Raw genomic sequence first — 144,179 nt, 5'->3', positions numbered from 1 at the left:
TTTCCTCATAAGACCTTCCCTCCAGACCAGGCAACATCCTGGTAAATCTCCTCTACACCTTTTCCCAATGATTCCACATCCTTCCTGTAATGGGGCGACCAGAACGGTACACAATATTCCAAGTGTGACTGCACCAGCGTTTTGCATAGTCGCAGCATAATATTGCAGCTCCAGAACTCAATCCCTCTACCAATGAAACCGAACATTCCGTATGCCTTCTTCACAGCACTCTCCACCAGGGTGGCAACTTTCAGGGATCTATGTACATAGACTCCAAGATCCCTCTGCACATCCACACTACCAAGAATCTTTCCATTGACCCAGTACTCTGCCTTCCTGTTATTCTTCCCAAAGTGAATCACCTCACATTTAGCTGCATTGAACTCCATTTGCCACCTCTCAGCCCAATCCTGCAGTTTATCCAAGTCCCCCTGCAACCTGTTACATTCTTCCAAACTGTCCACTACTCCACTGACTTTAGTGTCATCTGCAAATTTACTAATCCATCCACCTATGCCTGCGTCTAAGTCATTTATAAAAATGACAAACAGCAGTGGTCCCAAAACAGATCCTTGTGGCACACCACTAGTAACCGGACTCCAGGCTGAATATTTTCCATCAACGACCACTCGCTGCCTTCTTTCAGAAAGCCAGTTTCTAATCCAAACAGCTAAATCACCCTCAATCCCATACCTCTGCATTTTCTCCAACAGCCTACCATGTGGAACCTTATCAAAGGCTTTACTGAAGTCCCTGTATACCATGTCAACTGCCCTACCCTCATCTACATGCTTGGTCACCTTCTCAAAAAACTCAATGAGGTTTGTGAGACACAACCTGCCCTTGACGAGACCATGTTGACTATCTGAAATCAAATTGTTGCTTGGTAGATGATTATAAATCTTATCTCTTATAATCCTTTCCAAAATCTTTCCTACAAGAGAAGTAACGCTCACTGGTCTATAATTACCTGGGTCATCTCTACTGCCCTTCTTGAACAAGGGCACAACATTTGCAATCCTCCAGTCCTCAGGTACTAAACCTGGAGACAATGAAGACTCAAATATCAAAGCCAGAAGTTGTGCTATCTCCTCCCTAGCTTCCCAGAGAATCCTCGGATAAATCCCATCCAGCCCAGGGGACTTGTCTACTTTCACTCCTTCTAGAATTGATAACACCTGTGAGTAACTAACCTCAATCCTTTCTAGTCTAATATCCCGTACCTCATTCTTTTCCTCTACAATATTCTTCTTTTCCTGAGTGAAAACCAATGAGAAATGTTTGTTTAGCACCTCTCTGATCTCCACAGGGTCCACACTCAACTTCCCACATCTGTATTTGATTAGCCCTATTCCTACCCTAATCATCCTTTTATTCCTCACATATCTATAGAAAGCTTTAGGGTTCTCCTTTATTCTATTTGCTAAAGATAGCTCATGTCCTCTCTTTGCTCTTCTTAACTCTCTCTTTAAATCCTTCCTAGCTGATCTGTAACTCTCCATCGCCTCATCTGTACCATCTTGCCTCATCAACACATAAGCCTCTTTCTTCTGCTTAACAAGAGATGCAACTTCTGTAGTAAACCACGGCTTCCCTTAGCTTATCACTTCCTCCCTGCCTGACGGGGACATACCTATAAAGGACACGCAACCAGCTCCACATTTCCATTGTCTTCATCCCCTGCATTTGCTATCCCATTCTATGCATCCTAATTCTTTCCTAATCGCATTATAATTGCCCTTGCCCCATCGATAACTCTTGACCTGTGGCATGTACCTATCCCTTTCTATCGCTAAACTAAACGTAACTGAATTATTGTCATTCTTTCCAAAGTGCTCACCTACAACTAAATCAAACACCTGGCCTGGTTCATTACCAAGCACCAGATCCAGTGTGGCCTCCCGTCTTGTCGGCCCTTTGACATACTGTGTCAGGAAACCCTCCTGTACACATTGGACAAAAACTGTTCCATCCGACGTACTAGAGTTATAGCATTTCCAGTCAATGTTGAGGACGTTAAAGTCCCCCAACATGACCATCCTATTCCTTTCACTCCTACCCATTCTGGAGTTCCCTCTCCTGTTTCTAACCTCAGCTCACACTACCTCAGTAGCCGAGTCCTCATCAAAAGTTCTTTCAGCCACCGTTATACTATCCTTGACTAACAAGGCCACGCCTCCCCCTCTTTTACTGCCTTTCCTGTTTTTAATGAAAGATCTAAAACCCGGAACCTGCAACATCCATTCTTCGTCCTGCTCTATCCATGTCTCTGAAATGGCCACAACATCGAAGTCCCAGGTACCTATCCATGCTGCAAGCTCCCTTACCTTATTTCGGATACTTCTAACCAGTTTGCTGTCTGCCAGCACACTCCTGTGACCCTGAAATCCTATCCCTGCCCTTCCTACTCTCATCGTCCTGGCAATGCAGCTTTACCTCTGGTTCCCATCCCCCTGCTGAGCTAGTCTAAACCCACCGAATAGCACCAGCAAATTTCCCACCCAGGATATTAGTACCCCTCTGGTTCAAGTGAAGACCGTCCTGTTTATACAAGTCCCACCTTCCCCAGAATGAACCCCAATTATCCAAAAACCTGAAACCCTCCCTCCTGCACCATCCTTGCAGCCAGGTTTTCAGCTGATATCTCTCCCTATTCCTTGCCTCGCTATCATGTGGAACGGATAATAAACCAGAGATAACAATTCTGTTTGTTCTAGCTCTCAGCTTCCACTCTAGCTCCGTGAAATCCTGCCTTATATCCCTATCCCTCTTTCTACTTGTGTCGTTGGTACCTACATGGACCACGACTTGATGCTGGTCACCTTCTCCCTTCAGGACCCCAAAGATACGATCCGAGACATCACATGCCCTGGCACCTGGGAGGCAACACACCAACTGTGAGTCTTGTTCGTTCCCAACAAACCTTCTTTCTGAGCCTCTGACTATCGAGTCCCCAATGACTAACAGTCTCCTCCTTTCCCTCCTTCCCTTCTGTGCAACAGGGACAGGCTCTGTGCCAGAGTCCTGGGCCCCACTGCATATCCCTGGTAAGTCGTCCCCTCAGCAGTATCAAAAACGGTATACGTGTTTCTCAGGGGAACAACCACAGGGGATCCCTCCATTAACTGTTTTTTACCTTTTCGAACAGTCACCCAGATTTCTTCTTGCCTCGGAGTAACTACTTCCCTGTAACTCCTATCTATCACACCCTCTGCCTCCCAAATGATTCCAAAATTCATTCAAAATCCTAAACCCAAGTCCCCAGTACATTACCGGGGTCTCTGGGTTAACAGTCCAATGATAATTTTTTTTTAAGATTAGATTTTTTTTTAGATTACTTACAGTGTGGAAACAGTCCCTTCAGCCCAACAAGTCCACACCGACCCACTGAAGCGCAACCCACCCATTCCCCTACATTTACCCCCTTTACCTTACACTACGGGCAATTTAGCATGGCCAATTCACCTGACCTGCACATCTTTGGACTGTGGGAGGAAACCGGAGCAAACCCACGCAGACACGGGGAGAATGTGCAAACTCCACACAGACTGTCGCCTGAGTCAGGAATTGAACCCAGTCTCTGGCGCTGTGAGGCAGCAGTGCTAACCACTGTGCCACCGTACCGCCCATTTCACTATGTCAATGCCTCCCCTTATCAGTCCATGCAATTAACCTCCCCTGTTCATCTTTAATTGGTGTATTCATTGAAGGAGAGTGGGTTAGCTTCGCGGCTGGACAGCTGGTTTGTGATGCCAATTGTGTTCAGTTGCTACACTGGTTGAGTTTACCATGAAGGATTCCCATTCTCAAACTCTCCCCTTCGCCTACGTTGTGGCAAACCTCAGGTTATATCACAACCAAAATCAGAAGTTGCTGGAAAAGCTCAGCAGGGCTGACAGCATCTGTGGAGAGAAATCAGAGTTAACATTTTGGGTCCAGTGACTCTCCCTCAGCACCTCAGGCTCTACCACACCAGTCATCTCTGCCTTTAATGAGAGAGCAGCCCTATGACCCCATGTAGGACTATGGTAACTTATTGTTCAATGACTACATGGTGAAAGACAGCATGCGCAAAGTCCACAGACGTGCAGACTCAATAAAGTTTAAACAATTTATTCAATTAAGATTACCTTCCAATTAATATTGCATACAGACTACATAATTCAAAGCACATTTTAAAAATTAAACAGGGTTCAAGCATCAGTCAAACAGAAGCTATGGTTAATCAACTCAGCACCTTTGTGACGTAAATAACTTCTTATAAAGTAAGAAATCTCGCTGCAAATTAGGAAGCCACAATAAGACAGGATTAATAATATCTGATGGAAGGATGCATGATTTTTCAGAATTGAATTAGCCAGTTGGTAATTAGATAATTGATAATTAGCAAGTTAATAAGTAGGACATTCATTAGGAGATCAGAAACATTACTTCACAGGAAGCCAGGAGATGAGCCAGCCTTTGTTCGGGCTAGAAACCATGACATTTTCCAAGTTGATTAGTTCTGTTTCCTTTGTTCGTGGGATGTCACTGGTTAGGCTAATGTTTATTACAAATTCCTAAGTGCTCAGAGGACAATTGAAAGCCAACACATGACTGGAGTCACAAATAGGCCAGACCAGGTAAGGATGGCAGATTTCCTTCCTTCAGTCAACCAGATGGGTTCCTTATGACAATTGGCAGGTGTTACATGGTCGCCACAGGACTAGGTATTTTCCTTTATTCAAGATTTTGGTTGTGTTCATAATTCCATCTCTGGGTTAGGGTTTGTGTTTGTCTCACCAGAATATTAACCTGGTTTATTGGATTACCATTCTGATGACAATATCACTACATCACCAACTCTCCTCCATCAGTGGAGTGAGTTTATGGGTCCAAGTAGATCCCACTGTTTCTAAACCATGTTTGGGTTATTGATGGAAGGTGGACCAGGCACTTGTCAGTGAGCATCAACATGTGTAGAGTCATAGAATCTTGGAGTCATGGAGTCATCAAGTCATGGAGTCAGAGAGTCAGAGAGTCAGAGTCAGAGAGTCATAGAATCATAGAGTCATGGAATCATGGATATGTGCAGCCCAGAAACATTCTATTCGGTCCAACCCATCCATGCTGACCAGATATCCTAAATTAATCTAGTCCCATTTGCCAACAGTAAGCCCATATTCCTCTAAACTCTTCCTATTCATATACCCGTCCAAACGCCTTTTAAATGTTGCAGTTGTACCAGCCTCCACCACTTCCTCTGGCAGCTCATTCCATACACATACCATCCATTGTGTGAAAAAGCTGCCCCTTAGGTGCCTTTTAAATCTTTCCCCTCTCACCTAAAGGTGGACTCAAGGTATAAAGAAATATCACACATAGTTAACTCTTTACACCTCAATAATGATTCGATAATCTTCTGTTCTGAGGGAGAAATATCAGTTGAGTCACGCTGTTCGCCTTCCAAGTAGTTTCATTAAATCTTACACATCCACCCAAACTTTCAGATGAGGCCTTGGGTCAATGGTTTCCCTGACAGACAGCATTGCTGACTGCGCAGCATTCTGGAAGACTGGAAGCAGAGCCTAGAGAGGAAGACAGTAGAGCAAAAATGGCAGGAGTTTGTGGGTATAATTGAGGACACTGTACAGAGGTTCTGTACAAAGGAAAGATTATCCAGGGAGGAGTTAGACAGCCATGGCTGACAAAGGAAGTCAAGAAATGTATTAAAGAAAAAGAGAGATCCTATAAAATGGCCAAGAGCACTGGGAAATCAGAAGATTGGGAAGGCTACAAAAACAAACAGAGGATAACAAAGAGAGAAATAAGGAAGGAGAGGGTCAAATATGAAGGTAGGCTAGCCAGTAATATTAGAAATGATAGTAAAAGTTTCTTTCAATAGATAAGAAACAAACGACAGGCTAAAGTAGACATTGGGCCACTTCAAACTGATGCAGGAAGCCGAGTGATGGGAGATAAGGAAATAGCAGGAGAACTTAATAAGTACTTTGCGTCAGTCTTCACAGTGGAAGACATGAGTAATATCCCAACAATTAAAGGGAATCAGGGGGCTGAGTTGAGTATGGTTGCCATTACAAAAGAGAAAGTGCTAGAAAAGTTAAAAGGTCTTAAAATTGATAAATCTCCTGGCCCCAATGGGCTACATCCTAGAGTTCTGAGGGAGGTGGCTGAGGAAATAGTGGAGGCGTTGGTTGAGATCTTTCAAAAGTCACTGGAGTCAGGGAAAGTCCCGGATGATTGGAAGATCGCTATTGTAACCCCCTTGTTCAAGAAAGGATCAAGACAAAAGATGGAAAATTAAAGGCCAATTAGCCTAACCTGGGTTGTTGGTAAAATTCTAGAATCCATCAGTAAGGATGAGGTTTCTAAATTCTTGGAAGAGCAGAGTCTGATTAGAACAAGTCAACATGGATTTAGTAAGGGGAGGTCGTGCCTGACAAACCTGTTGGAATCCTTTGAGGAGGTGACAAGTAGGTTAGACCAGGGAAACCCAGTGAATGTGGTTTATCTAGACTTCCAAAAGGCCTTTGATAAGGTGTCACACGGGAGGCTGCTGAGCAAGGTGAGGGCCCATGATGTTCGAGGTGAGCTACTGGTATGGATTGAGGATTGGCTGTCTGACAGAAGGCAGAGAGTTGGGATAAGAGGTTCTTTTTCGGAATGGCAGCCAGTGACAAGCGGTGTCCCACAGGGTTCAGTGTTGGGGCCGCAGCTGTTCACATTATATATTAATGATCTGGATGAAGGGACTGGGGGCATTCTAGCGAGGTTTGCCGATGATACGAAGTTAGGTGGACAGGCAGGTAGTACTGAGGAAGTGGGGAGGCTGCAGAAGGATCTGGACAGTTTGGGAGAGTGGTCCCGGAAATGGCTGATGGAAATCAATGTGAACAAATGTGAGGTCTTGCACTTTGGAAAAAAGAAAACAAGCATGGACTACTTTCTAAAAGGTGAGAAAATTCATAAAGCCAAAGTACAAAGGGATCTGGGAGTGCTAGTCGAGGATTCTCTAAAGGTGAACATGCAGGTTGAGTCTGTGATTAAGAAAGTGAATGCAATGTTGTCATTTATCTCAAGAGGGTTGGAATATAAAAGCACCGTTGTGCTACTGAGACTTTATAAAGCTCTGGTTCAGCCCCATTTGGAGTACTGTATCCAATTTTGGTCCCCACACCTCAGGAAGGACATATTGGCACTGGAACATGTCCAGCGGACATTCACACGGATGATCCCTGGAATGGTAGGTCTAACATACGAGGAATGGCTGAGGATCCTGGGATGGTATTCATTGGAGTTTAGAAGATTAAGAGGAGATCTATTAAAAACTTACAAGATAATACATGGCTTGGAAAGGGTGGACACTGGAAATTGATTCCATTAGGCGAGGAGACTAGGACCTGTGGACATAACCTTAGGATAAGAGGGGGTAAATTCAGAACAGAAATGCGGAGACATTTCTTCAGCTAGAGAGTGGTGGGCCTGCAGAATTCATTGCCACAGAGTGCAGTGGAGGCCAGGACGCTAAATGTCATCAAGGCAGAGATTGATAGATTCTTGATGTCACGGAGAATTAAGGGCTACGGGGAGAATGCGGGAAAGTGGAGTTGAAATGCCCATCAGCCATGATTGAATGGCGGAGTGGACTCGATGGGCCGAGTGGCCTTACTTCCACTCCTATGTCTTATGGTCTTATGGAAGAGTGATCCTGACTGAATCACAGCTCACACATCTCCACGAAGCTTAAAGAAAAGTCCGTCTGTTCGCCCAGATAGACACAGAGATGCCAAAAGCTAATGTGAGGAGAGCAGTGGAATTCTCTCTGGTCTGCTGGCCCTGACCCTGAGCCCTAAGCCTAACCTAATATCTATCCTTTGATCAGCAGGTGGCACAGTAGTTCAGTGGTTAGCACTGATTCTAGCCTCAGGCGACTGGCTATATGGAGTTTGCACATTCTCCCCGTGTCTGCGTGGGTTTCCTCCAGGTGCCCTGGTTTCCTCCCACAGTCCAAAGATGTGCAGGTTAGGTGAATTGGCCATGGTAAATTGCCCATAGTGTTAGGTGCATTAGTCAGGGAAATGGGGCTGGGTGGGTTACTCTTTGGAGGGTCAGTGTGGACTTGATGGGCCGAAGGGCCTGTTTCCACACTGTAGGAATTCTGATTTTGATTCTTCTGCACCTCCTGATGCTGCCTGGTATGCTGTGTTCTTCCAGCCTCCTGCCTGTCTATCTTGCGTAGGTAAGGATGGTAGATTTCCTTCTCCGAGCAGCATTACTGAGTCAGGTTGTGTTTTTTTTTAGCAGCCGTAGTTACTGGCCTAGCTTCTCATTCCATGGGTCAGCTGAGCTCAAATTTCTCCATCGCCAGTGGATGGGATTTGAATCCATGACCCCCACAGTCACCTCCTGGGGAACCCAGATGATCAGCCCAGTGACAATATCACCAAACTGGTAAACTCTCTTTAAATCCTGCAACAGAGACAACACATCAAAGAGTAATTCACTGATCCAAGAGTGTGTTGGAGTGGTGCTGAGCTTGTGAGAGACACGGTAGAAATGCCAAGTCTCCATTCCCAGCGTCTTCTTGACAGATCTTACATGTTTGCTGCAGGACCTCTACAACACACACCTGAGAGATGCGCAGTTAATGTTGCGTTCAAGGTTCTCTGAATGATCCTGATCAGACCTCTCAAATCCCAGTCTTAATTGGTATCCTTTCTCCGTCTTGATGTTCCCAGGTAACTGTGAGATTGAACTTTGATAGAGTTATTAAAAAATATTCTTCAAATGGGATCCTGCATTGTTTCTATGGTAAGAAAAGAAATAATCTTCACATCACCAGAGATGGCTATAAATATTTCATTAAAGGAGTAATGTACTACATGCACTTGAAACAGAATAGCTGTTTCCAGAACTTAGCCTGTGGACACACTCTAAGCACTGAATGTCTATAAATAAGTAATGTGTGTATCACTGGCTTGGCAGAGTGTCTATCGGCTCCCATTGATACAGAATAATCAGTGGCATCTTCAGAAGCTTTGAGCTGACAGCTTTTCCAATATTTAGTGCATCTTCCCAAGGATGGAGTGAGGATTGGAATGGAAATTAAAGCAGATGTCTCAAATGGAAGGCGAAACTGAGCACGGTGAGGCCTCTCCCGTGACTGATACCCTATGGTCTTCTCTCGCCTGATTATTCTTCACCTTCGCTTCACTGTTTCCAGCCAATTCTGACCCACTGCGACCACAGTCTCCTCCAGGGAGAAAACCAGAGCACCCAGAGGAAACCCACGCAGACACTGGGAATTGAACCGGGGTCTCTAGTGCTCTGAGACAGCAGTGCTAACCACTGTGCCACCACACCATCCATAAGCTATAGGATTATATTCACTGGAATCTAGAAAAATGAGGGGGAATCTCACAGAAATCTATAAAATTTGAACAGGACGAGACAGAGTAAACACAGAGAGGATGTATTTACTCCCCTATAACCAGGGAGTCCAGAACCAGGGATCATAGTCTAAAGGTACAGGGTAGGCCATTCAGGACTGAGATGAGGAGAAATGTCTTCGCCCAGAGAGTGGGGAGCCTGTGGAATTCTCTGCCACAGAAAGCAGTTGATGCCGAAGCATTGAATATTTTTAAGAAGGAGTTAGAAATAGTTCTTAGGGCAAAAAGGATCAAAGGATATGCGAGAAAAGAGAGGAACAGAGTTGGATGATCAGCCCTGATCACATTGAATGGTGGAGCAGCCTTGAAGACCAGATTGTCATCGTTTCTATGTAAAGAAGAAATGAGACCTTTATTTTCACAGTGCAGCCATCAATACCCTCAGGATACTTTGTTCTGTCTCAAAACCAACCAGTCCTTCTGAAGTGAACTCACAATTGTTCTGTAGGGAATTTGGCATGGGCTAAAATTCCCTGAAAAACAATGAGATTAATCACCACATTATGTGAAAACATTCTAATAAGCTTCGGAACAAGCTCAAACATCACATCGCTTTCCTGTGGACACTTTGCAGCCTTATGAACTCAACAGCAGTAACTGTCTTCAATAAGAGACAATTTAACCACCACCCCATGATATTCAATGGTATTACCGTCACGGAATCCCCAACTAACAACATCTGGGGGTTACCATTGACCAGAAACTCAACTGGATTCATCACATAAACACAGTGGCTACAAGAGCAGGTCAGAGGCTGGGAATACTGTGGCGTGGAATTCACCTCCTGACTTCCCAAAGCCTGTCCACCATCGACAAGGCACAAGTCAGGAGTGTGATGGAATACTCCCCACTTGCCTGGATAGGTGCAGCTCCAACAACACTCAAGAAGCTCGACACCATCTAGGACAAAGTATTGATTGACTCTACATCCACAAACACCCACTCTGTCCATCACTGGCACTCAGTGTGTACTATTTACAAGATACACTGCAGAAATTCACCAGATTCCTTAGACATCACCTTCCAAACCTATGACCAATTCTCCATCAAGAAGGACAAGGGCAGCAGATATATGGGAACACCATTGCCTACAAACTCCACCTCAAGGCACTCACCGTCCTGACTTGGAAATATATCGCTGTTCCTTCACTGTCGCTGGGTCACAATCCTGGAATTCCCTCCCTAAGGGCATTGTGGGTCCACCCACAGCGGTTCAAGAAGGCAGCTCACCCCCACCTTCTCAAGGGGCAACTAGGGACGGGCAATAAATGCTGGGCCCAGCTGGCGATGCCATCCCACAAGTGAATAAAAATAAACCAATTTTACATCATGACTTCTGCCCTCATTTTGTTTTGTTTCTCTGCAGGTTTATCTTTTTCTCCACATATGTCTTTCTTTTACTTTCCATGCTGTTTAGATCATGTCATCCTGCAATTCACGCCTCCTCTGGGCACTTTTTAGCTTCTTATCCTGCCCTTCCCCCTATCATAGACCTTGCCTTTTGATTTGCTTTCCACCAACCCAAGCCTGTCATTCACCTAAAACCCATGAGATCTGTGCCATTTCTCTGTTCTCATGGAAAGTCACAGAAATGTTAACTCTGATTCTCTCACAATGGGTGCTGCTCGGCCTCTTGAGTATTTCCAACGTTTTCTCTTTTTATTTCTGATTTTCCAGTGTTTTGCATTTGCGTTAGTCTCTGTTGAGGTATATGCTGCCTCCAAGTTTCCTCCATCCTGCCTTATCACAATGGTCCTTTTCATTCGCTTGTAGTCAACCAATTTCCCTTGAAATACACTCACCTCAACCAACCTGTTCGAAACACCTTTTGCTCTGGAATCCTTTATTCGATTTATGGGGGACTATATGAGTGGCTCAGTCTCTCACCGTGTGAGGAACCTGGGGTAGATTCTATGTGTCTATGTGGAGTTTGAATATTCTCCCTGTGAGTGCGTGTGTTTCCTCCCACAGTCTAAAGACGTGCAGGTTGGGTGAGATAGCCATGGTAAGAAAACCCACGTTGGGCATGGGTCTGGGTAGGATGCTCTTCGGCAGGTTATTGTAGACGTGATGGGCCGAATAGTCTCTTTCTACACTATGATTCCCTATTTCTGGGGCCTAACTTTCTCACAAGTGGAAACATCTTCATATCATTCTCCCCGTTTCTGCGTGGGTTTCCTCCGGGTGCTCCAGTTTCCTCCCACAGTCCAAAGGTGTGCAGGTCAGGTGAATTGGCCATGCTAAATTGCCCACAGGTGCAGTAGTCAGAGTGAAATGGGTCTGGGTGGGTTGCTCTTCGGAGGGTTGGTGTGGACTGGATGGGCCGAAGGGCCTGTTTCCACACTGTAGGGAAACTAATCTAATCTATCATAACAAATTCCTCTGTAATTTTAAAGAACTCCAACAGGATGCCCATCAGATTACTCCATTTTGGACTGTAAGTGTGGCCCTCTCTTGGAACAAGGAGGTTTAGGGTTTGTGATCAGCATGGATGAGTTGGACTGAAGGGTCTGTTTCCATGCTGTCCAGCTCTATGACTCTGTGACATTTACTCACAGCAAGATCCCAGAACTATCATCCTATTCAAGGGTGTGGGACTTGTATGTTTTTGACAGTACAGCTTAATAGACCAAAGGACTTTTCCTGAATGATTCTATACAGTGGACTCTTTGAACACATGGTGACTGTTGCCCTGGATCTATCAAAGGATCGAGAGAGCCAAAAGTTTCATGTGCTGTTGGTGCCTCAGAAGGACTTACAGGATAAGAGTCAGTATGGTTACCCACATTCCTACACACTTCCCATCATTATGAGAGGCATAGGTAGGATAGATAGTCAGAGGTTCTTTCCCAGGGTGGAAAGGTCAAAAGGGCACAGGTTCAAGGTGAGAGGGGGAAAGTTGAAGGGAGAAGTATGGGGAAACTTTTTCGCATAGAGGGTGGTAGGTGCCTGGAACGCACTGCCAGTGGGGGTGGTGGAAGCAGGTACATTAACAACATTTAAGGTGCCTCTCAATAGACACATGAACAGGAAGCGAATAGAGGGACAGGAACTGGTGGTGTGGGCAATCTGTAGCTGGTCTAAGGAAGGATTAGAGTGGCGCAGACTTAGTTGGCCAAAGGGCCTGCTCCTGTGATGTATTGAATTGTATTGTCAAGTCCTGGAGCGGAACTTGAAACCAGAACTTCTAGCTCAAAGTTCTGCCACTACATCACAAGATCCTTTTGAAGCAATGAGTCCCTGTGGAGGTAGGTAGACACTGAAAGAACAATTATATGTGTTTTCAGAGAGAAGGGGCTATGATATGAAGGGGGGTCAGTTTGGCAGACTGATGGAAAGAGGGAGTAGGGGGTTGCTGGATCGAGTGGACTCAGCTTTTTCTCACAGATCCTCATGCTCTGAAGCTATAATTAACTCAGTCAGAACAGGCTCATGCTGCAAGATGGTGACATTGTTCATTGCTGCAACCTTGCTCATTAGTATGCTCGCATTGCCTCTCGTCAGAAAAAAAAAGACAAAAACAAACCCAGCCAGCTTTTACAGACCTTGCATTTCAAATTAGATCTTTTTTTTTCTAAATCTGTCATAAGCATGCGAGAACAGGCTGGGGTATTGTATCGTCTGGAAATATCACGAAATATTTGTTGCAGTGAAAAATAAATTGAGTAAAGTGGATGAGAAATGTGCTTTGAATTGTAGCAGTTTTACATATCCTGATTAATAGATTACCCACAGGGACATATTACCGTCTCAGGAGCCACCTCTCAAACATGGTTCTGGAAAAAGAGGATGGTTTTCACAACGAGATGAAGTCAACTCTGGGCTGTCTTTCCTGCTGCTCTCCTTTATGTAGTCCCTGCTTATCATTATATGTCAAACTAAAGGTTCAAGGTCTAGCTCCCTTCATCGCTGCATCTCCCTCTTCTCCATAAAACCTTTAAGCAAACCTTTTTGTTAGTCATTCATGGGTTCAATGCCCCACTGGCAAAGGTATTAGCCATGATTTGGAGATGCCAGTGTTTGACTGGGGTAGGCAAAGTTAAAAATCACACAACACCAGGTTATGGTCCAACAGGTTTAGTTGGAAGCACTAGCTTTCAGAGTGCCACTCCTTATCTCTAGTTGCCCTTTAGAAGGTGATGGTGAGCTGCTTTCTTGAGCTGCTGCTGTCCAAGTGGTAGGGGGACACCTGCTGTGCTGTAGTGTGGGTGTTCCAGCATTTGAACTCGGTGATAGTGGAGGAATGGCGATATATTTCCAAGTCAGGATTGTGGATGGCTTGGAGGGGAACATGCAAGTGGTGATGTTACCAAACGCCTGCTATTTTAATCCATCTAGATGGAAGTGGTCTTGGGTTTGGACAGTGTTGTCAAAGGAGTTTCTGTGAGTTACTGCAGTGCACTTTGTAGATGGTACACACTGCTGCTACTGAGCATTAGTGGTGGACGGAGTGCATTTTCAGGTGGTCAATGGAGTGGCAGAACAATGAGCTGCTTTGTCCTGGACAATGTCAAGCTGCTTGTCTGTTGTTGGAGCTGCACCCATCTAGGCAAGTGGAGACAATTCCATCATACCCCTGACTTGTGCCTTGTCATGGTGGACTGGCTTTGAAGAGTCAGGAGGTCACACATTATCTGTTGTCATCCACCCCTCTGCAAAGCACTGAGCATTTACCCACCTACATTTTATAACCCAGCATGAATGGCAGCCAATTTGCAAACAGGAAGGCCATTGACACAGGCGAGATAATGCATGACTAGATCATTTATTTCAATGATGATGGTTACAGGATAAAGATTGCCCCATATGCTGGAAACTGCTAATCATACTCTTTTGAAAACTACACCTACAGCAAACAGGATAAACTGTGTAATATCTTATCCAACAGCCAACACTGTATGTGTTCAAATACGCTGGAGCAGAATTTAAATCCAGTCTTCTGCATTAATGACAAGAGTCACTGACCCTCGCTTGACACTGTTAACAATGTGAATAAATGCAAGCTGATGTTTCTGCTTTTATTTTTGGTCAGTATGCTTGTAGAACATCGATGTTTGAGACTGAAGACTTGACCAATCAGCACAACAGAGAATTCACCGGCTTCCCAATCTCCCCAATCCACATTCCACCACCCCCCACCACCTCATCCCAGGTCCAGCTCCCCTTCCATCCCTTGACCTGAACTAACCTGTCCATCTTCCTTCCCACCTATCCACTCCACCTTTCCTACTGGCCAATTCCATTCACCTCCTACCTGCATCCACCTATCGCTATCCCATCTGCCTTTGCCCCAGCCCCACCCACCTCCCCCCATTTATCACTCAGCCCCCTACCCCCTCCCCAGCCCTGATGAAGGGTCCTGCCCGAAACATTGATTCTCCTGCTCCTCTGATGTTGCCTGACCTGCTGTGCATTTTCCAGCGATCTACTTTATCAACTTTGACCCTTCAGTACTGAGAGCACAGCGCAATCCCAACCTGGAGCAAGGAGCTCAGTGGTTAGGTTTCTGTGATAAATAAATTAACATCAGCAGGAGAAAAGATGCCACAGGAATGTGTTACCAGCTTATTAAATGTACGTGCAGGAACTTCACCAAGTGTAATTACTGCTCTCTGAGATGAAAGGACTCAACTCAATCAATTAGAAATTCCAATTACAATTTCCCTCTTCAGCTGTCAAAGAGTGCAATTTTCTCTCAGGGAGTAGACGGGTCCCTGAGGTATCCTTACACCACCTCCGTGTCTTATGAAAGAACGTAGCTCATTGAAGAAGCTGCCTTATTTATGCCTGATGCTGAGTCATTTCAGGCTGAATCCTGCACGCTCACAGTACGTGCCATTCCAGACCTGGGCAATGCCTATCAATTGTGGGTCGCAGTCTCCTATCTGGATAAGAAGGTGACACATTCAAATTCCGCGCGACAGATTCCAACATGGAATCTAGGCGGGTGTTCCCTGGTCTAGCACCGATGCAATTCTGCACCCTTAGAAGTACTGCAGTTGTACCTCTCAATTTAAGTATTCAGACAGGTTCCTGCCTGCTGCTGTCACATTCTACCTTCGAACAACACAGAAAATAGGAGTAGGCCATTCAGCCCTTTGAGTCTGCTCCACCATTTAATATGATCCTGACTGATCATTGCTTCCATGTGCCTACTTGAATCCCTGGCCTGTTCATGTATTACTCTGTCTCAGACTGGACAGGAAATCCAAAGGGGGAAGGTGGGGCTTGGGAAGCAACAACACTTGGAAATGAACATACTAACTCTCCAGCTTGAAGGATACAGGACAGGGCAGGCCCAGTTCTTCTCATTCACCGGTTTTCCAGTTTCATGATCTGTGTGTTCAAATCTCATAGAATCGCGACAGAGTGGAGGCAGTCTATTCAGCCTGTCAAGCCCACACTGGCCCTCCAAAGAGCATCCAACCCAGATCAACTCTTATCCCGCATTGCTCATGGCCAACCTACCCTAACCTGCACTCCTTAGGATGGTGGGAGGAAACCAGAGGAAACCTACACAGACACAGAGAGAATGTGTAAACTCTACACAACCAGTCGCCTGAGGCTGGAATCGAACCTGGGACCCTGGTGCTGTGAGGCAGCAGTGCTAACCACTGAGCCACCATGCTGCCCGTAGAGGGATACCAGGTGCTGGTAGATGGGACTAGATTGGGTTATGATATCTGGACTGAGGGTTTAGATCAGTGTGGCATAGGAAAAGCAAAGCATATTCCTGATGAAGGGCTTTTGCCCGAAATGTCGATTTTCCTGCTCCTTGGATGCTGCCTGACCTGCTGTGCTTTTCCAGCACCACTCTGATCTAAACTCTGGTTTCCAGCATCTGCAGTCCTCACTTTTGGACCAGAGGATCTGCTGCAGTGCTATACATCTCTATGACTCCATAAAAATCTGGCTCATGAATATCCTTTAGAGAAAGAAATCATAGAATCCTGACAGTGCAGACAGAGGCTGTTTGGCCCATCAATACTGCACGGATGATTCAAAGAGCATCCAACCCTATTCCTACGTTTCCCATGACTAACTCAGTGAGCCTACACATCCCTGGACATGATAGCATGGACAATGCTCCTAACCTGCAGATCTTTGGGCTGGGGGAGGAAACCAGAGCAAACCCAAACAGACATGGGGAGAATATGAAAGCTCCACACAGTTGGTTATCCAAGGCAAGGATTGACCCTGGGTCCCTGTTGCTGTGATGCAGTAGTGCTAACCACTGAGCCAATCTGCAGTCCTTCCTTGGTCTGACCTATGCATGACTCCAGACCCACGCCAATGTGGTTGACTCAACCTTGTTTATCTTTATTTTTGTATGGAATGTGATCATCACTGACAAGGCCTGCATTTGTTACACATCCCTAATTGCCCTTGCACTGAATATGTCATTTCAGAGGGCAGTTGAGAATCAACCATGTTTGAAGAAGGAGTTACATGAATGTCTTAGAGCTGGTGGGATCACGGGGTACGTGGGGGAAGTGAGAAACGGCATTGAGTTGGGTGATGAATGGCAGAGGCTTGAAGGGCCGAATGGCCAACTCCTGCTCCTATCTTCTGTGTTTCTAAGTTGCTGTGAGTCATGTAGGCCACACTGCTGCAGGACAGCACATTTCCTTCTTTAAAGAACATTAACAAATCAGATGAACTTTTATATTTTATCGTTAATTTAATTCCAGGTTATTCATTCAATTTATATTTCACATCCCGCCATGAAGCAAATCAAACTTGTCTTTCCTGAACAATAATTCTGTCACTCTGGATTACTGGCCCAGGGATATTGCAACTGCACTACCACCTATCTTCTGGGTTGTTAGGAAAAGACAAAGGAAGTTGGCCGATTCGGGGCATCCACCTCCCCTCTTCAGACACAGACAAATCAACTGAACCAGCACATTCTGTATTTTCATCACTCTCTGACTAAAGAAGATAGATTCATAGAAATCTACAGCCAATCAAAAATGATCACCCAATCCCATTTTCTCGCACTTGACCCATAACCTTGTTTTCCTTGGAATGCACACCCAAATACTTCTTCAATGATAGGAAGGTTCTTGTCTTTATCAATCTTACAGCCAGTGAGCCCACCATCTTTAGGAAAAAGATTTTCCTAAAATCTCCTCTAAACTTCCTGCCTTATACACTAAATCCATACCCCTTGGTCACTGATCCCTACATTAAGGAGATGAAGTTTCTTCCCTGCCTCCCCTGTCTATGCCCCTTTATAATGTTATACATCTCAATCATGTCTCCTCTGCACTAAGGGAAATAACTTCAGTCTGTCCAATCTCTCTTCATAATTGAAATGGTGTTTGTTAGCTCATTTGACTGGGTGGTCAACATCACGGGTTCACTTCCTGCACTGGTTGTGATTTTTATGAAGGACGCTCCTTCTCAACGTCTCCCCTCACTGGAGGAGTGGTGACCTTCAGGTTAAATTGCCACCAGTCATTCATCTCACTAATGAGAGGCCACTCCCTATGGGCTGTTAGGGTGATGATTACTTGCCACAACTGAACCTCTCCAGCCCAGGCAACGTCCTGGTAAATTTCCTCTGCAGCCTCTCCAGTACCATCACATAACTTCTATTGTGTGAATTTCAGAAGATATAACTATTGGTTTTGTGGCAGTATAAAGCTGAGCTGAACGCTCTTTATAAAAATGCACATTTGGGTAATGGGCACTATTTGAATGGTTGGCATTTATTACTCAAAATCCACTTATCCTGTGGAATCAGAATCCCTACAGTTTGGATGCGGATAATTGGGCCCACACCGATCCTCTGAAGGGTGTCCTACCCAGACCCACTCTAACCCCACATTCCCCGTGGCCAATCCACATTACATGCACATCGTTGGACTATCAGAGGAAACCACAGCACCCAGAAGAAACCTACATGAACATCAGGAAAACATGCAAACCCCACGCAAGCAGTCACCTGAGGCTGGAATTGAACCTCGGGCCCCGGCACTGTGAGGTAGCCATGCTAACCACTGAGCCACCATGCCAGCCCACATTAGTCACAAGTTCTTGAGGATCATTGTCATCCACCCAGTGAGGCTCCTGACATAAGGTGCCTGAGATGTCATGCACATTAAAGACGAAAAAGGTTTGAAACACACCACACAACATAAAAACTCCCACAATGTCTTTCATCTGTGCATCCAGCAGCTCTCCCCACCCCCTCCACTGCTCCCACCACCCCCCTCCACCACTCCAACAAATCCCCACTTCCACAGAACTGTGATCCCCATTCTATTTTATCTTTACTGTTTTCAGTTGGACTCCACATTCTTTAACCTTGGAACACTTCAACCTCACCGCATCAATGTGGATTTCACCAGTTTCCTCATTTCCCCTCACCTCTTCTTATCTAAGGTCCTCCAACTCGGCACTGCCCTCATGACCTGTCCATCTCCCTTCCCACCTAATCCCTCCACCTTCCCTTCCAACCTTTGATAAGGTTCCACATGGTAGGCTGTTGGAGAAAATGCAGAGGCATGGGATTGAGGGTGATTTACCAGTTTGGATTAGAAACTGGCTTTCTGAAAGAAGACAGCAACTGGTGTTTGATGGAAAATATTCAGCCTGGAGTCCAGTTACTAATGGTGTGCCACAAGTGTCTGTTTTGGGACCACTGCTGTTTGTCATTTTTATAAATGACTTAGATGCAGGCACAGGTGGATGGATTAGTACATTTGCAGATAACACTAAAGCCGGTGGAGTAGTGGACAGTTTGGAAGAATGTTACAGGCTGCAGGGGGACTTGGATAAACTGTAGAATTGGGCTGAGAGGTGGCAAATGGAGGTCAATGCAGATAAATGTGAGATGATTCATTTTGGGCAGAATAACAGGAAGGCAGAATACTGGGTCATTGGAAAGATTCTTGGTCGTGTAGGTGTGTAGAAGGATCTTGGAGTTCATAGATCCCTGAAAGTTGCCACCCAGGTGGAGAGTGCTGTGAAGAAGGCATACTGTGTGTTAGGTTTCATTGGTAGAGGGATTGAGTTCGGGAGCCACAATATCACGCTGCAACTACACAAACCCTAGTGCAGCCGTACTTGGAATATTGTGTACGGTTCTGGTCGCCCCATTACAGGAAGGATGTGACATCATTGGAAAAGGTGCAGAGGAGATTTACCAGGATGTTGCCTGGTCTGGAGGGAAGGTCTTATGAGGAAAGGCTGAGAGACTTGGGTCTGTTTTCATTGCAGAGAAGAAGGCTAAGAGGGGATTTGATAGAGACATACAAGATGATCAGAGGATTAGATAGGGTAGACAGTGAAAGTCTTTTTTCCTAGGGTGATGCTGTCAGCTTGTACGAGGGGGCATAGCTACAAGTTGAGGGGTGATAGATTTAGGATAGATGTCAGAGGCAGGTTCTTTACTCAGAGAGTGATAAGGGCATGGAATGCCCTACCTGCCAATGTAGTCAACTCATCCACATTAGGGAGATGTAAACAATCCTTGGATAAGCACATGGATGATGATGGGATAGTGTAGGGGGATGGGCTTAGATTAGTTCACAGGTCAGCACAACATCAAGGGCCCTCGGGCCTGTTCTGCACTGTATTGTTTAATGCTCTATGTTCGATCACCATGACCTGTACCTCCATCCACCTATCGCAATCTTAGCCACCTTCACCCCAGCCCCACCCCCCCCTCCCATTTATCTCTCAGCCCCCTCAGCTCACAGCCTCATTCCTGATGAAGGCCTTTTGCCCGAAATGCCGATTCTCCTGCTCCTCGGATGCTGCCTGACCTGCTGCGCTTTTCCAGCACCAGGTTCTAGATATTCTAGGTTCTCCACCTCTCTGTCTGCTCAGGGAATCACTCACAGTGTCCAAGTAGCTCATTGCTGGTAACCATGCAAATAAGGTGATGATTCTTAAATAGGTCAAACTCAACAGGATCAGTGAATGTGAAATGCAAGCTGGTGCTGTTAATTCAGTACATTTGAAATCTTAGTTTTTGAGAAACTGACAACATTCTTAATGTAACAAGGTTGTAAGAGGAAATCTCAAACATAAGAAAGTTTCTTTTGAATACATTAATGTAGAACATGATGTACAATAAGCTTACCTGGATCATTGCAGTGCATTACAATGATAAAAAAATGCAATAGGTATCCTGTAGAAATGATTACAATGCACTTAAATGCAATGCTATCCAAAAGGTGTCACACCTTTCTATTGGAGATGATTGAGTGTTCTTTCAAAAGCTAATCCTCCAGTGAGGCAACATTGATTAGGGCATGAATGAATCAACAAACACAATTCTGAATTTACAAAGCTTGGGTTGGTAGTGGCTTGTGTCGACAAAAAATCCTAGGCACTGATAGGGCCAACTAGTGTCTCTGAAGATGCAGAAACCAATCATTTTTCACCAAACTGTCAGTTCAAGAGTCCATCTTGAACTTGTATTGCATCTAGCAATTTATTAGTGAAAGTGGCTTTTGTGAGAAAACTTGCAGCAAAATTATGAGCAAAAATGAGCAAAAACTTCTTCTTACACATTGATGAAGGGGCAGTGCTCCAAAAGCTTGTGGTTTCAAATAAACCTGTTGGACTGCAACCCGGTGTCGTGTGACTTCTGACTTTGTCCATCCCAATCTGCAAGGAGAAAGTGAGGACTGCAGATGCTGGAGATCAGAACTGAAAATGTGTTGCTGGAAAAGCGCAGCAGGTCAGGCAGCATCCAAGGAACAGGAGATTCGACGTGATGCCCGAAACGTCGAATCTCCTGTTCCTTGGATGCTGCCTGACCTGCTGCGCTTTTCCAGCAACACATTTTCAGCCCCCACCCCAATCTGCACCCTGGAAATAGAAGGGAAGCAGGTTGAATCAGGACATTCAGAGGGGCATCAGATGGTTTTTAAGATAGTAACGGCACTCAGGGACATGGGGGAAGAAACAGGAGATTGCCGCTAGGTCATGCAATTGGACAAGATAATAGAGTTCAGGCAGGATGGACTGATTGGCCTCCTGCACCTTAATAATAACCCTGATTCTGAGACAACCTAAACTGATGATTAGATGTTGGAAACCATTGATAAAGCAGATTACCGATAAAGTGCTGAAAATAGTGAAACAAATAACAAAACATGCAAGTCAGTAGTTCATTGGGGTTGTTCACTGCTACACGCTTGGTGCAGGTATGGGGTGCATTATGGAACATGTATTAGCAGGCTGACAATGACATTCTGTTGAATAGTACTTGCCTGGAACATCAAGAACAGATTGTGCATTCCGTTCCAGCAGGGGATCGGAGCATTTGGTGGAGGAGGGGGAGGGTTTTATATCCAATGCTCGATAATTCAAGACTGATTTGAAAACTGATGCCAATTCTAACTCCCCGTCTAACCTTTCTCTCTCTACTCTCTTCTCTACCTCTCCCCCAGCTCTTCACAAAAATAACAGGAAGCTTTTTTTTAATATGGAACACCCAGCCAATTTTTCACAGACTGATTTTGAAAGACAGTTGTTGTTGACATTTGGACAATGTCTGTGTAGCTCGAGGTGACAAAAGAATGATATGAATTAGTGGTAGTGTACAAACATGTTTACAGATCACAGTGACGTCTGCCAATCCTCAAAGAAATTTTGTCCTGGAGGCTCCAGGAATTGAAGATTAATCCCCTGCTGCAGGAGTGAGAAACATAAAGCCATTAACAAATAATGGAGCTGATTTAATTTCTTTCCTGTGAAACGGTGTGTCACAGAAGAGGCCGTTCAGCCCATACCTTCTGTACTGGCCCTCTGAATCAGCATTATATATGTGTCTCCTGGCTTTTCCCTAGAACCCTGAATATGGTTTCTGTTTAAATAATCATCTTTTTTTCTTTTATTTACCCATATGTATCACTGGCTGGTCCAGCATTTATTGTCCATCCCTTGTTGCCCCTGAGAAGGTGGTGGTTTGCTCGCTGAGCTGGCAGGTTCATTTTCAGACGTTTCGTCACCATACTCGGTAACATCTTCAGTGAGGCTTCAGACGAAGCCTTCATCTGAAGATGTTACCTAGTATGGTGACAAAACCTCTGAAAATGAACCTGCTAGCTCAGCGAGCAAACCTACATCCAGAACCTCAACCTGAGTTATAAATCTTCTCGAAACTCACTTTTTGAACTGTTGCCTCCTTCACCGGTGCTCAGTAGTATGTACTAACTACAAGATGCACAACAGAAATTCACCTCAGTCAGCACCTTCCAAATCCTTCCACTCACCAGAGTTGGAAAATGTGGTGCTGGAAAAACACAGCAGGCCAGGCAGCATCCGAGGAGCAGGAGAATCGACGTTTCGGGCCTTCTTCAGGACTGAGGCTGGTGTGCCAAGTGGGCTGAGATAAAAGGTAGACGGGGAGGGAATTTGGGGGAGGGGCACTGGGAATACGATAGGTGGAAGGAGGTGAGGGTGAGGGTGATAGGCCGGAGAGGGGGGTGGGTGTGGAGAGATCGGGAAGAAGATTGCAGGTCAAGAGTGATGCTGAATCCAGGGGCTGGGACTGAGATAAGGTGGGGGGAGTGGGAAATGAGGAAGCTGGAGAAATCTACATTCATCCAGCACCACATTTTTCAACTCTGGTCTCCAGCATCTGTAGTCCTCGCTTTCTCCTTCCACTCACCATTCTGACTTGGAAATATATCATCGTTCCTTCAGTGTGGCTGGGTCAAAATCCTTGAACACCCAATCAGCATTGTGGGCCTATCTACAGCACATGGACTGCAGTGGTTGAAGAAGGCATTCAGCACTATCTTTCCCAGGGTAAAATTAAAAGTCACACATATCCAGGTTATAGTCCAACATGTTTATTTGGAAGCACTAGCTTTCAGAGCACTGCTGATCATGTTTACCGGGGTAATTAGGGATGGGCAATAAATGCTAGTCAAGATTAGAGTGGTGTTGGAAAAGTATGGCAGGTCAGACAGCATTTGAGGAGCAGGAAATTGATGTTTTGGGAAAAAGCCCTTCCTCCTGATTTATCTGGTCAGGACCACGCCCCCCAACAAACCACCCTCCCGTCCTGGCACCTTCCCCTGCCACCGCAGGAATTGCAAAATCTGTGCCCACAAGTCCTCCCTCACCTCCATCCAAGGCCCTAAAGGAGCCTTCCACATCCATCAATGTTTTACTTGCACATCCACCAATGTCATTTATTGCATCCATTGCTTCCGATGCGGTCTCCTCTACACTGGGGAGACTGGGTGCCTCCTAGCTGAGCGCTTTACGGAACATCTCTGGGACACTCGTACCAATCAACCACACCGCCCTGTGGCCCAACATTTCCACTCCCCCTCCCACTCTGCTGAGGACATGGAGGTCCTGGGCCTCCTTCACCGCTGCTCCCTCACCACCAGACGCCTGGAGGAAGAACGCCTCATCTTCCGTCTCAGAGCACTTCAACCCCAGGGCATCAATGTGGACTTCACCAGTTTTCCCCTTCCCCCACCTCACCCCAGTTCCAACCTTCCAGCTCAGCACTGTCCCCATGACTTGTCCTACCTGCCTATCTCCCTTTCCACCTATCCACTCCACCCTCCTCCCTGACCTATCACCTCCATCCCCACCCCCACTCACCTATTGTACTCTATGTTACTTTCTCCCCACCCCACCCTCCTCTCATTTATCTCTCCACCCTGCAGGCACTCTGCCTCTCTTCCTGATGAAGGGCTTTTGCCCGAAACATCAATTTTCCTGCTCCTCGAATGCTGCCTGAACTGCTGTGCTTTTCCAGCACCACTCCAATCTACAATGTGGGAAATTGGGAGAAAATGAGGATTGTCCCTGGGATGTATGGGCTAGGTGGATTAGCCATGGGAAGTGTAGGGTTAAGGATGGGATGGGATACTCTTTGGAAGGATGGCATGGACTCAATGGCCTGCTTCCACACTGTAGTAATTCTAAGATTTTACCCTATAAAAAGTATTTGGATGAGCACTTGAAATGCCATGATATTTAAGGTAATGGGACAAATACCAGTGAGCATGGCTAGCGTAGATTGGGAGTAGGTTTTGTTCATGTAGACTTGGTGGGCCAAAGGGCCTCTTCTGCAGTGTATGATTCTACGATTCTCTGTCTTTCTAGAGGTGGGTGACTCAATGAACTTGTAACTGCTAAATAAGCTTCCTGCTACAGTAATTAGCACCTATTCAGGCAACCACATTGAACTAATTAACAGATAACTGGCCCTGCCAGGCAGTTTCTGTCAAACGAGGGATGGATTGCTCCTGTTAGTTTCTGGAAGCAGACGGACATTTACAATCACGCAGTGCACAAGGAGGGCATTCTGCCCACTCTTCCTTCCTCAAATGGAAGCAGAAATTGCTGGAGAAACTTAGCAGACCCTGTGGCATCATCTGTGGAAAGAGAAGCAGAGTTGAGGTTTCGGATCTGATATGACTCTTCTTCAGAAGTGAAAAGGGCTGGAAAATGGTCAGTATTTTTTCGCGGTTGGTGGACGAGGAGGAGCAGAGAGTGGAAAAGATATTGAAGTTGCCCAATGCACAGGATAAAGGGGTGTTAATAGGCGTAAAGGAATAATAGAGCTGTAAAAAGGGAGTAAACGATAGGTATGAAAAGAAGAATATGGTCCAACCTCACAGACTCATAGAGAACTATAGACAGGCCCTTCGGCCCAAACTGGTCCTTGCTGACCGAACTGTCCATCCACACTAACCCCATTTCCCTGCACTTGGCCCATACCTTTTTAACTGAAAATGTGTTGCTGGTTAAAGCACAGCAGGTTAGGCAGCATCCAAGGAACAGGAAATTCGCCATTTCGGGCCAGAGCCCTTCATCAGGATTCCTGATGAAGGGCTCTGGCCCGAAACGTCGAATTTCCTGTTCCTTGGATGCTGCCTAACCTGCTGTGCTTCAACCAGCAACACATTTTCAGCTCTGATCTCCAGCATCTGCAGATCTCACTTTTTACCCCCATATCCTTTTAATCCTTTCCTATCCATGTAATTGTCCAAAATGCCTTTTAAATGTTGTTAATGTACCCGCCTCAACCACTTCCATTAGCAGCTCATTCCATATGCGTACCACCCTCTGTATAAAAAAGTTGCCCCTCAGGTTCCCTTTTATTCTTTCCCCTCTAACCTTAAACTGATGCCCTCTAGTCCTCGATTCCCCAGTTCTGGGAAAAAGACTGAGTGCATTCACCCTATCCATGCCTCTCATGATCTTATCCACTTCTATAACATCCTTCCTCAGTGACCTATGCTGTAAAGATAAAATGTCCTAGCTTGGCCAACCTCTCCCTATAACTCAGACCATTGAGTCCTGGCAACATCCTTGTAAATTTCTTTTTCCCAGTTTAATAACACCCCTCCTCTTGCAAGGAGACCAAAACTGAACACAACACTACAAGTGCGGCCTCACTGGTATAGTTCCCTGGCTTGTCCTTACCACCCTTCTTAAACAGTGGCACCACATTTGCCAATCTTCAGTCTTCCGGCATCTCACCTATTACTATCGATGATACAAATATCTCAGAAAGAAGTCCAGCAATCACTTCCCTAGCTTCCCACAGAGATCTAGGGTACACCTGATCAAGTCCTGGGGTTTTATCCACTTTTATGCATTTCAAGACATTCAGCACTTCCTCTGCTGTAAAATGGACATTTTACAAGATTTTATAGTAGAGATTCTATGTCTTCCATGTCCTTTTCCACAATAAATACCGATGCAAAATACTCATTTAGTATCTACCCCATTTCCTGCGGCTCCACACAATGGCCATCTTGTTGATCTTTGAGGGGCCCTATTCTCTCCATAATTACCCTTTTGTCCTGAATGTATTTATAAAAACCCTTTGGATTCTTCTTAACTCTATTTGCCAAAGCTATCTCATGTCCCCTTTTGCCCTCGTGATTTCCCTCTTAAGTATAGTCCTACTGTCTTTATACTCTTCTAAGGATTCACTCGATCCATCCTGTCTGTACCTGACATTTGCTTCCTTCTTTTTCTTGACCAAAGCCTCAATTTCTTTTGTCATCCAGCATTCCCTATACCTACCAGCCTTTCCTTTCACCCTGACAGGAATGTACTTTCTCTGGACTCTTGTTATCTAATTTCTGAAGGCTTCCCATTTTCCAGCCGTCCCTTTATCTGTGAACATCTGCCCCCAATCAACTTTTGAAAGTTTTTGCCTAATACCGTCAAAATTGGCCTTTCTCCAGTTTAGAACTTCAACTTTTAGATCTGGTCTATCCTCTTCCATCATTATTTTAAAACAAACAGAATTATGGTCACTGGCCCTGAAGTGCTCCCCCACTGACACCTCAGTCACCTGCCCTGCCTTATTTCCCAAGAGTTGGTCAAGTTTTGCATCTTTTGAGTGGTGCTGGAAAAGCACAGCAGGTCAGGCAGCATCTGAGGAGCAGGAAAATCAATGCTTCAGGTAAGAGCCCTTCATCAGGAATGAGGCTTACTTCTGATGAAGGACTCCTGCCTGAAACGTCGATTTTCCTTCTCCTCAGATGCTGCCTGACCTGCTGTGCTTTTCCAGCACAACTCTAATCTTGACTCTAATCTCTAGCATCTGCAGTCAGGAAGGACTTGGGGGAGGGGCGTTGGGAATGCAATAGGTGGAAGGAGGTTAAGGTGAGAGTGACAGGCCGGAGAGGTGTTGGGGGCGGAGAGGTCGGGAAGAAGATTGCAGGTCAAGAAGGCGGTGCTGAGTTCGAGTTGGGACTGAGGTAAGGTGGGGGAGGGGAAATGAGGAAGCTGGAGAAATCTGCATTCATCCCTAGTGGTTGGAGGGTTCCTAGGCAGGAGATGAGGCGCTCTTCTCCAGGCGTCGTGTTGCCATGGTATGGTGATGGAGGAGGCCAAGTATCTGCTTGTCCTTGGCGGAGTGAGAGGGGGAGTTAAAGTGTTCAGCCATGGGGGGGTTGGGTTGGTTGGTGCTGGTGTCCCAGAGGTGTTTTCTGAAACGTTCCGCAAGTAGGCGGCCAGTCTCCAAATGTAGAGGAGGCCACATCGGGTGCAGCGGATGCAGTAAATGATGTGTGTGGATGTATAGTTGATTTTGTGATGGATATGGAAGGATCCCTTGGGGCCTTGGAGTGAAGTAAGGGGGGAAGTGTGGGTGCAAGTTTTGCACCTTGGAGGGAAGTGAGGGGGAGGTGGGTGCAAAACTTGTGCCCACACCTCCCCCCTCACTTGCAAAACATGCGCCCACACCTCCCCCCTCACTTGCAAAACTTGTGCCCACACCTCCCCCCTCACTTCCCTCCAAGGCCCCAAGGGATCCTTCCATATCCACCACAAATTCAACTGCACCTCCACCCACATCATTTACTGCATCCGCTGCACCCGATGTGGTCTCCTCTACATTGGGGAGACAGGCCACCTACTTGCGGAATGTTTCAGAGAACACCTCTGGGACACCCGCACCAACCAACCCAACCGCCCTGTGGCTGAACACTTTAACTCCCCCTTCCACTCCGCCAAGGACAAACAGGTCCTTGGCCTCCTCCATTGCCAGACCATGGCAACATGATGCCTGGAGGAAGAGCGACTCATCTTCCGCCTAGGAACCCTCCAACCACAAGGGATGAATGCAGATTTCTCCCACTTCCTCCTTTTCCCTGCCCCCACCTTATCTCAGTCCCAGCCCTCGGACTCAGCACCGCCTTCTTGACCTGCAATCTTCTTCCCGACCTCTCCGCCCCCATCCCCTCTCCGGCCTATCACCCTCACCTTAACGTCCCTCCACCTATCGCATTCCCTATGCCCCTCCCCCAAGTCCTTCCTCCCTACCTTTTTTTTCCTGCTTGGCACACCCTCCTCATTCCTGAAGAAGGGGTTATGCCCGAAATGTCGATCCTCCTGCTCCTTGGATGCTGCCTGACCTGCTGCGCTTTTCCAGCAACACATTTTTCAGCTCTGATCGCCAGCATCTGCAGTCCCCAATTTTGCCAAATTTTGCACCTTCTCTAGTAGGTAAATCCATATGATGAATCTGAAAATTTTCTTGTGCACACTTAGCTAATTCCTCTCCATCTAAACCCTTAACACTATGGCACTCCCAGTCTATGTATGCAAAGTTAAATCCCCTACCATAACCACCCTATTCTTCACAGATAGCTGAGATCTCCTTACAATTTTGTTTCTCAATTTCCCTCTGACTATTATGGGGTCTATAATACAATCCCAATAAGGTGATCATCCCTTTTTTATTTCTCAATTCCATCCAAATAACTTCCCTGGACGTATTTCAAAGAACAAAGAAAATTTACAGCCCTGGAACAGGCCCCTTGACCCTCCAAGCCTGAGCCAGTCCAAATCTACTGTCTAAACCTGTCGGTCAATTCCTAAGTATCTGTATCCCTCTGCTCCCCACCTACTGATGCATTTATCCAGACGCATCTTAAATGAATCTACTGTGCCTGTCTCTACCGCCTCTGCTGGCAATGCATTCCAGATGCCCACCACCCTCTGTGTGAAGTACTTGCCGTGTGTATCCCCCTTAAACTTTCCACCTCTCACCTTGAAAGTGCGACCTCTCCTTATGGAATCCTTCACCCTGGGAAAAAGCTTGTCTCTACCCACCCTGGCTATACCTTTCATGATTTTGTACATCTCAGTCAGGTACCCCCTCAATCTCCTTTTTTCTAATGAAAATAAACCTAAACTACTCAGCCCCGCTTCATAGCTAGCACCTTCTATACCAGGCAACATCCTCGTAAACAATCTCTGCCCCCTCTCCAAAGCGTCCACATCCTTTCGGTAATGCGGTGACCAGAACAGTACACAGTATTCTAAATGTGGCTGAACCAATGTCTTGTACAATTTTAACATGACTTGCCAGCTCTTATACTCAATACCCCATCCAATGAAGGCAAGCATGCTATCTGCCTTCTTGGCCACTCTGTCCACCTGTGCAGCCACCTTCAGGGTACAATGGACCTGCACTCCCAGATCTCTCTGCCCATCAACATTTCCCAAAGCTTTTCCATTCATTATATAATTCACTCTAGAATTAGTCTAGCCTAAATGCATCACCTCACATTTGTCTGGATTGAAAACCATCTGCCATCTTTCTACCCAACTCTCCAGTCTATCTATATCCTCCTGGATTCTCTGACAGTCCCTGACATTTCTGGGAATATCCATCCTCAGCACAGCTGTGATACTATCCCTTATCAAAAACACCACTCCCCCTCCTCTCTTGCCTCCCTTTCTATCCTCCCTGTAGCATTTGTATCCTGGAGCATTAAGCTGCCAGTCCTGCCCATCCCTGAGCCATATTTCCGTAATTGCTATGCTATCCAGTCCCATGTTCCTAACCATGCCCTAAGTTCATCTGCCTTCCCTGTTGGGCCTCTTGCATTGAAATAAATGCAGTTTAATTTATTAGCCCTACCTTGTCCCTGCCTGCCCTGACTGTTTGATTTGTCTTTGTTCTCAACTGTATCAGTCTCAGATTGACCTCTTTCCTCATTATCTCTCTGGGTCCCAACACCACCACCCACCCCGCCCCCCCACCTTACTAGTTTAAATCCTCCTGAACAGCTCTCCCTGCCAGTATATTAGTCCCCTTCCAAGTTAGGTGCAATCCATCCTTCTTGTACAGGTCACTTCTACCCCGAAAGAGATTCCAATGATCCAAAAATGTGAATCCTTCTCCCATACACCAGCTCCTCAGCCATGCATTCATCTGCTCTATCTTCCTATTCCTGCCCTCACTAGCTCGTAGCACCGGGAGTAATCCAGATATTACTACTCTCGAGGACCTCCCTTTTAAATTCCTGCCTAACTGTCTGTAATCTTCCTTCAGAATCTCAACCTTTCCTCTTCCTATGTCATTGGTTCCAATGTGGACAAAGACCTCTTGCTGGCCCCTCTCCCCCGTGAGAGGGGCCAGCACCCTCTCCTGAGACATCCTTGATCCTGGCACCAGGGAAGCAACACACCATTCTGATTTTTCATTGCTGCCCACAGAAATGTCTGAGGTAATGATGAGTGTCAAAAGACTGAATGACTAGTCTCTGCAGGTGATCAAAATTGTCAGGCAGCAGTAAACTGTCAACAGTTGAATAACAAGTGAAGGGATGACCCATGATCTGATTAATTAAGTTAAAAATTACATAACACCAGTCCAAAGGTTTATTTGGAAGTACAAGTTTTCGGAGGCTGCTCCTTCATTCATCCTGATTAATTAAGGCAGACAGATCATTAAAAAAGGTCAAATATAAGATGGTGCTGGAGACAAACCAAATGGCTGGAATAACATGATATGTATTAGAGTCACATGATGACGGTCTAACCAAAGTAACAAGTAATCTAAAACTGTACAAACTAATTAAGGTGGAGAGATTATGACAAGTTATCAAGGTGATGGTGTCAAAACAGAGCACTAAGGAAGATTTTACAAACACCAATGTGTCATAGGTTAGCTCTTCATTATATCCTTCAACTCTCTGGCCCCACTGAAATTAAGTCCATTTTATATCCAATCCTTCCATTCCTTTTTTTCTTACCTGTTCACTTGTCTTCCTTTTGAATGCATCTATCCTATTCATCACAACTGGTGTCATTTAGATTATTCAAAAGTACAAAGTAAATTGGTCAAATTACTATTTTTTGTTTTGACTCTGACATTGGATGTGACATGGTTAGCATGGAGCATCTGTTTCCAATCCCATAATCCCCTTTGGGAATGGTTTACTGTACCATTCCAAATCGACACGTCGCTGTGGGTCTGAAGTCACATGTAGGCTTGACCAGGTAAGGATGACAGATTTCTATCCCTAAAAGGACATGAATGAACCAAATGGGGTTACAAACAATTAATAATAACTACCATAAGCAATATTACTGAGACGGTGATGTAGACTATGGCAGGGAGGTGATGGCCTCATCGTATTATCACTAGACTGTTAATCCAAAGACCCAGGTAATGTTCAGGGGACCCTGCCACAGCTGATGGTGGAATTCAAATTCAATAAAGAATTTGGAAATCAGAGTCTAATGATAACCACAAATTAATTGTCAATTACCATCTGGTTCATATATGTCCTTTCGAGAAGGAGACTGCCATCCTTACCTGGTCTGACCTACATGTGACTCCAGACCCCCAGCAATGTGGTTGACTCTTAACTAGGAGAAAGTGAGACTGCAAATGCTGAAGATCAGAGTGGAGAGTGTGGTGCTGGAAAAGCACAGCAGGTCAGGCAGCATCCGAGGAGCAGGAGAATCAACGTTTCAGGCCATAAGCCCTTCATCAGGAATGAGGCTTTGAGCCAAGGAGATGGTGAGATAAATGGGAGGGGGGGGGGGTTGGTGGTGGTGCTGTGGGGAAGGTAGCTGAGATTGCGATATATTTTCGAAGGTGGGGATAAAGGTGATAGGTCAGAGGGGAGGGTGGAGTGGATAGGTGGAACGTAAGATGGGCAGGTAGGGCAGGTCATGAGAGCAGGTCCATGTTGGAAGTTTGGATCTGGGATAAGGTGGGAGGAGGGGAAAAGAGGAAACTGGTGAAATCCGCATTGAGGATTGGCGTTGGAGGGTTCTGAGGCAGAAGATGAGGCGTTCTTTCTCCAGCATTGGGTGGTTAGGGTGTGGTGATCGAGGAGGTCCAGGACAGAGTGTTCAGCTGTTGGGCAATGGGGTTGGTTGGTGCGGATGTCCTAGAGGTGTTCTCTGAAGCGCTCTGTGAGTCATTGATCTGTCTCCCCAGTATAGAGGAGACCACATCGGGAGCAACGGATACAGTAAATGACATGTGTGGATGTGCAGGTAAAACGTTGGATATGGAAGGCTCCTTTGTGGCCTTGGGATGGAGGTGAGGGAGGAGGTGTGGGTGCAGGTTTTGCAATTCCTACAGTGGCAGGGGAAGGTGCCAGGAGGGGAGGGTGGGTTGGTGCGGGACTTGGGCCTGACTAGGAAGTAGAAGAGGGAATGGTCTTTATGGAAAGTGGATAGGGGTCGAGATGGAAATATATCTCTGGTGGTGGGATCCTTATACAGATGGTCGAAATGACGGAGGATGATGCAATGTATCCGGAGATGGGGTGGAAGGTGAAGACCAGGGGGGTTCTGTCAGGACAGGTCCTGGGCCTCCTCCATCACCATTTCCTAGCCACCTGATGCCTGGAGGAAGAACTCCTCATCTTCCATCTCGGGAACCTCCAATCTCACAGCATCAATGTGGATTTCACCAGTTTCCTCATTTCCCCTCTCCCCCACCTTATCCCAGATGCAAACCTCAAACTTGGCATCACCCTCTTGATGTCTTCTACCTGTCCACCTTCCTCCCCATCCATCTGCCCCACCTTCCACTCAGACCAATCACCTTCTCTCTCACTTTCATCTACCTATCACATTCTCAGTGACCTTCACCCCCTTCGTCCAGTTCCCATATATCTCTCAGCCCCATCCCACAAGTCCCATTCCTGATGAAGGGCTTTGGCCCGAAATGCTGACTCTCCAGTTCCTCGAATGCTGCCTAAACTGCTGTCCTTTTCCAGCAACATACTCTCAACCCTTGTTTCTTAACTGTCCTCCTGCCTTCTGGGCAATTAGGGATGGGCAATAAATGTGGGCCTAGCCAGTGACCCCCATATCTGCGGTTGAATTTTTAAAACGTTGAAGATTTAGTTGTTCAACTTAAATTCTGTACATTGCCATGGGACCTGAATGCATGCACCTGACTGGAATTTTGGATTACCTATCCAGCAACATTGCCAGGATGTCCCCATTGTTCTGGATGCTATGCAATTCCTTGCATTTTGATTGGTCTGATTGAGGTAACCCCGTGTCAGGTGAATTGTTCAATGTTTCCATTGACTGAAGGGTCAGTAAGTAGGAGACATAGATTAATATCGATTGGCAGAGGCATCACTAATAATATGAGAAAACAGGCTGTTATACAGTGAGTTGTTGGGGTGTGGAATAGACTGCAAGTATTGGGGAATTTGGTTTAATAATAACTTTCAAAAAAGAGTCAGATTGACATATGAAGGCAATATAAAATTGGAGCAATAGGGAAAGAGTAAGACTTACTTGAGGGTGGAATCGAACCCGGGTCCCTGGTGCTATGAGGCGGTAGTGCTAACCACTGAGCCACCATGCTGTCCACACCCAGGCAGCGTGTTCCAGACCTCCAGGTGAAACAGTTTTGCTTTAAAGCCCCTCTAAACCTCCTGCCCTTCACCTTAAAGTTGTGCCCTCTTGCTATTGACCCTTCACCTAAGGGGAACAGCTGTGATGGCTTTGTGATACCCTTTTACATCTGGAGATCAAAGTAACATAATCACAGCCGGCATTAGGTCCTGTTCAGCAGCTGTGAAGGTAGGGGTTGTTGGCAAAGAAGTCATCTATTGCCCAGTCTGAGCTGTCTTGACTGAAGTGACTCACAAAGCTGTTCTAGAGCACAGCTATGAGTAAAACCACATTGGATTGGAGTCACATATGAACCAGATTACTTCTCTTCACTCTGAACAATATCGGACGTTGCAAATTGCCATTCAACTCTGCATCGGTCACTGCTAATATAGAGCAAATGTGAGCATACCACTAAATTGCACAACTGCTTCCAAGGAGAGAGAGGGAGGGAGTCAGTGAGGAGGTTTAGCAAAGTGCATAATAATGTCTTCAATTGACAGAACGGCCAGTGACCTCTTCTGACCATGATCTGCTGTTGCATTCAAATGATTTCTAAACATTTCAGAAAGACAGGACCTTTACTGAGGTGTGAAATGAAAGGGTCAGCTCAGGGCCTTGTTATGTAGATGATACTGCATTCAGAGTAATTTCCTGTGACAGAGGAGATGATGGGATTTGCCCATTATCCTCACACCTCCACCTGACAAGGGCTCCGTAAGTAGAGAAGCTTAAAGATTGTTTTAAAAACAACTCCCTGTGTGTTTACAATGTCCCTTGAAGAGGCATTGATAGCTACAGAGTGAAGAGAGAGAGTTAAACCTACATTAGAAAATAGCAGCCAATTTGGGTATCGTAAGGAACACTCACACACAGACACACACTTATCCACACACGCACACATATACACTTGCACTCACTTATGCACACGAACACACACATGCACTTATGTAAACAAACACAGACAGACACACACAGATGTAAGCGTGTACACACATGCATGTATGGATCCTTGCACACACACAAGCATACGCACATTCACATACAAACACATGCACACAAACACGCACACACATGCATGCATGCCACACATATATGCTTGCATACTCACATACCTGCATGCATACCACACATATATTCATGCACACAAGCCACACATATATGCATGTGCACACACACACCTACATGCATACCACACATGTATGCATGCACACACACATGAATGCATGCCACACTTATATTCATGCACACATCCATGCACACAAGCTACACATGTATCCATGCATACTCACATAACTGCATGCACACCACACTTATATTCATGCACACATCTATGCACTCAAGCTACACATATATGCTTACATACACAAACACCTGCATGCATACCACACATATATTCATGCACGCATGCCACACATATATGCATGCACACACACGCATGCATGCCACACATATATGCATGCACACGCATGCACGTCTGCCACATATTTATACATGCATACACACATACATCATGCAAACCACACATATATTCATGCACACATCCATGCATGCAAGCCACACATATATGCATGCGTACACACACACACCTGCATGCATACCACACATCTATGCATGCACACAATGCATGCATGCCACACATATATGCATGCACACACACATGCATGCATACCACACATATATGCATGCACACACACATGCATGCATGCCACACATATATGCATGCACACACACATGCATGCATGCCACGCATATATGCATGCACGCACACATGCATGAATGCTGCACATAAATGCGTGCATATACACACATATGCATGCCATACATATATTCACATACACACACATGCACCCAAGCCACACATATATGCATGCATTCACACACACATGCATATATACACACACATACATGCATGCAAACACATCTACATACATGCATGCACACACCAACGAATTAGTGACTAAATTCCCTCTTCCAGTTGCTGTGCGCCATCTTGCTGCCATAATTTCCTGCCAGTGGAGTTCAATACAAGCCAGCGGAACAGCATTCCATTTTCCTCTTTGGCAATTTACACCATTCAGAACTTCCCAGCATGAACACTGTCCTCCATCTTGATTACCCACTTCTCCCCACCCTTCACTTTTTAAAATAAGTTTATCCCAGCAAAATGATCCCTTATTCACACCTACCATTAACACCTATTTTACATCTATTAACCTTCCCTATTACCATTAACAGTTCTTTTGTCTTTTCCTCTGGGCTCCTTTTCCACTCACTCTTCATTTTCTTTATCAACATAATAGAAACCATCAAATTCCACCTTTCTCCAACTCCAAAGAGGAGTCACTGGACTCTAAAAGCTTAAAAGTTTCTCTCTCCACAGACTCTGCGAGATCACCTGAGTTTCTCCAGCACTTTCTGGTTTTGTTTCAGAATTGCAGCATCTGCAATACTTTGCTTTAGTTATCACTTTAAAAAGCATTTGTTGAAGGAGACAAATACTAAGTGGGAGACCCTATAGAATCTCCCTGCGTTTCACAAACATTAGAGCATGGGATTGTTTATAGCCTCATTAACATGACATAAAGTTACTCCAAATCACCATACAGTGCAGCTCTCTCTCAGCATTATTGAATAAAGTAATAGACTATCGAAGCATATTTTCCCCTCAATGGTACAGCAGGAAGAATGCCAAAGGGAGCAAACTTTGAAGAGCCTATTGAATCCCTACAGTGCAGAAACAGGCCATTCTGTCCATTGAACAGATGAACCCTCTGAAAAGCATCCCACTCAGACTCATCCCATCCCTGTAACCTGACATTTCCCAAGGCTAACCCACCTGACCTGCACACCTTTGGACTGTGGGAGGAAACCGGTGCACCCAGAGGAAACCTACGCAGGGACAGGGGGACTGTTCAAACTCCACACAGACAGTCACATGAGGCTGGAATCAAAGTCAGGTCACTGGCACTGTGAGGCAGCAGTGCGGGACACTGAGCCAGCATGCCACCCAATGGGATTAGACATTCCTGCAACTGTATTGATGAGTACAAAATGAAAACCTTTACCAGCTTGTGCCTTTTCGCAGCCCTACTCCAATTCTGTATTGTCAATATATGCACAGTATCACTCTGCATCCTACCATTGGTTTTGTCCCCATGGTGTTGAGTCAGGACTTGTCTTGGGACTTAGCACTAAGCTAAGCTTGAGTCAAAGAGACATACGGCATGGAAACAGCCCCTTCAGTCCAACTCATCTATGCCAACCACATATCCTGAACCAATCTAGTCCCATTTGCCAGCATTTGGCCCATATCCCTCTGAATCCTTCCTGTTCAATATCCATCCAGATGCCTTTTCAATATTGTCATTGTACCAGCCTCCACCACTTCCTCTGGCAGCTCATTCCATACACGTACCACCCTCTGCGTGAAAGAAGTGCCCCTCAGGTCTCTTTTATATCTTTTCCTTCTCACCCCAAACCTTTGTCCTCTAGTTCTGGACTCCCCCACCCCAGGGAAAAGACTGTCTAATTATTCTATTCATCCCCTCTTGTTTTTATAAACCTTGATAAGGTCACCCCTCAGCCTCCGATGCTCCAGGGAAAACAATCCCAGCCTATCCAACTCTCCCTGTAGCTCAAATCCTCCAAACTTGGCAACATCCTTGTAAGTCTTTTCAGAATCCTTTCAAGTTTCACAAGATCTGATAGGAAGACCAGCTTTGCATGCTATATTCCAAAAGTGGCCTAACCAATGCCTTGTACAGCTGCAACATGACCTCCCAACTCCTGTATTCAATACTCTGACCAATAAAGGAAAGCATACCAAATGCCTTTGTCACTATCCTATCTACCTGTGACTCCACTTTCAAGGAGCTATGAACTTGCACTCCAAGGTCTCTTTGTTCAGCAACACTTCCTAGGACCTTACCGTTAAGTGTATAAGTCCTGCTAAGATTTGCTTTCCCAAAATGCAGGGCCTCACATTTATCTGAATTAAACTCCATCTGCCACTTCTCAGCCCATTGGCCCATCTGATCAAGATCGTGTTGTATTCTGAGGTAACCTTCTTCGTTGTCCATTACACCTCCAATTTTGTTGTCATTTACAAACTTACTAACTGTACTTCTTATGCTTGCATCCAAATCATTCATATAAATGACAAAAAGTAATGGACTGATCCTTGTGGCACTCCACTGGTCACAGGCCTCCAGTCTGAAAAACAACTCTCCACCACCACTCTCTGTATTCTACCTTGGAGCCAGTTCTGTAGCCAAATGGCTACTTCTCCCTGAATTCCATGTGATCTAACCTTGCTAACCAGTGTCCCATGGGAAACCTTCTTGAACACCTTATTGAAGTCCATATTGATCACATCTACTGCTCTGCCCTCTTCAATCTTCTTTGTTACTTCTTCAAAAAACTCATTCAAGTTTGTGAGACATGATTTCCCACGCACAAAGCCATGCTGATTATCCCTAATCAGTCCTTGCCTTTCCAAATACACGTACATCCTGTCCCTCAGGATTCCCTCCAACAACTTGCCCACCACCGAGGTCAGGCTCACCGGTCTATAGTTCCCTGACTTGTCTTTACTGCCCTTTTAAAACAAGTGGCAATGCGTTAACCGAACTCCGGTCTTCTGGCACCTCACCTGTGCCTATTGGTGATACAAATATCTCAGCAAGAGGCCCAGCAATCACTCCTCCAGCTCCCCGCAGAGTTCTAGGTTACACCTGATCAGATCTTGGGGATTTATCAACTTTTATGTGTTTCAAGACATCCAGCACTTCCTCCTCTGTAATAAGGACATTTTTCAAGATGTCACCATCTATTTCCCTACATTCTGCACCTTCCATGTCCTTTTCCACAGTAAACACTGATGCAAAATACTCGTTTTGTATCTCCCCCATCTCCTATGGTTCCAGACAAAGACCACCTTGCTGACCTTTGAGGGGCCCTATTTGCTTCCTAGTGACCATTTTATCCTTAATGTATTTATAAAAACCCTTTGGATTCTTTTTAACTCTATTTGCCAAAGCTATTTCATGTCCCCTTTTTGCCCTCCTGATTTCCCTCTTGAGTATATTCCTATTGCCTTTACACTCTTCTAAGGATTCATTTGATCTATCTTGTCTATACCTGACATATCTTCCTTCTTTTTCTTAACCAAACCTTCAATTTATTTCGTCATCAAGCTTTCCCTATACCTACCAGCCTTTCCTTTCACCCAAACAGGAATATACTCTCTCTGGACTCGTGTTATCTCATTTCTGAAGGCTTCCCATTTTCCAACTGTCCTTTTACCTGCGAACATCTGCCCCCAATCAGCTTTTGAAAGTTCTTGCCTAATACCGTCAAAATTGGCCTCCCTCCAATTAAGAACTTCAACTGTTAAATCCGGTCTGTCCTTTTCCATCACTATTTTAAAACTCATGGAATTCTGGTCGCTGGCCCCAAAGTGCTCCCCCATCGACCCCTCAGTCACCTGCCCTGCCTTATTTCCCAAGAAAAGGTCAAGTTTTGCACGTTCTCTAATCAGTACATCTGTTCGCTGAATCAGAAAATTGTCTTGTCCACACTTAAAAAAATCCCTCTCCATCTAAACCTTTAACACTATGGCAGTCCCAATCTTTGGTTGGAAATTTAAAATCCCCAGCTGTAATTCTTACAGATAACCGACATAATCTGTGTTTTTTTGCCAACTCATTTAGAATCTGTACTTTCTGATTGCCAATGGAACAAAGCAACAGAAGAAACTGGAATTGGAGTGGGCCATTCAGCCCCTTGAGCCTGCCCCATGAGTCAGTGGGAGCTTGGCTGATCTGCCTGGATTCTCAAGTCCTCTCTTGTTTCAGCTCCTCATTGCTCACACCTTCCCAAAATGGAGCATCGAAGGCTGAGGGGTGATCTTATCGAGACTTATAAAATCATGAGGGACATGGATAAGGTGAATAGCCAAGGTCTTTTCTCCAGGGTAGGGGAGTCCAAAACTAGGAGGCATAGGTTTAAAGTGAGAGGGGAAAGATTTAAAAGGGATCTCAGGAGTAACTTTTCCACACAGAGGGTGATGTGTGTGTGGAATGAGCTGCCAGAGGAAGTGGTGGAGGCTGGTAAAACTACAACATTTAAAAATTAGTGGAATCAAGGGTTATGGAGATAAGGCAGGAAGAGGATACTAATTAGGAATGATCAGCCATGATCATATCGAATGGCGGTGCAGGCTCGAAGGGCTGAATGGCCTACTCCTGCACCTATTGTCTATTGTCTAAAAGGCATCTGGATGGGTATATGAATTGGAAAGGTTTAGACGGATATGAGCCAAGTGCTGGAATATGTGACCTAAGATTAATTAAGGATATCTGGTCAGCACAGATAAGTTGGACCGAAGGGGCTATTTCTATATTGCATGGCTCTATGAGTCTGTGACTACAGTAGAGTCAATATGGAGAAATCATTCCCACTCATAAAAGGACCATAGATAAGTAATAATACTGTGGTGTATATCACTGTGACTCTATGAATCTATGATCATGAACACGAGGACATTGATTTAAAGTGATCTGCAAAAAGGAGCAAGGGCCAAGTGTGATACACACAGCGAGCTGTTAAAATCGGGAATGTGTTGCCTGGAAATGTGATGGAGTCAGGTTCCACTGAGCCAGTCACATGAACACTTTGGATAAAAATGATGTGCCAGTATGTGGGGAGAAAGCAGGAGATTGACATGAGTTAATGATGCTCATTTAATAGTGCAGGCACAATGGCCTCCTTTTGTGAAGTAACAATTCAGTGATCTATGGGGGGGGGGGGCAGATAATTATAGTCATTCACTACTCTCTGGGAGGGGAAATTCCTTTGTGTCTCTCCTTTAAATTATTGTCTTCTGATTCTGTAACTAGCCCCTAGTTTGACCATCCCCCTCTAGTGGAAACACTTTCCCAACTCTGTCAAGCCTCCTCAAAATCTTCCATTTTTCAAGTCGATCACCTTTCATTCTGCCAGGCTTTCATGGATAAAGTCCAAACCTGTTTAGCCGTTCTTGATAAGTTAACCACAGGAAACAAAGCACAATCTGAAGGCACCCCCTATCAAATAGGAAGCAGCTTTTTTTTCCCCATTGTGGAGGAAGAGAAGATGAGGATCTATCAAAACCTGAGCAATGGCATTGAGTGGACTTCCCATCTTCCTGACTAGATCATGAGACACAGTGCCTTGGGATGTAGTAGCTAAGCCAGGATTCTCTGACTGTGAGCAACCCAAGTTCCTAGTGGCAGGGTGCACCATTTATGTCCTCAGAGAGACCAAAGTATCCACTAGTCCACTGCAGCGCTAGAACAGTGGCTTATGCTGACACTTGGTACACCAGACGTTCATGGCAGAGAGCAGTACTTAGGTTTTGACATCTCATTCCTTGTGCCAATCTCACACATCTCCCAGAGCTTTGGGCGGAATGGCCTGTTTCTGTCACTGTAAAATTCAATGTAAGATAACAAACTATTTGCTTTTCTTTCTTACTTTAATGCAGTTTATTGTAGATATGTTGTATCAATTATTTTGCATGCTTGTTTATTATTCAGGAAGCAATTAGCTTTTGATGGCCCATTATAAAACTGTTGTGACTGAGAACTGTACGAGAGTGCAGACTATATCCAAAGGCTGAAGAAACCTGTCCAAAAGGGGAATTCTCTGCCCTTAGAAAGTGTGCTTAGATATCAGAGCCAGCGAAGGGAGCCTAAGAGGCTGCAGGAACTGGGTTGATGTTAATAATCTAGTCTGCATGGACTGGAATGACATGAGTAAACGGGAGTAAAAAGGATTAGATTAGATTAGATTCCCTACAGTATGGAAACAGACCCTTTGGCCCAACTGACCCCCCCCCCCCGAAGAGTAACTTACCCAGACCCATTCCCCTATCCTATATTTACCCTTGACTAATGCACCTAACACAATGGGCAATTTAGCATGGCCAATTCACCTAACCTGCACATCTTTGGATATCACATCCTAGTTGTGCTGATCTGAGTGTGGTTGTCTGTTTACTGCTAGTTACCACACACCAGTCTGGCAGTTTTGTCCTTAAATTTCTCCGCAAACTTCAATGGGTTATCTTCAGTATATATGATTGCCTCTACCACTTGGCAGTCAGGTGGCATTCATTTGTCACGCTGCTGTTAGTGGGAACATGCTGTGCGTCAAACTTCCTCAAGTGCAAAAGTGTAGACTCTTCAAAAGTGCTTCATTGGCCGTAAAGCGCTGAGGGAGACCTCTGAGCTCATGGAAGATGCTGTGCTCCAACTTTGTTCAAACCTTCCAACTATATATAAAAAAAATCAGGAACAGCTGCTTGAAGAGTGAGGATAGGACACACAGAAGGGACTGGGGAATGCGCTGAGGAGAAAGCTTGCTCTAGGCCTGTTATAGGGAGGATGGGAAGATCCCAGAAAGGATAACTCGGATTTCTCTCCACAGATGCTGAGCTTTTCCAGCAATTTCTGATTTTAAATCTAATTTCCAGCAGCCACAGTTCCTATATTTGTTTTTATACAGGAAGGATATTATTACATTGCGGACAGTTCACAAAAAGATTTACCAGGATGTTGCCAGTTATGGAAGGTTTCAGCTACAAAAATAGGCTGGAAAGACTGGGAACCTTTTCACTGAAGCGTAGGAGGTTGCGGGATGACCTTGGTCAGGCAGCATCCAAGGAGCAGGAGCTTTGACGTTTCGGGCATAAGCCCTTCATCAGCTCCATCATGTACTTCTGAGCTGATTGTGGAAGGGCAGAGGGTAGCACAGCAACATTTAATAAGAAACGTTGTCAACTAAATTGAATGCGTACTTCTAAGCTTCAACAGCAAACATGTGCGGGGTCAGGTGAATTGGCCATGCTAAATTGTCCGTAGTGTTAGGTAGGGGGTAAATGTAGGGGTATGGGTGGGTTGCGCTTCGGCAGGTCGGTGTGGACTTGTTGGGCCGAAGGGCCTGTTTCCACACTGTAAGTAATCTAATCTAATCTAATTGTTGATAGTGTCTTGCAATGTAGCAAAATGGTACAATGCACTTCACAGGAGCTCGGGCAGATAAAAATGAACAACAAATGCCCATCTCCAATAAAATACAATTTTACGACCGCCTCTTACATTCAATAGTGTTACCATCACTGAATCCCTCAATATCAGCAGCCTGTGGGTTACCAGTGACCTGAAAGTGAATTAGACTCACCAAATAAACACAGTGGCTACAAGAGCTAGTCAGGGCCTAGGAATACTGAGGCAAATATCTTACCTCCTGACTCCACAGAGAGTATCTACCACATAGAACAACCAAGTCAGGAGTGTGATGGAATACTCTCCACTTGCCTGGATGGGTGCAGCTCCAACAACACTCAAGAAGCTCAACACCATCCAGGACAAAGCAGCCCACTTGAATGGCACCACATCCATAAACATCCACTCCTTCTACCACTGACGCTCAGTAGCTGTAGAGTGTGCTATCTCCAAGATGCCCTGTAAAAATTCACCAAAGATCCTGAGACAGTACCTTCCAAACCCACAACCACTTCCATCTAGAAGGACAAGGGCAACAGATACGGCACGGTGTGGGCGGCACGGTGGCACAGTGGTTAGCACTGCTGCCTCACAGCGCCTGTAGACCCGGGTTCAATTCCCGACTCAGGCGACTGACTGTGTGGAGTTTGCACGTTCTCCCCGTGTCTGCGTGGGTTTCCTCCGGGTGCTCCGGTTTCCTCCCACAGTCCAAAGATGTGCGGCTCAGGTGAATTGGCCATGCTAAATTGCCCGTAGTGTTAGGTAAGGGGTAAATGTAGGGGTATGGGTGGGTTGCGCTTCGGCGGGTCGGTGTGGACTTGTTGGGCTGGAGGGCCTGTTTCCACACTGTAAGTCTAATCAAGATACCTGGGAACACCATCAAGCTCCCCTCCAAGCCATTCACCATCCTGGCTTGGAAATATATCACCATTCATTCACTGTCACTGAGTCGAAATCCTGGAACTTCCCCTCCCTAACAACACCTACCTACAGCACAATTGCAATAATTCAAGAAGGCAGCTCACCTTCTCAAGGGGCAACTAGGGATGGCCAGTAAATTCTGACTGAGCCAGCAACATCCATGTTCCACAAGTGAGCAAAAACAAATCAAGCCAAAGAAGACAATATGAAGGCAGGTGTCCAAAGGTTTGGTCAGAGATCAAGATTTTAAATAGAGTCTTAAAGGAAGAGGGAATGTAGAGTTAAGGAAATGAAGATCCAGGGTTCGAGGAGATGCTCCACCACACAGCTGTGGTAATGATGACAAACACTGAGCAAGACACTAGTCCTGAGGGAGCGTTGTGATTTCACAGCATTGCAGGTCTGAACTAAGTTACAGAGTTACGAAGGGCTAAGGTTATTGAACAATATGAGGATGCGAACTGTAAAATAGCTGGAATAAGCTGAGCAGATTTGGCCCCTTTATCTAAGGAAAGATATACTGACACTCGAGACAGGCCAGAGAAGGTTTCCTAGGTTTATCTCAGGAATGGAGGGACTGTCTTATGAGGGGAGGTTGAGTTTGTTGGGTCTGTACTCATTGGACTTTAGAAGAATAGGAGGCAATATAAGTTCTTTGAAAGATTCTTCTGGGACACGATAGAGTAGATGTGAGGGACAGTCTAGGATCAGAAGGATTAATTTCAGGATAAGAAGTTACCATTTAAGACAGGCATGGAGTTATTTCTTAGTGAATCTGTGGAATTCTTTACCCTAGAGGGCTGTCGAGGCTGGGTCATGAAGTATATTCAAGGCTGAGACAAGTTGCTAATCAGTGAGGGATTTGAGGGTTATGGGGAAAAGCAGAAGGGTGGCATTGAGGATTATCAGGTTATCCAGGATCTCATTCGAGAGTGTGTTCCTGGGAAAGCACAGAAGGTCAGGTGTATCTGAGGAACAGGAGAATTGATGTTTCGTGCAGATTCCTACCGAAGGGCTTATGCTCGAAACGTCGATGTTCCTGCTCCTCAGATGCTGCCTGACCTGTTGTGCTTTCCCAGCACCACACTCTCAACTGTGAACTCCAGCATCTGTAGTCCTCACTTTCTCCTATCCATGACAGGCCGAATTGCCTACTCCTGCTCTGATGTCTTTTGAGCTAAGATTGAGCCATTGCAGGAATGGGAGTCAATATAGAACAGCAAGAAGAGGGCAGTCCGGGTACAGGACATTCCCAGTGAATACACAAAGGAGAGTTGTGATTGAGTTTGAGTTGATAATGTCCTCACTCACTCTGACAATCAGACATCTGCAGGAGCCATTCATGGAGGCTCCAGAGTCAGGAGATGGGAGATCATTCCGCCTTTTGCAATGGGGAACTTTCTGGAAGATAGAGTGACTTGAAACCTACAGAATCCAGTCCTGTGGCAGAGGCTGACTTTCTCATATTTTAAACAATCCACGTTTATTTAACTCCGTGGATGACATACGATGAACTCAGAAGCAAGCTCTAGTATGTCTGACCATCATGGGCATGGGTGAGAGAGAGATTGGTCACCATGAGGTCCTGCTAAAGTAGTATTGGAGACAAGTCAAGAATTGAACAACTGACACCAGACTTAGGTTTTAACATATATAAGATTGGACGAAGATTGATAGGTTGAGAGAAAGCAGCAGCTTCCCAGGTTTGAGGGAACACTGATCTGTGTTTGCTCCTGTGGGTGTTTTGCACATTCTTGGGCGTAGGGATGTTTCATTAATTGTGTGTGTGTGTGCATTGTGTTTTTATGTATGTGTGCACCGTCAAAACAGTTGGCCCATCGTACTTCCAGCTCTGCACCGTCCAATTTTCCCACAATCCAAGTTCACAACGTGGACGAAATCCTCTGTGTGTTTCTGATCCAGTTGTGTTACTTTGAAAAGTCAACCAATCACACTATATGCCCTGTTTAGACTCTGTGAAAAATGTCAATTTCTCAGCTGGCTAACCATGGTTGGGCCCTGTTGCACAGCCAGCACCAACTGATATAACCATCTTGCAGTATGAAAAGCTAAAGGTCTAATCTTAAGAGGCATTGCTAGATATTTTTCTCATCCCTTTCAAGAATCATTGACACACCACCAATAACTAGTTTCTTTCGATGTTGTATCTGAGCCATTCTCCAAGATACCCCATTATGTTGCAGAACCATTAAATTGACCATCTCAGCTCAGTCTTTACAGGTGCTTGGAGTTGGGATGTGGTGTTATGACTGTACAAGACATTGGGAAGATCACATTTGGAGTGCTGCATGCAGTTCTGGTCACCCTGCCATAGGAAGGACGTTAGCAAACGGGAAATGTTCCTTAAAGGATTTTACAAAGATGTTACCGAGACTGGAGGGTTTGAGTTATAGAGAGAGGCTGTCTAGGTTGAGACTTTTTTCCCAGAGCGTTGGAGGCTGAGGGATGACATTACAGAGGTTTATAAAATCATGACAGGCATTGATAAGGTGAATAGTCAAGGTCTTTTCCCAAGGGTTGAGGAATCCAAAGAGGGCATAGGTTTAAGGTGAGAAGGGAAAGATTTAAAAGGGACCTGAGGGACAACTTCTTCTCACAGAGGGTGATGTGAATATCGAATGAGTGGCCAGAGGAGGTGGTGGAGGCGAGTACAATTGCACGTTTAAAAGACATTTGGACAGGAACATAGATAGGAAAGGTTTAGAGAGATATGGGCCAAACACAGGCAAATGGGACTTGTCAGCCTGGATGAGATGGACTGAAGGGTCTGTTTCCATGCTGTATGACTCTGTGATTCTATCTGTCATTTGTTGGGAAGGCGTTGGAAAATAAGGAAGTTCATGGTGAAAATCAATGGAATTTGATGGTTAGCTACAGAAGATAAACTTGGAACGAGGGGAAGGATAGCCATGCCTACTGACATTCTGTTCCTTCACACCAGCTCTAAGTTCAAATTCTCTAAGAACATAAGAAATAGGGACAAAAGTAGACCATTCAGCCCCTCAGGCCTGCACAGCCGATCAATAGGATCATGGCTGATCTGACATTCCCCAAGTCCACTTTCCTGCCCTCTCCCCTTAATCCTTGAATACCCGATTGATCAATTCAACTCCAACTGATGGACTGAAAGTCTCCTTTCCTTTAGCCAGCATTAAGAGGGATGTTATAATAATTGTGTGTCTTCTACGGAGCATAGACCCACTGCACAAAACTGACAAATTGAACAGCAGTTGATGGTGTTGATCAGAGAGACTGTAAATGTGTCACATGCCAAATTTGTAAAGCAGAGTTCCCAGTCGCTGTCACGCATGGATCTCGGAGGTCTGTGCAATGGCTGATGATGACAGAGAGAACATAGATCTCAGCTGTATTTATCCTTTAACCAACATCACTAAACCAGGGTATTCAGTCCTTATCAGATTCCTGTTTGTGGGAGCTTGCTGTGCCGAAAGTTGGCTACCCCATTTCCTACATTACAGCAATGATCACAACCCAAAAACATTCCATTGTATTCAGACATCTTTAAAGTCTTTATCCTTCACAATATTTTCCAAAGACAAGAAAGACTTTGTTCAGATGGAGATGGATGTTTGTATTGGAATTCAATTAAGCAAATGCAGAACAGTCATAATGCGGAAAATAACCAGATCACTATATTATTTAAATAACTCCAGTAGTGGGAATGATGGGCATTATTCTAGTTCTGTATCATTAAGTCTCAGTATACATGGTCCATTTGACTCAAAACAAAGTTATTATTAGCTCTAATAACCAAATAATTTCTCAGTTGACTCCCATGTCAAGACAATTTACAGATAATAACTCATTTACTGACTTCAGTGACTCTCAGTGGGTAAATAATGGAGCTGTACTTCTTAGCTTCATCAATCATATCAGCATACATCGCAGATACCATGCCTAATGGAGGCCACACTGAAGCTCTGTTTTAAGGACAGCTCTATTGACTGGAAGGGGAATGGGAGTAAAGAGCAGGCTAATGTTCTTCAACAGCATGTCCCATTCTTCACCAGGATGACGGCCAAGAGCCTGTTGCTCTGGGACTTTTTTTTTATTAATTCATTGACAGGATGTGGGTATTGCTGGCTAGGTCAGCATTTATTGCCCATCCCTAATTGTCCAGAGGGCAATTAAGAGTCACATGTAGGCCAGACCAGGTAAGGAGAGCAGTTTCCTTCCCTCAAGGGCATTAGTGACCCAGATGGGTTTCTCTGACAATTGACTCATGGTCAGCATTGGCCGTTTAAATCAAAATTTTTGAAAATTGAATTTAAATTCCACCATCTGCCATGATGGGATTCGAACCCTGGCCCCCAGAATGTTATCTGGGTCTCTGTATTGACAGTCTAGTGATGATGCCACTAGGCCATCGTCTCCCCCTGAGAAGGGTCTCCATTGCCTGTCTTCATTTGTGGGGTAAATCCAACATGGCGGCAGTAGAGAAGGCAACAAGCAGCTCCTGAGCATGGGATTGGACTGCTCATAGGCTCATAAGGCAGGTCTGGCTGCATCCACATGGCTTCACTGCTGTCTTTCCAGCTCTGTAGCTCGGTCCCATATTGTTGCTGGTTTTGGTTAGGGAGACATGACTGGCGCAAGTTTGACCTGAGGACCACCACGCCTCAGTTGAGGGGCAAGGCTGAGAAAGTGGTGACGACAGCTCCTATGGAAATTGAACCCATGCTATTGGTGTCACTCTGCATTGTAAGCCCACCATCCAGCCAACCGTGCTAACAGACCCCCAATAAATACATCAGTGTTACACGTTGCTGTCCAAGGTGCTGGAGGCCATTAAAGTGAAGGCAAGCCTAACCATTCAAAAAGGCCTGATCCCAAGTACATTGACATCATACATCTTTAAAGGTCCTTCTCTTGGTTGCAAGAGCAACGTAAGCCAACATTCCATGCAAGAAACTACTTCACCAGAAGTGGGTTTCACTGGTCAGCACTTGTGACCCATTCCCAATTACTCATGAACTGGATAACCTTCTAGGCAGTTTAGAAGTCAATTCCATTGCTGTGGGTCTGCAGTCATATGGAGGCAAGCCTGGCAGATTTCCTCCCCTAAAGGAAGCTGGTGAACCATGGAATTTTGCAATAATTGATGTCAGTGTCATGGTCACCACCACAAATTAGCAATTCCTGATTTTAATTTCATCAGTTGTGTAAGGAACCCATGTCCCCAAAGAATTAGCCTGGGCCTCTGAATTGCTAGTCCAGCGACGTTACCATGATGCCACTATGGTCCTCCTGCGTTGTAGTATTAATTGATGTGAAATATTTGGCTGAAAATGTGTTGCTGGAAAAGCGCAGCCGGTCAGGCAGCATAAGAGTTGGAGAATCGACGTTTCGGGCATTCCTGAAGAAGGGCTCATGCCCGAAACGTCGACTCTCCTGCTCTTTGGATGCTGCCTGACCTGCTGCGCTTTTCCAGCAACACATTTTCAGCTCTGATCTCCAGCATCTGCAGTCTTCACTTTCTCCGTGAAATATTTGGCATTTGACATCAAAAATATGCTTCCAAATACCTTGAAATATGGCATCATTTCTTTTCAATCAGGCTCCTTCAGCATCTTCGAATAACTAGCCATCTCTCAGATACCCGCTGAGGAGAGAGCTTCACCACTAAGCATCAGATACAGCATCCCTGCCCTTTAGAGAGATACCCTTTCCCCTTCATGTGTCCACATGTACAATCCTAAAGTGCCGCAAATTATTTTGTGAAACCATCTTCCTGAAACAGGTTACAGCTGAATAGAATAATATGATGTCAGAATAAATAATCCTTTACAGCAAAGGACTGATGGGCTCAATGGTCTCCTTGTGTGTTGTGTGATTCTATCAAATCCATGATCTAGTCACAACCACACTGCCATCCGTGGGATCCCACTGTGCACAAAATCAGCTGTGACTTTCCTGCATTGCAACAAATGTCTACTCTTCAACAGCAATACCTATTCACTGGGGGAACGTTCTGAGCATTATAGAAATGCAAGTGTTTTCTTCATTCTACCCATTAGCTATTCAGCGCAATCAATAGAAGGAGTCAACAAGAAGAAATTCAGGCCAAGAAATTAATACATTCAATTAGTGAGGAGCAGATACTCTTTTCAATTGCCTGGTGTGTTCCAGCCTCAAATGTTTCTGTTCACCAGTGCCTGGAATTGTACAATGAAACTGTCACAGATGGAAGCCAATTGGTAATCTGGGCCCATTCCAACTCTCTGAAACAGCTACGCAGCTAATCCAACTTCCCCACACTTTTCCCTTTCAAACTATTATCTAAAACATCTTTGAAAGCTGTAATTGAATCTGTCTTGGACAATTCCTTCCAGATCCTAGCTACTTGCTGCTTAATAATGTTTTTCTTCAGGTTGCCATTGCTTTCTTCGCAATTGTCTTAAACCCATACCCTCTGGTTCTCAATCCTACAGCTTCTCCCCATCTACCCTGTCCAGCCCAACACCCCCATATCCCACTCCCAACGTGACTTTGAACATCTCGATCAAATGTCCTCTCAGATTTCCCTTCTCCAGGGAGAACTAGGATGCAGTTGAATTTTGCCAGACGTATCATATATGTCAGCTAATCAGAAAACCACAGGCAGTAATAAACCCTGCACCTTCAATACCTATTCCGGCATTTCAGGAATCTTTCACAAGAGTTTTGATTGATTGTGTAGGTCCTCTACCTCGAACCAAAAGTGAGAATAAGTATTTATTAACAATAATGGATGTGTCCATAAGACCATAGGAGTGAAAGCAAGGCCATTCAGCCCATCGAGTCCACTCTGCCATTTAATCATGGCTGATGGGCGTTTCAATTCCACTTACCCGCACGCTCCCCATTGCCCTTAATTCCTTGCAAGATCAAGAATTTATCAATCTTTACCTTGAAAATCTAGATTTGACTAGATTTCTAGAGGCAATCCCATTATGCAACATCACAGCAAAAAGGGCTGTAGAAGAATTACTTAATTTTTTTTTGCTAGATACGGACTCCCAATAGATCCAGTCAAACCAAGGATCAAACTTCACATTCAAACTATTCAAGGAGGTTATGGATAACTTAGGAACAAAGCAAATCAAATCTGTTGCATACCATCCAGAATCACAGGGATCGTTAGAGAGATGGCATCAAACATTAAAGCCCATGTTAAGGGCTTATGGTGGGGATTATCCAGATGATTGGGATAAAGGAGTTCCGTTTGTACTTTTTGTGATCAGAGATGCACTGAATGAATCGACCAAATTCAGTCTATTTGAATTAATTTTTTGGGCATGAAGTAAAAGGACCATTAAAATTGATTCAGGAAAAATTAATATGTCAGAATTTGGACTATGTGCCACATTTTAGAGAATGATTAAATAGAGCGGGAGAGTTGGTTAGACAGCATTTAAAATTATCACAGCATACAATGAAGCAAGGAACAGATATGAAATCACAACATCGCAATTTTGCAACTGGGGATAAGGTATTGGTGTTACTTCCAGTAACAGGTGAGCCTTAAAATGCAAGATTTAGTGGAGCTTATCAAATTGAGAGGAAATTGAGTGAACTGAACTATTTGATAAGGACTCCAGACAGGAAGAAATCTCACAGAGTGTGTCATGTGAATATGCTCAAAGGTATTTTGACAGGGAAGGAAAGCAAGAGGAGAAGGTGTTAATGATTACAGCCCAGAAGGAAGAACCACGTTCAGAGGATTCTGAATTGGACATTCCTCAAACCAAATTGGACAATGAGTTGTCAAAAATTGGGATAAATTATTGCGTTACCTTCCATAAGAAAATTGAAATGACCTGAAAGACTTATTGTTATCACATGGGGGGATACTCAGAAATAAGCTGGGAAGTACTGACCTAATTGGGCATGATGTAGAGATAGGAGATGCTGTTCCAATTAAGCAACATCCTTATAGGCATAACCCTCTAATGTTGGCATAGGTTCAGGAGGAGATAGAGCACATGCTCCATGATGGCATAATCAAAGTGAGTTACAGTGACTGGAACTCACTCATGGTGTCAAAGCTAGATGATACCCAATGGCTATGTGTGGACTATCGTAAAGTCAACATTGTTACAAAGACTGATGCATATCCAATTCCACAGTTGGAGGACTGTGTCGAAAAAGTGGGACAAGCAACTGACATTTCTAAGTTAGATTTACTCAGAGGCTACTGACAGATACCTTTGCGAGAAAGAGCAAAAGCGATTTCGGGTTTCATAACGCCAAATGGACTATATCAGTTTAAAGTCATGCCAGCTGGTATGAAAAACGATCCAGCCATATTTCAGAGACTAACTAATAAGGCCATGGCCAGATTACCCAACTTTGTGGTGTATTTTGAAGACTTGGTGATGTTTAGTCACTCATGGAAGGGACATTTATAGCATTTCTCAGACTTGTTCGATTGACTTCAGAAGGCAGGCTTGGTGATAAACCTGGCTAAAAGTGAATTTGCTGAAAATGTGTTGCTGGAAAAGCGCAGCAGGTCAGGCAGCATCCAAGGAACAGGAGATTGAACGTTTCGGGCATAAGCCCTTCTTCAGGCTTATGCCCGAAACGTCGAATCTCCTGCTCCTTGGATGCTGCCTGACCGGCTGCGCTTTTCCAGCAACACATTTTCAACTCTGATCTCCAGCATCTGCAGTCCTCACTTTCTCCTAAAAGTGAATTTGCCAAAGCCCAAGTCACCTTCCTGGGCCATGTTATTGGATTAATGGCTCCACAGGATACAAAAATGAAAGTAATTGGGGAACTTCCCACGCTGTCGACAAAAAATAAAAGCAGTACTACAGTTCCTGGGGTTGAGTAGCTTCTACTGAAAGTTTGCGCTGAACATTAGCAGTTTGGCTGCTCCACTAACCGAATTGTGAATAAAGGTCAAGAAGTTTCAGTGGACAGTGGATTGAAAGGAGGCAGTTGACAGCCTGAAGACTGTGTTAACAACTGCCCCGATATTAACCAAACCGGATTACATGAAGCCTTTCAAAGTGGCTATCGATGCCAGTGATGTGGGTGTCGGTGCAGTGTTCCTGCAGGAGGATGACGAGGGGATAGAAAGACCCATCAGGTATTTTTCCAGGAAGTTGAATGTTCATCAACAGAAATATTCAACTGTGGAGAAAGAGACTTTGAGCTTGGTGTTGGCATTACAACATTTCAGTGTTTATATTACCAGCAATGCATCTTAGAGAATTGTATACATTGATCATAACCCGTTTTCATTTGTGGAAAACTTTAAGGACAAAATGCCAGACTGTTTAGATGGAGCTTGTTGTTGCAGCCATTCACTTTGACAATTGTGCAGGTGACAGATCACAAAAACATGGTTGCTGATGCGTTATCAAGACTTGAATAAGATACGGGGACAGGCGATGGCGGGTGTGCCACGGCCTGAAATAGCATGTGGTGGTGCATGTTTGTGTGTTTATAGTTAGGATAGTGTATATGTGTGTTTAGACTACTAACCGGGTCTTTGAAGGGTTTTAAAAATGAAGCCATCTTTTCATATTGATGGTTCATTTTTTTCTAAAGTGGGAGGTGTCCTTTTCTCAAGGATACTGTGTCCTTGGTTCTTTCAGAGTGGTCGTAAACAGCTCCTGGTACCGATTAAATTGGCTTGGTACAGGGTCTAAAGGGTATTGAGAGGTTTATATGTGAACAGATGAGACTTCAGGCCTTTCATTTAAACTGGTTTTTAAGGGAGTTTGCTGATTGGGACAGTTGGATAAATTCGGAACAGCATAATTCAGTCCAATTTGGATAGACTGAGTTCTGTAGGGGTTCTTTATTCTGTTCTTTGTGTTTCATTGTGTAATCTTGTGAATAAATTTTTGTCTGTTTTAAAACCTGGTATTCAACCTGGCTCCTTACTCTGAGTAATTTTCACTGTACACTTACTGAAACAAGTTGTAATGTTATGGTCTGGGCTGCCTGCTTCAGAATGTTTTGAGTGGTCTGGTCTAGTCCATAACAACTCTTTTGTTGTACATCAGCCAACACATGGTGACCAAAATTGTTCACAGCGCTCAAATATAGAAACATAAAAGACAAGAGCAGGAGGAGGCCATTCGGTCCTTTGAGCTTGTTTTGCCATTCATCTTGATCATGGTTGATTGTCTGACTCAATAGTCCAATCCTACTTTCTTCCCATAACTTTTGAAGCCATTTGCCCCAAGTGCTATATCCAGCTGCCTCTCGAATACATTCAATGTTTTGGCATCAATCCTGAATGAATCCCACAGTCTCACCACTCTTTGAGTGAAGAAATATCTCCTCATCCCTGACCAAAATGGTCCACCCCATTCCTCAGAGTGTGACTCCTGGTTCTCTACACACCCATCATCAGGAACATCCTCCTTGCATCCACCCTGTCTAGTCCTGTTGGAATTTTATAAGTCTCTTTGAGATTCCCCCTCACTCATCTGAACTGCAGCGAAACAACCCAAACCTCATCAATCTCTCCTCATACGTCAGTCCCTCCATCCCCAGAATCAGCGTGGGAAACCTTCACGACACCATCTCGAGAGCAAGAGCATCCTTCCACAGGAATGGAGACCCCAAACTGTTCTACCTGTTCTGGGTGTATTCTCTCTGCTTATCTCTACAGAATATGCTGTTCCTTAATTAACAGCCGAAATAAAGACACTAGCATTCACTGTTTAAAATCCCGCAAGGAGCCCCCAATCTGTTATGGACCAGGCCAGATCACTCAGAACGTTCTTAAGCAGGCAGCCCAGGCCTTAACTTTGCTACTTGTTTTGGTAAGTGTACAGTGAAAATTACCCAGAGTAAGTTAGCTAGGTTGACTACCAGGTTTTAAAACAGACAAAAAATTTATTCACAAAATTACACAATGAAACACAAAGAGCAGAATAATGAATCCCTACAGAACTCAGTCTATCCAAACTGGTCTTAATTATGCTGTTCCGAATATACACAACAGTCCCCATAAGCAAACTCCAAAGACAAACCAATACATTTGGTTAGCATCCGTGACAATTTCTTCATGTTGGACGGACACCTTCAGTGATCTGTGCATGCTCACCCAACAGAGACATCTTTTTTTCTCTCTGAACCCCTTTCAGTATCGGTCCCTCCAAGTAGCCCATCTTATTCTGCTCCAACACAACTCCACAACATGGAAAGCAACGTGATGCCCAATCCACGAGCACTTTGCAACAATCTGAGAATTCACAAAATCACTGAAGTTTTACGGTGCAGAAGGAGGTTATTTGGCCCATTGTATTTACAGAAGTCACAAAGGTAGGTGGAGGGACAGATAGTGTTGAGGAAGTGGGGAGGAAGCAGGAGGATTTGGACAGTCTAGGAGAATGAGCCAAGAAGTGGCAGATGTAGAATACAATACAGGAAAGTGTGAGGTCATGCAATTTAGCAGGAGGAAGAGAGATGAAGACTCTTTTCTGAATGGGGGAAGGTTTTGTAAATCTGAAGCACAAAGGGAGTTCAGGATTCTCTTAAGGCTAACATGCAGGTTCAGTTGGCAGTTAGGAAGGCAAATGCAGTGTGAGCTTTCATTTCAAAAGGGCTAGAATACAACAGCTGGGGTGTACTGCTGAGGCTGTGTAAGGCTCTGGTTAGACTGCTTTTGGAATATTGTGAGCAGCTTTGAGACTCATGTTGAAAGAAGGGTGTGCTGGCGTTGAGGGAGTCCAGAGGAGGTTCTCAAGAATGATCCCAGCGATGCAGGGCTTGTCATATGAGGAGTGGACTCTGGGTCTGTACTCAATGGAGTTTAGAAGGATGGGGGAGTGGGATGTGATTGAAACTTACAGAATACTGAGAGACAATAACAGAAGTTGCTGTAAAAGCTCAGCAGGTCTAGCAGCATCTGCGAAGGGAAATCAGAGTTAACGTTTTGGGTCCAGTGACCCTTCGTCAGTTCTCCTCAGGCCTGCTGAGCTGTTCCAGCAACTTCTGTTTTGTTTCTGATTTTACAGCATCCACAGTTCTGTCGTTTTTTTTATATAGAATACTGAAAGGCCTCGAAAGAGTGAACGTGGAGAAGATGTTTCCACGAGGAGAAACTAGGACCAGGGGCACAGAGTGAAGGGACAACTCTTTCAAACTGAGATGAGGAGGAATTTCTTCAGCCAGAAGGTGGGGAATCTGTGGAACTCATTGCTGCAGAGGGCTATGGAGGCCAAGTCACTGACTGTATTAAAGACAGAGATAGATAGGTTTGTGATTGGTAAGGGGATCAACAGCTATGGGGAGGAGGCAGGAGAATGGGGTTGAGAAACTGAAATAACTGCACAGAGGCTGGTATCCCATCACCAAGTCACCCTTTATTTACTGGCTATAGAGATTCTAAATCCCTGTTTGTATTGGTAAACCATTTTTTTTCATTCATGAGATGAGGGAGTCACTGGCTAGGCCAGTATTTATTGCCCATCCCTAATTACCCAGAGGACAGTTATGAGTCAACCACATTGCTGTGGGTCTGGAGTCACATATAGGCCAGACCAGTTAAGGATGGTAGTTTTCTTCCCCAAAGGACGTTAGTGAACCAGATGGGTTGTTCCCAACAGTTGGCAATGGATGCACAGTAATCATTAGATTCCTAATTCCTGATTTTACTGAATTAAAGTTACACCATCTGCCCTGGTGGATTCGAACCTGGGTCCCCAGATTAACCATGAGACCATTGCTTCTCCATGCTTCCCGACTGGCCCAGGTTAACAACCCCAATCAACCAACTCATAATCACCAAGATCAACCTTATTCCAATCACTGCAGTTGAGCAGACCTGAGGGGCCGAATGGCCTAATTCTGCTCCTTTATCACATGATCTTATGGTCAAATCCTGGGGAAAATGTTACAGCCTGGGGGAGGTAGAAGGATACCTGGCATAGCAGAAAATCAGGATTTATTTGTCCATTGCTGTTGTAGCTATGAACTCTGGCCCCTGGGTGGTTACGAGAGGTGTGTTTCACGCTTGTGGGTATATCCTTTAATTGCCCAGCGGGCAACTACTTTGAACACAAGCCTGTGCTTTCCCTTTAAGTTGACAGAGAGGCCAGAGACAGATCCTGTTACTAAACTAGCTGGAGGCCAAGAGAGACTTGCAAACACTCACAGAGAAACAGCGCCTGTCACAGTAGCACAGGGAGCTCATCAGTAACAGCAACACGATAGGGCACGGGCTGACAGTGAATGAAATGAGAAGTAAGAACCTTAATATCCAAACATGCTCATTAGTGTCAAATGAATATTTTACTTTCCACCTCGCAACCAATTACAGGGTTGTAATAGAAGCTGTGGCTTTGATTCGGATGATGGGATGCAGAGCTTTAGTTTATTCTCGTGTAGAATTCCAATTTGTGTGCACTGGAACACAGAGGATTCAGGAATTTGAACCATTTTGCAAGACCAGAGTGGTTTCAGATGAGATAGCATTCAGATCAACCGGAAAGATTCAGTCTTTCTCTCGCATAAATGTAACGGTGGACTTTGTAGAGAAGGATAAGCTCCTGTCCTCCAACCCCCTTCTCCCCCAACACTCTTACCCTACTACCTTCACCGTGAGAGGGTCTGACAGACCCTGAGGAAGGAATCGCTTTCAGCACAGTTTCTCATGACCTCTGCATTACAGAGGTAGCTCAAGGCACCAGAACTGAAAGGTTGTGTTTGTCAAGGAGGAACCTTCCTATCCAGAGAGGAAAGACGTGATAGGGTGACCTGGAAAAGGAAGAACTTGCTGGGTCACTGGGGCGAGCAAGCCAGCACACACACGTTGGGCTGAGAGGCATCATTCTGCACCGTGACCATTCTCACCCTGAGCTCAATACCGCCTCCCTGTGGAAACCAACACAGCAGCAGCACCAGGAATGGCAATCTACTTCAAATGCCATTGCCAGGGATTGACACATCTTTTTTTCTACCTAGTGTGGTTAATGTCCTGACATTAACTGTTCCACAGCAACATTTGCACTTGCAAAGCAGCCAGATGGGATGGTGAAGAAGGCGTTTGGTATGCTTTCCTTTATTGGTCAGAGCATTGAGTGCAGGAGTCAAAAAGTGTGGCGCTGGAAAAGCACAGCTGGTCAGTCAGTATCCGAGGAGCAGGAGAGTCAACGTTTTGGGCAAAAGTATCTTTATCAGATATAGTGGCAGAAGGGCGTAGAGGGATAAATAGGAGGGTTAGGGTGAGGCTGGGGGCAGGTAGCTGGGAAAGCTGTAGGTTGATACAGGAACGTGGGGAGATTATGATAGATTGGTGGGGAGGATGGAGCAGATAGGTGGGAAGGATGATGGACACGTAGGACAGTTCAAGAGGGCAGTGCCAAATTAGAAGGTTGGTTGAAGGAGAAGGTGGGCATGGGGCGATAAGGAAACTGGTGAAGTCGATGTTGATGCCATGTGGTTGAAGGCCCCCAAGGCAGAAGATGAAGCGTTCTTCCTCCAGGCGTTAAATGGTGAGGACTTGGCTGAGGAGGAGGTCCAGGACTTGCATGTCCTTGGCGGAGGGGGAAGGGGATTTGAAGTGGTCGGCCACAGGACGGTTGCATTGTTTGTGCATGTCTCCCAGAAATGTTCCACGGATTGGCATCCTGTCTCCTCGATGTAGAGGAGACCACATCGAGAGCAATGGACACAGTAGATGACGTGGGTGGATTGAGTACAGTAGTTGAGAGGTCATGTTATGGCTAGGCCACTGTTGGAATATGGCATGCAATTCTGATCTCTGTCCTATCGGAAGGATGTTGTGAAACCTGAAAGGGTTCAGAAAAGATTTACAAAGATGTTGCCAGGGTTAGAGGATTTGAGCTAAAGGGAGAGGCTGAATAGGCTGGGGCTGTTTTCCCTGGAGCATTGGAGGCTGAGGGGTGTCCTTGTAGAGGTTTGTAAAATCATGAGGGGAATAGATGGGGTAAATAGTCAAAGTCTTTTCTCTGGGGTGGGGGAGGCCAAAGTTAGAGGCCATAGGTTTAAGGTGAGAGGAAAAAATTTTTAAAATAAGACCTGGGGCAACCTTTTCACACAGAGGGTGGTACACGTATGGAAAGAGCTGCCAGAGGAAGTGGTGAAAGCTGGTACAATTACAACATTGAAAAGGCATCTGGATGATTACATGAATAGGAAGAGTTTAAAGGGATATGGGCCAAATGCTGGAAAATGGGACCAGATTAATTTAGGGTATCTGTTTGGCATGGAAAGGTTGGACCGAAGAGTCTGTTTCCATGCTGTACATCTCTCTGACTCTATGACCTGCATCATAATCAGTACGCTTCACTCAGGCTTGCCCGGTCTGGTGGGATATATTCCTGGAGATATCCCCAGGCAACTTCTCTGCCTCTCCCAACATTCCTGCCCACGCTGCCCACGGTGTTCAATCACCAGGTTCCGAAACTAACTGGCTCTTCATCGTCTGGTGGAATAATTCATGAAGATCAATGACCAGCCTTTACCCTCATGTGTGGTAGTCTTGTCACTAATAAACAGCAGTGTTTGAAGTATGTTATTAATCCTCAATGGTATTCCTGCTGAATTGCTTGCGGGTCACCTTTAATTCCTAGACACTCCAAGGGGCAACTTTTTCACGCAGAGGGTGGTACGTGTATGGAATGAGCTGCCAGAGGATGCGGTGGAGGCTGGTGCAATTGCAACATTTAAGTGGCATTTGGATGGGTATATGAATAGGAAATTTCCTGATGAAGGGCTACTGCCCGAAACGTCGAATTTCCTGTTCCTTGGATGCTGCCTGACCTGCTGCACTTTTCCAGCAACACATTTTCAGCTGAGTATATGAATAGGAAGGGTTTGGAGGGATATGGACCGTATGCTGGCAGCTGGGATGAGATTGGGTTGGGATATCTGGACGGGTTGGACCAAAGGGTCTGTTTCCATGCTGTACATCTCTATGACTCCAGACCTATTCTGGAGGTTTTGGAACTGGACCGTCTCTGCATCGTGAGCAAACAGTATTCAACACTGCGACCAACAGGAGCTATTACAGCAGGAAAAAGTGGCGCTGGAAGTCACTTCCACCTTCATTTACCTATCACATTCCCAGCTACCTCCCCCCCAGCCCCACCCTCTCCCATTTATCTCTCAGCCCCCTTGGCCAACAAGCCTTGTTCCTGATGAAGGGCTTATGCCCGAAATGTCAACTGTCCTGCACCTCGGATGCTGCCTGACCTGCTGTGCCTTTCCAGCACCACACTCTCCGCTCTGCAACTGCAGGCCTCACTTTCTCCTGGTCTTGTTACTGAGGTAAAAACAATGAGTGCAGATGCTGGAAACCAGATTCTGGATCAGTGGTGCTGGAAGAGCACAGCAGTTCAGGCAGCATCCAAAATGCAGCGAAATCGATGTTTCGGGCAAAAGCCCTTCATCAGGAATAAAGGCAATGAGCCTGAAGCATGAAGAGATAAGCTAGAGGAGGGTGGGGGTGGGGAGAGAGTAGCATAGAGCACAATGGGTGAGTGGGGGAGGGGGTGAAGGTGATAGGTCAGGGAGGAGAGGGAGGAGTGGATAGGTGGAAAAGGAGATAGGCAGGTAGGACAAGTCCAGACAAGTCATGGGGACAGTGCTGAGCTGGAAGTTGGAACTAGGGTGAGGTGGGGGAAAGGGAAATGAGGAAACTGTTGAAGTCCACATTGATGCCCTGGGGTTGAAGTGTTCCGAAGTGGAAGATGAGGCGTTCTTCCTCCAGGCGTCTGGTGGTGAGGGAGTGGCGGTGAAGGAGGCCCAGGACCTCCATGTCCTCGGCAGAGTGGGAGGGGGACTTGAAATGTTGGGCCACGGGGCGGTGTGGTTGATTGGTGCAGGTGTCCTGGAGATGTTCCCTAAAGCACTCTGCTAGGAGGCACCCAGTCTCACCAATGTAGAGGAGACCGCATTGGGGGCAATGGATACAATAAATGATATTGGTGGATGTGCAGGTAAAACTTTGATGGATGTGGAAGGCTCCTTTAGGGCCTTGGATAGAGGTGAGGGAGGAGGTGTGGGCGCAGGTTTTACAGTTCCTGCGGTGGCAGGGGAAAGTGCCAGGATGGGAGGGTGGGTTGTAGGGGGGCGTGGATCTGACCAGGTAGTCACGGAGGGAATGGTCTTTGCGGAAGGCGGAAAGGGGTGGGAAGGGAAATATATCCCTGGTGGTGGGGTTTTTTTGGAGGTGGCGGAAATGTTGGTGGATGATTTGGTTTATGCGAAGGTTTGTACGGTGGAAGGTGAGCACCAGGGGCGTTCTGTCCTTGTTACGGTTGGAGGGGTGGGGTCTGAGGTACAGGAGGCCTCGGAACACCCAGTGCATCAATGTGGACTTCAACAGTTTCCTCATTTCTCCTTCTCCCACCTCACCCTAGTTCCAAACTTCCAGCTCAGCACTTTCCCCATGACTTGGCCTACCTGCCTATCTCCTTTTCCATCTATCCACTCCACCCTCTCCTCCCTGACCTATCACCTTCACCCCCCTCCCCCACTCACCCATTGAACTCTATGCTACTCTCTCCCCACCCCCACCCTCCTCTAGTTTATCTCTCCACGCTTCAGGCTCACTGCCTTTATTCCTGATGAAGGACTTTTGCTCAAAACGCGATTTCGCTACACTTTGGTCTTGTTACTGGGCTAGCTTTTGTTTTAAGTTCACTCACAAGGGTGTTGCCAGGGTTGGAGGGTTTGAGCTATAAGGAGAGGTTGAACGGGCTGGGTCTGTTTTCCCTGAAGCGTTAGAGGCTGAGGGGTGACCTTATAGAGGTTTATAAAACCATGAGGAACATGGATAGGGTAAATAGGCAAAGTCTTTTCCCGGGGTTGGGGGAGTCCAGAACTAGAGGGGCATAGGTTTAGGGTGAGAGGGGAGAGAAGACCCTAAAGAATGGAAATCTTTTACCAGAGGGCCCACATGTGACTGCTATCTGAGCCAGTGAGATGTACATCTTATAGAGTCATAGAGATGTACAGCACAGAAACAGACCCTTCGGTCCAACCCTTCCATGCCGACCAGATATCCCAACCCAATCTAGTCCCACCTGCCAGCACCCGGCCTATATCCCTCCAAACCCTTCCTATTCATATATCCATCCAGATACCTTTTAAACGTTGTAATTGTACCAACCTCCACCACTTCTTCTGGCAGCTCATTCCATACACCCGCCACCCTCTGCATGAAATAGTTGCCCCTTAGGTCCCTTTTAATTCCTGATGCAGGGCTTTTGTCGGAAATGTCGATTTTCCTGCTCCTCAGATGCTGACTGACCTGCTGTGCTTTTCCAGCACCACTCTAATTTTGACTATAAACAAATTGGGCTGTTTGCATGTGATTCAATTTTTTCCCCTCTCTTCTAAGCATCCCTACTGTGGGGAAGCAGGCTATTCAGCCCATTGAGTCTACACCAGCCTCTGAAGAACTTCCCACGTGGACCCATTCTCCTGTTCTATCCCTACAACCCTGCATTTTCCAGAGCTAACCTGCACATCCCCAGGCACTCTGGGTAATTTAGCATGGCTAACCCACCCTAACCTGCACATTTTTGGACTGTGGGAGGAAACCAGGGTACCTGGAGGAAACCCACACAGACACAGGGAGGGAGGGTAGAATCGAACCTGGGCCCTTGGTGCAGTGCTAACCATTGCGCCACCCTATATACATAATCCCACGGCGGTGATGACTTGTGATGGGTGTGTTTCATCACCCTCTTCTGTGATTTATCCAGAAGATCAGTTGTCAGTGAGACCTTTGACTCTGCAAGTCTTCACAGTTCTACCTGATCTTGTCGCTCTCCCCTAGACCTCTTGGTGACTCTGCAATGAGCAATCAGGAGAAGTGACCTTGTGGCTTAATATCATCTGTACAATTCAGCCTGGGAATATTAATAACTATAACCTAGACCTAATTTACCCACCCTCACGATGGCCATGTGTCTTGTTATGGTCAAGGCCAGACAACTCAAAACATTCTTAAGCAGGCATCCCCAGACTATAACTGTTTCAAGTTAAAAATCACACAGCACCAGGTTATAGTCCAACAGGTTTATTTGGAAGCACTAGCTTTTGGAGCGTTGCTCCTTCATCCTTTGTACACTCCAGCCCAACACCAGCATCTCCAAATCAATTTGTTTCAGTAAATGTACAGTGAAAATTACGGGAGTGAGTTAGCTTGGTTGAATACTAGATTTTAAAACAGACAAAAATGTATTCACAAAATTATACAATGAAACGCAAAGAACAAAATAAAGAACCCCTGCAGAACCCAGCCTATCCAACTAGACTTAATCATGCTGTTTCGAATGTACACAACAGCCCCAATAAGCAAACTCCCGGTATGAATGGACCACATGCCTACAGGTTGAAGTTGAAGGGCAGGAAAGAGAGAGTTTCCACACAGCTCACTGTTGAACTCCTCACCAGGTCACACTGAACTAAAACTGCTCAGCTGGAGAGCTGACCATTCTCCTTTCATTCTACAGGTCACTTCTAAAACATGACCACTTTGGCCTGAAGTCTTAACTGTTTACGTATAGACAAAAGGCCTCTCAAAATCCTTTTCATCTCTGTACCAAACCAGACTGATTAGAGCCTGGGCTGGTTTATTGCCCCTCTGAAAAAAATCAAGGACAGAGTTTCCCTGAGACAAGGAACAACTGTTAGACAAAAAGGGAGCAGTTTTGTGACAATCTATACACATCAGTTGGTTTGATATTGATCTGAACAGAGAAACAAGATCCCAGATTTGAGTCAGATTGACTGATCTCAGTAAAGGTGGAGATGGGGTCATTGGGATGAGGAGGCAGGGTGTAAAGGAATGGGGCAGTGATGGAGATTTAGATTTACATTCAGATTTAGATATAAGTTTTATTGTCTCATGCACTCAAGTACAGGCTACAAGAGTACAGTGACAAGTGTGCAATGGCACCACACATGGCACCATCTTAGGTACAAAGTACCTCGGTACAAAATCTTAGTTACAGAAATATAAAAATAAAGAAATAAGTTAAAAAGCTCAGCATACCGCCTTCTTAGCAAATACAAGTAGAAAAATAAAGGAATAAAGTTAAAATGTCAAACATTACATTCCTATCTTGAGCCACGGACCTGCAGATGCTCCAAACTGGGCTTCCCCAAGGAGGCTCGCTTTCTCCCACACTGGGCCAAGATCCACCATGCTCACAAGGCTTCGGCACTGACCACTGCATCACCACTGACCACTGCATTGCCACTGACCACTACATCGCCACTGACCACTGCATCACAACTGACCACTACATCGCCACTGACCATTGCATCATAACTGACCATCGCATCACAACTGACCACCGCATCACCACTGACCACTGCATCGCCACTGACCACCGCATCGCCACTGACCACTGCATAACCACTGACCGCTACATCGCCACTGACCACTGCATCGCCACTGACCACCACATTGCCACTGACCACTGCATCGCCACTGACCACTGCATCACCACTGACCACTGCATCGCCACTGACCACTACATCACCACTGACCACCGCATCGCCACTGACCACTGCATCACCACTAACCACTGCATCACCACAGACCACTGCATCACCACTGACCACCGCATCACCACTGACCACCGCATCGCCACTGACCACTGCATCGCCACTGACCACCACATCGCCACTGACCACTGTATAACCACTGACCACTGCGTCACCACTGACCACTGCATCGCCACTGACCACTGCATTGCCACTAACCACCGCACCAGCACTGACCACTGCATAACCACTGACCACCGCATCACCACTGACCACTGCATCGCCACTGACTGCCGTATCATCACTGACCACTGCATAACCACTGACCACCGCATCACTACTGACCACTGCATCATCAATGACCACCACTCACTACTGACCACTGCATCATCACTGACCACTGCATCGCCACTGACCACTGCATCACCACTGACCACCGCATCACCACTGACCACCACATTCTCACTGACCACTGCATCGCCACTAACCACCGTATCACCACTGACCACTACATCGCCACTAACCACCGTATCGCCACTGACCACCACACACCACTGACCACTGCATCACCAATAACGATAATCAGCACTGACTACCACGTCATGCTGCCCCCTGCTGCCTCTATCCAGGCTCACACTCGGCCCCATCACTGCCACACTCCATCACCACCATTGCCTCCTTGACCTCCAAAGGATCACTGGCGGTCAGTGGCGATGCAGTGGTCACCAAAAACCTAAAATAAAACTGAGCAAAGAAGAAAAGAAAGGGAAAAGGAGAGCAGGTGGAATGGATGCGATCTGGGCTCCAGATTCTGGACACTGCCCACTGCATTGCTGCCATCTTTGATGCCCCCTGACCCCACTGTCGGGTGATAATGCCAGTTATCCAGAGGCTCAGGTGAATGTATGGGGGAACATATGTTCAATTCCACTACAGCAGCTACTGGTAATTGTAATGGAATTTAATTCATAAACCCAGGCAGTGACACAACTGACTGGGGTAACATGCTGAGGTCTGGCTAAGCAGATTGGGAGGGAAATGGGGGTGGGGGGGAGGGGCGGGAGGCAATGGAAGAGTTCAGGTGAACCTGCAAAAGGGACTGGATCAGCTTGTAACTGACTCACAATGACAATCGTCACTTTGAAGAATAGAGCAACATGTCACCATACGCTCTGTCTATTTCCAGCCAAAGGTTGAGACTTCACAATAATCTGTCTTTTATTACATTTGATGTTAATTGCACTTATCGTGATTTAAGAGCAATGCTTATACAGCTAACCTATTAGGATGATTACGCCTTGTTCTCAAAAGCATACTGACCTCTGCCAATCACACAAGAACAAAAGGTGATTTTCCAAGCTCGAATGTATCATAATAAATCAACACAGTTAGCAAGACAAGAGTGCTCACAGAGAACTGCAATTAAATACCATTTTGCAAGTGGAAACCTCCTGTGTACCAATAAAATAGAGTAACACCAAAAAGGTTGCAATTAAATGAAGTATTAAAGTTTGATTTAGCTGCAGGATTTGAGAGTGAGAAGACTCAAATAATTTGAAATGAAAAGTGACTGCCTTGATCCTTTAATCATTCAGCTGATGAGTGCACAGCTGGCTGGGCCAACATTTATTGCCCATCCCTAATTACCCAGAGAGTCGTTGAGAGTCAATCACATTGCTGTGGGTCTGGAGCCATATGTAGGCCAGACCAGGTAAGGATGGCAGATTCCTTTCCTGAAGGACATTAGTGAATTTGTATAGCTCCCTTCAGGACAATGGAATGTAACAAAGCATTGAACAGCCATATAAGCAAGTTCCAGTTGCCTGCATTTGGCTCACATCCTTCCAAGCCTTTCTTATTCAAGAACTTACCCTGTCTTTTAAATGTTGCAACTGTACCTGCATCTATCATTTCCTCGGGCAGTTCATTTCACACACAAACCATTCTCTGTGTAAAATAAATGCCCCTCAGTTTCCTTTTTAAAGATTTCTCTCTCACTTTAAAAATATGCCCCCCTTGTTTTGAATTCCCCCACCCAAAGGAAAAAACGCTTGTCCTTCACCTTATTGATAGCCTTTCTAATCTTATAGACCTATATAAACTCACTCCTCAAACTCCTACACTCCAGTGAAGGATGTTCGAGCATATCCAGTCTATTTTTATAACTCAAACCCTCTATTACATCTTGGTAAATCTTTTCTGAACTCTCTCCAGTTTAATGATAACCTTCCTATAACAGGGCAACTAGAACTGCACACAATACTCCAGAAGAGACCTCTCTAGTGTCCTGTACAACCTCAAACTGAACATCCTAACTCCTGTACTCAATGATTTATTTGTTGATGTTCAGTCATTGCTGCAACATAGGGAGAACAGTAGCCATTTTGTACATAAACGACAAGGAGAAAATTTAATTTGCGTGTGTGTTGAGGAATAAAATATTGGTGCAAAACATTGGGATGATCTTCCCCTCCTGTCCTTCAAAATAATGTGAGGTCATTCACATCCACCTCTGATGATGCTGTGCCTTTGTCAAGGTGATGTTGTCCTTGGCTTTCTCAAGAGGAGTTGTAAAGGTAGAGGTTTTGACATGTCTGGAAATATCTACTGGAAAGCAATAGCTGGGGAATGGCCAGTTCTCCCAGTGTAGTTTTTTTTAAAGATTAGATTACTTACAGTGTGGAAACAGGCCCTTTGGCCCAACAAGTCCACACCAACCCACCACCCACCCCTTTACCTAACACTACGGGCAATTTAGCATGGCCAATTCACCTGACCCGCACATCTTTGGACTGTGGGAGGAAACTGGAGTACCCAGAGGAAACCCACGCAGACATGGGGAGAATGTGCAAACTCCACACAGTCAGTCACCTGAGTCGGGAATTGAACCCGGGTCTCTGGCGCTGTGAGGCAGCAGTGCTAACCACTGTGCCGCCGGTTTGTAGTTTGGTTTAGTTTTAGCTGGGGACTTAGAGAAGCAGCTCCAGTGAAAAGAGGTTTAATGCTTCAGTAAATGAACCCTGGCTGACTTCTCTCTGAAACCTCTGCCTGTAAAAACCTGCATTTGAATCGACCTTTTGCTAAGGGGTGTATTTATGGGGCGTTGTGGGGATTGGAACGGCTTCATTAAGTGGCGTCAGAGTTGGTTGGGTTTTCAAATAAGTCGTTATTCTAAATTCTGTTTTCTCTTGTTTGTGTTTTATCCATAGTGTTTAAATAAATTTGGTTTTACTTCAAGCTGAGTGGTTTGACCAGCTGCATCACGCCTGGAATATCCACCCCCCATCTGCCTGAAACAACTAAAAAAGTTAGGGTCTGGGCTAACTTCTTAGACTGCTTTGAGGGGACCTGGCCTGGTCCATAACACAGATAGAAAACAGAGCCTCAGTTTAAACTCTCATTTGAAAGACTACATTTATACTCATAGTGTCATAGAGATGTACAGCACAGAAACAGACCCTTTGGTCCAACTCACCCATGCCGCTCAGATATCCCAACCCAATATAGTCTCACCTGCCAGCACCCAGCCCATATTCCTCTAAACCCTTTCTATTCATATACCCATCCAGATGCCACTTAAATGTTGCACTTATATTAGCCTCCACCACTTCCTCTGGCAACTCATTCCATACACGTACCACCCTCTGCGTGAAAAAGTTGCCCTTTAGGGTCTCTTTTATATCTTTCCCCTCTCACCCTAAACTTGTGCCCTCTAGTTTTGAACTCCCCCACCCCAGGGAGACACTTTGTCTATTTATCTTATCCATGCCCCTCATAATTTTATAAACCTCTATAAGGTCACCCCTCAGCCTCCGACGCTCCAGGGAAAACAGCCCCAGCCTGTTCAGCCTCTCCCTATAGCTCAAACCCTCCAACCCTGGCAACATCCTTGTAAATATTTTCTGAACCTTTTCAAGTTTCACAGTGTCTTTCTGATAGGAAGGAGGCCTGAACTGCTTGCAATATTCCAAAAGTGGCCCCCTATGCAGCCGCAACATGACTTCCCAACTCCTGTACTCAATACTCTGACCAATAAAGGAAAGCATACCAAACCACTTCTTATAACAGTGCAGAGAGAGTTGTCTCAACCTAGATTATATAGACAATAGACAATAGGTGCAGGAATAGGCTATTCAGCCCTTCGAGTCTGCACCGCCATTCAATGTGATCATGGCTGATCATTCCTAATTAGTATCCTCTTCCTGCCTTATCTCCATAACCCTTGATTCCACTATCTTTGAGAGCTCTAACCAACTCTTTCTTAAATGAATCCAGAGACTGGGCCTCCACTGCCCTCTGGGGCAGACTATTCCACACAGCCACCACTCTCTGGGTGAAGAAGTTTCTCCTCATCTCTGTCCTAAATGGTCTACCCCGTATTTTTAAGCTGCCCAAGTATACTGTCAATTCAATGTAAAGAGTGAACAGTTTCTCTCCACAGATGCTGCTAAATCTGCTGAATGTTTCTAAAATCCTCGAATGATATTCATTTTGTTTTGTACTGAGCAAGCCAACAATCTAGTTAGTAACACTTATGGAACGGCAGTTCCAATAGTACCAGGAAGCAACAGGGGAGGGGCTTATTGCGAGGGTTTCGATAGGTCACACAGGACAGATTGAGGTCCACTGAACAGGAATTCAAGGGAAAGAGGCAGAAGACAAGTCAGTGAGTATGTGGAAGAGTCAAAGAGTAGAGTCTCTATTAGAGGAACAGTGGGCGGCACGGTGGCACAGTGGTCAGCACTGCTGCCTCACAGCGCCAGAGACCCGGGTTCAATTCCCGACTCAGGTGACTGACTGTGTGAAGTTTGCACGTTCTCCCCGTGTCTGCGTGGGTTTCCTCCGGGTGCTCCGGTTTCCTCCCACAGTCCAAAGATGTGTGGGTCAGGTGAATTGCCCGTAGTGTTAGGTAAGGGGTAAATGTAGGGGAATGGGTGAGTTGCGCTTCGGTGGGTCGGTGTGAGTAATCTAATCTAATCTTTCACTGCGTTGCAATGCAGGCACTGAGCCACATAACTTGAGGTTGATGTGAAGCCATCAAGAGCAATTGATGTATAGGGTTGATAGAACCGAGACTGGAATTGTTGCAGGAGATAGGAGGCAGCTCATGGTTGGAGTCAGGGCTTAGGAAGTCTCTGAGGCTGTGGAGGTTCACAAACAGCTGGATGCTATTCAGAGGTAGGGATAGTTGAGACTGAGAAACCCATTAACAGTATTTGCTTGATACACCTGAGCAAATGTAGACAAAAACACACAGGGAAGATCATGGGGGTGGCACGGTGGCTCAGTGGTTAGCACCACTATCTCACAGCACCAGGGACCTGGATTTGATTCCACCCTTAGGTGACTGTTTGCACCTTCTAACCTTGTTACATGGGTTTCCTCCCACAGTCCAAAGATATGTAGCTTAGGTGAATTGACCATAGTCAATTACCCATAGTGTCCAGGGATGTGTAAGCTTGGTGGATTAGCCTTGGGAAATGCTGGGTTATGGGGATTGGGTGAGATGTCCTTCATAGGGTCGGTGTGGACTTGATGGGCTGAATGGCCTACTTCCATATTTTTGGGAATCTATCTATGATAGCTAGCTGGAGTTGTGCATGTGAGTAGGTACTAGAGGCTATTTCAGAATCTAGGGGAATGTGACCAAGAAATAAGGATAATTAACTGGAACAGGAGCAGACATGAAGACAGCAATGGTGTTTTAGAGGAAGTTGCAAGGTCAGATCAGAGAAAGCAAAGTATTGTAAAATAAAGTTCCGTAAGATTTGATGATTTGCCATTTCATAACATCTGGGAGACGTTATCCGTGGGCTCTGTCTTGACTATATTTGCTTTATGGGGTATCTGATCACAGCATATTATCCACATTCACCACGTTAATTCTAGTCATTAGAAATGAGTGGGACGTGCCTGCTGTATTGACACCTACACAGAAAAGTACTGTGACATAAAATCAGAAATTGCTGCAAAAGCTCAGCAGGTCTGGCAGCACCCGTGGAGAGAAATCAGAGTTAACGTTTCAGGTTCACTGACCCTTCCTCAGAACTGATGGTAATGAGGAAAGCGCTGTTAGTTTATGCAGAAGGTAAGGTAGGGAGAGAGGGTAAGGAATAAACGATATAGGCCGTTTTTTTCTGTCATGTGACAGTTGTATTCTTGTGCGACCCCATGCTATATAAAACTTGCGCAGTAAAAATAACACCAAGTGTTGGCGATGCAATTGTATTCTAGCCAACACATGTTTTAAAAGTTCATGCTTAGAAATAGTGCCCCCTATTCATCAATTGCTTTACAGCCAATTCATGTTGATGAAGCATGTATTATAGCAGAATGACCTGTACGTGGACATAGAGCCCAGAGAGACGGAAGACAGACAGACATAGGGATGGGTAGCAGTCAACTGCTAATGAGGACTGATAGTGGCTAGCAATGGGTTGTGTGTAATAGCAGACCATGTGATAACAAGTTGAGAGTGTGGTGCTGGAAAAGCACAGCAGGTCAGGCAGCATCCGAGGAGCAGGAGAATCAGCAACACATTCATGACTCTGACCTCCACCATCTGCAGTCCTCACCTTCTCCAGGTGATAACAAGGCCTGGTGTGTAGGGATTGGGATAAGGACGTGGGAGAAGACCCTTCAAGCCCTAACATTGCTGAACTTAATAATAGAACAGAATGTCATAGAATCCCTACAGTGTGGAGACAGGCTCTATGGCTCAACAAGTCCACACAACCCCTCCAAAGAGTATCCACCCAAACCATTCCCCTGACAAATGCATCTAACCTATGTATCTCTGAACAATATGTGCAATTTAGTATGGCCAATTCACCCTGACCTGCACACCTTTGGACTGTGGGAGGAAACCAGAGCACCCAGAGGAAACCCACACAGACATGGAGAGAACATGCAAACTCCACACAGACAGTCGCCTGAGGATGGAGTTGAACCCAGGTCTCTGACACTGTGAGACAGCAGTGCTAACCACTGAGCCACCATGCCATCAATTAAGCTTAGAAGGCTGTAGTGTTACCAGATGGAAAATGGGGTGTTATTCTTCTAGCTTGTGCTGAGCTTCACTGGAGCACTGCAGCAAGCCTGAGAATGAGATGTTCGCCAGGGAACTGGGTGGGGTGTTGAGTTGGCAGGCAACTGGAAGCTCAGGGTCATTTTTGTGGGCAGAAGGCGTCACCCAGTCTATGCTTCCAAAGTATTTTTGAGAACTTTGAAAGTACTTTGAGAGCTTCCTACACCGGCAGCATTTAAAAACAAGGTAAGTATATTTTTAGAAATACGAAGTTAAAAATCACCAGGTTACAGTCCAACAGGTTTATTTGGAACTACTAGCTTTCAGAGCGCTGCGTCTTCAGAGCTACCTGATGAAGGAGCAGCGGTCCGAAAGCTAGTGCTTCCAAATAAATCTGTTGGACTATAACCTGGTGCTGTGTGATTTTTAACTTTGTTCACCCAGTCCAGCACTTGCATCTCCATGTCATTGAAATACGAAGGAGGTGAGGCTTGGGGCGGACTAGCCGTGATCTTTTTGGACAGTGGAGCAAACTTCAGCTGTTGACTGACCTACTCCAGCTCCTATTTCTTATGTTCTTATGTACAAGATGTTATTGTGCACTCCTGCAGCAAGTTCTTTTCAGTAACTGCCATAAGGCAGAATGCATCTGGTCTCCCATCAGAGTCGTTCAAAACAATGATATAGACAACATGGTACAGGAGTACATTAGCTGTCCACTTCAAATTGCCCTGAAATACTGTATATACTTGCGTAAAAGTTGAACTTTTTAAGACTTTTTTTTAAGGTTAATTTTATGGGGTCAACTATTACATGGATACTACTTTTGAGAGGCTGAAATTCATGCTACAATCCGAAATACTGTTTCTTTAGCAGAAGCCCAATTGATCTCTAAACAAAGAAGGAAAGGAAACACAAAGGTAGGTTGTCATCTGACTCTGACCTGATGCATCTTAAACTTTGATGCTGAATTCTTCCATATCCCTCCGTCTCTCGGCAATTGTTCTCGAACGAACTAAACAAAAATTAATTTCCTCATCATAACATTTCTGTGCAGGATAACACCTTGACTCTGGAACAGTGATTAGATTACTTACAGTGTGGAAACAGGCCCTTTGGCCCAACAAGTCCACACCGACCCGCCAAAGCGCAACCCACCCATACAATTACCCCTTACCTAACTGCGGGCAATTTAGCATGGTCAATTCACCTGACCCGCACATCTTTGGACTGTGGGAGGAAACCAGAGCACCTAGAGGAAACCCACGCAGACACAGGGAGAACGTGCAAACTCCACACAGTCAGTCGCCTGAGTCGGGAATTGAACCCAGGTCTTAGGCGCTGTGAGGCAGCAGTGCTAACCACTGTGCCACCGTGCCGCCCATAGTGGTGCTCTATGCTACTTTCTCCCCACCCCCACCCTCCTCTGGTTTATCTCTCCACGCTTCAGGCTCACTGCCTTTATTCCTGATGAAGGGCTTTTGCCCGAAACGTCGATTTCGCTGCACCTTGGATGCTGCCTGAACTGCTGTGCTCTTTCAGCACCACTAATCCAGAGTCTGGTTTCCAGCATCTGCAGTCATTGTTTTTACCTCGATAATATCTTGACTCACAAATATGGATCTATTACCCGTGAAGAACGAGGGTTGACTTTTACACAGGATAAACAGAAAATTACAGATAGTTTGGGCCAAAAATAGGGGTCGACCTTTATGCAAGATAGACTTTTACTTGAGTATATAAGGTAATTATTGTGGGCATTTTGATAATTTGCTGCAGTGTTTACCAAAAGGTTTCCCCATCATGGTTTTAGGTCGTGACTGTTCAACACGGTGATGAAGGGGTTTGGGTCCAAGTAATCAAAGCTCTGTGGAAAGAAGAACTCACATTTAAAAGGCACTTTTTATGACCCTACGATGTTCCAAAGCAATTTATCACCAAAAAGATACTTCTAACGTGTGGTCACTCTCAAAATTTAGGAAACATGACACCCAATTTGCACACAGCAAGCCTCTGTAAACAGCAACATGATAATGATCAGATAACTAGCATGATACATCCATAAAGCGAATGTGTCATGAACAAAGGCTAAACTATTCACTAGAGTTTAGAAGATTGAGAGGTGATCTCATTGAAATATATCACATTCTTCAGGGGCTGAAAGGATGTTTCCCCTCACGGGAGAGTTTAGGACCAGAGGTGTCAGCCTCAGAATAAAGGGGCATCAATTTAAGGCAGAGATGAGGAGGAATTTATTTTCTCAGAGGGTTGGGTCTTTGCAACTCCTTGCCAAGCGGAGAGCTGTGGGGGCAGAGTCCTGTGTATATTTAAGGCTGAGATAGGGAGATTTTTGATTAGTCGGGGGATCATGGGTTTCAGGGAAAGGGCAGGAAAGTGAGCGTGAGAAATGTCAGATCAGCCATGATCCTATAGAATGGCAGAGCAGGCTCAAGGGGCTGAAAGTTGAGAGTGTGTTTCTGGAAAAGCTCAGCAGGTCAGGCAGCATCCGAGGAGCAGGAAAATCCCGATGAAGGGCTTTTGCCTGAAACGTTGATTTTCCTGCTCCTCGGTTGCTGCCTGACCTGCTGTGTTTTTCCAGCAACACACTCTCAACTTTGATCTCCAGCATCTGCAGACCTCACTGCCCCCTCAAAGGGCTAAAAGGCCTACTCTTGCTCCTCTTTCGTATGGTCATCTAGTCTAATTTGTTTTACCGTTGTAAGTTGAGGGATAGATTTTGGTCCCAGGACATTGGGGAGAATGCCTTGTTTTTCTTCAAAGTAGGGACCATCGGGCATTTTGCACTCATCTGAGGGGCCGAGTGGGAACCTTGGTTTGCACCTCATCCAAAAGTTAGGACTGAGTTGGTGCAGGAGCTAGCTCTTTCAAAAGAGAGACTAGGACCCACAGCTCTCTGGTTTAACAGTGAGTGTGCTACATACTGACCCACTGCTGCCTTGATTGAGGGCTGATTGGGAAGAGAAAATACCCTGGGGGGAGGCAAACAATGAAAAAGGCATTTGCAGCTAAATACCTGTATAACTGGGAAAGTCGCCTGGAGTGGTGGTGTAAGAAGAACAATGAAGAAATCTGATATTCATGACCATTTATTTAATCTTGGAAAAGTTAATAGCATGTTTGTCTCAAGGCAGCTGAGGAAATCAACATCATTACAGCGTAAGCATATCGCCGGGAGAATGAGTTGATACATTAACAGGACCAAGGCTAAACATTTCTGACAAGGTTAACAGCAACGATACTCTCCCTGCTGACCACCCAGATGGAATATTTAACCACTGCATATTATTCTCCCTGTCATCCCCACCCTTTTCACATTAGGTGCACAAAGGAAATAAGTTTGGTAGGAACATAAATTTTCGCTACATTGTGCAAAGAGCTGGTACCTGCCTGATTGCCTGTAAAGATAAATAATGGATACCTCACAGCTCTGCTCTGAAAAGCATCTCCAATTATCCCATCCTGACAGAGTAACAACCCCTTTTCTGCTGCCAAATTGATTCCCGGGAATTTGTGAGCAATGCCCCAAAGGTGAGGATGGTGGCTCAGTGGTTAGCCCTGCTGCCTCCCAGGTGCTGGGAGCCCTGGTTCAATTCCAGCCTTGGGTAACTATCTGTGTGAGTTTGCACATTCTCCCTGTATCGGCATGGGTTTCCTCCTACAGTCCAAAGATGTGTGGGTTAGGTGGAAAAAGTTAGGAATCGCACTACACCAGGTTAAACGCCAACTGTTTATTTGGGAGCAGTGCTCCTTCATCAGGTAGCTATGGTGGGGCATTGCTCTGAAAGCTAGTGCTTCCAAACAAACCTGTTGGACTATAGCCTTGTGTTGTGTGATCTTTAACTTTGTCCACCCAAGTCCTTTCTTTTTTACCCTGCGTAAGTTATCCTTATGATCTTCTCTGAGACCTACCTTTCCCTTTCAATGTGAGGATTTCTCTCTGTCCCAGAGTCCTGGACTGAAACTGATTCTGGAAGCCAAACCATGTTTTATGGACCAGCTCATAACCATCAGCCCCTTCAGCTTGCTGTTTGAGCTCTCTGCTCTTCCACATGAGTTCACACTACTTCAGGCAGTGAATTTATGAATTCCTCCAAAATAATTACCTCTCTAAGGGCATCAAAGATTTGCTCCATTTTTAAAGCTCTTATCCATCTATTGAAATTACTCTGTTTGATCCTTTCAAATGTAGGTTTGACCTGGGTCCCTCCTTAGATTCCTGAAACATTGTCAGTAGGCTCCCGGTACAAGCTTAAAATGGCTTTTTTCACCTTCCAACACTCCCCAGATCCCTCCTCTGATAGTGACGCGAATACCTCACTAGCTCTACCTACAGGTTTCATTTGGATCGACAAAACCCCCATCACCACTGGCCACTGCATTTGTTTTGCCACTTTTTCCAATGTTATGAACATCCTCTCATCAAATTTAGGCAATGCTTGAACATACTTAAACACTTTCTCACTAGGCTTCTGACTACCAAGGGCTTAGTCATCCTCACTCGGCCTATCCTCAGCCTTTATCTCTAGCCATTTCAGATTTTTAAAGTGCCAGTTTTTGAAGTTCAAACGCTCTCTCATTTTCGTTCTCTGCTCTCTCTTTTTCCCTTTCTTCTGCTGCTCTCTCTTTTTACCTCTCTTCTGCTTTTAATCGTAACTCAAACTGTTTTCTTTCTGCTGCCCTTTCCTTATCTCTTGTCTCTAACTCAAGCTGCTCCTTTTGCAATTGAAGTCTTGCCATCTTTATAGATTCTGATGGTTTCTCCAGCGAGTGTAAATGCTGAGCTACTGCTGCAAATATCTCTCCTTTCCTCACAGAAGCAGGCAGCTCCGATTCCAGTTTCTCTGCTAATTCCTGCAAATTGGTCTTATTCACCATTTGCAAAACTTCTAAAGTTACTGCATCCACATCCAGAAAATGTTTGGGGACTGAAAGAGCCATAACCATCCCAAGCTTTGTCTACCAAACCAACACCCGAAATAAAGACACTAGCACCTGCCAATCACTGTTTAAAATCCCGCAAAGAACCCCCAATCTGCTGTGGTTCTGTTCGCCGAGCTGAAAGTTTTTGTTGCAAACGTTTCGTCCCCTGGCTAGGAGACATCATCAGTGCTCTGGAGCCTCCTGCGAAGTGCTTCTTTGATGTTTCTTCCGGTATTTATAGTAGTCTGTCCTTGCCGCTTTCCGGGTGTCAGTTTCAGCTGTTCGCTGTAGTGGTTGGTATATTGGGTCCAGGTCGATGTGTTTGTTGATGGAGTTTGTGGATGAATGCCATGCCTCTAGGAATTCCCTGGCTGTTCTCTGTCTGGCTTGCCCTATGATAGTAGTGTTTTCCCAGTCGAATTCATGTCGCTTGTTGTCTGAGTGTGTGGCTACTAGGGATAGCTGGTCGTGTCGTTTCGTGGCTAGTTGATGTTCATGTATGCGGATTGTTAGCTGTCTTCCTGTTTGTCCTATATAGTGTTTTGTGTAGTCCTTGCATGGTATTTTGTAAACAGAGAACAGCCAGGGAATTCCTAGAGGCATGGCATTCATCCACAAACTCCATCAACAAACACATCGACCTGGACCTAATATACCAACCACTAGAGCGGACAGCTAAAACTGACACCCGGAAGCGGCAAGGACAGACCACTATAAATACTGGAAGAAACATCAAAGAAGCGCTTTGCAGGAGGCTCCAGAGCACTGATGATGTCTCCTAGCCAGGGGACGAAACGTTTGCAACAAAAACTTCCAGCTCGGCGAACAGAACCACAACAACGAGCACCCGAGCTACAAATCTTCGCACAAACCTTGAACCCCCAATTTGTAATGGACCAGGCCAGACCACTCAGAACACTCTTAAGCAGGCAGCCCAGACCATAACTTTGCTATCTGTAAACAGTGGAAATTACCAAGAGTAAATTAGCTAGGTTGACTACCAGGTTTTAAAGCAGACAAAAATTTATTCACAAAATTACACAATGAGACACAAAGAACAGAATATAGAATCCCTACAGAACTCCGTCTATCCAAACTGGACTGACTTATGCAGTTCCGAATTTACGCAACAGTCCCAATAATCAAACTCCCTAAAAAATCAGTGTAAGTGAATTGAACAGATACTTACAGGTTGAGGTTAGAAGGGCAGAAAGAGAGAGAGTTTGTTTCCACACAGCTCAATGTTGAACTCCTAACTGGTTCTGGACTGGACTGAACTGCTCAGCTAGAGAGCTGACCACTCCCTTTTCATTATACAGGTCATTTCTAAAACATAGGAGAAAGTGAGGACTGCAGATGCTGGAGATCAGAGCTGAAAATGTGTTGCTGGAAAAGCGCAGCAGGTCAGGCAGCATCCAAGGAGCAGGAGAATCGACGTATCGGGCATGAGCCCTTCCTGAAGAAGGGCTCATGCCCGAAATGTCGACTGTTCTGCTCCTTGGATGCTGCCTGACCTGCTATGCTTTTCCAGCAAGACATTTTCAGTTCTGTCCTCTGAAATAGCCCAGCAAGGCACTTAGTTCAAGGGCAGCTAAGGATGCACAATAAATGCTGGCTGAGAGTGTGGGGCTAGAAAAGCACAGCCAGTCAGGCAGTATCTGAGGAGGAAGAGAATCGATGTTTCAGGCATAAGCTCTTCATCAGGATTCCTGCTGAAGGGTTTATGTCTGAAACGTCAATCCTCCTGTTTTTGATAAAGGGTTTATGACTGAAACATTGATTCTCCTGCTCCTCGGATGCTGCCTGGCCTGCTGTGCTTTTCCAGTACCACACTCTCTACTCTGATCCCCAGCATCTGCAGGCCTCACTTTCACCTAATTAATGCTGGCCTAGCCAGCGATGCCGACATCCCACGAGTGGATTAAAAAAAATCTTGGAATTGATGCAGCAGGAACCTGCTGGAATAACAAAGAGTTAAAGAGTCTCAACTATTCAGATAGGCTCCTGGGTACATTAGCCTTAGATCAGCAAAGACATAGCCTTCTGTTATGAGGGATGATCAGAGAAGTTTTCCTTGTGGTGGAGAACACCAGGAGGAGATTTCATTGAAGCTTTCAAGATCATGAAGGGCTTGGACAGATTGGATTGGCGGAAATCTCTCCCACAAATAAAGGGTTCAAGAATCAGAGAGCATGAAATTAATTCACTTTTCAAAAGAATCAATGATGACAAGGCCATCAAAAACATGGGAAAAGGAGACCAAGCCTTAAATTGATGGACTCAACATTGGGTCCAGAAGTCTACAGCGTTCCCAAGGAGCCTGAACACCTTCTTCCCCAACCCGCACACACCAGGCCTTATCATCCTATAGGCTGCTACCACTAACAACCCACTCTCTAATCAATCCTATTAGTAGCTATTCATTTCCCCAGGCTGACCTCTACCCAGTCCTTTGCCCAATGGTCTTTCTCTCTCTCTGGGCTCCATCACCCTCTAATGTTTCCCCTTTCCCCACCCCGACCCCTTCTTTAGCATAAAATACCAACCTTTGCCCAGCTACAATCAGCTCAGAGGAAGGGTCTCTGGACCCAAAACTGAAGTGCGTTAGCCCAAAACATTGATTCTCCTGCTCCTCGGATGCTGCCTGACCTGCTGTGCTTTTCCAGCACCACACGTTTTGATTCTTTCCCTCAGTTATGGAAAATTAACATTTATTGTGAAATCTGTAAAAGCATAGAGAGACAAAGAAGCAAGGACCTGACTTTGCAAAGAATTGCAGACCTTGCAAAGTGTTGTAGACAGACAGAAGAAATGTAAGATGTACAAGGGCAATAAGCTACCATATCAGCTGTCAAGGAATGAGAAAAACAACTCCATATGTGGAAAGGACCTCGAATGTTCCAAGCTCTTGGCCTTGAGATGTGGTAAGGATAAGCGAAGTTTAGTATAAAGGGAATATGTGAAAGTTGTTAAGCACCCCTTACATATGGCATTTTGCCAATGTATTGGATTGGCTCTGCAGAGTTCAAAATAAACTTTTTCTTTGCTCTTGCTAGCATTTGATTTAATTTCCATGACAGTAAACTTGGGGGCTCGTCTGGGATCCCGCAACTGGGTAAGATTTTGAAGATTCCCAGGAGGCATAATCGCCAGCGCCTTGAATGAATTTCACTTCATCTTAAGCGCTAACTTGGCCCCTTTGCGTGAGAGGACTGGGAATCTGTGGATCGCCCCAGCGCCGGGGTCCGAATCGAATAGGGTTGGGGTAAGAGTCATGGCTTATGTAATCCTACACAGAGACTTGTTTTAATAGAACAAATAAATCAGGAAGAGAATCCAGTGAACTCTCACATAGTATTCAAGTAAAACCCAAGGGAAGGGATTGCCATCTCTAGAGTGCTTAAGAAACAGCAAGTTTAAGGGTAGTTTTAGACTTGGAACCACCACTGGCTGAGTTGGACGCGCCAAAGACCTACCAAGTACATGGTTTCTTGGTTTACGAAAACCAAGACATTGAGGTGGGGGCGCCCAAAGCAAGAGGGTACCCCCGGAGGTAAAAACAAGTCAAAGGGAAAAGATAATGGTACAGAGAGAGAGAGAGAGAGAGAAAGCTGAACACTTTTCCAATAACACTGAAAATGGGGTCTAGCAAGAGCAAACAAAAAGAGACTCCACAGAAGGGTTGGAATAGCCAATCAAAAATACAAGACATGCTAAATTATTACAGCCCAGAGTCAGCAAAGCAGTTAAAATTGTGGATTAAGAAATATGGTTTTCCGGAGGGAGCAAGTTTTAGTAAAAGGCAGTTGGAAATACTGAGGTCACGGTTGGAGGAGAGAGAGAGGGAGGGAGAAACGGAAGGAAAAAATAGAACCTGTGAATTGGAACGCTTATAACATGTGGAAGGCTGAGGCTGATATCATGGAAAGGAAATCTCAAGTAAAAGATAGATCAAATCCACGTACAAACACCAGCGCACATGCAGACACGTGCGGAAAACAATCTAATCAAGCTGTACAGTGTCTTAAGTCTGTTTCAGTTCCTGACCTTGATGTCTGCCCTCCGAGACCTACAACCCCCTTGCAAGATCTGCCTGGCGAAGGTTCCAAGTCTGCAGCCGCTGCCTCAGGGTCTGCTGGATCACCGGTAGCATTTCATACTCACAACCTACTGAAGCCAGAAGCCCAAGAGAAGGATGGCCACTCCAAGAGGGAAAGACATCCATGGCCTGTTCGCGATCACTCCACGACGGATGATGAGTCAGACAGTGAGAGTACTGACGCACGATCACCTAACCAGGTGGTTCTGCAAGCTCCAGTGGTTGAAGCTGCAGGTCCAGAAGGGCACCCAGTGCTGGTCCACCGACCATGGACCATGACGGATTTGGAAAGTGCCTATGGGTGAGGTTGGAGGTAATAAGTTAGCTGAAGAAGTGACAAAGTTCTGTGCTGAGTTCCATCCCATGTCACATGAGATGAGACGTCTCCTGGGACGAAAACTGGGTGCTGATGTCACCTACCACCCCACCAACCTCCGCATACAACGTATCATCCGCTGCCATTTCCGCCACCTCCAAACGGACCCCACCACCAGGGATATATTTCCCTCCCCTCCCCTATCAGCGTTCCGCAAGGACCACTCCCTTCGTGACTCCCTCGTCAGATCCACACCCTCCACCAACCCAACCTCCACCCCCGGCACCTTCCCCTGCAACCGCAGGAAATGTAAAACTTGCGCCCACACCTCCACACTCACTTCCCTCCAAGGCCCCAAGGGATCCTTCCATATCCGCCACAAGTTCACCTGTACCTCCACACACATCATCTATTGCATCCGCTGCACCCGATGTGGCCTCCTCTATATTGGGGAGACGGGCCGCTTACTTGCTGAACGCTTCAGAGAACACCTCCGGGCCGCCCGAACCAACCAACCCAATCACCCCGTGGCTCAACACTTTAACTCTCCCTCCCACTCCACCGAGGACATGCAGGTCCTTGGACTCCTCCACCGGCAGAACACAACTACACGACGGCTGGAGGAGGAGCGCCTCATCTTCCGCCTGGGAACCCTCCAACCACAAGGTATGAATTCAGATTTCTCCAGTTTCCTCATCTCCCCTCCCCCCACCTTGTCTCAGTCGGTTTCCTCTAACTCAGCACCGCCCTCCTAATCTGCAATCCTCTTCCTAACCTCTCCGCCCCCACCCCACTCCGGCCTATCACCCTCACCTTGACCTCCTTCCACCTATCCCACCTCCATCGCCCCTCCCCCTAGTCCCTCCTCCCTACCTTTTATCTTAGCCTGCTTGGCTCTCTCTCTCTTATTCCTGATGAAGGGCTTATGCTCGAAACGTCGAATTCTCTATTCCTGAGATGCTGCCTGGCCTGCTGTGCTTTGACCAGCAACACATTTGCAGCTGATGTCACCTAAATCAGGTATAGGTGGCCAGCTGCAAATGTCCATGCCAGAGTAACTGACCGGCAAGTGGAAGAGAACAGAGACTTTCATGCTTTTGTTGCAGCGCTGGTAACCGCCTGTAGGGAGGCATTCCCAGTACGAATGGACATGACCAAAATACCAATGTGTAAACAACAAGAAGGTGAGACAGTGTCCCAGCACCTTACGTCCCTCACAGAAGTCCATAATGCTCACAGTGGACTGAGACCATCCGAGGACATAACGGTGGCAGAGATCACGCCATATGAGGAACAGCTTCATCAATGGAATGAAGGACGAAATAACAAAGAAGGTATTTCCCGGGATAAGGGAAAGCTGAATTTGATAGAACAACATGCGATACATGCTGAAAAATTGCTGGCCCAATAGAAGGATAAGCGGAAACTAAAGATGGAACCGCAAGCACATAAAGCTCAGTTTACTATGACGTAAATGGTCACCCAGCCATTGGAGGGAGGTGCTGCAGGAAGAGAGAGAGGCAGAGGTGGAGGTCGCGGAAGAGGGACTGGCAGAGGTAGACCTGGTGGGTGCTTTGTTTGCCGAGCAATGGACCACAGCCTTCCACACAGTGGAAGACAAGGGAGAAACATGTATTTGCACAAATCAGGGGAGACTCCATTTGGGGATCTCCCAGTGTACTATGACGCTTTACTTGAACAATGACTCTTGCTCAGCAACCTATGCAAATGGTACGATCATCAACATTACGTGTTCCTTTATCAATAATCAGACCATGATGGCAGGTATAATATGGGCCTATGGAGGGAGAGGATACCACCACCTCCCCCTGGGATGGAAGGGGTGCTGTTACCCCGTGGTACAGTCCACTGGCACAACAGCGTTCATCCCAGTAACGGGCGAACCCAAAGGGACGTCCCACAGCACTGGAATGGGTACACACTTGCAGACGCCTGCACTACACCAGGAGCGAACATTGGGTGGTCTATTCTCTTGGGAGCAGAGTCAACGGTGGCAATAAACAAGATTTATGGCCTTACATATAGTGTATTACTGTTAGCAAATGAGCCGGAGGAAGGTCTAGCACTCATTAACGGCAGTAAGGGAAGCAGTGATACATGACTAGTACTGGATATACTGACGGCTGAGACAGCTGAGTGTCTGCAAAATGTTAGGTACCTCATGCTGTTTTAATATTCCTGATGAGTCCCAGAATATCGCTAGTGTAATAAATTATATGAAGGTGGCAATAAGACCGCCTCCCCCAGCAGATGACTCCAGGTTCCAGTGGCTTACCTCCCTATTGGGAGGATTGGGGTATTGGATCCTACACGTTCTGCTAGTTGTAGGACTGGTCTTACTCAGAGTGCCTTGTATAGGATCCTGCTTGTGTATCGGCCTATGTCTTTTGCTTATGAGTGCAGCGGGATACCAAATGGTAAAACGTTCAGACGCCCCAGAGCAAGAAGATCCGATTGCGTGGATCCCACCATACCGTAACATTGAAGTGTGAAAAATGGGCTATGTACAGGGCACACCAGAGTGAGTGTCGATACCACCAGAAAGCTGTGTCACAGGTAGGTGGTGTCTGAGAAAAGGCATGGTGCTCCCGAAGCAGTTTGATGTATAGCTGTCTGACTCCATATATTTCTTATGTCATGATTGTCAGAAAATGACAAAAAGGGGGGGAAATGTAATGGAAAATTAACATTTATTGTGAAATCTATAAAAGCATAGAGAGACAAAGAAGCAAGGACCTGACTTTGCAAAGAATTGCAGACCTTGCAAAGTGTTGTAGACAGACAGAAGAAATGTAAGCAGATGTACAAGGACAATAAGCTACCATATCAGCTGCCAAGGAATGAGAAAAACAACTCCATATGTGGAAAGGACCTCGAATGTTCCAAGTTCTGGGCCTTGAGATGTGATAAGGATAAGCAAAATTTAGTATAAAGGGAATATGTGAAAGTCCCTTACGTGCAGCATCTTGCCAATGTATTAGGATGGCTCTGCAGAGTCCAAAATAAACTTTTTATTTACTCTTGCTAGCATTTGAGTCAGGTCAATTTAAATTCCATGACACTCTCCACAGATGCTACCTGACCTGCCGACTTTTTCCAGCATTTTCTGATTTTAGATCTCATTTCCAATATTCTCAGTCCTTCGTTTTTTTTTGTTCTGTTCCTGACTGTAGATGACGCCTTAAGGGAATCTTAAGGGAATGTTTGTGCCTGTTTGACAGGCTCAGCTATAGACTAAGTGTTGTCCTAGGTTAAAGAATCAAACCCTAGACTGGGACCTCAACCAATTCACCCAAAATATGAGACTGCCAGCTGTTGAGCTATGTCTAAAACTGGACAGATGCTTATGTTAGAGAAAGAAAGGACAATGAAGCTGGTGATAGGCATGTTACATGCGGCGGCATGGTGACTCAGTGGTTAGTGCTGCTGCCTCACAGTGCCCACATTCAATTCCTGCCTGGGGCAGCTGTCTGTGTAGAGTTTGCACATCCTCCCCACGTCTGCGTAGGTTTTAACTTTTGACAAGCAGTTCGTTGATCCAGGGGTATGATTCTTGCTTTGGGTGTGAGAGGTTCTGGGTTCAAATCCCAGATGAGCCCTGTTTTGTTTTGAGTGGCACAGTGGTTAGCACTGCTGCCTCACAGCGTCACAGACCCGGGTTCAATTCCTGCCTCAGGCGACTGTCTGTGTGGAGTTTGCACATTCTCCCCATGTCTGCATGGGTTTGCTCCGGTTTCCTCCCACAGTCTAAAAATGTGTAGGTTAGGTGAATTGGCCATGCTAAATTGCCTCTAGTATTAGATGAAGGGGTTAATGTAGGAGAGTGGGTTGCGCTTCGGTGGGTCAATGTGGACTTGTTGGGCCAAAGGGCCTGTTTCCACACTGTAACTAATCTAATCTATTCCCACTAATCAAAACAAATCAAATTTCCCTCTCTTTTCCTAGCCTAGCTGCATGGTAAAGATTGCCACTGACAAGTACAGTCTAAACACTAGTCTCTAATCTCCAAATCTGCTTCAGACTAGTGTTATTCCAACTTCAACCCCCTTAGCTACCCTTTCCAGGATTTTGTTTCACAATCAACAACAAACTGCAATCACATGACACCTCTAATCCAGTGTGGTCCACAGTCATGCTTGTGAGCATTAAATGGGATATCCTTAGCATGAAAGGAGTGGACACAGAGGAATTTTTCAAAGAGTGACTTGGGACCATATATAGATAGCCCTTCCTGATGAAGGGCTTATGCCCGAAACGTCGAATTTCCTGTTCCTTGGATGCTGCCTGACCTGCTGTGCTCTAACCAGCAACACATTTTCAACCATATATAGATAGCCCCACCAGAGGTGGAGCATAGCTTGATCTAGTCCCAGGGAATTAGGCTGATCAAGTGGCTAAAATTTCAGTGGGTGAACATTTTGGGAATAGCGATCATAACTCTGCAAGTTTCAAAATCCTTTTGGAAATGGACAAGGACAGTGCAGAAGTTGCTGCAATCGTAACAGGTCTAAATTGGGGGGAAAAGGCCAATTTCAATACCTTTGGACAGGATATGTCAAAGATAGACTGAGAATAGCGCCTCACAGGTAAGTCTACATTTGGAAAGTGTAACATTTTTAAAGGTAGTAGAGTGAGAATTCAGGACCAGTATGTTCCTCTAGGAGTGGGGGGGGGGGGGGGGAGGAGGGGAGGGCAGCAAGTCCAGGGAACTCTGGATGTCAAGGGATATCGAGAGCTTGATAATGAAAAAGAAAGAATCAGATGTTAAGCACAGAGCATAATAATCAGGGGATGCCCGTCAGAGGTACAGAGAGTGTGGGGGTGTGGGATGTGGGGAGGGTTGCTTATAAAAGAAAGATGGAGAACAAAGAGGGGTCACAGAATACCTTTGACAGATGGGATTAAGGAAAACCCCGAGGCATTTGAGAAGTACATTAAGGGAAAGAGTGGGGTCTACTATACACAAAAGAGGCAATCTATGAATGGAGGCAGATAACGTTATTGAGGCATTTACTGAATATTTTTCATCCATATTCACAGAGGAGAAAGGTACTGTAGCTGGTGATTTCAGTTGGGATGGTGAGGTGCTAGAACATGATTAATAAGAAAGATGTATTAGCAGTTTCAGCAGCCATAAAGATGCATATATTCCCAGGATCTGATCTCCAGGTTGCTATAGGAAAGAAGGGAAGAAATATCTGGGGCCCAGGCAGAGTTGCTTAATATTTCTCTGGCCACAGGAGAAGTGCCAGATGACTGGGGGATTGCTAATGTAGTATAGTTTTTCAAGACGGGCAGCTGCAGTAGGCCAGGTAATTACAGACCAGTGAGTCTGATGTCAGTGGTGGAGAAATTGTTGGAAACATTGCTGAGGGACAGCATTAATCCATATTTGTAAAGGTGGAGATTGATCAGGGAGAGTAAGCACAGATTTGTTGGAGGAAAATCCTGTTTGACTTAACTGAAAAGGTAACTAAATATTTGAATGAGGATAGTGCACTTGATGTGGTTTACATGGACTTCAGTAAAGCCTTTGACAAGGTCCCACATGGAAGGTTGGTCTAAAACGTAAGAACCTATGGGATTCAAGGTATATTAGTAAACTGGATCCAAAACTGGCTTCCAAATAGGAGGCAAAAGCTGAGGGAGGAGAGTTGTATTTGTGATTGGAAGCCTGTGACCAGTGGTGCACCACAGGGATCAGTGGTGGGACCTTTGCTGTTTGTTAGGTACATGAGCAACATGGACAATGTAGATGGTATCATTAGTAACTAATACAAAAATTGTTGGTGTTGATAATGAGGCTGCAGTCCGATATTAATCAGTGGGCAGAGCAATGACAGATGGAATCTAACCCTGATGAGGTGATGCATTTTGAGAGAACTATAAGGAAAAGATTTATGTTATCAATAGTAGGTCCCCAGGGAGTACTGAGGAATAAAGGGACCTTGGTGTATAAGTCTATCGATCTCTGAAGGTGTTAGCACGGGTATGACTTGGAGTATAACAACCACCTGATGAAGGGGCAGCGCTCCGAAAGCTAGTGCTTCCAAATAAATCTGTTGGACTATAACCTGGTGTTGTGTGATTTTTAACTTAGCACAGGTAGACAGGGTAGGGAAGGAGGCAGACAGGATGTTTGCCTTTGTTAACCAGGGTATAGAATATAGGAGATGAAAGTGAGTACTGCAGATGCTGGAGATTAAAGTCCAGATTAGAGTGGTGCTGGAAAAGCGCAGCAGGTCAGGCAGCATCCGAGGAGCAGGAAAATCGATGTTTCAGGCAGGAGCCCTTTATCAAGAATCATTGATTCCTGATGAAGGGCTCCTGCCTGAAATGTCGATTTTCCTGCTCCTCGGATGTTGCCTGACCTGCTGTGCTTTTCCAGCACCATTCTAATCTTGACTACAGAATATAGATAGCAAGGAAGTCTTGTTGCGATTTTATGTAGCATTGATTAGGCCACAGTTGGAATACTGTATGTTGTTCTGGTCAGCACATTATTGAAAGGATGTGATTGCACTGGAGAGGGTGCAGAGGAGATTAACCAGGACATTACCTTAGGTGGAAAGTCCCAGTTATGGATAAGCTGAGTTTATTTTCCATGGAGGACAGGAGGCTGATTGATGGATACAAGACTATGAGAGGCATGGCCAGAGTAGATCATGAGAATCTTTTCCCCATGGCAGATGTGTCTGAGAGCAGAGGGCATGAGTTTAAGTTGTGAAGCAAGTGGTCTAGTGGGAATCTGATGAAAGCACAGCAGGCCAGGCAGCATCTCAGGAATAGAGAATTCGACGTTTCGAGCATAAGCCCTTCATCAGGAATAAGAGAGAGAGAGCCAAGCAGGCTAAGATAAAAGGTAGGGAGGAGGGACTAGGGGGAGGGGCGATGGAGGTGGGATAGGTGGAAGGAGGTCAAGGTGAGGGTGATAGGCCGGAGTGGGGTGGGGGCGGAGAGGTCAGGAAGAGGATTGCAGGTTAGGAGGGCGGTGCTGAGTTGAGGGAACCGACTGAGACAAGGTGGGGGGAGGGGAAATGAGGAAGCTGGAGAAATCTGAATTCATACCTTGTGGTTAGAGGGTTCCCAGGCGGAAGATGAGGCGCTCCTCCTCCCCCAGGCGGAAGATGAGGCGCTCCTCCTCCCCAGGCGGAAGATGAGGCACTCCTCCTCCCAGGCGGAAGATGAGGCACTCCTCCTCCCAGGCGGAAGATGAGGCGCTCCTCCTCCTCCCCAGGCGGAAGATGAGGCACTCCTCCTCCCCAGGCGGAAGATGAGGCGCTCCTCCTCCCAGGCGGAAGATGAGGTGCTCCTCCTCCCCAGGCGGAAGATGAGGCGCTCCTCCTCCCCAGGCGGAAGATGAGGCGCTCCTCCTCCCCAGGCGGAAGATGAGGCGCTCCTCCTCCCCAGGCGGAAGATGAGGCGCTCCTCCTTCGCCAGGCGGAAGATGAGGTGCACGTCCTCCCCAGGCGGAAGATGAGGCGCTCCTCCTCCCCAGGCGGAAGATGAGGCGCTCCTCCTCCCCAGGCGGAAGATGAGGCGCTCCTCCTCCCCAGGCGGAAGATGAGGCGCTCCTCCTCCCCAGGCGGACGATGAGGCACTCCTCCTCCCCAGGCGGAAGATGAGGCGCTCCTCCTCCCCAGGCGGAAGATGAGGCGCTCCTCCTCCCCAGGCGGAAGATGAGGCACTCCTCCTCCCCAGGCGGAAGATGAGGCGCTCCTCCTCCCCAGGCGGCTTATTCCTGATGAAGGGCTTATGCTCGAAACGTCGAATTCTCTATTCCTGAGATGCTGCCTGGCCTGCTGTGCTTTGACCAGCAACACATTTGCAGCTGTGATCTCCAGCATCTGCAGACCTCATTTTTTACTCGGAATCTGATGAAAGCATTTTTTCACCCAGAGGGTAGTAGAAATATGAAATGTGCTGCCTGAGAGGGTGGGAGAGGCAGGTACTCCCTCAACGTTTAAAAAACATCTGGGTGACCACTTAAAATGCCAGGACATGGTAGGCTTTGGACAAGGTGCAGGTAAATGGGCTTAGGGGTGGCGTGGTGGCTCAGTGGTTAGCACTGCTGCCTCGCAACGCCAGAGACCCGACTTCGATTCCAGCCCCGGGTGACTGTCTGTTTGGAGTTTGCACATTCTCCCCGTGTCTGCATGGGTTTCCTCCGGGTGCTCCGGTTTCATCTCACTGTCCAAAGATGTGCAGGTCAGGTGAATTAGCCAGGCTAAATTGCCCATAGTGTTAGGTACATTAGTCAGAGGGAAATGGGTCTGGGTTGGTTATCCTTCAGACGGTTGGTATGGACTTGTTGGGCCAAAGGGCCTGTTTCCACACTGTAGGGGATCTAATCAAAATTAGTAGTTGGTGTTTGTTGGTCAGCATAGACATGATGGGCCAAAGGTATTGTTCCTATCTTGTATGTCTGTGTGAAAAATTGACACTGAACCAACTAAGAAGAGATGAAGTCAGGTGGGCAAGCACCTGGTCAAAGAAGTTGGATTTGAGGATGGTTTTAAAGGATTGGGGGAAGAGGGGATCAGAGTGCGAGTGAAAGAGATGTATATTTCACAGTTTGGGGTCCTTGATAGTTGAAGGTCAGATTGCAGAAGCGTTGAGCTTTCTGAGGGTTGTAATGAACGACTGTGTTAATATATTATATAAGAACATGTATTCAGGAAAGCTCCAGAGCTCAAGTTGATCATTACACAAGGAAGACTGTATTGTTCATTTCCCCTTCACCCCCATCCCTGTTTCTCTCAACGGTTTTGAATCTATAGTCTGCAAGGCTGCAAATCAAGGTTTACAGCAGGACTAAAGATTTCATCATCAAGCAATAACAATGCAAAAAGAAAACTATTCTGTACAAAACCCTGAGTGAATCGGGCTTGGAAATTGTGTTAATACAGCATAGACCAAAAAGGTCAAATTATTGCTTTTACAATTGCCTCCACGATCATTTCTGAAATGCAGGTAAAATTATTATTGACCTTGGGAGTGTGGTAACTAAGGAGATGATAGGTAATAGAGATTTCCGTCAAAGAGCAGGTTTTGTTGGTTTAAAGGCAGAGATTTCAATAAGAAACATGATTCAAGATGAATGTTCTCTTGTGGAATATGAATCAGGGAGGATTTTTATTTCAGCATTAATTGGGTTAAAATCCAAACCAAATGACCAGGAAAGGCATTGAAGCAAGCAACAAGAATGATCTGGAGGACAAAATATTAATCCACAGACTCAAGTAATGTTCTGGGGAAAGTGAGGACTGCAGATGCTGGAGATCAGTCATAGAGTGTGGTGCTGGAAAAGTGCAGCAGGTCAGGCAGCATCCGAGGAGCAGGAGAGTCGATATTTCAAGCATAAGCTTATCACTGAGGATGAACGATCATTCCTCAGCAAAGGACTCACCTTCATCCCCCTCCGTCCACGCATCAATGGATTTAATACACGTTGTGACGTCGAACAATTCTTCTATTGCCTCCGCCTCCGAGCTTACTTTCACAATCAGGACTCCTTCACCCACGTCCAACATACTGCATCCACCTGGACAACCCGTGCTGGCCTATTACCTGCCCTCGACCTCTTCATTTCCAACTTCCGCCAGGACATTAACCGCCTCAACCTGTCTACCCCCCTCCCCCACTCCAACCTCTCATCTTCACAACGCGCAGCCCTCCAAACACTCTGCTCCAATCCCAACCTCACCATCAAGCCAGCAGATAAAAAGGGTGCGGTGGTAGTCTGACGCACTGACCTCTACACCGCTGAAGCCAAACGCCAAATCGAGGACACCTCTTCCTACCGCCCCTCGACCATGACCCCACCCCCCATCGCCAAACCATCATCTGCCAGACCATACAGAACTTCATCACCTCAGGAGATCTCCCACCCACAGCTTCCAACCTCATAGCCCAGGAACCCCACACTGCCCTGTTCTACCTCCTTCCCAAGATCTACAACCTGACCACCCTGGCTGACCCATTGTCTCAGCATGCTCCTGCCCCACTAAACTCATCTCTATCTACCTCAACACTGTCCTATCCCCCAAGTCCAGGAACTCCCCATATACATTCGAGACACCACCCACGCCCTCCACCTCCTCCAAGACTTCCGTTTCCCCGGCCCCCAATGCCTCATCTTCACCATGGATATCCAATCCCTCTACACCTCCATCCACCATGACCAGGGCCTCCAAGCAATCGGTTGTTTCCTCTCCCGACATCCCCAACAGTACCCTTCCACCGACACTCTCATTCGTTTGGCCGAATTGGTCCTCACCCTTAACAATTTCTCCCTTGAATCATCCCACTTCCTCCAGACCAAAGGGGTAGCCATGGGCACACGTATGGGCCCCAGCTATGCCTGTCTCTTTGTTGGCTACATAGAACAGTTGATCTTCCTTAATGACACCGGCACCACTCCCCACCTCTTCCTCTGCTACATTGATGACTGCATTGGCGCCACCTCATGCTCCCGCGAGGAGGTAGAGCAATTCATCAACTTCACTAACATATTCCACCCTGACCTTAAATTTACCTGGACCATCTCTGACACCTCCCTCCCCTTCCTGGACCTCTCCATTAATGACAACCGACTTGACACAGACATTTTTTACAAACCCACTGACTCCCACAGCTACTTGGATTACACCTTTTCCCACCCTACCTCTTGCAAAAATGCCATCCCGTATTCCCAATTCCTCTGCCTCCGCCGTATCTCCCAGGAGGACCAGTTCCACCACAGAACACACCAGATGGCCTCCTTCTTTATAGACTGCAATTTCCCTTCCCACATGGTTAAAGATGCCCTCCAACGCATCTCGTCCACATCCTGCACCTCCACCCTCAGACCCCACCCCTCCAACCGTAACAAGGACAGAAATCCCCTGGTGCTCACCTTCCACCCTTCAAACCTTCGCATAAACCAAATCATCCACCAACATTTCTGCCACCTCCAAAAAGACCCCACCACCAGGGATATATTTCCCTCCCCACCCCTTTCCGCCTTCCGCAAAGACCATTCCCTCCGTGACTACCTGCTCAGGTCCACACCCCCCTACAACCCACCCTCCCATCCTGGCATTTCCCCCTGTCACCACAGGAACTGTAAGACCTGTGCCCGCACCTACTCCCTCACCTCTATCCAAGGCCCCAAAGGAGCCTTCCACATCCATCAAAGGTTTACCTGCCCATACACTAATATCATTTATTGTATCTGTTGCTCCCGATGTGGTGTCCTCTACATTGGGGAGACTGGGCGCCTCCTAGCAGAGCGCTTTAGGAAACATCTCCGGGACACCCGCACCAATCAACCACACCGCCCTGTGGCCCAACATTTCAACTCCCCCTCCCACTCTGCCGAGGACATGGAGGCCCTGGGCCTCCTTCACCATCGCTCCCTCACCACCAGACGCCTGGAGGAAGAACGCCTCATCTTCCGCCTCGGAACACTTCAACCCCAGGGCATCAATGTGGACTTCAACAGTTTCCTCATTTCCCCTTCCCCCACCTCACCCTTGTTCCAAACTACCAGCTCAGCACTGTCCCCATGACTTGTCCGACCTGCCTAGCTCCTTTTCCACCTATCCACTCCACCCTCTCCTCCCTGACCTATCACTTTCATCCCCTCCCCCACTCACCCATTGTACTCGATGCTACTTTCTCCCCCTTCCCACCCTCCTCTAGCTTATCTCTCTACGCTTCAGGCTCACTGCCTTTATTCCTGATGAAGGGCTTTTGCCCGAAACATCGAATCTCCTGTTCCTTGGATGCTGCCTGACCTGCTGCGCTTTTCCAGCAACACATTTTCAGCTCTGATCTCCAGCATCTGCAGACCTCACTTTCTCCTTCCTGATGAAGGGCTTTTGCCTGAAACATTGATTTCCCTGCTCCTCGGATGCTGCCTGAACTGCTGTGCTCTTCCAGCACCACTAATCCAGAATCTGATTTCCAGCATCTGCAGTCATTGTTTTTACAATGTTCAAGGGAGCTGAGTTCAAATCCTGCCATGGCAGAAGGTAGAGTTTGAATTCAGTCATTGAAACAAAATCTGGAATTAAGAGTCATCTGATGACCATGAACCAATTGTTGGTTGTGGGTAAAACCAATGTAGCTCATTAATGTCTTTAGGGCTGACATGTGACCCCCCTCCCATTTATCTCTCTACCCTGGAGCCTCCCTGCCTCCATTCCTGATGAAGGGCTTTTGTCCGAAACGTCGATTTTCCTGCTCCTCGGATGCTGCCTGACCTGCTGTGCTTTTCCAGCACCACTCTAATCTAGACTCTGTGAATTAATAGTCTAGTGGCAATACCACTCAAAACCACTAACAACTCAGGGAGGAGAGTGTGAACCCCTTCCTCCACATTTGTTACCCACTCCCACATCTTTAGGTCCTGTTCTGACTGCACATCTTTAGTCTGTGGGAGTAAACTCACACAGACACAAACAGAAACGTGCAAACTCCACACAGAGAGTCACACGAGAGGGGTATCAAACCAGGGTCCCGATCACTGTGAGACAGTAGTACTAACCACTAAACCATCATACTACATCAAGACAGACTGGACCCTTTTCCAATATGTAACATCACTCAAAAAGGAAAACAAACAATGATTTGTTCACTCATTTCATTGGTACTTCTGGGAGGTTACTGTGTGTGAATTGGCTAGCCTGTTTCCTGAATTACATCACTTCAAGGTAATTGACTGAATCATTTTCAGAAGTTCTGAGGTTGCAAAAGAGGCTATTTCACAGGAGTTTCTTTCACGTTGTGTCGGAACTAACAGTGATGCACCGTCTACATCTCGTAATGTTGCAATTGTTCAAGATGGCAGAACCTCCCCACTCCCAGGCTGGAGATTAGAGATAAAGGCACAGGAGCTACCAGAAAGAAGCTGACTGAAGAAAAAAAGGGGAAAGCTAGATGAGGGAGGGGAGAGGGCCGGTTTAAATTGAAAACCAAAAACACAGCCCCAAAGAAAGAAAATTGTTACAGCAGTTTCTTGATGAAAACTTGTCTTCTGAGATTCAAGGCCTCTTTGTTGCTATGACAACAAGGGCTCTTCATGAAGAGGAGAGTGCGTCTTTTGGTCCTGTACATGCAAAAGCCATTTCAATTTTTATGCTGTGATTCTCTCGAATCAATACGTTGCATATCATCACCCTATCAGACTTTCTTTTTGCTGAGGACTGCTACAGTTTTTTTTTATCTTTTCTGCCTGTCAAATTTCCTGATAGCAGAAAATAGAGAAAAAAAACACATCAATTGCTCTGCCTAGGACTCGTTTTGAAAAGCTCCTCTTTCTTTTCCTGGAATCAGAAATCCAAATAAATTTCATGCGAGAGGTTTCAGATTGTGATGCGTCGAGTTGAGGTCTTTCTGAAAGGAAGGTTTTGTTGCATGGCTAGCACCCAGCTTTGCGGGTGTTTCCTGATCACTAGATCCCCACTCCCCGTGACAATAAGATTCAAGCTACACACCGTAACAGATAAGGGAAAGATTCTGCAACTGTTCAGCACCACTCAGACTAGATTTTATAAGCCATTTGACCCATTGAGTCTGTTATAGAGACATAGAGTCATACAGCACAGAAACAGATCCTTCATTTCAACTCATCCATGCCAACCAGATATCTGAAATTAATCTAGTCCCATTTGCCAGCACTTGGCCCATATCCCTCCAAACCCTTTCTATTCATATACTCATCCAGATGCATTTTTAAATGTTGCAATTGTACCAGCCTCCACCACTTCCTCTGGCAGCTCATTCCATACACATACCACCCTCTGCATGAAAAAGATGCCCCGTACGTCTCCTTTATATCTTCCCCTCTCACCCTAAACCTAAGCCCTCTAGTTCTGAACTCTCCCACCCCAGGGAAAAGACTTTGCCTATTTACCCTATCCATGCCCCTCATGATTTTATAAACCTCTATAAGGTCACCCCTCAGCCTCCGACGCTCCAGGGAAAACAGCCCCAGCCTGTTCAGCGTCTCCCTATAGCTCAAATCCTCCAACCCTGGCAACATCCTTGTAAATCTTTTCTGAACCCTTTCAAGTTTCACAACATCTTTCAGATAGGAAGGAGATCCGGATTGCATGCAATAACCAAAAGTAGCCTAACCAATGTCCTGTACTCATGATTTGGAGATGCCGGTGTTGGACTGGGGTGTACAAAGTTATAGTCCAACAGGTTTAATTGGAAGCACACTAGCTTTTGGAACATCGCTCCTTCATCAGGTGATAGTGGAGGGCTCAATCCTAACACACAGAATTTATAGAAAAAATTTACAGTGTGATGTAACTGAAATTATAGATTGAAAAATTGATTGCCTGTTAAGCCTTTTTTGCTATAAATTCTGTGTGTTAGGATTGAGCCCTCCACTACTACCTGATGAAGGAGCGTCACTCTGAAAGCTAGTGTGCTTCCAGTTAAACCTGTTGGACTATAACCTGTGGTTGTGTGATTTTTAACAATGTCTTGTACAGCTGCAACATGACTTCCCAACTCCTATCTTTCCTCAGATAGCGGGAGCCAAAACTGTTTGCTGGTTGTGGTCTGACTCGTGCTTTGTAAGGTTTTAACAAAACCTTCTTACTTTTATGCCCCTTTCCTTTTTAAATAAAAGCTCCAGAAACAGATCGTTCAGCCCATCTTGGTGCTGCCAGCATTTAAGCTGTACATGTTACCTCCCACAACTTTCCATTTACCCAGGTCTCCCCAACACTCAGTTCCATTCTCCCTTGTGTGTTTATCCTGTTAAGTGCAACTGTTTTGTTTAACTCACTTGATAATGAGCCCCACGTTCTCAACACTCCCTGTTTGAACGGGTTCCCACTTGGATTTATTTTTGTTTACTGGATGTGTGGCATCTCAAACTGATCTTCCAAAAATGGCAGTGTCTCCACTACATCTACCTCATAACGTTAAGGCTCTCGACCAGCTCAGCTCTCAGTTTCTGGTTTTCAAAAGGGAATAAACCGCATGCAGTGCAAATCAGAACAGACTCTGGTTCTGTGTCATTGGAGACTCCAAAGGTCATACAGCACAGAAAAAGCCCTGCAGACCATTAACCCTGCATCGGCTTATCTACACTTCCCAACAGCTGACGATGATGATTCATTGTCACTTGTACTCCACTGTGAATGACACGGTGAAACACAGTGAAAAGCTTCAGCTGGTACAACAACCTGGCGCTATTCAAATACTTCAAGAACAGAAGGATAAAACTGAAAGAAAGTCCATTAATTCACTCCATTGTCTCCAACATGAATCCGGAGCTCAGTGCCAGCTGACCACCACCTGTGCCAGACCCAGCAATGTCGGAGTGCCCATTCTTTGGTGCCATCCCTTCATCGCTGGGCCAACTCGCTGATGGGACAGCAGTGCACCATAATGCGCTGGACCCACACTCACTCTGCAGCCTCAGCTCTGAGCCTAGCACAACCAGGGGCTTCTACTGCTGTCAACCAATGACGGGGAGATCCTGCTCCAGGCTCACGTCAACCAGGAGTCCCTGGCTCCACTGCCAGGCCAGGCCAGGCAACTGCCTCACCAAGAGTCCTGCTCCAGCCGCTCCCCTCCTCAATGTCACCCCTCTCCCTCCACTCCTCTTGCCCCACCTCCAACAGGAAGAAGACAAAGGAAAAGGAAGAAGACAGAAAGGGGTAAGGGAGGAAGCAGTCACCTGAAGTGGACAGGCCCAAGAGCTGCCTGCCTCACCAGCACCACCATCTTGGCTTTTGACCTTAAATGTTATGTACTTTTAAAAGATCATGAGGTTTCCTGCCGATACCACTCTCTGAAGTTAGTGACAAAATAACCTGCTGATGCTGGAATCCAAGGTAGACAGGCAGGAGGCTGGAAGAACACAGCAAGGCAGGCAGCATCAGGAAGTGGAGAATTTGACGCTTCGAGTGTGATCCTTCTTCAGGACTGGGGGCTGGGTGTAGGGGGAGCTGCAGATAAAAGGGGAGGCGGGGGCAGGGTGGTGAAGTGGGGATAGGTGCAGACAGACAGAGGGTATGACCTGGTTGGTGAATGGGAGGAATGAATCTGGTAGGTAGCTGGGATGGGTGGAAGGGAGGGGGAGGGGCTGGGAAGGGATTCAGAGGATGGGGAGGGAGGTTACTTACATTGAGTTCTTCAATTTCAAACCTGAAACGTTGACTTCTCCACCTCCTGATGCTGCCTGGCTAGCTGTGTTCTTCCAGCCTCCTGCCTGTCTACTATACCACTCTCTGAGGCAGTGCATTCTAGACTCCTCCTACAATCGAGGTGAAAAATCTTTTCCTCCCTTCCCCTCTAAGTCTCCTGCTCCTTACCTTTAAAATTATGCCCTCTCATTATTGACCCTTTGACTAAGGGAGCAGCTGTTTTCCACCCACTCTGTCCATGCCCCTCACAATCTTACACACCTCAATCAGGTCCGCCCTCAACCTTCTCTGCTCCAAAGAAAGCAGCCCAAACTTTTCCAGCCTCTTTTAATCGATAGAATACTCCATTCCACTGAACATCCTCCAGTGCATCATGTGCTTCCTGTAGCGTGGTGATCAGAACTGCACACAGTACCCCAGCTGTGGCCTCCTCAAAATCCTGCACAGCTCCAACATAACCTCGCTGCTCTTAGAATGGCAAAGGCAAGTTTATGATATTCCTTCTTAACAACCTTATTAACCTGTACTGCTTTCCTCAGAGATCTATGGACAAGTTCCCTATTGGGATTGAGGACCAGGTGGATCTCATTCACTGAGATCCTTGATTGGGGTTGTTAACCTGATCCAGTCAGGGAGCCCGGGCTGACAGATGAAAACAGGGGATTCAGAAGGTTCCCTCAGTCTGGCTTTGAGCTGGCTGGTCAGAGCCCATGTACCATGTACATGTAACAAAAGGGTAACTTGGTGACGAAGTACCAGCCTCCCTTCCTCTGAGCTTCCAAGTATTTCATAGTAACTAGTTCCTTGTGCTAAGTCTTCTCTAAGTCAGAAATAACACGACACCAGGTTGTACTCCAATAGATTTCATTTGAAGTCACAAGATTTTGGAGAGGAGTCAGGTGAAGTGCCAGAGTCACTGTTTGTGTCAGAGTCTGAGTCAGAGGACCCCCACCTGGGGCGAAAACGTTGCAGGAAAAGCTACAAGAGAAAGACCAGGCCTACATCCCCGGACTGTGGTGATTGGAACCAGTTGGATCTGGTTGACTACTGTTGGGGTTGTTAACAGGAAGGCCCTGATAAACAGGGAGGTTTAGAATCTCCTCTGTCCAGGAGACTGACTCTGAGCTGGCTGGCTACAGCCAGTGTACCGTGCACAAGGAAATAAAGGGTGACTTGATGACGGAATACCAGCTTCTGTGCAGTTATTTCAGTTTCTCAAGCCTATTTTCCTGCCTCTCTCCTTGTAACCCTTGACCCCACTTACAAATCAAGATTGTATCTACCTCTGTCTTAAATGCACTCAATGTCTTGGCCTCTATATCCTTCTGTGGCAGCAGGTTCCACAGATTCAAATCGTGGAAATGCAGGGATTCAAATTCAAAACCTTGGGTTGGAGAGGAATTGGAGAGATTTTTGTCCTCAGTGGGTTAAAATGCAGAGGAAATGGACCAGCATTCCTTCTTCAGCTAGGAGGCAGAGTTGCTAAGTTTAAATACCAGCTCACACTCTTTAACCATTAATTTGAAACACCGCATAGTAAATCTGACAGCTTTACATCTTTTCCCTTCGACTACGTCAAGCCCCGCTGAGGAATCAGAGGAAAGCTTTGAAGTCTCCATCTCTGAAAAGCTGACGTGTGCAGTACTGAGTCGCATTTCACTGAGGCAACGGGTTTGAGGCTTTGAAGTACTGAGATCTGAAAGAGGGGAGCTACATCAGATGCTTGGCAATTGCCTGCCAGTCAGGTCCATAACCTGCACATCAAGAGACAACTGGAGATCAGTGCACTTCAAGACATGTTGATGAACACCTTAATAAAAGTTAAAAAAGATCAAGCTTCAAGATAACACATTTCCGAAGCAAAGTTTCTGAAATGTTCTCAGCTATCACACATCATTGTTATTATATATTCCCTATGAATTATATTGAAGGAGGGGAGGAAAATTCATCTCGAATTCTTCATGGTGTAAACTCCAAGAGCCAACATGCTTTCCCTCCTGGTGGAAAGGGGAGGTAATTGTGTTGCTAAAACCTCTCCATCGCTGCAGCTCAGTTTTCCTCTGTCAGGTCAACCCACAAGTTAGAGGCCATTCTCCCAAAATTCGAGCAAAATGCATTTGAATACAGTCAAATGTTAAAACGCGAAGGTAAATTCGTGTAAACCACTGGGGACGTAGGTGTACCTAAACTCCAATGTGTGGCCAATCTCCCTTGAATCCCTTAGGAACTGCATACCTCAACCTAGGGTACATTAAACTTCTGCCTATCATGACATCATTGTGCTCTACAGACCATGAAACCTATAAAACTAGAATCATGAGGCATAGAATCTTACACTACAGAAGACCATTCAATCCATCGTGTCAGTACTGGCTCCTGAAAGAGCTCCCCAGCTAGTCCCACGCTCCATCCCTATCTCCAAAGCCCCCTGACTTCATCCCATTCAAATATAGATCCAGCTCTCTTCTGAAACCTTCTGTGGAATCTGCCTCCCCCTCTCTCCCAGGCAGCGTATTCCAAATCCTGATAATCCTCTGAGTAAAGCGGTTTCTCCTCATCTCACTCTTTTACTGACAATTTTGAAATTGTGAGCCCCTAGTTACTAAGATACCAACTAGTGGAAACAGAATATCCTTCTTTACTTGGTCAACTTGTTCACAATTTTGAACACCTCAATGATGTCACATCTTAATCTTTTCTGCTCCATGAAGAACAAATCCAATCTCTCTAATCTTTCCTGGTATCTAAAATCCCTCATTCCTGATATCACTCTAATGAATTTTCTTTTCACTCTCTCCAAGGTTTTAACATCCTTCCTTAAATAAAATGGCCAGAACTGAACACAATACTCCAAATGTGATCTGACCAATGATTTGTAGAGGTAGAGTATCACTTCACTGCTTTCAAACTCTATTTCTCAACCCAAGGACCTACAAACCTTCTTAACAATTGCTTCCCCTTGCCTGACCACCTTCAGAGAACTATGTACTTCAACCCTGAATTTTCTCTGAACAACAGCATTTTCAAATCAAAGAACAACGAACAAGAGAACTACACAGTGCAATTTAACAGCTTCAGCAGAAGACTGCTGCTATCAATGTCTGTGAGGATTTTAAAACTGGCGGTATTATGATCACTAGTCTGAAAATGCTCACCTACTGAAACGTTATTCACCTGGCCAGGCTCATTTCCCAAAACCAGGTCCAGTATCACCCCTTCCCTGGTGGGGCTGTTCACATACTGTGTCAAGAATCCTTCCTGAATGGTCCTTACAAATCCTGCCCCATCCAAATCCCCAGCACAAAGTGAGTCCCAGTCAATAGCGGGGATGTGAAAATTACCTTGCTGCATTTGCATCTTTCCAAAATCAGTCTGTATGTTCTTTCTTCTACCTCTTGTTGGCTGTTGGGAGACCTGTGGTATACCCCCAGCACTGTGGTTTCACCTTTCCCACTCTTAAGTTCTACCCATACTGACTCACTGCCTGAGTCCTCCCTCGGTACAGCTGTGAGATACTCCGTTACCAGTAAGGGAACTCCCCCACCCCTTTTACATCCCTTTCCAGAACACCTGAAACATCGAAATCCTGGCACATTCAGCTGCCTGTCCTAACCCCGCACTGCCCGGTTCTACCTCCTTCCCAAGATCCACCCTGGTCAACCCATTGTCTCAGCATGCTCCTGCCCCACTGAACTCATTTCTACCTACCTCGACACTGTCCTATCCCCCCTAGTCCAGGAACTCCCCACATACGTTCGAGACACCACCCACGCCCTCCACCCCCTCCAAGACTTCCGTTTCCCCGGTCCCCAATGCCTCATCTTCACCATGATCATCCAATCCCTCCACACCTCCATCCGCCATGACCAGGGCATCCAAGCCCTCCGTTTCTTCCTCTCCCAACATCCCCAACAGTACTCTTCCACCGACACTCTCATTCGTTTGGCCGAACTGGTCCTCACCCTTAACAATTTCTCCTTCAAATCGTCCCACTTCCTCCAGACCAAAGGGGTAGCCATGGGCACCCGTATGGGCCCCAGCTATGCCTGCCTCTTTGTTGGCTACGTAGAACAGTTGATCTTCCATAATTACACCGGCACCACTCCCCACCTCTTCCTCCGCTACATTGATGACTGCATTGGCGCCACCTTATGCTCCAGCGGGGAGGTTGAACAATTCATCAACTTCACCAACACATCCCATCCTGACCTTAAATTTACCTGGACCATCTCTGACACCTCCCTCCCCTTCCTGGACCTCTCCATCTCCATTAATGACGACCGACTTGACACTGACATTTTTTACAAACCCACCGACTCCCACAGCTACCTGGATTACACCTCTTCCCACCCTACCTCCTGCAAAAATGCCGTCGCGTATTCTCAATTCCTCCGCCTCCACTATACCTGCTCCCAGGGGGACCAGGAGAAAGTGAGGACTGCAGATGCTGGAGACCAGAGCTGAAAATGTGTTGCTGGAAAAGGGCAGCAGGTCAGGCAGCATCCAAGGAACAGGAGAGTCGACGTTTCGGGCATGAGCCCTTCTTCAGGAACTGGTCCCAGGGGATCAGTTCCACCACAGAACACACCAGATGGCCTCCTTCTTTAGAGATCGCAATTTCCCTTCCCACGTGGTTAAAGATACCCTCCAACGCATCTCGTCCACATCCAGTACCTCCGCCCTCAGACCCTACCCCTCCAACCATAACAAGGACAGAATGCCCCTGGTGCTCACCTTCCACCCTACCAATCTTCACATAAACCAAATCGTCCACCGACATTTCCGCCACCTCCAAACGGACCCCGCCACCAGGGATATATTTCGCTCCCCACTTCTTTCCACCTTCCGCAAAGACCATTCCCTCCATGACTACCTGATCAGGTCCACGCCTCCCTACACCCTCCCATCCTGGCACCTTCCCCTGCCACCACAGGAATTGCAAAACCTGCGCCCACACCTCCTCCCTCACCTCTATCCAAGGCCCTAAAGGAGCCTTCCACATCCATCAAAGTTTTACCTGCACATCCACTAATATCATTTATTGTATCCGTTGCTCCCGATGCGGTCTCCTCTACATTGGGGAGACTGGACACCTCCTAGCAGAGCACTTCAGGGAACATCTCCTGGACACCCGCACCAATCAACCACACCGCCCTGTGGCCCAACATTTTAACTCCCCCCTCCCACTCTGCTGAGGACATGGAGGTCCTGGGCCTCCTTCACCGCCGCTCCCTCACCACCAGATGCCTGGAGGAAGAAGCCTCATCTTCCACCTCAGGACACTTCAACCCCAGGGCATCAATGTGGACTTCAACAGTTTCCTCATTTCCCCTTCCCCCACCTCACCCTAGTTCCAAACTTCCAGCTCAGCACTGTCCCCATGAGCTGTCCTACCTGCCTATCTTCTTTTCCACCTATCTACTTCACCCTCCTCCCTGACCTATCACCTTCATCCCCTCCCCCATTCACCTATTGTACTCTATGCCACTTTTTCCCCACCCCCACCCTCCTCTCATTTATCTCTCCACCCTTCAGGCTCTCTGCCTGTATTCCTGATGAAGGGCTTTTGCCCGAAACGTCAATTTTACTGCTCCTTGGATGCTGCCTGAACTGCTGTGCTCTTCCAGCACCACTGATCCAGAATCTGGTTTCCAGTATTTACAGTCATTGTTTTTACGCTGTCCTTCTTTCAGCCAAGTTCCTGTAATCACAATTCGAAGTATTAACCAAAGCTCTAAGTCCACCTACCTGGCCTAATATACTTCTTGCATTGAAACACAAGCAATTCAGCCCACCTCCCCGCCTCTTCCCAACCTATTCTTCTTTCTCGTCGTATTTCTCCTGGTTTCTACCTCTCCCTCTACTGCCTTACTCTACTGGTACCATCCCCTGCCACATTGGTTTATAGCCTCCCCAACCACTCTACCAAGTAATCCCCCCACCCCCAAAGACATCATTTATATAAATCCTATAAGGCAAAGGTCCCAACACCAATCCCTGGGAATTACAACTTTCAACTCGTCTTCAATCTGAGAAGGGAGTAGAATAGACTTTATTGTCACACATACTCACTCACGGTGTTGCAGTGGTTAGCACTACTGCCTCACAGTGCCAGGGACCTGGATTCAATTCTAGCCTCAGTTTACTGCCTGTGTAGAGTTTGCACGTTCTCATTGCGTCTGTGTGGCTTTCCTCCTGGTGCTCTGGTTCCCTATCACAATCCAAAGATATGCAGGTTAGGTGAATTGGCCGTACTAAATTAGATTAGATTACTTACAGTGTGGAAACAGGCCCTTCGGCCCAACAAGTCCACACCGGCCCACTGAAGCACAACCCACCCATACCCCTACATTTACCCCTTTACCTAACACGGCAATTAGCATGGCCAATTCACCTGACCCGCACATCTTTGGACTGTGGGAGGAAACTGGAGCAAACCCACACAGACACGGGGAGAACGTGCAAACTCCACACCGTCTGTCGCCTGAGTCGGGAATTGAACCCGGGTCTCAGGCGCTGTGAGGCAGCAGTGCTAACCACTGTGCCACCGTGCCGCCCATAAATTGCCCAGAGTGCTCAGGGATATGTAGGCTAAGAGCATTAGTCAGGGATAAAAGAAGGTGCATAGGCTTGGGAGGGTTACCCTTTGGAGGATTGTCATGGACTTGCTGGGCCTAATGGCCTGTTTCCACACTGTGGGGATTCTATGAGTTTAGTGGAAAGTTTATATGTCTCCAATTACAGCACCAACTCAGATAAAAAAAAGTAGTTAGGCACAGCTTCTTTCGTTACAAGATGTAGACAATATAGAAAATAAAATGCCCAGCATTACAGAAATAAAAGTTGAGTACAGCAGATTACATTGCCACTTAGTTTCCAGTCCACACTGGGGCCTTGGCTCCACAACTGCCCACCTGTACCTATCCTCTGTTTCCTGCTTTTTAAACCAACTTCAAATCCATGCTGTCAAGGACCCATCAATCCAAAACATCCCTAATTTGTTCCAACAGCCTGCCATGTGGCACCGTGTCAAATGCTTTCTGAAAGTCCAAATATAGAAGATCTGCAGCACTACCCTCATCTACTCCCTGCGTCAGCTCATCAAAGATTCAATTTAATTTGTCAGACGTGATCTGCCCTTACCAAAGCAGTGTTGACTGCCTGGTATTAATACTAACAGGTCTAGACAAAGTAAATGCATGAAGGGTGTTCCTGGTGAGCGGGGAGTCTGCCCATCGTGTTAGGTGCACGAGTCATAGGGAAATGGGTCTGTATGGGTTGCTTTTTGGAAGGTCGGTGTGGTCTTGTTGGGCTGAAGGACCTGTTTCCACACTGTAGGGAATCTAATCTAATCTAAAACCAAGGGTCACAGTCTCAGGATATGAGGTAAACCAATTAGAATGGAGGCAGGGAGAAGTGTCTTCACCCAGAGAGTGGGGAGTCTGTGGAATTCTCTGCCACAAAAAGTGGTTGAGGCTGAAACATTGAATGTTTTCAAGAAGGAAATAGATATAGTTCTTAAGGTGACACGGGAATAGTATGCATGGGTATGGAGAAAAGTGAGGAGATTGGCACTGGGTAATTATGCTTGATTGAAGAGTTTGCTAGCACAGGTGTAATGGACTGAATGGCCTCTATCTGCATTATAAAAAATCTGTGAAAGGGATCAAAGGATGAAAAGCAGGAAACTGATTATAGGAAGAAAGGACAAGGTAGATAAAGATAAACTATTTCCACTGGTTGGGGGGAATCTAAAACTAAGGGCATTGTCTGAAAATCAGGGCCAGAGCATTCAGGAGAGATATTAGAAAGAATTTCTACACACAACGGGTTGGAGATGTTTGGATTTCTCCACCACAATCAGGATTGGTTGCTAGATCAGTTCATTTTAAATCAGAGGGATAAAGTTTTCTTCAGCGAAAGTATTAAGGAGTATGGGCCAAAGGCAGGTATATGTGGAGTTAGGCCACAGACCAGCTGTGAGCAAGTGGTGGAACAAGCTCAAGGGGCTGAATGGCCTTCTCCAGTCCCTATGTTCCTGTGAATGAAAGAACTTTGAGAAATTGAATAACAACAACTGCTATCCAGTGACCTGTCTGTGATGGAACGTGAGGCTGTGCGTGTGGGTGATCCCTGGAGAGCGGGAGACTGTTGGAATGATCTGATTGTGCTGTGTACAATGCTATGAAGATTCAATAGGCTCGGGACAGGTGAACCATCTCCTGTAGTCAGGGGCTGTCAGCTATAGTTTAAGGCCTGAGCCATGCGGAAGCAAGTACAAAAAAAAACAATTGGCAGTAAAATCAAGGAACCTCTCCGGCAAGAGGCTGTGGATACTGGGGACAATTGAAGCTTTCACTGCTGGGATCAATTGATTTGGGGTGGGATCCCAAATGATTTGGAGCAGAGCAAGGAAGCTGAGGCTGAGGTAAAGATCAGGCAGAAAGTAATTGAAGCACGTTATGGACAAGGCCAGACCTGTGCAAAATATTTTAAGAAGGTAGCTTGAACCCTAACTTTTTTTTAATTTTAAAAGCAAATGTGATGTGGATATTTCAGATGTGATGCAGCTGGTCAAACCACTCGGTTTTAAGCAAAATAGACTTTTCTTTTAAACACTACAGTTGAAACACAAACAAGAGAAAGCAGAATTTAGAATAACTATTTAGAGAACTTAACTGACCTAACACAACAACTTAACGAAGGAGCTGTTCCAATTCCTGCAACATCCCATAAACATAGCCCTTGGCAAAAGGTCAGTTCAAAGACAGGTTCTTACAGGCAAGAGAAATTTCAGAGAGAAAATCAGTCAATAATCATCTGCTGACGCATGAAACCTTTCTCTGGACTGCAGCAGTTTCTCTGCTACAGCTAAACCAGACTAGAAAAAAAACTCTCTCCTCATTCCTGATGAAGGGCTTATGCCCGAAACATCGAATTTCCTGTTCCTTGAATGCTGCCTAACCTGCTGTGCTTTAAGCAGCAACACATTTTCAGCTGTGATCTCCAGCATCTGCAGACCTCATTTTTTACTAGAAAAAAAACCTCAACTGGAAGAATTGAGTAATCCACGCCTCTGTTAAAGTAGAAACATCCAGACATTTTTGCACCTCTGCCTTTACAATCTCTCTTGCAAAAACCCAAGGATAAAGTAGCCTTATTAAAGTGACAGCTTTGTCACCAGACCAGGACGGATCCATGGAGCCTGACATTTGACTCAGCTCCTGACTCTCATGCAGTCAAGGATTTGCAGAAGCTCCCAGCTCAGGAAGAGGTCATTCAGTCCATTCAGCCTCTGCTGACTTTTATTTGGGCACTCCAAGCAGCCTGCTGTCATTTCACGGACTGGCAACAAGAGAAAGGCCAATTGGAATGGTCGGTGATCAGACATATCCCAGCTTTTATTGGTCACAGCATTGACTATAGGAGTTAGGACGTCATATTGCGGCTGTACAGGACATTGGTTTGGCCACCTTTGGAATCATGCACTCAATTCTAGTCTCCATGCTATAGGAAAAAACATTAAATTTGAGAGGGTGCTGAAAAGATTTACAAAGATGTTGCCAGGGTTGGACAGTGTGAGCGAGAAGGAGAGACTGAACAGGCTGGGGCTGTTTTTCCTGGAGCATTGGAGGCTGAAAGGTGACCTTATAGAGGTTTATAAAATCATGAGGGGGATGGGTAGGGTAAATAGACAAGATTTTTTTCCAGGTTAGGGCAGTCCAAAACTAAAGGGCATAGGCTTAGGGTGAGAGGGGAAGATTTAGAAGGGACCTAAGGGGTAACTTTTTCACACAGAGGATGGTGCGTGTATGGAATGAGCTGCCAGAGGAAGTGATGGAGGCTGGTACAATGACAGCATTTAAAAGGCATCTGGATGGGTATATAAATAGGAAGGGTTTGGAGGGATATGGGCCAAATGCTGACAAATGGGACTAGGTTAATTTAGGATGTCTGCTCGGCATGGATGAGTTGGACCGAAGGGTCTGTTTCTGAGCTCAACATTAAATTTTAAAACCATAAGCCATAAGTATTAAGTTAGCTGGAGCAGTGTTTTGTAGAGCAATAAGACAATTTCATTTTTTGGGTCTGTACATTGGAAGGGCCAGAGTGGCCTCTTTTTAGATTAGATTCCCTACAGTGTGGAAACAGGCCCTTCGGCCCAACCAGTTCACACCAACCCTCCGAAGAGAAACCCACCCAGACCCATTTCCCTTTGACAAATGCACCTAACACAATGGACAATTTAGCATAGCCAATTCACCTGACCTGCACATCTTTGGACTGTGGGAGGAAACCAATGCAGACACGGGGAGAATGTGCAAACTCCACACAGTCGCCCGAGGTTGGAATCGAACCTGGGACCCAGGTGCTGTGAGGCAGCAGTGCTAACCACTGAACCACCATACTGCCCCTTTTGTTGGATGTGGGAGTTCTGAGAGAGTTTGTGGGTTAGTGAGGATTATATCTGCAATAAATGTCATTGGTTATGAATCCTGTCATATCAAATGGATCGGTGGAGAGACAGTTAGAGGCAATGAGGAATTTACAAGAGCAAGGGGATGTGATGGATGGCAGTTTATAGGAAGGGAGAAAACCGCAGATACTGTCACATTGATGGGTTATCTCCAGGAAAGGTAAGAGAGGTAGGCAGGTAGGACAGGAGTCCTCTGTAGCTATCCCCATTTCAAACAAGTATGTTGTTTTGGAAAAAGTAGTTTGTGATGGATTTTCAGGGGAATGTAGCACACACAGTCAAGTTTCTGGTATCGCAACTGGCTCTAATGTAATGAGGGGTATGCCGGGTTCCAAGTGATCAATTGTTTTCAGGGACTCTCTAGTCAGAGGCACAGACAGATGTTTCTGCGACCGGCAGTGAAAAATCAGAATGGTGCGTTGCTTCCCTGGTGCCAGGATCAAGGATGTCTCAGACGGTACAGAATGTTCTCAAGAGGGAGAGGGGCCAGCAGAAGGTCATTGTACACATTGGTACCAACTACATAGGAAGGGAAAAGGATGAGATTCTAAAGGGAGACTATAGAAAGTTAGGCAGGAATATAAAAAGGAGGTCCTCGAGAGTAGTAATATCTGGATTACTCTCAGTGCTACAAGCTAGTGAGGGCAGGAATAGGAGGATAGGGCAGATGAATGCATGGCTGAGGAGCTGGTGTACGGGAGAAAGATTCGCATTTTAGGATCATTGGAATCTCTTCTAGGGTAGAAGTGATCTGTACAAGAAGGACGGATTTCACCTGAATTGGAATGTACTGGCAGGGAGATTTGTTAGAGCTGCTCGGGAGGATTTAAACTAGTAAGGTCGGGGGTGGGGGGGGAACCTAGGGAGATAATGAAGAAAGAGATCAGTCTGAGACTGGTACAGTTGAAAAAATAAATGAGTCAAACAATCAGAGCAGGCAGGAATAAAGCAGGGAACAAGGTAGGACTAATAAATTAAACTGCGTTTATTTCAATGCAAGAGTCCTAACAGGGAAGGCAGATGAACTCAGGGCATAGTTAGAAACATGGGACTGGGATATCATAGCAATTACAGAAACATGGCTCAGGGATGGGCAGGACTGGCAGCTGAATGTTCCAGGATACAAATGTTACAGGAAGGATAGAAAGGGAGGCAAGAGAGGAGGGGGAGTGGTCTTTTGATAAGGGATAGTATTACAGCTGTGCTGAGGGAGGATATTCCCAGAAATACACCCAAGGAAGTTATTTGGGTGGAAGTGAGAAATAAGATAGGGATGATCACCTTATTTGGATTGTATTATAGACCCCATAATAGTCAGAGGGAAATTGAGAAACAAATTTGTAAGGAGATCTCAGTTACCTGTAAGATTAATAGGGTAGTTATGGTAGGGGATTCTAACTTTCCAAACATAGACTGGGACTGCCATAGTGTTAAGGGTTTAGATGGAGAGGAATTTGTTAAGTGTGTATAAGAAAATGTTCTGAGTCAGTATGTGGATGTACCTACTAGAGAAGGTGCAAATATTGACCTACTCTTGGGAAATAAGGCAAGGCAGGTGACTGAGGTGTCAGTGGGGGAGCACTTTGGGGCCAGTGACCATAATTCTATTAGATTTAAAATAGTGATGGAAAAGGATAGACCAGATCTAAAAGTTGAAGTTCTAAATTGGAGGAAGGCTAATTTTGACGGTATTAGGCAAGAACTTTCAAAAGCTGCTTGGGTGTAGATATTCGCAGGTAAAGGGATGGCTGGGAAATGGGAAGCCTTCAGAAATGAGTTAACAAGAGTCCAGAGAAAGTATATTCCTGCTAGGGTGATAGGAAAGGCTGGTAGGTGTAGGGAATGCTGGATGACTAAAGAAATTGAGGGTTTGGTTAAGAAAAAGAAGGAAGCTTATGTCAGGTATAGACAGGATAGATCAAATGAATCCTTAGAAGAGTATAAAGCAGGAGAAGAATACTTAAGAGGGAAATCAGGAGGGCAAAAAAGGGACATGAGATAGCTTTGGCAAATAGGGTTATGGTGAATCCAAAGGGTTTTCACAAATACATTAAAGACAAAAAGGTAATTAGGGAGAGAATAGGGTCCCTCAAAGAATAGCAATGCAGACATTGTGTGGAGCTGCAGGAGATGGGGGAGATAATAAACAAGCATTTTGCATCAGTATTTACTGTGGAGAAGGACACGGAAAATATAGGATGTGGGCAAATGGATGGTGACATCTTGAAAAGTGTCCATATTACAGAAGGAAGTGCTGCATGTCATGAAACATATAAAGATGTATAAATCCCCAGGACCTAATCAGGTATACCCTAGAACTCTGTGGGAAGCTAGAGAAGTGATTGCTGGGCCCCTTACCGAGATAGTTGTATCATCGATAGTCACAGGTGAGGTGTCGGAAGACTGGATGTTGGCTAACATGTTACCATTATTTAAGAAAGATTGTAAGGACAAGCCAGGGAATTATAGATGGTGGAAAAGTAGTTGGAGAGAATCCTGAGGGACAGGATTTACACATATTTGAAAAGGCAAGGACTGATAAGGGAGAGTCAACATGGCTTTATGTGTGGGGAAACATGTCTCACAGGCTTGACAGAGTTTTTTGAAAAAGTAAAAAAAGAGGATTGATGAGGGCAGAGTGGTGAACGTGATCTATATGGACTTCAGTAAGGCGTTCGACAAGGTTCCCCCATGGGACACTGGTTCGCAAGGATGTATCTCCTGGAATACAGGGAGAACTAGCCATTTGGATACAGAACTGGCTTGAAGGTAGAAGACAGAGAGTAGTGGTGAAGGGTTGATCTACAGACTGGAGGTCTGTGACCAGTGAAGTGCCACAAGCACAAAGTAGTGCTGGGCCCACTACTTTTCGTCATTTAAATAAACTATTTGGATACGAACCTAGGAGGTACAGTTAGTAAGTTTGCAGATGACACCAAAATTGGAGGTGTCGTGGACAGCGAAGAGGGTTACCTCAGATTACAACAGGATCTTGATCAGATCAGCCAGTGGGCTGAGGAGTGGCAGATGAAATTTAATTTAGATAAATGCAAGGTGCTGCATTTTAGGGATGCAAATCTTAACAGGACTTATACACTTAATGGTTAGACCCTAGGGAGTGTTGCTGAACAAAGAGACCTTGGAGTGCAGATCCATAGCTCCTTAAAAGTAGATTCGCAGTTAGATAGGATAGTGAAGAAGGTGTTTAGTATGTTTCTTTTATTGGTCAGAACATTGAGAACAGGATTTGGGAGGTCATGTTGCAGCTGTACAGGACATTGGTTAGGCCACTGTTGGAATATTGTGTGCAATTCTGGTCTCCCTCCTATCGGAAGGACATGGTGAAACTTGAAAGGGTCCAGCAAAGATTTACAAGGATGTTGCCAGAGTTGGAGGATCTGAGCTACAGGGAGAGGCTGAACAGGCTGGGGCTGTTTTCCCTGGAGTGTCAGAGGCTGAGGGGTGACCTTATAGAGGTTTATAAAATCATGAGTGACATGGATAGTGTAAATAGACAAAGTCTTTTCCCTGGGGTGGGCGTGTCCAGGACTAGAGGGCATAGGTTTAGGGTGAGAGGGGAACATAAAAGGGACCTAAGGGGCAATGTTTTCACTCAGAGGGTGGTACGTGTATGGAATGAGCTGCCAGAGGATGTGGTGGAGGCTGGTACAATTGCAACATTTAAGAGGCATTTGGCTGGGTATATGAATAGGAAGGGTTTGGAGGGATATGGGCCGGGCGCTGGCAGGTGGGACTAGATTGGGTTGGGATATCTCGTCGGCCTGGACTAATCGGGCCGGCGGGTTTGTTTCCGTGCTGCACATCTCTATGACACTCTGACTCCACTGGAACTCCCAATGGACTGACACTATGGGAATTACTGGGAAGTTTGAACTCAGGGTTGGCATTTCTGTGCTCACTGGGACCCTTCAAAATATGGTCTCTGACTGTGAGTTAGACTCAGCCATAACATATAAGAATTAGGAACAGGAGAAGGCCATTCGCCCCCTCAAGCTTGTCCGATATTCCAGAGGATCATGGCTGATCCGATAGTTCCGACTCCAGAAAGTTCTGACTGACTTACCTGGCTGGTTGGTCCTCTGCACAGAAGCTCTTCAGCCACGTTCTCAAACAGACTCATTACCACAGCCACATCTCCTTCCTCAGCACCTGCCTACGGAACCGACTGATCCCACACGGACTCTCAGATTTCTCCAGTTTCCTCATTTCCCCTCCCCCCACCTTGTCTCAGTCGGTTCCCTCAACTCAGCACTGCCCTCCTAACCTGCAATCTTCTTCCTGACCTCTCCGCCCCCACCCCACTCCGGCCTATCACCCTCACCTTGACCTCCTTCCACCTATCACATCTCCATCGCCCCTCCCCCAAGTCCCTCCTCCCTACCTTTTATCTTAGCCTGCTTGGCACACTCTCCTAATTCCTGATGAAGGGCTTATGTCCGAAACGTCGAATTTCCTATTCCTTGGATGCTGCCTAACCTGTTGTGCTTTAACCAGCAACACATTTTCAGCAGAGGAAATGATAGGCAGTTTCAAAGATTTGTTAATTTCTGGGTAAATCTGCAAAAGACACACCCCCATTCCCCCGTTTTGCTGTCAATGCTCCAGCCCCCATACTCTCGAGCAATGTATTCCAGTTCCAAACCACCCACAACCAAAATGTGCTTTCCCCCTTCCCTTGGTCGTATTGTCAATCACCTTCAATGTGCTCCCTCTGGTTCTCACCTCTTCCAACAATGGGGCTTGCGGGGATGGGGTTGGTGGGCAAACCTTTTGAGCCCTCATCAGATCATCTCTTAGCCTGAGCTTCTCCAGTGAGACCATCCCAACAGTTGGAAAGAAGAGCAAAGATCAGTACGTACAGGAACACATGACACCTTATTACACTAGAAACCTTTGCCTCTACACAGTCTATATCCCCCCATTCCCTGCCTTTTCGTCGAATCTCCTGTTCCCTGGATGCTGCCTGACCTGCTGCACTTTTCCAGCAACACATTTTCAGCTCTGATCTCCAGCATCTGCAGACCTCACTTTCTCCTCGAAGATTTTAACCTACATTCCTGAAGAAGGGCTTATGCCCGAAATGTCAAATCTCCTGTTCCCTGGATGCTACCTGACCTGCTGTGCTTTTTCAGCAACACATTTTCATATATCTGTCAAGTTTAGATAAGATTCCCAACAGTGTGGAAACAGGCCATTTGGCCCAACAAATCCACACTGATCCTCTGAAGAGTAACCCACCCAGACTCATTTCCCTACACTTACCCCTGACTAATGCACCTAGCACTATGTCCAATCAACACTGACCTGCACATCTTTGGATGGTGGGAAGATACCAGAACAAACCCACAAGGGCACAGGGAGAACGTGCAAATTTCACGCAGACAGTCACCCGAGGCAGGAATCGAACCCAGGTACCTAACTTCATGAAGGAGCTGTGCTAACCACGCAGCCATCATGTGCATTTATAAGATAGCTCTTAAATATTGCTATTACAGCTACCTCCATTACTTCCTCTGGCAGCAAAATCCAGGCACTTCGAACCCTCTGTGTTAGAAACCTGCCTTTGACATCTCCTTTAAACTTTCCTCCTTTTACCTTAACCCTCGGCCCCTGGGTAATTGACATTTCAACCAAGCTCCACAATCCATTCAATCAATCCAGTTTCTACAATGTGACCACGTTACCAAAGACCCTTATCCTAGATGCCATTCCTTAAGTTATTTTCCCAGCTTCTCCAATATTTATACATGCTTTAGGCTGGGGGGAAGTAATGGCCTAACAATCTTATCACGGGATTGTTAATGAGATATCCAGATAATGTTCTGGGGTCCTGGGCTCGAATCCCACCCCAGCAGGAATTCAATTCAAAACATAAAGTGGAATCCACTGTCAGAAAGACCCATCTGGTTCACTAATGTCCTTTGGGGAAGGAAACTGCCATCCTTATCTGGTCTGGCCTCCATGTGACTCCAGACCCACAGCAATGTGGCAGGCTCTTATCTGCCCTCTGGGTAATTAAAAATGGGCAACAAATATTGGCCCAGCCAGTGACACCCTCATCTTATGATCAAATGTTTAAAAATTTGCAGTGAGACATTTCTCTTTCCCCGAACGAAAACTCCGCCTCCAGTTAAGGAAGTAAACACCAACCTCAAACAGAAACAAAAATGTCTCGTTCTGTTTGAAAACTCTGACTTGGATTAAACTTACTTTCTATGCTTGTCAGGCATGTGAGGTAATAACTGAATGAATAGACAGCAATTTCTAGTTGCCATTGATTCTGTTTTGCAATGTCTACCAGAACTGGAACAATATGTTGAAAAAGCTGCAAATGTGTTGCTGGTCAAAGCACAGCAGGCCAGGCAGCATCTCAGGAATAGAGAATTCGATGTTTCGAGCATAAGCCCTTCATCAGGAATCAGGCTTATGCTCGAAACGTCGAATTCTCTATTCCTGAGATGCTGCCTGGCCTGCTGTGCTTTGACCAGCAACACATTTGCAGCTGTGATCTCCAGCATCTGCAGACCTCATTTTTTACTCGAATATGTGGAAAAAACCCACCTAACTGCATCATCTGGGTTTTATTGGTTCTGCTGAGTTCATTGCACAGAGCATGAAGTTGCCATTTTTACTGCAGAAACCCATTCCATTTTGTGATGAAAATGTTAAGCTGAACTCCCTAAAAATAATCAAATGTTAATAAGATTTTACAAGCGAAGAGCCCAGCTAAGACCTGTTCGCCAGCTTGTTCAGGATCGTTTGATCTCAGTCACTACAGCTACAGGCAGTATGACTGTGCTCATAGCATGAAGAAGGGACAGTCAACTAAAGCCCCTAATGGGGTGTAAACAGGATTGAAGCAGATCTGAGCACTCCTGAATCCCAGTCCTCCGGGTGCTCCGGTTTCCTCCCACAGTCCAAAAATGTGCAGGTTAGGTGAATTGGCCAGGCTAAATTGCCCATAATGTTAGGTGAAGGGGTAAATGTAGGGGAATGAGTCTGGGTGGGTTGCACTTCGGCGGGTCGGTGTAGACTTGTTGGGCCGAAGGGCCTGTTTCCACACTGTAAGTAATCTAATCTAATCTAGGACCCATTGCCTGATGCTTCACAGGTCCCATCACTTCCATTCAGTTCGAGCCTGTGTTCCTTCTCTCCTCAGTTAAAAGGTGTGATGCTGGAAAAGCACAGCAGGTCAGGCAGCATCCGAGGAGCAGGAGAATCGATATTTTGGGTATTAGCTCCTGATGAAGGGCTTATGCTGGAAACGTCGACTCTCCTGCTCCTCAGACGCTGCCTGACCTGCTGTGCTTTTCCAGCGGCACACTTTTTGACTCTGATCTCCAGCATCTGCAGTGCTCACGTTCTTCCCTCTCTCCTCCACCACTGTTATTTTCCCAAGATTCTCCTTCGCATTGCACAACTCTCTTGTCTCGTGAGACTTGTGCACTCTATGGCGGTATTCTTCAACTTTGACTTTCCAACCTTGTCACTTCAGGGCACATCAGCACCACTCCCTCCACTTCCAGGGTGGCACAGTGGCTCAGTGGTTAGCACCGCTACCTCACAGCACCAAGGACCCAGGTTCACTTCAACGCTCGGATGACTGTCTGTGTGGAGTTTGCACGTTCTCCCCGTGTTTGCGTGGTTTCCTCCCACAGTCCAAAGATGTGCAGGTTAGGTGGATTAGCCATGGAAAATATGGGACTATGGGGTCAGGGTTTGGGTAGGATGTTCGTCGGAGAGTCAGTGCAGATTCAATGGGCTGAATGCCTTCTTTCCATGGTGTAGAGATTCTATCATACTAAGCTTGCTGGCTATTACAATGTCCAGGTACAGAGCAAGCAGCACACCTTAGAGGGAGCAAAGAAGGGGAACCTAAGATTGACAGAGTTGGAGAAGCAACTTCCCTCACTTTCACTACTCCCTCAATCACAGGGTGAACTGATGAATTTTCCATCCCCCACATTGTATTGTTAGAGGCGATTTGTGAGATTTCCAGGATGAATTCACCCACTGCCCCCATTTATTTTGAGCGCTTGCTACCTCCTTCAGGAAGATATGAACAATTCTGTTTTGGATATTAGGATAACAGCTTATTCCAGTTCTGTGTATTCCTTCATGGACAAATATAGGCATCATCGTCTTTTGATGGTGATAAAAATGGACAGTCAATTTCCAACTTTTGTCATCTGATGTTTAATACCTACATTTCCTCATGGACCAAACTGGTATTAAGCAAAAGGAAAAGTATTGAATCATAGGTGGCACGGTGGCACAGTGGTTAGCACTGCTGCCTCACAGTGCCAGAGACCCGGGTTCAATTCTTGCCTCAGACAACTGCCTGTGCGGAGTTTGCACGTTCTCCTCCTGTCTGCATGGGTTTCCTCCCACAGTCCAACAATATGCAGGTTAGGTGAATTGCCCATAGTGTTAGGTGAAGGGGTAAATATAGGGGAATAGACCTAGGTGGGTTGCTCTTCGGAGGGTCGGTGTGGACTTGTTGGGCCGAAGGGCCTGTTTCCATACTGTAAGTAATCTAATCACTCATGATCACTTACCCACAGGTTCAGCCAATTCATGACACTATCAGTAACTGAACTGAAATTAACATGGCATCAAAATAACTAAACCAATCATTCAGACCTGTATCTCCTGTTCAATTTATACCTTCCTGTAAGTTTCACATACTGAGATGGAGTCATAGAGATGGACAGCATGGAAACAGACCCTTCGATTCAACCTGTCCGTGCCGACCAGATATCCCAACCCAATCTAGTCCCGCCTGCCAGCACCTGGCCCATATCCCTCCAAACCCTTCCTATTCATATACCCATCCAAATGCCTCTTAAATGTTGCAATTGTACCAGCCTCCACCACTTCCTCTGGCAGCTCATCCATTCACATACCACCCTCTGTGTGAAAAAGTTGCCTCTTAGGTCTCTTTTATATCTTTCCCCTCTCACCCTAAACCTATGCCCTCTAATTCTGGACTCCCTGACCCCAGGGAAAAGACTTTGTCTATTTATCCTATCCATGCCACTCATAATTTTGTAAACCTCTATAAGATCACATCTCAGCCTCCGATGCTCCAGGGAAAACATCCCCAGCCTGTTCAGCCTCTCCCTACAGCTCAGATCCTCCAACCCTGGCAACATCCTTGTAAATCTTTTCTGAATTCTTTCAAGTTTCACAACATCTTTCCGATAGGAAGGAGACCAGAATTGCAACCAATATTCCAAAAGTGGCCTAACCGATGTCCTGTACAGCCGCAACATGACCTCCCAACTCCTGTACTTAATACTCTGACAAATAAAGGAAAGCATACCAAACGCCTTCTTCACTATCCTATCTATCTGCAACTCCACTTTCAAGGAGCTATGAACCTGCACTCCAAGGTCTCTTTGTTCAGCAACACTCCCTAGGACCTGACCATTAAGCATATAAGTCCTGCTAAGATTTGCTTTCCCAAAATGCAGCATCTCGCATTTGTCTGAATTAAACTCCATTTGCCACTTCTCAGGCCATTGGCCCATCTGGTCCAGATCCTGTTGTAATCTGAGGTAACCCTCTTCGCTGTCCACTACACCTCCAATTTTGGTGTCATCTGCAAACTTACTAACTGTACCTCTTATGCTCGCATCCAAATCATTTATTATTTGAAAGATTATCATCTGCGGATTATCTAACTTGGAAAAGAAAACAATGGAACCACACTCAGGAATACAGAAAGAAACTTTCTTTCAAGGAACAAATTTTGGAACAGAGTAGAGGGAAAGACACTATATTCATAGTTGCAGAACAAAAGGGCTTGTTCTTTCAACTGATCAAAAAACAGTGTCCAGTAATACAGCAAATTGGAGAAAATTACTTGAGAAGGTAACAAGCAGAATAGGTAAAGGGAACAAGTAGATGCAACGTGTTTGGATTTTCAAAAAGTGTTTGATAAGGTATCACATGTTAGACTACTTAATAAAGTAAGAGTGTGTTAGGTACTGTCTGGATAGAGGATTGGCTAACTAATAGGAAACAGACACTGGAGATAAGAGGGCATTTTCCGTTTGGCAACCTGTAACTAGTGTGATCTGCAGAGATCCGCGCTGGGGTCACAATTATTTACAATATATCTCAATAATTTGGATTAGGGAAATTAATGTATTATTACCAACTCTGGGAATGACACAAAAATAGGTAGGAAGACAAATGGTAGGGATGACACAAAGAGTGTACAGTGAATTACAGACAAGTTAAGTACATGAGCAACAATTTGTCAAGTGCAAAGTAGTGTGTGAAAATGTGAGCTTATATAGTTTGGCAGGAAAAATAGTGGAATTGAATATTATTTAAATGGAGAAGGACTGCAGAAGGCTGCAGTAGAGAGCAAATCAACAGTCCTCATGCATGAATCACAAAAATCTAGCATCCGAATTCAGCTGGTAATAGGGGAGGTAAGTAGGGTTGGTATTTATTTCAAAGGGAATGGAGTATAAAAATAGGGGAACCTTGTGAGAAGTATGCAAGGTATTAATTAGATGTTATCTTCGGGTAAAAAATGAGGTCTGCAGGTGCTGGAGATCAGAGCTGAAAATGTGTTGCTGGTTAAAGCACAGCAGGTTAGGCAGCCTCCAAGGAATAGGAAATTCGACGTTTCGGGCATAAGCCCTTAGTTAGATGTTGTCTAGATTAGTGTGGATGTTTAGGTCCCCTAATGGAAGGAACGATGTGCTGGCATTAGAGGTAGGCCAGAGAAGGCCCATTAGGCTGATACCAGGCAGGGAGGGATCTTCTAATGTGGAGAAGTTGAATAGGTTAAGCTTGGATACATTGGAGTTTAGAAGAATGAGCAGCCATGTTGCTGAAAGGTAAAAGATCCTTTGGAGGATTGACAGGATTGATGCTGAAAGAGCCAAGGATGGTGTGCAGAATCTCAGAATAAGGGGTCACCCATTTAAGACAGCAATGAGGGTAGTCAGAGGCTAGCCATTCTGTGGAATCCTTTACCACAGAGGGCTGGAGAGGTTGGGTTGTTAAGTATATTCAAAACTGAGAGAGGTGAATTTTTAATTCATCAGAGAATCAAGAGTTCTGGGGAAAGGGAGTTGAGGATTAACCGTCAGCCATAAGGATAACTGTCAGGAAGAGTTAAAATGATAGCGAGTTTTGAGAAGATTTGTAGCTCAGGTTGAGGTTCTGGATGTAGGTTTGCTCGCTGAGCTGGAAGGTTCATTTTCAAAAGTTTCATCACTGTACTAGGGAACATATTCAGTGAGCCTCTGGACAAAACACTGCTGATGTTTCCTGCTTTCTATTTATATGTTTCTCTCTCACTAGCATCCTTACATACAGGTAAGGAAGGACACCGCTTCGACTGGGACAACGCATTCATCCTAGGACAAGCCAAACAGAGACACGCACGAGAATTCCTAGAAGCGTGGCATTCCAACCAGAACTCTATTAACAAACAAATTGACTTGGACCCCATTTACCAACACCTGAGAAAAAGAACAGGAAATGACATTACCAAAGGAAATGCCATCACTAACCCACAGAAACCCAAACATATAAATAGAAAGCAGGAAACATCAGCAGTGCTTTTTCTGGAGGCTCACTGAGGATATTACCTAGTATGGTGACGAAACGTTTGAAAATGAACCTTCCAGCTCAGCGAGCAAACGTACATCCAGAATTAAAATGAACTGGGATAATTGCAATTCCACGGATGCTAATTCTGATCTGGGACTCAAACACAGAGGTACAATACTTTCTTTTTACCAACAGTATTGCATGATTTTTTTTTCCTCTCAAAACGAATGGCCAGCTTCGTCTTCATGTGGGGACAGCAACATCCCTGTGAAACTGATGATTCAACTTCAGTCTACTCCCTGGTGGTGCTTATCACTCATTGTACAGTTTACAACTTGTATTCTACATCCATCAGGAAGAACAAACAGAATCTGAGACTATAAGAACTCTATTCACTTCAACAAATTTGCATTAGCTTCTACAAAGAATTTATCAAAAGTTTTCAATTTCACACTTGTGTTGAAATGACAGGGAGTAATTCTCTCTGTTTTGCTGCATTACAGATGTTACTGATGTTAAGTTACAAGGACAGGTCGTGTAAACTTGGCTTGCATCCCCTTGGGTTGAGGAGGTTGGTAGACAATACCATCAAAGTGAATAAAATGAGGAATGCATTCAATAGAATACAGAAAGACTATGTTCCCTGGTGAGGAAAAACAGGCAACTAGATTGAATATTCAAATTTAGAACCAGTCTATTAGATGCTGTTCTTCATTCTTTAATGGAATGTAGGCGTTCCTGGCTGGGTCAATATTCATCTCCCAGACCATCCATTACCTCATCACCTCAGAGGATGTCCCATCCACCGCCTCTAACCTCAGTCCCACAACCCCGCACCATCCGTTTCTACTTCCTGCCCAAAATCCACAAACCCGACTGCCCTGGCCGACTCATTGTCTCAGCCTGCTCCTGCCCCACAGAATTCATCTCTGCATACCTCGACACGGTCCTGTCCCCCTTAGTCCAAGAACTCCCCACCTACGTTCGGGACACAACCCACACCCTCCACCTCCTCCATGATTTTCGCTTCCCTGGTCCCCAACGCCTTATTTTCACGATGGACATCCAGTCAATGTACACCTCCATCCCCCATCACGAAGGACTCAAAGCCCTCAGCTTCTTCCTTTCCTGCCGTACCAACCAGTACCCTTCCACTGACACCCTCCTTCGACTGAATGAACTGGTCCTCACCCTGAACAACTTCTCTTTCCAATCCTCCCACTTCCTCCAAACTAAAGGAGTTGCCATGGGCACCCACATGGGCCCCAGCTATACCTGTCTCTTCGTAGGATATGTGGAACAGTCCATCTTCCGCAGCTACACTGGCACCACCCCCCACCTTTTCCTCCGCTACATCGATGACTGTATCGGCGCTGCCTCGTGCTCCCACGAGGAGGTTGAAAAGTTCATCCACTTTACCAACACCTTCCACCCTGACCTCAAATTCACCTGGACCGTCTCAGACTCCTCCCTCCCCTTCCTAGATCTTTCCATTTCTATCTCGGGCGACCGAATCAACACGGACATTTACTATAAACCGACTGACTCCCACAGCTACCTAGACTACACCTCCTCCCACCCTGCCCCCTGTAAAAACGCCATCCCATACTCCCAATTCCTTTGTCTCCGCCACATCTGCTCCCAGGAGGACCAGTTCCCCTCCTTCTTCAAAGACTGCAATTTCCCCCCAGATGTGATCGATGATGTCCTCCGCCACATCTCCTCCACTTCCCGCTCCTCTGCCCTTGAGCCCCGCCCCTCCAATGCCGACCAGGACAGAACCCCACTGGTTCTCACCTACCACCCCACCAACCTCCATATACATCATATCATCCGTCGTCATTTCCGCCACCTCCAAACGGACCCCACCATCAGAGATATATTTCCCTCCCCTCCCCTATCAGCGTTCCAAAAAGACCACTCCCTCCGTGACTCCTTCGTCAGGTCCACACCCCCCACCAACCCAACCTCCACTCCCGGCACCTTCCCCTGCAACCGCAAGAAATGTAAAACTTGCACCCACACCTCCTCCCTTACTTCCCTCCAAGGCCCTAAGGGATCCTTCCATATCCGCCACAAATTCACCTGCATCTCCACACACATCATTTACTCCATCCACTGCACCCGATCTGGCCTCCTCTATATGGGGGAGACAGGCCGCCTATTTGCGGAACGTTTCAGAGAACACCTCTGGGACACCCGGACCAACCAAACCAAATACCCCGTGGCTCAACACTTCAACTCCCCCTCCCACTCCACCGAGGACATGCAGGTCCTTGGAATCCTCCATCACCAGACCATAGCAACACGACGGCTGGAGGAAGAGCACCTCATCTTCCGCCTGGGAACCCTCCAACCACAAGGGATGAACTCAGATTTTCTCCAGTTTCCTCATTTCCCCTCCCCCCACCTTGTCTCAGTCAAATCCCTCGAACTCAGCACCGCCTTCCTAACCTGCAATCTTCTTCCTGACCTCTCCACCCCCACCCCACTCCGGCCTATCACCCTCAGCTTGACCTCCTTCCACCTATAGCATTTCCAACGCCCCTCCCCAAATCCCTCCTCCCTACCTTTTATCTTAGCCTGCTGGACACACTTTCCTCATTCCTGAAGAAGGGCTCATGCCTGAAACGTCGATTTTCCTGCTTCTTGGATGCTGCCTGACCTGCTGTGCTTTTCCAGCAACACATTTTCAGCCCTGATCTCCAGCATCTGCAGTCCTCACTTTCTGTTCAATATTTATTGCCCATCTTTCATTGCCCCTGAGAAGGTGATGGTGAGAAGCCTTTTTAGTCACCATGCTCTTGGGAAAGAGGTTTCAAATGAACTATGATTTAGATTTGTTGTCACATGTATCAAAACACAGAGAAATATGTTCTTTGGTGGGTTACACACAACGCTTTGCCATGCTCCATAGCCATGTTGATACAATGAATATAATGTAAGGGTTTGTTATAATTGAGTTCTTTTTCTCTCTAGTTCTTTGTCCTCTTCCACTGCTCCTCCAGACAACGGCCGAATATCAGTCAGGGTCTCTGTAACAGGCTCCGGGGTCTCTGTAACAGGCACCGGGGTCTCTGTAACAGGCTCCAGGGTCTTATAACAGGCTCCAGGGTCTCTGTAACAGGCTCCAGGGTCACTGTAACAGGCTCCAGGGTCTCTGTAACAGGCACCGGGGTCTCTGTAACAGGCTCCAGGGTCTCTATAACAGGTTCCAGGGTCTCTGTAACAGGCTCCAGGGTCTCTGTAACAGGCACCAGGGTCTCTGTAACAGGCTCCAGGGTCACTGTAACAGGCTCCAGGGTCTCTGTAACAGGCACCAGGGTCTCTGTAACAGGCTCCAGGGTCACTGTAACAGGCTCCAGGGTCTCTGTAACAGGCACCAGGGTCACTGTAACAGGCTCCAGGGTCTCTGTAACAGGCTCCGGGGTCTCTGTAACAGGCTCCAGGGTCTCTGTAACAGGCACCGGGGTCACTGTAACAGGCTCCGGGGTCTCTGTAACAGGCTCCGGGGTCTCTGTAACAGGCTCCGGGGTCTCTGTAACAGGCTCCAGGGTCACTGTAACAGGCTCCAGGGTCTCTGTAACAGGCACCAGGGTCTCTGTAACAGGCCCCGTGGTCTCTGTTACAGGCTCCGGGGTCTCTATAACAGGCTCCAGGGTCTCTGTAACAGGCCCCGTGGTCTCTGTTACAGGCTCCGGGGTCTCTATAACAGGCTCCAGGGTCTCTATAACAGGCCCTGTGGTCTCTGTAACACGACCTGAGGTTTCTGTTACAGGCCCCATGGTCTCTGTAACACGGCCCAGGGTCTCTATAACAGTCAGATGAAAGTGGGTGGGACAGTACTGGTGAATTGTCCCAAGTGAGTGAGTAGTTAGTACTGCAGCCATGTTGCTATAATACGTCAGGGTTCAATAGTTCAGGCGGCACGGTGGCTCAGTGGTTACATCGCCAGGGGACTCGGGTTTGATTCCAGCATCGGTCGACTGTCTGCGTGGTGTTTGAACATTCACCCCGTGTCTGTGTGGGTTTCCTCTAGGTGCTCCGGTTTCCTCTCACAGTCCAAAATGTGCAGATTAGGGTGGGTTGGCCATGGTAAATTGCCCATTGTGTCCATGGATGTTGTAGGTTAGGTGGGTCAGATAAAGGAAATGCAGCGTGATAGCGAAGGGGGGTGAGTCTCCATGGGATGCTCCCTAGAGAGTTGGTATGACCTTGTTGCGCCGAATGGCCTGTTTCCACACTGGAGGGATTCTGTGAGTGAGGGAACATGCTTCCTGCAGTAGTGAGGGCAGTACACGGTGGGCGTGGTGGGATTTGGGTGCAGGAGCAACGAGGATCCTTGATCTTCTTCCTGCACTGCTGGGCAATTCTGATCACCCTGCTGTAGGGTCTGGGTGGAGTGCTCTTTGGAGGGTCAGTATGGACTCCATGGACTGAGTGGCCAGCTTCCACAGTGTAAGGCTTCTGTAAAGAAGGAGAGACTGTCAGTTAGTAGCACCCTTGTCTCTGAGATTGATGGTCACACCCTGGAAACTTGAGCATGTAAACCAGATTGACACTGTTAGAACTGTTGTCCTTCAAATGAGATGTTAACTCTGCAAGGGCCTGTCCTCCCTCTGAGATGGATGTGAAATGGCTTTTGGTCAGTGTACAAAGCAGTATAACAGCCTGATATCTTGGCCATTGTTTTTAAGGCGAGCAGAGAGAGACTTAAGAAAGACTTGACGAGCAAATGTTTTACACAGAGGGTGGTTCATCTGTGGAATGAACTTCCTGAGGAAGTGGTGGATGTGGGTACAGCTGTAGCATTTAAAAGGCACTGGATAAGTGCATGAATAAGAAAGGTTTTTAGGGATATGGGCCAGGAGTGGGCAGGTGGGACTAGTTTAGTCTGGGAAAGTGTTAGGCACGGACTGGTTGGATCAAAGGGGCAGTTTTCATGCTGTATGACTCTATGGCACTATTTATCCCTCAACCAACATGACTAAGATCAAAAGTGACACGACACCAGGTTATAGTCCAACAGGTTTATTTGAAACCACAAGCTTTCGGAGCAGTGCTCCTTCATCGGGTGAATTGATGAAGTCTTATGATTTCAAATAAACCTGTTGGACTATAACCTGGTGTCATGTGACCTCTGGCCTTGACCATCTGAGTCCAACACCAGAACTTCCACATCAACATTACTAATACAGATAACCTGACTATTTATTTATGTGCTGCTTGTACAAGCTTACTAAGTACTCTTTCCTTCTTTACAATACTGGCTGCACTTTCAGACGTTGAGATTGGCTACAAAAACAATGCACCATGCCATGACGTGTTTGGGTATGCTTTTTTAACGCCAGTCTAATTCAAAAATATCTCACTGTTGTTTGCAGAGAAGCTGCCCGTGCAGAATTTACAGCCGCATGTTACTCAATACTGAGCAAACACATAACTCCCAATGCTGAAAGATATTTAGCTTAATAATTTTGTGTTTAATTTAAAAAGGCAGTTATATTATCATAGGTAATTAGTCTTTTAATAATCCTGTCGCCACACAGTGCTAACTCATTTACAAATGCTTGATTTATCCTGCTACCAAACACCATAAATTGCATTATTAATCACTGGCTTTCAAACATGCATTAGAGTTGCATTTGGTTTTATTGCTAATACCTGCTGTTTTGGAGCATATTGGACGGGATACAGAATGACAGCACAAAACAGAGTTTATTGGGTCTTTTATGATTGCATTACATGGAACAATGTAAAGCAAAACCCACTGCCCTGCTTAGCACCACAACTTTATCTGCTTTATCTACCCACATCCCATTTCAAGAAATCCTGAACAGAGACATTTCGCTATTAAGTTGTCAGAAATCACTGTCCATTTATTTGCTCTAAGTACTATCTGCCCCATCATTAAATACTTGTGAAGAAGGGCCACTGATCTGAAAATATTAACTCTGCTTTCTCTCCACAGATGCTGCGAGACCTGCTGGGTTTCTCCAGCAAATTCTGTTTTTGTATAAAATACTTGGGCATTCGGGGCAACTTTTTTATAGTAACTGCTTCCATAGATAGTGAAACGTCACACAGCACCAGGTTATAGTCCAACACAGCTCCTTGTTGGACAACCTCCTGATGAAGGAGCAGTGGTCTGAAAGCTAGTGCTTCCAAGTAAACCTGTTGGAGGATAAAGTGAAGACTGCAGATGCTGGAGTACCAGAGATGAAAAATGTGGTGCTGGAAAAACACATCAGGCCAGGCAGCATCCGAGGAGCAGGAGAATCGATGTTTTACCTAAAGGTTGTATTTTCCTTCCCTAAAGGACATGAGTGAACTGGATGGGGTTTTTCCAATAATCCATGCCAAATTCATGGTCATCATTAGACTCTTAATTCCAGATTTTTATTGAATTCAAACTCCACCGTTTGCTGTAGCAGGATTCGAACCGGGTCCTCAGAAAATTACCTAGGTCATTGGATTCAACGAAACGTGGATTCTCCTGCTCCTTGAATGCTGCTTGACATGCTGTGCTTTTCCAACACCACACTCTCGACTCTTTGGATTAACAGTCCAGGAATAATACCACTAGACCACAACTCCCCAAAACATCACATCATCCCCACATCATCCAGAGCAAAGCAGCTGGTTCGTTTGGCACCACATCCACTTGCTCTACTATTGATGCTCATTTCCAGCAATGTGTACCATCTACAAGGTGCATTGAAATAACTCACTGAGGCTCCTACAACAATACATTGCAAACTCCTGACCACTTCCATCTAGAAGGATGAGGGCAGCAGATACATGGGAACACCACTCCTTGCAAGCTCCCCTCCAAGCCACACACCATCCTGACTTGGAAAGATATCACCATTCCTTCACTATTGCTGGGTCAAAATCCTGGAATTCCCTCCCTAACTGCCCTGCCCAGACACCTCCAAAGATTGCAGTGGTTCATGAAGGCAGCTTACATCATCTCAATTAGAGCAATGAGAGTTTTGAAGTAAAGTTAACCTATCGAGCAATGCTGTGAGTAGTTTTACAAGTTTCTCTTATCTACAAAAATATAGTGACCATATACATTTTGTATCTTTAATATACAGAAATCAGGAAAATCAAATGCCTTATCTTTGATTCTTTGCCACATCATTGGGAATGTTTTGAGATTCATCAACACTTTATTGTGTTCATTTCATGTTGATGTTCGTGGAAAATCTACAGTGTGGAAGCAGGCCATTTGGCCCATCAATTCCATACCACCCCGCCAAAGAGCATCCTATCCAGACCCCAACCCTATGATTTGTATTTTCCCATGGCTAACCCACCTGACCTTCACACTCTGGGTAATTTAGAGTGGCCAATCCATCTCACCTACACATCTTTGGACTGTGGGAGGAAACCAGAGCACCTGGGGGCAACCCACACAGACACAGGGAGAATGTGCAAACTCCACACAGACAGTAGCCTGAGGGTGGGATTGAACCCATGTCCCTGGTACTCTGAGGCAGCAATGCTAACCACTGAGCCACTCTGCTAACCCCTGGATCTGAAAATCTTACATTAGAAATCCTGAAATTACATAGATTTAAATCGGAAAACCTGTTTTAATATAAGTGGTGGTAGCCAGCAACATTCCCTGTTACTTAAAATGCGATTTTGTGTCCACTCTTCCCATTACACATGCATAAAATGGACTCAATCTCAAGGGCTTCCCACCCTCTGACTCACCTGTGGATAACTATTCAACTCTTTAAGCAGTTTCACTTTTGTTCCCAATTCATCAACAAGGTTGAAAACTCTGTGCTCACTAGCTGAGAAGACACATTCTCACAATAACTGGCAGCGTTAGCTCCAGGGAAAGGGGTGGGCAGAGCCCTCAGCATATTTGCTGCTGAAACTTTCATGAATGTTTTGGGAGCTCCATTTGTCATTGCTCCAATACTCTCTGGACAGCCCTTCATCTTGTAGACCTGAAAACTCCTCCTGCCTTGTCCCACCATTGGCAGCCACACCTTAGCAGTTCCAAGATCCTGACTTCCAGGCCCGCAACGTCTTCCTGTTCCTTCAGGATGCTTCTTCACACTTTCTCCAGCAACTAGCGCCTCCGCTGAACTGTCAGCCCGGGTTTTGATCTCACGCCTCAAGTGTATGGCTTGAAATTACAGCCCTCTGATTCAGAGGCAAAGATTTTCCAAAGTCAAACAAGCAGAATTCTCACTCTCACACATGAACACATGGACACACACACACACACACACACTCACACACACTCACACACACTCACACATACAGAATCACACATCCACACACAAATTCTCGCCCTCACACGCACACAGACCAGACACACACACACACGCGCACATGCACACACATACACACACACAAACACACACACACATACACACATACACACACACACACACACACACACGGACACAGACACACGGTCACAGAAGTACACACACAGAATACACACATGCTTATACACATGTACAGATACACACACACATGAATACACACATGCATAGATACACACACGGACACAAACGGACACACATGCATACACATGAATACACATATATACTGAAAATGTGCTGCTGGAAAAGCGCAGCAGGTCAGGCAGCATCCAAGGAACAAGAGATTCGACGTTTCGGGCATAAGCCCTTCTTCAGGAATCACCTTCTCCTGTTCCTTGGATGCTGCCTGACCGGCTGCGCTTTTCCAGCAACACATTTTCAGCTCTGATCTCCAGCATCTGCAGTCCTCACTTTCTCCTCCAATACACACATATACACATGCACACACACCCATACAGACACACATACATATAGACAGATGTACACACACACCCACATAAACACACACAAGTGCACACACACTCATGCACAAACACATAAACATGCACACTGACAAACACACACATTTACACTCAGTCTGTCATCCACACTCATTCCCAATCTGTCTCTCTCTCTCACACACACATATCTGCTCATATGTAACCACCAGAGCCTCAGGCAGAGGGAGGAACAGAGAGTGGGACATCATATACCACATTGAATGACTGAGAGATATCAGTGTCCATTACCAACGCCTGCAGCACATTCCCTTCTGTGTAAGTATCCAGGTACAGCAAAGGTCAAATGCAGTTTATCGAGTGCTGATGCAGAGCTAACATTTGCTAAGATTCAGTGTTCCCTGGTGTAATTGTATCCTTCGATCCACTTGTTTTAAATCTTTTCTACCACCAGTTTGTAAATTCCCAGAATCCCGAGTGCTGACAGATGATTTAATCTTTACTTCCACAATCTGTTACAGGTGACCTGAGCATAACTTCACATTTCACAGGCTCATAGAAAACAGGAGCAGGAGAGAGCCAACTTAGGGCGGCACGGTGGCACAGTGGTTAGCACTGCTGCCTCACAGCGCCAGGGACCTGGGTTCAATTCCTGCCTCAGGCGACTGACTGTGTGGAGTTTGCACGTTCTCCCCGTGTCTGCGTGGGTTTCCTCCGGGTGCTCCGGTTTCCTCCCGCAGTCACAAAGATGTGTGGGTCAGGTGAATTGGCCATGCTAAATTGCCCGTAGTGTTAAGTAAGGGGTAAATGTAGGGGTATGGGTGGGTGGCACTTCGGCGGGTCGGTGTGGACTTGTTGGGCCGAAGGGCCTGTTTCCACACTGTAAGTAATCTAATCTAATCTTCACCATTCTGTATGATTCTGGCTGGTCTCACTGCTATACTCTCATTTTGTTTCCATACCCTTTGATGTTTTTAAAATCTTCAGCTCCTTTCATTTCACCTCAGAGTCTACAGTATTCAGTCGACCTTTTCAAATATTTTTGATATATCTCCTCTATGAATGACGCCAGAAGAAAGGTTTCGAATTTGGGAAGAGTGTTTCAAAGTCAGCATCTTAGTGAAGGAGTCTGGGAAAAGTGGCCTGCAGTTAGCATCATGGTGAAGGAGTCTGGGAACAGGGTCCTGCAGTTAGCATCATGGTGAAGGAGTCTGGGAACAGGGTCCTACAGTTAGCATCATAATGGAGGAGTCTGGGAACAGGGTCCTACAGTTAGCATCATGGTGAAGGAGTCTGGGAACAGGGTCCTGCAGTTAGCATCATGGTGAAGGAGTCTGGGAACAGGGTCCTGCAGTTAGCATCATGGTGAAGGAGTCTGGGAACAGGGTCCTACAGTTAGCATCATAATGGAGGAGTCTGGTAACAGGGTCCTGCAGTTAGCATCATGGTGAAGGAGTCTGGTAACAGGGTCCTACAGTTAGCATCATGGTGAAGGAGACTGAAAACAGGGTCCTGCAGTTAGCATCATGGTGAAGGAGTCTGGGAACGGTCCTGCAGTTAGCATCATGGTGAAGGAGTGTGGGAACAGGGTCCTGCAGTTAGCATCATGGTGAAGGAGTCTGAGAACAGGGTCCTGCAGTTGGCTTCATGGTGAAGGAGACTGGAAACAGGGTCCTGCAGTTAGCATCATGGTGAAGGAGTCTGGGAAAAGTATCTTGCAATTAGCATCATGGTGAAGGAGTCTGGGAAAAGTATCTTGCAATTAGCATCATGGTGAAGGAGTCTGGAAACAGGGTTCTACAGTTAGCATCATGGTGAAGGAGTCTGGGAAAAGTATCTTGCAGTTAGCATCATAGTGGAGGAGTCTGGGAACAGGGTCCTGCAGTTAGCATCATAGTGGAGGAGTCTGGTAACAGGGTCCTACAGTTAGCATCATGGTGAAGGAGTCTGGGAAAAGTATCTTGCAATTAGCATCATGTTGAAGGAGTCTGGGAAAAGTATCTTGCAGTTAGCATCATAGTGGCTGAGTCTAGAAAGAGTGGCCTGCTGTCAGTTCTTGTTGAAAAGGGAGAGTGACATCACAGATATTATATAAAAGCTGATTGACGGAATATTGAAGATTTAGAAGATTGAAGATTTGGAAGAATTCCTGGGGAGTTGGATTGGCAGTAGTGCAGAGCAGGTGAATAGTAACACAGCTGAGACACAAGGCCTACACTGAGGAGTCAGAAACACAATGGGATTGGTGAGGGAGCATCGGAGTTCAAAACAGAGAACAACTGCCATCGGAGCAAACTGTAGGTTCACTGATTGTTATAAAACTGCTGCTGGAGATTGTCTACAAATTGCTGTAAATTAGAAGAGTGTATTATTTAAACAAGTAGCTGCTTTTAGATTTAACTGAGAAAGTTAGGGCCAGTGCAATAAGGTAATAAGATTAATGTGGGGGGATTTCCATGTACCTGAGTCACAATCATGTCTATCCATGCTGGGGTTTTTAAGGATTGCATAACTTTAAGGATTGCATAACTGTCTTGGTTGCAAGCTTACAGAATTGGAAACTGAATGTGATCACTTCTGAAAGTATGTTGTTACATCCCATGTCACACCGATCATTACAATGGAGATGTTGGACATTCCATATTGGGAAGCAGAGATTTGTAGGTTTCACGAGTGATGAGTGAGGATATGACAAGGGCCGACTCATCCACGTCCCAGTAGCTCTTTGTACAAGAGTGTAGAGGGAGAAGGGAAGAACCCAATGATGGGTTCCCACACTCTGATCATTGCTCTGCTGAAATATGTGTGTGTGTGTGTGTGTGTCTGTGTGTCTGTTTGCATGTGTATGTGTGTCTGTGTGTGTCTGCGTGCATGTATGTGTTGGTGTGTGTGTATCTGTTTTTGTCTGTGTGTGTTTCTGTGTGTGTGTTTCTGTGTGTATGTCTGTGTGTCTATGTGTGTGTATTTGTGTGTGTCTGTGCGTGTGTCATTGTGTGTGTGGGGTGGGTGTGTGTGTGTGCGCATGTGTGTGTATGTCTGTGTGTGTGTATGTGTGTCTGTGTGTGTCTGCATGCGTGTGTATGTCTGTGTGTGTGTATGTGTGTCTGCATGTGTGTGGGTGGGTGTGTGTCTGTGAGTGTGGGAGTGTGTGTGTTTGTGTCCTGTATGTGTGTGTGTGTGTCTGTGTGCGAGTTTGTGTGTATGTGAGTTTGTGTGTGTTTGTGTGTGTGTCTGTCTGTGTGTGTCAGTGAGTGTGTGAGTATGTGTGTATTAGTATCTGTGTGTGAGTGTGTGTATGTCTGTGTGTGTGTTTCTATGTGTGTGTTTCTATGTGTGTGTGTGTCTGTATGTGTGTATTTGTGTGTTTCTGTGTATGTGTGTCTGAGTGTATTTGTATGTGTCTGTGTCTGTGTGTTAGTGAGTGTGTCTGTGTGTGTGTGTTAGTGAGTGTGTGTAGGTGTGTGTGTGTGTGTTAGTGTGTGTGTGTGTGTGTGTGTGTGTGTTAGTGTGTGTGTGTGTGTGTTAGTGTGTGTGTGTACATCCAGGCAGAATTCCCTTTTATTTTTAATGGGTTGCAACATTCTATTTATTTAAATCATCCAGTTAAATATGGATTTTTATTCCTACAATAGACCATTTTTGGGGCCAGGGCCGACTGATAATTCGAAATGATGTGATAAAATTTTACACAGCAAAGTTGCTATAGTTTGAGCAGACCATAACGCTGCTCTTTCATTAAAGAGAGAGAGACATGACCATTGGTGGTTCACCTAAGGGTTACCACAGCCCAAGTGAGGGAAAAGGTTGAGGAAAGTCCTTCATGGTAGCATTAGCCTGTACAGGAATTGAACCCACACTGTTAGCATCACTCTACATTACAGAGCAGCCATCCAGTCAACTGAGCTAACCAGCAAAAGTATCAACAGCAGTTAAGTGGAGTAGAGATAGATGTGAAATTGAATTAAGATTCAGTCCTTATCTAATCAATAACTCCAGATCCACAACAATATGAATGGGTCTTAATATCCCTCTGAAATGGCTCTGTCAAATAAATTAATTAAGACCCAGATAAAGATTAAAGGGTACAATCTGATAGCCTCATAGTGATACAGTTACAGAGATCAATGCTGGGAGCAAAACATTCAGGAGTAGATAAAACATTGTGAGGTCACTTTCTTAGTATAGATGGAATAAATAATATAGTAGATTCTCAATTCAATAGCCGGTCAGTTGGATCTAGGTCTTTGCTTGAGTTAGACTTTTCCAAGTGTTTTTCTTCAATCCAGGGATGGTCACAAAGAGAGAGACCTGGCTTTTACTGCAGTATGTCTCATCATTTGAGTGCAACAGCCCTCACAATTCCCTAACAAAATACAACTTAAAAATGTTAGAGCCTGTCGCTAACGTACCTTGCAATGCAAAGACAGCGAATGCCAGCTTGACTCACAAAAGTGTCATATCTCCAGCTTCCTCAGAAGGTCCATGATTTGTGTAACCAGCAATTCAAAGACACACAGATTCTTCATTCTTATCTCCAAGTTGCAAAACAAACATACCTGGTATATTCTCTACAACACTGCATTGTTCAAAGTTCCACTTCTCCAAGTTTAGGTCGCAGAAAGCAATGGAGTGTTTACAACTTGTTGGTGACAGAAAGAGCGTTTACAGGGCTGACAAGCAGCCTACAAAATCCTTCTGATATTCTGCACCATCCTCCAAGCGGAGAACCGATTGTGGAGATATGCAAACCAAGTATAATCCCAGGTCAGAACCGATCAACCTGGCTCAAGTGACCGGGTTACAATTACTGCATGTCCTTGTAGTCATTGTCAATCATGTTTACAGGTCAAACTCTGACCTTTGGCTAAAACCCAATCATGTTGGATGTACCATCACATAGGCTCCTGTCAAACATGCCCTCAACATAAACCAGCTCTTTCAAAGGCAGCTGTTCAGTAGCTGACACTTGCTCACAGCAACTCAAGTTTTCAAAGTCTCCACCTTACTTGTCCATACTGTGCTCCTGCCAATCCCACTCTCTAATATGGCAGCGTGGCATTGAGAGGAAACAGGGAGAGAGTGAGGACTGCAAATGACAGAGATCAGGAATCCTGATGATGGGCTTATGCCCGAAATGCCCAATTCTCCTGCTCCTCGGATGCTGCCTGACATGCTGCGATTTTCCAGCACCACACTTTCGATCAAGGGGAAACAGCAGATACACAGCCCTGTTCAGACTTAAAGTCATCAGGAATACTGAACAGACAAATAATTGTGCAGGAGACAGAGAATACAAGAGGATTAGAGTCATACAGCAAGGAAACAAACCCTTCGGTCCAATCCATCCATTTTGACTAAGTTTCCTAAACTGAACTAGTCCCATTTGCCGAAAAAGAGAAAATGCTGGAAAATCTCAGCAGGTCTGGCAGCATCAAAGCTTTGACAAAGGGTCAGTCAGACTCGAAAGGTCAGCTCTTTTCTCTCCTTACAGATGCTGCCAGACTTGCTGAGATTTTCCAGCATTTCCTCTTTTGGTTTTCAGATTTCAGCATCCACAGTAATTTGCTTTTATCTAGTTCCATTTGCCTATGTTTAGCCTATATCCCTCTAAACCCTTTCTATTCATGTAGCTGTCCAGATGCCTTTTAAATGCTGTGATTGTCCCAGCCTCTACCATTTCCTCTGGCAGTTCATTCCATACAAGCAACACCCTCTGCGTCAAAAGGTGCTCCTTCAATGCCCTTTAAATCTTTCCCCTCTCACCCTAAACCTATGCCCTTTAGTTTTGGACAGCCCTACCCTGGGGAAAAAAGACCTTGTCTATTTATCTTACCTATGCCCCTCGTGATTTTATAAACCTCCATAAGGTCACCCCTCAGCAGTACGGAAATAGGCCATTCTGCCCATCGAGTCTACATGACCCTCCAAAGAGCATTTCACCCAGACCCCACCCCATTCCTGTAACCCTGCATTCCCCATGGCTAACCCACCTAGCCTGCATGTCCCTGGACACTGGGCAAATTCCCATGGCTAAACCACCTAACCAGCACATCTTTGGATTGTGGGAGGGAACCAGACCACTCAGAGGACACCCACACAGACACGGGGAGAGTGTACAAACTCTGCATAGACAGGCGCCTGAGGGTGGGATCGAACCCAGGTCCCTGGAGCTGTGAGCCATCACGCCATCTTATATCTGATCTGAGCTAGCTTTCAATTTTAAACTTTATTGAATTTAAGTATAAGCCAACTGCCATGGTGGGATTCGAACTATTTCCCCCAGACCATTAGAAATAAAAACATGACAATGAAATCACCTTTTGGTCCCTTTGGCACTAGTTTTGGGGATCGGGTTGGCAGGATCACTTTCCACAACGTGACCAGCTGATGGCAAGGTAGTGAAGGGATAGATATCAATCCCTGAAAAATGTTACTCATGTATAAATTGACCCCCAACTTTACTGGCTATAAATAAGATCCCTATAATGTGATTCTTCTAGCAGTATCTAACCCTGTGCTGCCCCTATCCTGGGAATGTTTGATAGGGGACAGGGTAGAGGTACAATAGATCCAGTACCTTGCCTTGATAACAGGGACATAGGCCACTGATTGTTTCCAAAGATGAAACAGAATGAATCTGAAATTTTGAAGGATCTAACCATGTGGACAGTGGGCAACCCATACATTACCTCTTTACTGGCTTTCGAGAAACAATCATTCGTTCACAACTCATTTTCAAATCAAATAAAGTAGATAAATTGCCAATACTTTATTGTAATTCATCTCTTTGTCAAACCAAAGCAAGTTGGTGTTGAGAATAAAGCGCAGTTAAGCACAAAGTTAGGTATATTGTACAATTCCAGTGTCCCCATCAAACACTCCCAAGAGAGGGAAATAAAGCTGTTGCCATCAAGTACTCCCAGGATAGGGAGTTAAAGCTCTCTGTGCACTGTCCCTATCAAGTACTCCCAGGTAAGGGACAGCACAGTGTTTTATACAGAGTAAAGCTGTACTTCAGCTGTCCTCATGAAACACTCCCAGGGACAGGGACAGTAGGGGGTTAGATTCACAGTAAAGCTGCCTCTACACTGTCCTCACCAAACACTCTCAGGACAGGGACAGCATGGCGTTTGATACAGAGCAAAACTGCCTTTAAGCTGTCCCCCATCGAATGTTTTCCAATGTTTCCCCCAATATGCCTTGACAGACACAGTAACGTAAAAACATAGAAGATACCAGCAGAAGTAGGTCATTCAGCCCTTCCAACCTGCTGCAACATGAAGACAATGTCTGATCATCCAACTCTGTCCCCTGTTCTCCACTTTCCTCCCATCCTTTGATCCATTCATCCTCAAGTGCTATATCCAACTCCTGTTTCAGGAGATCTGAGGAAGGGTCACTTGACCTGAAATGTTACGTCTGATTTCTCTGCAGCAACGCTGCGAGACCAGCTGAACTTTTGCAGTAATTTCTGTTTTTGTTACCAATTCAGCCTCGGTTGCGTTCTGTGGTCGTGAATTGCACATGCTCCCCATCTCTGGGTGAAGACATTTCTCCTCATCTCAGTCCTACACAGTTTTCCCATGGCCTTAGACATTGACACCTAGTTCTGGACTCCTCAGTCATCAGAAACATCATTCCTACATCTATCCTGAAGAGACTCATTCGAATTGTATAGATTCCAATGAGAATCCACTCACCCTCTGAATGCTAATTGAAAACAACCTCTAATTATGAAGAGTGCTTTCCATGGGGCAAACACTTGGACTGAGAACTAGCAAATTTGAACATCAGTAAAGTCCGAAGGAACTGACACAAGTTAGGAAGATGTGATTGTCCAATCTGCACAACTCCAAAAATCCTCGCAGTCAATGGGAAAACAGGCATGATTTCCAGGCAAATGTCTGGTGCTGCATTTAGGCAAGACTAATTCTAGAGCGAATTATACAATGAACAGAAGTTGATAGGCAGAGAGATCTGGGAGAGCAGGTCCATTATACCCTGAAGGTTGCTGCACAGGTGGATAGAGTGGTCAAGAAGGCATATGGTATACTTGCCTTCATTGGACGGGGTATTGAGCATAAGAGCTGGCACGTCATGTTAAAATTGTACAAGACTTTGGTTCGGCTGCATTTAGAATACTGTGTACAGTTCTGTCGCCACATTACCAAAAGGATGTGGATGCTTTGGAGAGGGTGCAGAGAAGGTTTACAAGGATGTTGCCTGGTATGGAAGGTGCTAGCTATGAACAAAAGTTGAGTAGGTTAGGTTTATCTTCATGAGAAAAAGGGAGATGGAGGGGAGACCTGATTGAGATCAACAAAGTCATGAAGGGTATAGACAGGGTGGGTAGAGACAAGCTTTTTCCCAGGGTGAAGGATTCAATAACGAGAGGTCACGCTTTCAAGGTAAGAGGTGGAAAGTTTAAGAGGAATACACGCGGTAAGTACTTCACACAGAGGGTGGTGGGCGTTTGGAACGTGTTGCCAGCAGAGGTGGAAGAGGCAGGCAGGGTAGATTCATTTAAGATGCATCTGGACAAATGCATGAGTAGGTGGGGAGCAGAGGGATACAGATGCTTAGGAAATGGGCGACAGATTTAGACAGTACATTTGAATCATTTCAGGCCTGGAGGGTCGAAGGGCCTGTTCCTGAGCTGTAAATTTTCTTTGTTCTTTGTTCTTTGTGATTTTTAACAAGCAGTAAATACGGATTTAGTAAGACGTGTGAGATCAAAATAATTGAATAACCTGACGCTGAGGACTGACGGAGATTATTTTTCTGATATTAAGATGTATAATAACCTTCAAGAGACAGGAAAGTGAGAACATAGCTAACTGATTTTAATATTTTTAATAAGGACAATATCGTTTAATTCATTATGATGCTTTTCTTCCTCTTCCTCGCACACGTTGTCACTCTGGTGCCTGTGTGACAATCTGACATAGAGCTTTAATATGCTTTAACATGGTCATGTTTGTCACTCTCTAATGAGCAGTGGCCCAGAAGTAACACGTGCTATAAATAGTAGGAGCATACATCACGCTCCTGTGGTGCAAAACCTACCTTCACAAGTCGTGTGCTGACAGCTTGTTAATATTTTAGTGAGCGGCAGTTCAAAGGCAGCGTGTACAATAGTGGAGAGACTGGCTTGTGACACAGCCTAAAGACACTCTTGCAAAATGTCTTCCAGTTTTTAATGGAAAAAGTTGACAAGTGCACACAGACACAAGTTCTCTCTGGTACCACGAGAAATGAAGGACATCAGTTATTTGGAGAGAGAGTACAGAAATTGAGATTCTTTTCCCAGTTGCAACGTTTGATTTTTCTTGATCCCCTGACCGAGAGGAAAACAATCTAACGAATATCTCTTTACAACATCTGAGCAAAATATCTCACTGTGTTACCCATCTGCATTCAAAAACGTGGAACCACAATTAGATTTGCAACCTTTGTGTCCACTTGGACAGAAAATGTTGCCCACTCACTGGCTTCCTTTTCCTCTATCCTTTCTTCTGATGAAGCACACTTAAGAATTCCTTCAGTGTTGTAATCCATGGAGGGATCAGCAAAGAACATTTTTTTACAGCACTCCCTCCTGTATTATGATCCTGTTTTATACATCCCAATAGTTTTCATTGTGTTGTGGATTGAATGAATAAGTGAATGGGTGACATGTAGATGTATAAGTAGACAGATAAACATATACATGGGCAGCACTGTTAGCGCAGCAGTTAGCAAGTTTCAATTACTGCCTTGGGTGACTGTCTGTGTGGAGTTCGCACGTTCTCCCTGTGTCTGCGTGGGTTTCCTCCGGGTGCTCCAGTTTCCTCCCACAGTCCAAAGATGTGCAGGTTTGGTGGATTGGCCATGGGAAATGCAGAGTTACAGGGATAGGATTGGGGGGTGAGTCTGGGTGGGATGCTCTTTGGAGAGAGTGTGTGGACACAATGGGCCAAATGGCCTGTTTCCAGACTGCAGGGATTATATGATAGGATTGGTGAGGTAAATGGAAAAGTGTATAGAATGCTCAATGGGTTAAGGCAGGTCATACCAGACTGAAGTGATCGTGAGAGGGCTAGGGCTTTAGTAGTGGGGTTTGGGCTTAGTTCCTTGAAGGTGGAGTCACAGGTAGACAGGACAGTGGAGAAGGCTTTTGGCATGCTCACCTTCATTGGTCAGTGCACTATGTATAGGAGTTGGGACATTATGTTTTGGCTGTACAGGACATTTTTGGAATACTACATTCAATTCTAGTCTCCTTCCTGTGGGTAGGATGTTGTGAAACTTGAAAGGGTTCAGAAAAGATTTACAAGGATGTTGTCATGGTTGGAGGATTTTGGCTACAGGGAGAGGCTGAACAGGCTGGGGCTGTTTTCCTTTTGGTGTCAGAGGCTGAGGGCTGACCTTATAGAGATTTATAAAATCATGAGGACCATGGATAGGGTGAAGACCCAAGGTCTTTTTCCTGGGGTAGGGGAGTCCAAAACTGGAGGGCATAGGTTTAGGGTGAGAGGGGAATGATTTAAAAGAGGTTTGAGGGGCAACTTTTTCACACAGAGGGTGGTGCGTGTATGGGATGAGCTGACAGAGGAAGTGGTGGAGGCTGGTACAATTGCAACATTTTAAAGGCATTTGGATGGGTAAATGAATAGGAAGGGTTTGGAGGGATATGGGCCAAATACGGGCAAATGGGGCAAGATCAGTTTAGGATATCTGGTCAGCATGGATGAATCAGACCAAAGGGTTTATTTCTGTGCTGTATGAAAGGATGAATCTATGAGTGACTAGGGAAGGTCTCAGTTATTTAGTTACCCAGGACTTAGTTTAGAATGTTTCTGTTTAACATTTCCTGTGTTCCTATGCAGTAGGAGGTGGTGGCATAATGTTAATGTCACTGCATTACTGATATTCAGTAGCATCACCATTGTTGAATGCCAGACTACCAACATTTTGAGGGTCACCAGAGAGCAACTTGACTCATGATATAAATATCGATGCCATAACAGCAAGTTAGAATCTGGGATATACTGTAACAAAGGAAGTCTAACTCAAGTCCTGACTCCTCCAGTTCCCATCCACCATCCAAAAGTACCAGTTCGGAGTGTGATGGAATACTCCCCACTCACCTGTAGCTCCAACAACACTCAAAAGTTTGAGATCATCCAGAACAAAACATCATCAACACCTTCAACATTCACTGACACTTAGTAACAACGATACATACAGATAGTTCTTCTATAATGTGATGGTTGGGTTCTTGTGCAACCCTACATTATGGAAAAATCACACTCTAAAAACAACGCTTAAAGTGTTGGTGATGTAAGCGCGTTACAGCCAACACCCATTTTGATAGTCTGCACTTTAGAAATTCTGTTCCTTATTCATCAATCGTGTTACAGCAGATTTGCATTAACAAAACAAGTGTTAAAGTAGAACGACCTCTACCATTTAGTACATGAATTTACCAAGGTTAATCTAAAACCCTTGAATTCTCCCACCTAGATCAACAAGGGCAGCAGATGCACAGGGATACCATCACCAGCACATTCCCCTCCAAGCTATACATCATCCCACCTTACGATCTACATAACGATCCCTTCTCTGGGTCAAATTTCTTGGAATCTCTCCTTCCCATCACTGCATACCTACATCCCAACAACTGCAGTGATTCAATAGGATGGTTCACCATCAGTTCCAGGAAAATCTGGACAACATTCCAGCTCACTCCCGCATCTAGAGGCTTGACAGCAACACATCCCCCACCATTCCATAGTGTCCCTTCCATCACTTGCTGAGGGATGGTCACCCTAAAGACTGTTTGAAAGTGTGGATTTAGCACAAAGTGTTGGTGTTAATCGCTAACACAGCAATGTTTTTAATCAATCTGTTCAAACATGTTATTATATGCCTCTGAAGCAGGTGGGACTTTAACATGGAGCTCATAGCTCAGAGGTAGTGCACTACCATTGCATGGTGAGAACCCACTCTGACCATAACGTTGATATGATCTTGGCTGTTGGGACAGTGGTAAGGTAATGGGACACCAGGAGGGCTGGGAAAATCTTCTGAGGGACATGGGCTAAAATATCAGCAACTCATGGAGTTTAAATTCAGTGTTTCAATCTGCAATTGAAACTTAGCCTCAGAGATAGTGATTGTGAAGAGGTGGCATGGGGTGGTACAGTGGCTCAGTGGTCAACACTGCTGTCTCACAGCGCCAGGAACTCGGGATCGATTCTACCCTTGGATGGCTGTCTGCATGGAGTTTGCACATTCACCCATAGTGTTCAGGGATGTGTAGGTTGGGTGAATTGGCCATGCCACATTACCCATGGTGTTCAGGGATGTGTAGGTTGGGTAGATTGGCTGTGCTAAATTGTCCTGTAGTGTTCAGGGATGTGTAGGTTGGGTGAATTGGCTGTGTTAAATTGTCCTGTAGTGTTCAGGGATGTGTAGGTTGGGTGGATTGGCCATGCTAAATTTCCCATGGTGTTCAGGGATGTGTAGGTTAGGTGGATTGGCCATGCTAAATTTCCCATGGTGTTCAGGGATGTGTAGGTTGGGTGGATTGGCTGTGCTAAATTGTCCTATAGTGTTCAGGGATGTGTAGGTTAGGTGAATTGGCTGTGCTAAATTGTCCTGTAGTGTTCAGGGATGTGTAGGTTGGGTGGATTGGCCATGCTAAATTGTCCTGTAGTGTTCAGGGATGTGTAGGTTGGGTTGAATTGGCCATGCTAAATTTCCCATGGTGTTCAGGGATGTATAAATTAAGTAGATTAGACAAGATAAAGGCAGGGTTGCAGGGATAGGGTAGGTCTGGGTAGAATGCTATTTGGAGGGTCAGTGCAGACCTGATAGGCCAAATGGCCTGCTTTCGCACTGTAGAGATTCTATGATTCTTTGAATTGTTTTGTGTAAAGCCAGAACTGATTCACTGATATCCTTCATAGAAGGAAATCTGCCAGCCTGACTCGGTGTGGCTCTACAGGTTACTCCAGACCAACAGTAAAAATGGACATCAAAAATGGTACTCAATGCGAGCATTGGGTCCAATAGTGACACACAGAGCAGCATGTTGAAGAATAGGCTGGAGATTGGGTTAGCAGCACAGGAAATCCTGCTGGAGAAGGGGTTGAAGGACACATTGGCATGGTAGGGGTCCACCTCTTGTCACCTTCACCTGTCCTCCTATTGCTCATGCCCAAACACTCCCTTTCTGCTGGTGATTCCTCTAAGCAGAGCCCTCAGTCTTGGTACATGGAGCCCTCACAGTGTTTTAAGAAGAAGGTGTTGGGTAGGTCTTGGCAAAGCATCCCAGAAAGTGTCCTGATGTATTTGAGCCCCTCCCAACTGCAGCTGAACATGGGATAGTGAGTAATCAGGGAATTAATCAGATATTGAAAATTCAAAAGGTGATTCTCCAGAAATCAGATTGTATAATATGGAAATGCTTAAAGGGTTAGTTCATAGAATTGCTATAGTGTGGGAACAGGCCATTTGGCCCATCATGTCCACACCGATTCTCTGAGGGTCATCTCACTCCATATCTTATCATTGTAACCTGGCTCTTCCCATGGTTAATCCACCCAGCCTATAAATCCCTAGACACTATGGGGAATTAAGCATGGCCAATTCACCTAACCTGCACGTCTCTGGGCTGTGGGAGGAAACTGGAGCACCCAAAGGAAACCCACGCAGACACAGGGAGTATGTGCAAACTCCACACAGACAGTCATCCAAGGATAGAATTGATCCCACGTCTCTGACACTCTGAGATAGCAGTGCCAACCACTGAGTCACAGTGCCACCCCAATAATATAATATTTTATTTTTCAGGAAACTATCATCCTGACTTGCAAAGAATATTACAAACTCATGAATCAATATTTATGAATAGGGCAGGAACCTCTCTTTCAATGTTCATGATATTAATGCATTACCTATAAAACAACATTCTTATAGACTCATTCCATATTTCAATCCTACAAGAAGAGGATCAAACAGCCTATCAAAATGAATGATTGAACAGTGGAGAAAGAGACATTGAGTCTTATGGTAGCTCGGTATTAATTCAAAACTTCTGGGCTGAATCTTAAAGGGTTTCTTGGAGGGTTTATTAATATGAGGCTGAATTAGGATTCTCACTGTATCTTACCAAACCCATCTCATTACCTTTCCTTTTATTTTATCCCCCTCTTACCACATGACACTCTTAGAATAACTCACCACTCAGAGGAAATCTGCCAAAAGACTGGCATGCCTTGTGTGCACATTGTCTTTACAAGGCTGCTGTGCCCCTGGACAAACATTGGCAATCTGGTACTGCTGAAAATGTGTTGCTGGAAAAGCGCAGCAGGTCAGGCAGCATCCAAGGAACAGGAAATTCAACGTTTCGGGCATAAGCCCTTCATCAGGAATGAGGAAAGTGTGTCCAGCAGACTAAGATAAAAGGTAGGGAGGAGGGACTTGGGGGAGGGGCGATGGAGATGTGATAGATGGAAGGAGGTCAAGGTGAGGGTGATAGGCCGGAGTGGGGTGGGGGTGGAGAGGTCAGGAAGAAGATTGCAGGTTAGGAGGGCGGTGCTGAGTTCGAGGGAATCGACTGAGACAAGGTGGGGGGAGGGGAAATGAGGAAACTGGAGAAATCTGAATTCATCCCTTGTGGTTGGAGGGTTCCTAGGCGGAAGGTGAGGCGCTCTTCCTCCAGCCGTCGTGTTGCTATGGTCTGGCGATGGAGGAGACCAAGGACCTGCATGTCCTTGGTGGAATGGGAGGGGGAGTTGAAGGATGACTGTCTTATCCACAAGGATCCTGGTATGAGCACTGTTGTCACGGTCATCGAATTATCTCATCCTTAGATATTCAAAGGCACTGCTCACAGATTGGAGGCAATGCTGAATCTCCACATCAATGTCAGCCTTCGAAGAGAGGTAGCTTCCCAGGTAGGGGAAAATGCTCCACATTTGGGAGGATTCCTTCATTGATCTTAATGGATGGATGTAGTAGAACTAAACTTGGGGCAGGTTGGTAAAGGAATTCAGTCTTCTAGGCCTACGTACCAACCTGCTACCAAAGGTAGCCATCAGTGCCTAAAGTGAATTGTGTGTATTGAGCATAATATGCTGCCAATCCTCTTTCCTGTGTCAGTCTAAGAGCCTGTTGAGCAGCCAATTGTGGAGGATGGATCACACACAAATTTACCTTGCTTCTTTTACCAAAATGCAGTTACACCTCAGTAACCGCATACAGATTATTTTAACTCTTAGACCCATTAACTATCACTGACAAGGAGATTAACAATGTGTCTCTCCAGCAGGAAGCCAGACTCCTTCATTGTCAACCGCAAAATCCAGGCCTTAAACTTCAACCTTAGTTACCAAAAGGTCCCCGTGTCTGTCCTCGGTGTGCCTTTGTCTGCACTCAGCGTTAAATCACAGCCAGACTCAAATATGAACTTACTCAATGCAGCTTTTTTATTATGAGCTTAAGTAGACATTCTAAGAGATGACCAGTCCCTTACCTGGTGTGGTCTCCCAGCTGTTGGCAAGATGTTGTGAAACTTGAAAAGTTGCAGAAAGGATTTACAATAATGTGGCCAATACTGGAGGGTTTGAGCTACAGGTAGAGTCTGGGGCTATTTTTTCCCTGGAGAGTTGGAGGGGTGACCTGATAGAGGTTTATAAAATCATGAGGGGCATGGATAGGGTGAATGCCCAAGGTCTTTATTTAACCCGGGAGGGGTAAGATTTAAAACAGACCTACGGTGTAACTTTTTCACGTACGCGTATGGAGTCAGCTGCCAGAGGAAGTGGTGGAGGCTGGTACAATTACAACATTTAAATTGGTGGGTATAGGAATAGGAAGGGGTTCAGAGGGATACGGGACAAGTGCTGGCAAATGGCACTGGATTTATTTAAGATATCTGGCCAGCATGGACGAGTTGGACTGAAGGGTCTGTTTCCAGCACGATGACTCTATGGTTTAGTCTCGGTGTTGGTTTCGTCGCTGCCAAAGAGGGTGACTTCTGTTCCAGACAGTTTTGCAGCTCAAGATCTTATCTTGGTCCCCTCACAGTTCCCTTAGTTTCCAAAGTACAGTATCTGAGGAATATTGCTTCCTTACGCTGGATAAGCTTAAGTGAAACAATTGCATTCTGTGCCGTTTATATTAATATTTCAAGTCCAGAAGACACAGCCCATTAACCCTTGTTTTTGTTTGTTGAAGTGTCGTTTAATCTCAGCCTTATCTTTCACTGATCTTGCCTGTGACTTGTGTGGAATCCGGTTCTCTGGGGACTTGCGCAGTTTATATATTCTCCTTAAATTCTATCAGATTTATTACTTATGCAGCAGATCTTGGAGTGCCAAGTCTATAAAGCATATCCGCCAGTCTTACAGTCCCCGGATCAGCTGGTGGGTGATGGATGGAGCCATTAGCAGAATCACTGTAAATAATGTGTAACTTTGAAAATTACAACAGGCTCCCTCATTAAATGCAGTTCAGTCATTTCACTTTCCAATTAATGTTTAAGGCCTCAGTGAGGCCAGTGACAATGTATCAAAGCACAGAGGCAAAACCCAACGGGACATTAATAGCATCTCGTCCACAAGGAGGATTTTCATCATCATTTATGAGCTGTAAATAAAGCGATCCTTTGCCCCAACGCTTCTTTTTATTACTCGA

Source organism: Hemiscyllium ocellatum, chromosome 14 (assembly GCF_020745735.1).
Source record: "Hemiscyllium ocellatum isolate sHemOce1 chromosome 14, sHemOce1.pat.X.cur, whole genome shotgun sequence".
Lineage (NCBI taxonomy): Eukaryota > Metazoa > Chordata > Chondrichthyes > Orectolobiformes > Hemiscylliidae > Hemiscyllium > Hemiscyllium ocellatum.
This window is presented reverse-complemented; position numbering follows the sequence as displayed.